The sequence below is a fragment of the Triticum urartu genome, chromosome 3A (genome assembly GCF_056163025.1).
Source record: "Triticum urartu cultivar PI428250 chromosome 3A, HENAU_Tu73, whole genome shotgun sequence".
In the NCBI taxonomy this organism is placed as follows: domain Eukaryota; kingdom Viridiplantae; phylum Streptophyta; class Magnoliopsida; order Poales; family Poaceae; genus Triticum; species Triticum urartu.
The window spans coordinates 325,180,060-325,324,238 of record NC_141875.1 but is presented as its reverse complement, the minus strand read 5'-3'; positions in this window follow the sequence as shown (position 1 = coordinate 325,324,238).

Here is a 144,179-nt window from a genome sequence, read left to right as displayed (position 1 = left end):
AGTGGAATCCGCAAGATGCAAGGTTAGAGAGCAATCATCAAAATTACGGAAATCTAGTAAATCACACAAAGTCTTGGGAATAGTAGAGACACTAGCACCCAAATCACACAAAGCATAAAACTCATGATCTTTAATTTTAATTTTAATAGTTGGTTCCCACTCATCATAGAGTTTTCTAGGGATAGAAACTTTCAACTCAAGTTTTTCTTCATAAGATTGCATCAAGGCATCAACAATATGTTCGGTGAAGGCTTTATTTCGACTATAAGCATGTGGAGAATTTAGCATGGATTGCAACAAGGAAATACAATCAATTAAAGAGCAACTTTCATAATTAAATTCCTTGAAATCCAATATAGTGGGTTTAGCAACATCTAGATTTTTATTTCTTTCAATCCGACTTTCATCAATTTCATCATTAAGATCTAAATACTCTGAATTTTTAGAACGCCTTCTAGGTAAAGGAAGATCATATTCAGTTTCATTAAGATTCATATTGCAAAATAAAGATTTAATTGGAGACACATCAATAACTTTTAGATCTTCATCTTGATTTTCATAGGAATTGGAAGAACACGCTTTAATAAAGGTATCTTTGGAAGCACGCATCCTAGCGGTTCTTTCTTTACACTCATCAATTGAAATTCTCATGGCTTTAAGAGACTCATTGATATCATGCTTAGGTGGAATAGATCTAAGTTTCAAAGCATCAACATCAAGAGCAATTCTATCAACGTTCCTAGCAAAATCATCAATCTTAAGCAATTTTTCTTCAATCATAGCATTAAAATTCTTTTGCAGAGAAATAAATTCTTTAATATTAGATTCAAAATCAGAGGGCATCTTATTATAATTTTCATAAGAGTTGTTGTAGGAATTCCCATAATTATTAGAAGGATTACTAGGATATGGCCTAGGATTAAAATTCCCTCTATAAGCGTTGTTACCAAAATTATTCCTACCAACAAAATTCACATCCATAGATTCATTGTTATTCTCAATCAAAGTAGACAAAGGCATATCATTAGGATCAGAAGAAACACTCTTAGTAGCAAATAATTTCATAAGTTCATCCATGTTTTGTAACATCCCAAAATTCTAAATTTTGGAATGTTATAATAAATAGATAGATTGATTGATTGTTTGATTGATTGAGTGAAATTCGAAACTTTTGAAAGTTAAATGAGAGGGAATAAAAGGACTTTCCCAAACTTTCATTTTTGCTTTTTATGATCTCCGTGAATTCAAAATACTTTTTCATCACGAAACCCTGGAGAGAAGATGACATGACTTCTTCCATTTATTTAAATGATAAGGGGTGTTGAAAATATTTGAATTTCACTTGGAAAATATTTCCAATTCTGGAACTTTATGCAACTCAATGATTTTCATGAGAGAAGATAAAATGACTTCTTCAAATTATATGAAATATGAGTTGGGAGTTTCAAAGAATTAAATTCAAAGTTCTTTTGAATTTATTTTCAATTTAGAGTTATTTGAGTTTTATTCAAATTATTTTTCTCCAAAAATAATTTGAATAAAACTCAAATAACTCTAAATTGAAAATAAATAAAATATATGAACTCCAAAAATAAAATATATGGAAATTGGGGTAACATGATTCCCTACATGAGAAAATTGGAGAAAAATTAATTTGAAATCATTTTGGATTTTTAAAAATGTTTTTGTTGGATTTTAATAGACCAGGAGCACTCTTTGCATTATTAGAATTTGGGTGTATTTTATTTGGTGCTAGAAAAATGTTCATCTTGTAGAAAATCTTTTTCTGAAAATTTTGGTATATTATATGCCTATATAATATTTCTATTTCTTTTTAGTTTATTCTTTTTTTTGTTTGTCTGAAAAATCTTTATTCAAAAAAAAAACTTCTCTCCCGAACTGGGCCGGCCCAGCTCCCTGCCAGGCCGCGGCCCAGCCCGCCCGACTCCCGCTCCTCCCCGAGCTCGGCTCAGAGTCCGCCACCCGCACGGCATCGCCGCCGCCTTCGTGTCGTCGCCGGCCTCCTCTGCCCCCTCCTCCACGCCTCCCGAAGCTGCCCTTCCCCTCCATAAATAGCCGGACCCCGAGCCCCGGGCCCCCGACGCCGCCTTGCCGCCGCTCGCCTTGAGCCGCAGCCGCCGCCGCATCTCGCCGCCTGCGCTGCCGCCGCACTTCGCGCCCACGCCGCCCCGCCGCGCTTCGCCCGCGCCGCCTGCACCGCCGCCCTGCGCTCCGCCCTCGCCGCGCGCTCGCCCCCGCACCGCATTGCTCGCCCGCCGGAGCCCCGCGCTGCCCTCGCCGGAGTTAACCGCCGCCGCCGCCGGTTTAATCCACCGAACCGGTAAACCACCCGGTCCGGTTTATTTTTTTAGGGTTTAGGCTTTTCTTCGGTTTTCTGTTTTAAAACCCGGTTTTCTTTTAAATCTAGTTATTTAGTGAATGTTCGCTGGTTAGGTCTTCGCAGCGAATGATTTTCGTTCGCTAGCGTTCGGTAACGAACGCTCGCTATTTAGACTTTTTCTTTTTCTTTTTATTTTTCGGCCAGGGACCCATCCGTGAATATTTTCTTTGCAGATCAGCCCCTGTTCTTCAAACGATCACAACTTTTTACTCGTTAGTCCAAATTCAATGAAACCAACGCCCACGTCTTCATTATGATCTCCTCTATCCAGTAAAACAACTTAAACATGTTTTTGAAAAGTTTAAAATTTGAATTAGATCATATTTGGATTCAAACTTCGTTTGATCATAACTTGAGTTTCGTAGCTCCGTTTGAGTTGATTCTTTTTGCAAATTGAAGCTCTTGACCTAAACATTCTAATAAGGCCAAATTCACATAATTTTGGTACTGTTAGAATTTTTTTTATGTTGCAAGAGTTATTTTCTTGGTTTGGATGTTTTCCGAATCGACTTCTTCGTTCTTTCTGATCTTTTGAGTGTTTGCTTATGTGTGGTTACTATTGCTTGCTTACGATAGATTGACCGGAGTGTGACGAGTAGATCTATCAAGAGTTTTGAGTGCGAATCATCTTCATCAACATTGCAGGCAAGTTCACACTTTGATCATACCTCTTTCATACCCAGTTTTTATTGCATTAGATCAAACCTCCAACATTGCATGATTAGGATCTAATTAAATTGTGGGATGGGAAGTAGTTGAGGTAGTACCTATTACCTGTTTGTTATCAAACCCTTGGGAGTTACTTCTACGCGTTGCTTATATTGCCATGCTATGCTCGTAGACGTGGATTGGGTTTTGAGAGTATCCATGACAGATGTGAGATTGTTAATTAATGGTTTACTTAAGGTGGCAACTTAAATACACATCTGGGTGGATTGAGGCACCTGGGTATTCCAGGACTTGCCTGTCTAGGCACCTGGGTATTCCAGGACTTGCCTGTTTTTCTTTTGGACCGCCACCCAGGCTCAAAGGGATCATGAGATTATTCATACTAGAAACTTCCGTGTGCAGCCACAAGCCATTATGGGCTCTGGCATAGTTGAGTAAGTCGTGCGAACTCTTACAGGGTAGACTAGCAGATGTAGGGGAAAGTAGGTGTACCGGTCTATCCAACGTAAGGTGCTAGCGCTTCTGAAAGACTATGTCTCGGTCATCCGTTTCTCAAACACCTTGTAGTGCGAGAAATCCAACGGAGGCGATCGAGTCTTGTGGGGAAAAGTGCGCAAACCTCTGCAGAGTGTATAAACTAATCATGATTAGCCGTGTCCCCAGTTATGGACAATTTGAGTATCTAGTTCTTGGATTATCCTGTTGATCTCATCATGTTACTTTAAATGAATATTGTTGGGTTTAATGATGTTACCTAATTGGGATTGAGAATGCTGTCAACCATTCTCAATGTTCAACAACCACCATGATAGTTAAATAAATTTATTCCTTTGCAGTAGGGAAAAATTGGCTTTTCGCAAAAACCATGTAACCATAGAGCTTTTTCCACCAGCCATATATGCATGTAGTGATAGCCATTGTTCATCATTTTCTCTATGGTGTGAATTTGCCAGTACATTCAATGTACTGACCCGTTTCGGGCTGCAACGTCTCATGTTGCAGGTTTCTTACGACGAGTAAGTGATACGTTAGGGTTACGATTTCTACACTCAACTTTGCCGTTGGTGTTGATGGGAATCCACAACCTTGTTGCTTCCGCTATATGGATTGAGGTAATAGTATTTACGTTACTGTATACATGTTATTTACCTCTGTTATAAATCCTTGAGTACTGTGTGTGTCAGCATACCGATCCAGGGATGACACTTAAGCACAGAGACTTGATCCATTCGGGTCGGGTCGCTACAAGATGGTATCAGAGCACATGTTGACTGTAGGACGTGACCCTAGAAACTGGCAAGCCCATAGCAAAGATTTTTCTCTACAACTTTCCCTTTCAAAAAGATTTTTACCTCTCTTCTCTTCTGAGCTTATTCAAAAATTTCGTTTAGTGAGACCATACCCCTTTTCCTTTTTTTAACCACACGAAGATTCGACTGACGAGACCACTCCAAGAAGTACAACATATCAGACAACTAAGACCACTATGGAATGAAGGAGATTTTACCGTGCATCTAAATAATGGAAACTACAGTGGTTGAAGACTCCGAAGACTAGGAAAATTGGAGGCTCTGAAGAATTTCCAGATTTGTGTGACCTAGGACGGCTACCCTTATGGACTTGGCAGACTATGGAAGTTGTCAATACCCGAGATCAAGGTGTATCGGAGAAAGACTGAAACAAGGAGCATGAGAACTCGAAGTTTTGTCAAAGAAAACCCTAAGGCAGGAGATATCAACTATGGAATGATAGCTCATGGGAATGACAAGAGCAGAAACACGGTTATCCGAGATGTCATCGCCCGCTGATGCTATTGTCACCGTGCTGAGTTAAGGATGCATTTCTTCGGAATGGATTTGATGGAACAAGGCTGATGGAGCACCTATTAGTAAGATGAAGTTTTAACCTTAGCCGGTGTATCACCAGGATCTAGAGTATTACACCAAGAAGTTTAAGGTGAAGCTCCATGAAGCCGTATTAGACAAGGAAGCATTTCGTGAAGAACTCAGGAACCAAAAGCTGAAAGAAGCCAAGCTGGAGGAGCTACAACCTCGAGATACCGGAGATTTGTCAGGAACTGAAGGACAGTATGACCATGGTTCATGTGAAGGATGTTGAAACTAGAAGTTTAGAACGCAACACCAGAATATTAAAGGACGTCGTGAGAGACTTCGCGTTAACAAGAGATGAGCTGGCAAAAGGACTTGAGAAAGACAAGCATGATCAGGAAGAAGCCATCGAAGATAGGAACAAGACTTGAAGAGTTTGACGACGTTGACCTTTAGAAGACCAAACCCCTGTTATATACCTACGTTAGATGCGATGGTTGTGAGCTGTCATTTGTTTGATGTTTTTTTCGACAGCCACAATAAAATCTGTCTTTTCAAAACTGTTGTTTGTATTGTGTGCATCCCTCTCCCTCTCTCTTATCTCACCCCAAACCCATGGACCCAATAGAGTATGAATGAAGATGAGCTTATATTTTCTGGACCGATGAGTCAGTTCGAGACAGACCGATGGATTCAGAACATGGAGGATCACATGAAGAATAATCCTATAGTCGGAAAGGATCCGACCCAGCATGCTCTTCAGTACTTTGAAAGAGGTGCTGCTACTTGGTGGAGGATGTACCAAACCATAAATGGATGGAAAGGAGTAACCACTTGGAAAGGACTTAAGTTGACTTTGCTAAGTCTCAGTTGTCTCCCAGAAGTTGAAGCCTTATGGAAAGGGTATGAAGGAACCTTGTGCATGCAATATTTGTGGAGAAATCGGACACACCCATAAAGAACACAAGGAGGAATGCCCTAATTATGAAGGAAGTCACCCAGTTGAAGAATGCCCAAATAGGCAGATTACTTGTTTCTTGTGTGAAGGGATTACCCACTATCCTACTCAGTGTCACATTTACCCTATGGTACAACAAACCTTACAACAGAAGAAAGAAGTAAAGAAAGGAGCCCTTATGGAAATTTTAGAAGAACCCATGATGAAGGAAGAGATGGAGGACACACCTAAAGAAGACCCGAGTAAACCCTACACTACGTCTTGCTATTCATGTGGAGAAGAAGGACACATCACGACAAACAAGCAATCTAACACACGAGCAAACAAAAAGCAAGCGGATAAAAGAGGCAAACAGAGAGGGAGGATAGAGAGAGAGGGCGAATAAAACGGCAAGGGTGAATTGGGGGGAGAGGAAAACGAGAGGCAAATGGCAAATAATGTAATGCGAGAGATAGGGATTGTGATGGGTACTTGGTATATTGACTTTTTGCGTAGACTCCCCGGCAACGGCGCCAGAAATCCTTCTTGCTATGTCTTGAGCTTGCGTTGGTTTTCCCCAAAGAGGAAGTGATGATGCAGCAGAGTAGCGTAAGTATTTCCCTCGATTTTTGAGAACCAAGGTATCAATCCAGTAGGAGGCCACGCTCAAGTCCCTCGTACCTGCACAAAACGATAGCTACTCGCAACCAACGCGATTAGGGGTTGTCAAGCCCTTCACGGTCACTTACGAGAGTGAGATATGATAGATAGAATATTTTTGTTATTTTTGGTATAAAGATGCAAAGTAAAAAGTAAAAGCAAAGTAAATAGCAAAACAATATTAAAGTGATGGAGATTGATATGATGAGAATAAACCCGGGGGCCATAGGTTTCACTAGTGGCTTCTCTCAAGAGCATAAGTATTCTACGGTGGGTGAACAAATTACTGTTGAGCAATTGATAGAATTGAGCATAATTATGAGAATATCTAGGCATGATCATGTATATAGGCATCATGTCCGTGACAAGTAGATCGAAACGATTCTGCATCTACCACTATTACTCCACTCATCGACCGCTATCCAGCATGCATCTAGAGTATTAAGTTAAAAACAGAGTAACGCCTTAAGCAAGATGACATGATGTAGAGAGATAAATTCATGCAATATGAAATAAACCCCATCTTATTATCCTCGATGGCAACGATACAATACGTGCCTTGCTGCCCCTTCTGTCACTAGGTAAGGACACCGCAAGATCGAACCCAAAGCTAAGAACTTCTCCCATGGCAAGAACTACCAATCTAGTTGGCCAAACCAAACGGATAATTCGAAGAGACTTGCAAAGATAACCAATCATGCATAAAATAATTCAGAGAAGATTCAAATATTATTCATAGATAGACTTGATCATAAACCCACAATTCATCGGTCTCAACAAACACACCGCAAAAAGAAGATTACATCGAATAGATCTCCATGAGAGAGGGGGAGAACTTTGTATTGAGTTTCAAAGAGAGAGAAGAAGCCATCTAGCTACTAACTATGGACCCGAAGGTCTGAGGTAAACTACTCACACTTCATCGGAGGGGCTATGATGATGTAGAAGCCCTCCGTGATGACGGCCCTCTTCCAGCGAAGCTCCGGAACATGCCCCAAGATGGGATCTCGTGGATACAGAAAGTTGCGGCGGTGGAATTAGGTTTTTGGCTCCTGTTCTGATCGTTTGGGGGTACGTGTGTATATATAGGAGGAAGGAGTACGTCGGTGGAGCACCGAGGGGCCCACGAGGCAGGGGGGCGCCGCCACCCTCATGACCTCCTCTTTGATCCCTTGCAGTAGGGTCCAAGTCTCCTGGATCATGTTCGGTGAGAAAATCACGTTTCCGAAGATTTTATTCCGTTTGGACTCCGTTTGATATTATGTTTATCCGAAACACTAAAATAGGCAAAAAAACAGCAATTCTGGGCTGGGCCTCCGGTTAATAGGTTAGTCCCAAAAATAATATAGAAGTGGAAAATAAAGCCCAATATAGTCCAAAACAGTAGATAATATAGCATGGAGCAATCAAAAATTATAGATACGTTGGAGACGTATCATAGTGGATACCATCAAATTCGTATGAAATTGGGAGATGAATGGAAAATGGCATTTAAAACTAAGTTTGGTTTATATGAGTGGTTAGTCATGCCTTTTGGGTTAACTAATGCACCTAGTACTTTCATGAGATTAATGAACGAAGTTTTACGTGCTTTCATTGGAGGATTTGTGGTAGTCTATTTTGATGATATACTGATTTATAGCAAATCTTTGGAAGAACATTTGGAACATTTACGTGCTGTTTTTATTGCTCTACGTGATGCACGTTTGTTTGGTAACCTTGGGAAGTGCACCATTTGCACCGTCCGAGTATGTTTTCTTGGCTATGTTGTTACTCCACAGGGAATTGAAGATGATAAAGCGAAGATTGAAGCTATTAAGAGTTGGGTGCAACCCAAAATGGTCACACAAGTGAGGAGTTTTCTTGGACTCGCTGGTTTCTATAGGCGTTTTGTGAGAGATTTTAGCACCATTGTTGCACCTCTCAATGAGCTTACAAAGAAGGATGTGCCTTTTGTTTGGGGTACCGCACAGGAAGAAGCCTTTACGGTATTGTAAGATAAGTTGACACATGCTCCTTTACTCCAACTTCCTGATTTTAATAAGAATTTTGAGCTTGAATGTGATGCTAGTGGAATTGGATTAGGAGGTGTGTTATTACAAGATGGCAAACCTGTTGCATACTTTTCTAAAAAATTGACTGGGCCTAGTCTGAACTTTTCTACTTATGATAAAGAATTATATGCTCTTGTTCGGACCTTAGAAACATGGCAACATTATTTATGGCCCAAAGAATTTGTTATACATTCCGATCATGAATCTTTGAAACATATTAAAAGTCAAGCAAAACTGAACCGTAGACATGCTAAATGGGTTGAATTCATGAGACTTTCCCTTATGTCATTAAACATAAGAAGGGTAAAGAAAATGTTATTGCTGTTGCACTGTCTCGTCGTTATACTATGCTTTCACAACTTGACTTTAAAATATTTGGTTTGGAGACCATCAAAGATCAATATGTGCATGATGCTGAATTTAAAGATGTATTGCAGAATTGTAAAGAAGGTAGAACATGGAACAAGTTCTTCGTTAACGATGGATTTGTGTTTCATGCTAACAAGCTATGCATTCCAGCTAGCTCTGTTCATCTTTTGTTGTTGCAGGAGGCGCATGGAGGAGGATTAATAGGGCACTTTGGCGTGAAGAAGACGGAGGATATACTTGCTACACATTTCTTTTTGCCAAAGATGGGACGAGATGTTGAGCGTTTTGTTGCTCGCTGCACTACATGTCAGAAAGCTAAGTCACGACTCAATCCTCATGGTTTATATATGCCTTTGCCTGTACCTAGTGTTCCTTGGGAGGATATTTCTACGGACCTTGTTTTAGGTTTACCCCGAACAAAGAAGGGGAGGGATAGCATATTTGTTGTCGTGGATAGATTCTCGAAAATGGCACACTTTATACCATGAAATAAAAGCGATGATGCTGTTAATGTTGCTGATTTGTTCTTTCGTGAGATTATTCGCTTGCATGGTGTGCCAAATACTATTGTTTCAGGTCGTGATACTAAATTTCTTAGCCACTTTTGGAGATGTTTATGGGCTAAGTTGGGGACTAAACTGCTTTTTAGTACTACTTATCACCCCCAAACTGATGGTCAAACTGAAGTAGTCAATAGAACATTGTCTACTATGCTTAGGGTTGTTTTGAAGAATAATAAGAAAATGTGGGAAGGATGCCTGCCTCATATTGAATTTGCTTATAATTGTTTGTTGCATTCTACTACTAAGATGTGCCCTTTTGAAATTGTGTATGGTTTCCTACCTCGTGCACCCTTTGATTTGTTGCCTCTTCCATCTTCGGAGAAGGTTAATTTTGATGCTAAACAACATGCTGAATTGATCTTAAAAATGCATGAGTTAACTAAGGAAAACATTGAGAGTATGAATGCTAAATATAAACTTGCTGGAGATAAGGGTAGAAAACATGTTGTGTTTGCACCTGGGGATCTTGTTTGTTACATTTGCGTAAGGATAGATTTCCTGATTTGCGTAAATCAAAGCTAATGCCACGTGCTGATGGTCCTTTTAAGGTGTTAGAGAAAATAAATGCTAATGCATATAAACTTGAGTTGCCTTCGGATTTTGGGGTTAGTCCCACCTTTAACATTGCAGATTTGAAGCCTTATTTGGGTGAGGAAGATGAGCTTCCGTCGAGGAGGACTTCATTTGAAGAAGGGGATGATGATGAGGATATCAATACCATTGTTACACCCACAGCCCCTGCTGTTATACATACCAGACCAATTACTAGAGCTCGCGCACGCCAATTAAATTATCAAGTACTTTCGTTTCTTGGTAATAATTCTAATGTTCATGAGAATATGATGCTGCCTAAATTGGATACATTTGTTTTTCTTACAAATGAAGGGCCTAGCTTGGAGAAGGATGAACATTGGAGCAAGAAGAAGCATGGAGTTGATGGCATGCGCAAGGGAAACAAGAACATAGTTTCAAGTGATGAATTCAAGACTTTGAAGCCACCATAATGAGTGCACGAAGCCTTGGACGAAATATACAAGATGCCACTTCATAATTTTCGTCCAGAGGCTATTCTAGGTGCTGTGTCACCTTATTATTGGGCCAAGGCCATGTAATTTCGAAATACATAAGTATAGGCTGTTTTTAGAGTTCGTATGTGTGGGGAAACAAGAGATAGGGTTGGTTTCGGACCCCTCCCAAAGGGCCACGAAATCCCCCCCTCTTCCTCCATATATACAGCCCTTAGGGCACCGTTTAGACTTTGGGTTTTGTATAGATTAAAAGTTCGCCATAGCTGCAACTTTGCGTACTTCGTTTGTGTTCAACGACCAGACAAAGGCGTCACAGAACCCCACCTTCATTAATAAAGCTTTCCTCTTATATTCGCAATATCTAGATTGCAATCTTAATTTCTTGCTTGTTCTTCATTTGCTCGTAGGAAACAGACCCTCGTGGTCAGGTTGATCGTGCTCCGGCATGGTCAATAACCCCTTAGAAGTTGGTTTAGCGATTGCTAAGGAGCTACGTCGCGCACGTTCATAGTCGAATCGTCAAGGTCGACTCCCACGGAAAACGACATCCACCATCTCATCGAAACACCGGGACACCTTTGCCTCTATCATAACCCCAAAACGATAGTGGTAAATCGGTAAGAGACATCATAGATCACACCACATCTAATAAAGTACGGTTACAACGTACGTACACACCATTACGCTGTGGTGTTCTAGGTGGCATGAGTTGTGAAACTATTCCATATTATTTTAAATGAAGGCCAAACTCATAACTCAAATATTCACCTTTGCGATCAGATCATAGAAACTTGATTTTCTTATTACGATGATTCTCCACTTCACTATGAAATTCCTTGAACTTTTCAAATGTTTCAGACTTGTGTTTCATTAAGTAGATATACCCATATCTGCTCAAATCATCTGTGAAGGTCAGAAAATAAGAATACCCGCCGCGTGCCTCAACACCCATCGGACTGCATACATCGGTATGTATTATTTCGAATAAGTCATTGGCTCGCTCCATTGTTCCGGAGAATGGAGTTTTAGTCATCTTGCCCATGAGACATGGTTCACAAGTATCAAATGATTCATAATCAAGTGATTCCAAAAATCCATCCTTATGGAGTTTCTTCATGCGCTTTACATCAATATGACCTAAACGGCAGTGCCACAAATATGTTGCACTATCATTATCAACTTTGCATCTTTTGGAATCAATATTATAAATATGTGTATCACTATGATCGAGATTCAATAAACCATTTACATTGGGTGTATGACCATAGAAGGTTTTATTCATGTAACAGAACAACAATTATTCTCTGACTTAAATGAATAACCATACCACAATAAACATGATCCAATCATATTCACGCTCAACGCAAACACCAAATAACATTTATTTGGGTCCAACACTAATCCTGAAGGTAGAGGGAGTGTGCGATGGTGATCTTATCAACCTTGGAATCACTTCCAACACACATCATCACCTCGCCCTTAATTAGTCTTTGTTCACTTTGCAGCTCCTATTTTGAGTTACGAATCTTAGCAACTGAACCGGTATCAAATACCCTGGGGTTACTTATGAACACTAGTAAAGTACACATCAATAACATGTATATCAAATATACCTTTGTTCACTTTTCCATCCTTCTTATCCGCCAAGTATTTGGGGTGTCCCGCTTCTAGTGACCATTCCCTTTGAAGTAGAAGCACTCAGTTTCAGGCTTAGGTCTAGCTTTGGGCTTCTTCACGGGAGTGGTAACTTGCTTGTCATTCTTCTTGAAGTTCCCTTTCTTTCCTTTGCCCTTTTCTTGAAACTAGTGATTTTGTTAACCATCACACTTGATGCTCTTTCTTGATTTCTACCTTCGTCGATTTCATCATCGTGAAGAGTTCGGGAATCATTTTCGCCATCCCTTGCATATTATAGTTCATCACGAAGTTCTAGTAGCTTGGTGATAGTGACTAGAGAACTCAGTCAATCACTATCTTATCTGGAAGATTAACTCCCACTTGGTTCAAGCGATTGTAGTACCCAGACATTCTGAGTACATGCTCACTGGCTGAGCTATTCCTCCATCTTGTAGGCAAAGTACTTGTCAGAGGTCTTATTCCTCTCGACACGGGCATGAGTCTGAAATACCAATTTCAGCTCTTGGAACATCTCATATGCTCCGTGGTGTTCAAAATGTTTTTGAAGTCCTGGTTCTAAGCCGTAAAGTATGGCGCACAAAACTATCAAGTAGTCATCATATCGAGCTTGCCAAACGTTCATAATGTTTGCATCTGCTCCTGTAATAGGTCTGTCACCTAGTGGTGCATCAAGGACATAATTCTTCTGTGCAGCAATGAGGATAATCCTTAGATCACGGAACCAGTCTGCATCATTGCTACTATCATCTTTCAACTTAGTTTTCTCTAGGAACATATCAAAAAATAGGGGAGCTACATCTCGAGCTATTGATCTACAACATAGATATGCAAGTACTATCAGGACTAAGTTCATGATAAATTAAGTTCAATTAATCAAATTACTTAAGAACTCCCACTTAAATAGACATCCCTCAAGTCATCTAAGTGATATGTGATCCAAATTAACTAACCCATGTCCGATCATCATGTGAGATGGGGTAGTCATCAATGGTGAACATCTCTATGTTGATCATATCTACTATATGATTCATGTTCGACCGTTCGGTCTCCAGTGTTCCGAGGCCATGTTTGTACATGACAGGCTCGTCAAGTTTAACCTGAGTATTCCGCATGTGCAAAACTGTCTTGCACCCGTTGTATGTGAATGTAGAGTCTATCACACCCGATCATCAAGTGGTGTCTCAACACGACGAACTGTCACAATGGCGCATACTCGGGGAGAACACTTATACCTTGAAATTTTAGTTAAGGGATCATCTTATAATGCTACCGCCGTACTAAGCAAAATAAGATGCATAAAAGATAAACATCACATGCAATCAAAATATGTGACATGATATGGCCATCATCATCTTGTGCTTTTGATCTCCATCTCCAAAGCATCATCATGATCTCCATCGTCACCGGCTCAACACCTTGATCTCCATCATAGCGTCGTGGTCGTCTTGCCAACTATTGCTTCTACAACTATGCTAATGCATAGTGATAAAGTAAAGCAATTACATGGCGTTTGCATTTCATACAATAAAGAGACAACCATAAGGCTCCTACCAGTTGCCGATAACTTTTACAAAACATGATCATCTCATACAATAACGTATATCACATCATGTCTTGACCATATCACATCAGAACATGCCCTGCAAAAACAAATTTGATGTCCTCTACTTTGTTGTTGCAAGTTTTACGTGGATGCTACGGGCTTCTAGCAAGAACCGTTCTTACCTATGCATCAAAACCACAATGGTGATTTATCAAGTTTGCTGTTTTAACCTTCAACAAGGACCGGTCGCAATCAAATTTGATTCAATTAAAGTAGGAGAAACAGACACCCGCCAGCCACCTTTATGCAAAACTAGTTGCATGTCTGTTGGTGGAACCGCTCTCATGAACATGGTCATGTAAGGTTGGTCCGGGCCGCTTCACCGAACAATACCGCCGAATCAAAATAAGACATTGGTGGTAAGCAGTATGACGATCACCGCCCACAACTCTTTGTGTTATACTCGTGCATATCACCTACGCATAGACCTGGCTCGGATGCCACTGTTGGGAAACGTAGCATGCAATTTCAAAAATTCTCCTACGCAAACACAAGATCTATCTAGGAGATGCATAGCAACGAGGGGAAGAGTGTGTCTACGTACCCTCGTAGACCGAAAGCGGAAGCATTTGACAACGCGGTTGATGTAGTCGAACTTCTTCTAGCTCCGACCGACCAAGCACCAAATGTACGATACCTCAGAGTTCTGCACACGTTCAGCGCGATGATGTCCCTCGCCTTCTTGATCCAGCAAGGTGTGGAGGAAGTAGATGAGTTCCGTCAACACGACGGTGTGGTGATGGTGCTGGTGAGGTGATCCGCGCAGGGCTTCACCTAAGCACCACGAGAATATGACCAGGGGTGTAAACTGTGGAGGGGGCGCCGCACACGGCTAACAATTGATGTTGTGTGTTTTAGGCGCCCCCTCCTCATATATATAGGTGGAAGGGAGAGGGCAAAGGCCAAGGGGTGCCCCAAGTGGGCCAAATCCCACTTGGGCTCCTGCCATGGTTCGGCCCCCCTTCCTCGCTAGGGAAAGGAAAGGGGAGGTGGCGCCCCCCCTTTCCTTTCTCCCTTGAGGAGGGGAAGGAAGGAGGGACTTGCCGTCCCCCCTTTCCTTTCCCTAGAGCTGGCCGGCCTGGTGGAGGGGTGCACCAGCCCCTTGTGGGCTGGTTTGTCCCTCCCTTGGCCCACTAAGCCCATGATACGTCCATTTTGCATCATGCTTTTATATAGATATTTATTGCATTATGGGCTGTTATTACACATTATGTCACAATACTTATGGCTATTCTCTCTTATTTTACAAGGTTTACACGAAGAGGGAGAATGCCGGCAGCTGGAATTCTGGGCTGGAAAAGGAGCAAATATTAGAGACCTAATTTGCACAACTCCAAAAGTCCTGAAACTCCACGGGAGTCATTTTTAGAATATATAAAAATAATGGGCAAAGGAATCACCAGAGGGGGGCCACCCACCATCCAAGTGGGTGGGGGGTGTCGGTGTCAAAACCGGCGGATCTCGGGTAGGGGGTCCAGAACTGTGCGTCTAAGGTCGATGGTAACAGGAGACAGGGGACACGATGTTTACCCAGGTTTGGGCCCTCTCTATGGAGGTAATACCCTACGTCCTGCTTGATTGATCTTGATGAATATGAGTATTACAAGAGTTGATCTACCACGAGATCGTACTGGCTAAATGTAACGCCCTCGATGCAGCTATAGCTCCCACGTGTCGAGGCACGACTTAGAGGCATAACCGCATTGAAAGCAATGTCGCAAGTTAGGCAATCTTCACAACATCCCATGTAATATAGATAATAAAAGGGGAGATACATAGTTGGCTTACACTCGCCACGTCAATCAAAGTACATAAATAGCATTACAACATTCGAACACTCATGGCCCGACTACGGCGCCAAAATAAAAGATACCCAACATGCGACACGGTCCCGATCGCCCCCAACTGGGCACCACTACTGATCATCAGGGAAAGACACGTAGTATCGGCGTGAGTCCTCGTCGAACTCCCACTTGAGCTCAAGCGCGTCATTTGGAACAGAATCATCAGGCCCTGCATCTGGTTTGGAAGTAATCTGTGAGCCATAGGGACTCAGCAATCTCGCACCCTCGTGATCAAGACTATTCAAGCTTAATAGGTAAGGCAAGGTAAATATGTGGAGCTGCAGCAAGCGACTAGCATATATGGTGGCTATCCTGTTCGCAAAAGAGAGCGAGAAGAGGAGGCAAAGCGCGAACGAGTAACTAGAGGACATCCCGCGGCAAGCATTACTCCAACACCGTGTTCACTTCCCGGACTCCGCCGATAAGAGACCATCACGGTAACTCACACAGTTGATTCATTTTAATTAAGTTAAGGTTCAAGTTATCTACAACCGGACATTAACAAATTCTCATCTTCCCATAACCGCGGGCAAAAGTTCAAATCCCTGCAGGGGAGTCCCAACTTAGCCCATGACAAGCTCTCACGGTCAACAAAGGAATAGACCTCCTCCCGAGACGTTCCGATCAGACTCGGTATCCCGGTTCTTCAAGACACTTCAACAGGTTAAAACAAATCCAGCAACACCGCCCGAATGTGCCGACAAATCCCGATAGGAGCTGCACATATCTCGTTCTCAGGGCACACTCAGATTGTCTTAGGTACGGGTAGGCCAGCCTAGAGTTGCCCCTGGTGGCCACCGGCAGCTGACAGGTGGACCAACACTCAGAGGAGCACTGGCCCGGGGGGTTTAAATAAGATGACCCTCGGGCTTCGGAAACCCAAGGGAAAAAGAGGCTAGGTGGCAAAAGGTAAAACCAAGGTTGGGCATTGCTGGAAAAGCTTTAATCAAGGCGAACTATCAAGGGGTTCCCATTATAACCCAACCGCGTAAGGAACGCAAAATCCGGGAACATAACACCGATATGACGGAAACTAGGGCGACAAGAGTGGAACAAAACACTAGGCGAGAGGCCGAGCCTTCCACCCTTTACCAAGTATATAGATGCATTAAGATAACATGGCAATATAATGATATCCCAACAAGTAAATAATGTTCCAACAAGGAACGGTCTCCAATCATCACCTGCAACTAGCAACGCTATAAGAGGGGCTGAGCAAAGCGGTAACATAGCCAATCAACGATTTGCTAGGACATGGTGGGTTAGAGGTTTGACATGGCAATTTGGGAGGCATGATAAGCAAGTGGTAGGCATCGTAGCATAGGCATAGCAAAAGAGCGAGAATCTAGCATAGCAAAGATAGTAGTGATTTCGAGGGTATGATCATCTTGCCTGCAAAGCTGTCAGAGTTGACTGGATCCTCGAAAGCAAACTCAACGGGCTCCTCGTTAGCGAACTCGTCTCCCGGCTCTACCCAAACAAGACAAACAATCAACAAGGACACAATCAACCACGTGCAGAGTTCAAACAATATGATGCAAGGATGGTATGCTATGCGGGATGCGATATGGGATGCATATGCAAGATTTGACAAGGCAAGCATGAGCCTGGCCTCAACCTAGAAATCCAAGTGTGCCACTGGAAAGATGAGATGAAATCGCTTGAAAATGATATAAAGATCACCGGAATCGGAGTTACGGTTTGGAAATGGCAAGCGATTCAAATATGGCACCGGTCTGCGATATACAACAAGTAGCCAACTAAATGCAACAACATGAAGATGCTACAGAACCCAAACATGGCATCAAAATACATGGCAGGGATCCATTCGTGATGCTTAACAAAAGACTAGCACTGAGCTACGGCCAATTCATCCATTAACAGGTTCAAACAAGCATGGCAAAAATGCATTTGGCAAACAGATCTCAGACTTGTGAAATTAACACTTGTCTGGAATTTCAGATCAGATAGCACTCTTTGGAGCAATAAAACAATATGCTACAGGACCTGAACATGGCAAAGTAAAGCATGGCATGGAGCTACTCAAAGAGCTTAACAAAAGTCCCTTAGTGACCTTGAGCCAAAAGGGGTCAGAAAATACATTTGCAAGCATGTGAACATGGCAAAAACATAATCAGATCACAGGCTTAGTGAAAACTGGAGCATGCTGAAACAGATATCAAGTAGGCATGTTTACGAGCTCGATGCACTCACTACAGAGCAAGTCATGATAACCTAAGCATACACCCATCAAGAATGCACAAAATACAAGCTAGACATGGCAAGAACAATAACAAAGCATGCACAGATCAACTACAACATCCTCGGCAAAATCGCTAACAAGTAGACAATCTGCCCAGATTCACGAAATAGCAAAAGTAGAGCTCGATTGACTCAAGCTAGGGTGCTCCATAATTGCAAATAAAGACACGGATGGATAGAGCACTACAAGATTAACAAATCATCCTTACTGATCATCCTCAAAAGAGGCACGGATCACTAGGAAACAACACGAACATATGGCATAATGAGATAAACAGATCAAGGACTTAGTGGAAATGCTAAGTCCCTGAAATCAGCATTAACGAATGCTCCACTTTGCATGCTTGTGCTAGTCACCACACACATCACAAAAATACATGGGTTGCACCTCTGGATAGATGGCAAAACATATAACAAAACTCATGAAGAGCTCAGGGGCATATCATGCACACATTAATCATGGCAAAAATGACAAATATCTAATTGGAGCAGCAGATCTGACAATTATCTCAAATAGCACTCTTCTAACAGAATTTCTGGTATCAAGATGAACTCAAATGAAAATGATGCAATGAGATGAAATGATGTGCTCTCTGAGACGAACATTTTGATATGCTATATGCCCAAAACCGAGCTACGGATGCAAAGTTACGATGCGATGAACATAGCCAAAATATTAGGGTTTCGGGCAAAAAGTCAACCCGATCCGGATCTGGATCTGGAGGGCACTATAGCGGTGGCGCGTATTCCGAGGTTCATCGGCCGGATTTCTTGGAACTCGCCGGAGACGGAGGGGGCCGGTCGGAGATGGAGAGGAAGCCGGGGCGGAGGGCGGCCGGAGCTCGGTGGTGGTGGCCGGCGCCGGCGCGGCGAGGCGGCGCGGGCGCGGCGGCCGAGGCGGCGGGCACCGGCAGCCGGGGCGGCGCGTGCCGGTGAGGGCGACGGGCGGCGGAGGAAGTTCGGTGGGCGGCCGGCAGCGGGGAAGATGGCCCCGGGCAGCGACGCGAGTCAACGGGCCTCGGGGCCCCTCCTGGGCCTCCCGGGCCGGCGGCGATGGCGAAGTGGGGCGGGGGCGCGGAAAATGGCAGCGCGGCACGTGGCGGCGGCGGGGTGGACCGGACACATCCGTCGGCGGTGGTTTTGTCCGGCGGCGGCGGGTGGAGATGGATCTAGGTTTTCGGGAGGAAGGAGAAGGAGATTTTCGGGGTGTCTTTAAATAGGCATAGAGGGAGCTAGGAGAGTCCAAATGAGGTGCGGTTTTCGGCCACGCGATCGTGATCGAACGCTCTAGATGATGGAGAGGGTTTTGGTGGATTTTGGGCCAACTTGGAGGGGTGTTGGGCTGCAACACACACGAGGCCTTTTCGGTCCCTCGGTTAACCGTTGGAGCATCAAATGAAGTCCAAATGGTACGAAACTTGACAGGCGGTCTACCGGTAGTAAACCAAGGCCGCTTGGCAAGTCTCGGTCCAATCCGGAAATGTTTAATCCCGACACACGAAAGAAGGGTAGAAACGACCACCGGAGGAGAACGGAGCGCCGGAATGCAAAACGGACAACGGGGAAAATGCTCGAATGCATGAGATGAACACGTATGCAAAAGCAATGCACATGATGACATGATATGAGATGCATGACAACGATAACAACACACAGAGACAAAGAACCGAACCCGAGAAAAATAAAATAACTTAAGGCCGGAAACGGCAAGAGTTGGAGTACATATTGGGTAAATCATATCCGGGGTGTTACACTAAACCCTAGAGGTCTAGCTTGTATGGCTATGGTAATGAATATCTCTCTCCTCCGGACTACGTCCTCCGGTTTATATAGACACCCGGAGGATCTAGGGTTACACAAGGTCGGTTACAAAGAAAGAATCTACATATTTGGTCGCCAAGCTTGCCTTTCACGCTAAGGAAAGTCCCATCCGGACACGGGTGCAGTCTTCGGTCTTCGTGTTCTTCACATCCCATCAGTCCAGCCCATGGCTAACAGGCCGGACGCCCGAGGACCCTAGTCTAGGACTCCCTTAGTAGCCCCTGAATATGGCTTCAATGAAAAGGTATCCGGCGCGTAGATTTGTCTTCGCCATTGCAAGGCGGGTTCCTCCTTCCGTACTCCAAGATAGTCTTCGGACGAAACAAATGTGTCCGGATCTGCAACACATAGCCGCAAAGAGTATAATATTTCACGAATCCAATCTGCTGACCACTTTAGTAACGTGATGTCACGCTTGCTCGGTTATTATTTCAAACCGTTTTTCGTCTACCACTCCACATTTCGAGACGCAGTTGCCATTGGCACGTCTCGTCAAAGTAGAGATCGTGTCCCCTTATTGCGGGATTTTCATCAATTCGGGTGTGGGTAACCCAACCGCGCCTGTTTACATAGCCCTTGGGAATAGGCGAGGTTTAAGGCGAGTGGGGAGGTGTTCGATATTCACTGCCTTTATAAGGAGATAAGGACTCCCTCTTCTTCTCCCACGCCTTCTCCTTCCTCTACCCATCCGTACTCGAGCTCCATCACCCAAGCTCTAGCTTTCCCCGCCCGAGAAAGCACTCCAATCATGTTTGGATCCGGAGCTGGAGGCAAGTGGATGGCCTCCTCCATCAAGAAGGAGGACATCAAGGAGCTCCGGGGCGCCGGATACCTGGCCAAGTGGATCGTTTACCGACTCCCGGCCAAGGGACAAATCGTCCCTACCCTAGAGCCCCATGAGAGGGTGGTGTTTCTCACACATTTCGTCCGCGGGCTGGGATTCCCTCTCCACCCGTTTGTCCGCGGATTGATGTTTTACTATGGGCTGGACTTCCATGATCTAGGCCCCAACTCTATCCTCAATATCTCGGCATTTATTGTCGTGTGCGAGGCCTTTCTCCGTATCCCCCCTCACTTCGGCCTATGGCTGAAGACCTTCAATGTGAAGCCGAAGGTGGTGAGCAGCCAACAAGCAGAGTGTGGAGGAGCCATGGTGGGCAAGCTGCCCAATGTCACCTGGCCCGAAGGCTCCTTTGTGGAGACCGTGAGGGGGTGGCAGTCCGGGTGGTTCTACATCACCGAGCCGCGCAACACCAGCTGGGCGACGGCCCCCGAATTCCGATCCGGAGCTCCGATGCGGTTCACCTCCTGGCAAGAGAAGGGCCTAACCTGGGGCTCTTCGAATAAGCTGACTGGGCTCTAGACGTGCGTCCAGAACATGATAACCAAGAGGATCAAACTCGTCAACGTGATCCAGGTTATGCTCATTCGCTGGATCCTTCCGTGCCAACGCTGGACTTGCTATTTGTGGGAGTTCGATCCGGCCAAGCACCAGACGCTACTAGAGCTCTTCGGCACGACACACGAAGACATCTAGAAAGTGCTCTTTAAGGCCGACGAGACACCACCGCCCACGACCGAGGATCGCGGGCTCAGCTTAAAACGCCAGGGCAATTCGGTAAGTTCTTTCATGTTTTCAAGGTATACCCTCTACTGGCGTATTTTGAGGAAGGAGTCTAAGCCTTCCTATCATTTTTTCAGGCCTGGATCGATATAGTGGGGCGGATTAAGTGTCCGGCTCCGCTACCCGAAGACTAAGAAACCCCACTTCTGACGAAGATGCTATTTCCGGCGCCTTATGATGTGCTGGAGAAGAAGGCCAAGAAAACGACCAAAGGGGCCAAGAGTGGCCTTCGCTGAAAAGGTGCTTCGGACGTGACGTCCGGAGACGAGACTCACTCTTAGGCCGCCGGAGATGACGAGGAGGAGGAGGAGGAGGAGGAGGAAAACGACTCCCCCCTGAGGAGGGAAGGAAGAAAAGGGGGCCCTCCCCAACTCTGCAAGCGAAGGCGCCCAAGAGGGGGAAGGGCTCCCTCGCGGATAACTCCGCGTGGGATGTCGATAGCAGTCCGGAGCAACCCCCCCCGAACCAAGCCTCAGTATAACGCCCTCGATGCGGCTATATCTCCCACGTGTCGAAGCACGACTTAGAGGCATAACCGCATTGAAAGCAATGTCGCAAGTGAGGTAATCTTCACACAACCCATGTAATACATAAGGGAAAGAGATACATAGTTGGCTTACAATCGCCACTTCACACAAATACATGAATAAAGCATTACATCAACCCAGTACAATCAGGGCCCGACTACAGAGCCAAAATAAAAGAAGAACCCCAAAAGCGACAAAGGTCCCCGATCGACCCCAACCGGGCTCCACTACTGATCGACTAGAACGAAACAACATAAAGGACAAGATCTTCATCGAGCTCCTCCTGAGCTTGGTTGCGTCATCTGCACGGTTCAACGGCACCTGCAAGCTGGTTTGGAAGTAACTGTGAGCCACAGGGACTCAGCAATCTCGCACCCTCGCGATCAAGACTATTTAAGCTTATGGGTAAGGTAAAGGTATGAGGTGGAGCTGCAGCAAGCGTCTAGCATATATGGTGGCTAACATACGCAAATGAGAGCGAGAAGAGAAGGCAAAGCACGGTTGAGAAAAGTATGATCAAGAAGTGATCCTAAAACAACCTACGTCAAGCATAACTCCAACACCGTGTTCACTTCCCGGACCCCGCCGAGAAGAGACCATCACGGTTACACACACGGTTGATTCATTTTAATTAAGTTAAGGTTCAAGTTATCTACAACCAGACATTAACAAATTCCCATCTGCCCATAACCGCGGGCACGGCTTTCGAAAGTTCAAATCCCGGCAGGATGTCCCAACTTAGCCCATGATAGGCTCTCACGGTCAATGAAGGAATAGACCTCCACCCGAGACGTTCTGATCAGACTTGGTATCCCGGTACAACAAGACATTTCGACAGGGTAAAACTAAACCAGCAACACCGCCCGAATGTGCCGACAAATCCTGATAGGAGCTGCACATATCTCGTTCTCAGGGCACACTTAGATGAGCCAGACGTTGGGTAGGCCAGCCCAGAGTTGCCCCTGATAGCATTAAGTTATTTTATTTTTCTCGGGTTCGGGTCTTCTTCCCATTCAACTCCATTGGCATTGAACTTTTGTTCAAAACCAACACCTTGATTCTTCCGGTGCATCCCTTGCTTGCGCACAATTTCCTCGAATTGCTTACTTCCGGCAAGGCTTTTGTATACTCCTTTCTCTATAATTCCCTTCAATAAGCTATTTTCTTGTTCAAGTGTAACTTGGCTAAGAGAATCATTAGTGGAATCAAGAGAACTACTAGAAGCAATAATATTGGATTTAGCATGATCATTGTTACTACTAGAGGAAGAATCTTTCTTGTTCTTGTTACTAGACTTGACTTGAGGCGTGTAAGTGGATAATAGTAAACGCTTGGCAATGTAAGAAGAGCTTTTCTTGCGGAGATCATCATCGATTGCTTTTAAGAACTCATGCTCTTGTTCAAGATTGAGCTTTTCAAAGCGTAATTTCTCATGAGCTCTTAAAAGTTCTCGATGATCTTCGAAGATAGTTTCATGAGCTAACCTAAGAGTGTTTAGTTCTTTAGTTAGAGCCTCAATCTTCTCCTTATCATTGTCATTCGTTTTATCTTGATTAGCATGATTGATTGATGTTTCATCATAGTACTCATCACTAGAGTTATCAACAAGCAAATCATCATCACCTAACAAGTCATCTTCATCACTATTAAAATCAACATACTCGGGGTGTGTTACCTTAGGACCTTTGGCCATGAAGCATCTTCCAATTCCTTCATTTGGTGAATCAAATATGTCGTAGGAGTTGGTTGACACAAGTGCTAGACCGACAACACCTTCATCTTGAGTATCTTCGGAGTCGGAGTGATAACTTCTCTCGGAGTGGCTGTCGGAGTCGGAGCCGGATACCCATTCACCAACATGAGCTTGATGTCTTCGTTTTGTGTAGCTCCTTGATGATTTTTCCTTCCTTTCCGAATCCTTGCTTCTCCGTGAGTATCTCCGTTCATAACGATCATCTCTACTCCTTCTCTCTCTTGGTGGTGATTCTTTGCTTCTTCTTTTTGGAGAATCTTCTTTTCTCTTGTAGGGAGCCGTACACTCATTGGAATAGTGTCCGAGTCTTCCACAATTATAGCAGTTTCGCTCTCGACTAGAAGATCTTTTGTCATTGTATAACCTTGACTTGAAGCTTCTATCTTTGCTTCTACTCTTGTAGAACTTGTTGAAGTTCTTCACCATTAAGCTCAATTCTTCATTGAAGGTTTGTTTCTCACTTGATGATGTGGGGACTTCACATGAGGCTTTGTAGGCACCACTTGATTTGTTGTGAAGTTCCTCTTTATCCTTGAGTGACATCTCATGAGCGACAATCCTTCCAATCACTTCCGTTGGTTTGAGATCTTTGTAATTGGGCATCATTTGAATCAATGTGCACACGGTATCATATTTCCCATCCAAGGCTCTTAGGATCTTCTTGATGATGAATCTATCGGTCATCTCTTCACTTCCTAAGCCGGCAATCTCATTTGTGATGAGAGCAAGCCTAGAGTACATTTCAGCGACACCTTCACCATCCTTCATCTTGAACTTGTCAAGTTGACTTTGGAGCACATCCAACTTGGATTCCTTGACGGAGTCGGTACCTTCGTGCATATCAATCAAAGTGTCCCAAATTTCCTTTGCATTCTCAAGGCGGCTGATTTTGTTGAATTCTTCGGGGCACAATCCGTTGAAGAGAATATCACAAGCTTGAGCATTGTATTGCAACATCTTCAACTCATCCGCGGTAGCTTCACGGTTTGGTTCTCTCCCATCAAAGAAGTCACCTTGCAAACCAACACAAACAATAGCCCATACCGCGGGGTTATGTCCAAGAATATGCATTTTCATTTTATGCTTCCAACTAGCAAAATTAGTGCCATCAAAGTAAGGACCTCTACGGTGATAATTTCCCTTGCTAGACGCCATACTCTCCTAGGTTGTGAAACCAAGGCTATGACCACCAAAAGCTATGGCGATCAGGGCAAATGGAGACCAAAGCTCTGATACCACTTGTAGGATCGAAAGTATGTCTAGAGGGGGGGTGATTAGACTACTTGACCAAATAAAAACTTAACCTTTTCCCAATTTTAGTTCTTGGCAGATTTTAGCTATCTTAGGACAAGTCAAGCAATCATTACACAGTTCAAGCAAGCATGCAAAGAGTATATTGGCAGCGGAAAGTAAAGCATGCAACTTGCAAGAATATAAAGGGAAGGGTTTGGAGAATTCAAACGCTATTGGAGACACGGATGTTTTTCCCGTGGTTCGGATAGGTGGTGCTATCCTACATCCACGTTGATGGAGACTTCAACCCACGAAGGGTAACGGTTGCGCGAGTCCACGGAGGGCTCCACCCACGAAGGGTCCACGAAGAAGCAACCTTGTCTATCCCACCATGGCCATCGCCCACGAAGGACTTGCCTCACTAGCGGTAGATCTTCACGAAGTAGGCGATCTCCTTGCCCTTACAAACTCCTTGGTTCAACTCCACAATCTTGTCGGAGGCTCCCAAGTGACACCTAGCCAATCTAGGAGACACCACTCTCCAAGAAGTAACAAATGGTGTGTTGATGATGAACTCCTTGCTCTTGTGCTTCAAATGATAGTCTCCCCAACACTCAACTCTCTTTCATAGGATTTGGATCTGGTGGAAAGAAGATTTGAGTGGAAAGCAACTTGGGGAAGGCTAGAGATCAAGATTCATATGGTTTGAATGGAATATCTTGGTCTCAACACATGAGTAGGTGGTTCTCTCTCAGAACATATGAGTTGGAATGGTGTATGGGTTCTGATTGCTCTCTCTCCAAATGAAGAGGAGGTGGAGGGGTATTTATAGCCTCCACACAAAATCCAACCGTTACACACAATTTACCAATCTCGGTGGGACCGAATCAGAAAACTCGGTCGGACCGAAATAGTAAACCTAGTGACCGTCAGGAATTTCGGTGGGACTGACATGCAACTTGGTAGGACCGATTCGGTTAGGGTTTGGCCATAACGTAATCTCGGTGAGACCGATTGCACAAACTCGGTGAGGCCGAGTTTGGCAATAAGCTAACCAGAGAGTTGGTCAAGTAAACTCGGTGGGACCGACTCGCTCTTTCGGTGAGACCGAAAAGTTACAAGAAGGAAACATAGAGTTTACATTGCATTCTCGGTGGGACCGATTCGCTCTTTCGGTGAGACCGAAAAGTTACGAAAGGGAAACAGAGAGTTTGCAAGCCCATCTCGGTGAGACCGAGATCCTTATCGGTAGGACCGAATTGCTAGGGTTTGGCAGTGGCAAATGACAAGTAAAACTCGGTGGCGCCGGATTGAAAGAATCGGTATGACCGAGTTTGGCTTAGGGTTTAGGTCATTTGTGGCTATGGAAAAGTGGTTGAGGATTTTTGAGCATATCACCAAGCACATAAAGCAAGAGGCTCATTAAGCAACACCTCATCCCTCCTTGATAGTATTGGCTTTTCCTAAAGACTCAATGTGATCTTGGATCACTAAAATATAAAATGAAGAGTCTTGAACTTTTGAGCTTGAGCCAATTCTTTGTCCTTAGCATTTTGAGGGTTCCACTTTCACATCCATGCCATGCCAATCATTGAGCTTTCTTGAAATAATCATCTTGGAATAGCATTAGCTCAATGAGCTATATGTTGTTATGAATTACCAAAACCACCTAAGGATAGTTGCACTTTCAATCTCCCCCTTTTTGGTAATTGATGACAACATATAGATCAAACTTCGACAAAAGATAATAATCATGAAGTATATCGTCGCTTTGAGAAGTATGTGACAAGCAAGAGCTCCCCCTAAATTTGTGCATACTTAAGATTTGCTTTGGACTGCAAATGCACAAAGAGTTAGAGTCATGGGTTACTCTTCCATGTCACATACATCTTGGTGGAGCGCTTAAAATGATAAGAAGGAAATACATGCACTCATCACCAAGAATACTGAGTGATCACATAAGATAAATAGGATAATGATATGATAGTATTAAGCAAAAATTAAGTGTAGCTTATGATCAAACACATGATCATCGATGTCTCACACAGATAAAGGCATAGTATCTCACACACAAGCAAACAAAGTTCGAAAAACCACCAAATAAAACAAGAGAGAATAAAAGCAACACTCTCTCTCGAAGCCTATGATCTATACATTTTCTCCCCCTTTGGCAACAAGTTACCAAAAAGTTCCTAGAAAATGCATAGTGCTAAGTCGACACTCAGGCTTTATCTTCAGGTGGTGGTGGAGTCCGGAGCACTCCAAGGACGAAGCCTTCGGTAGACGTGGTCGGAGTTGAGGCTGAAGTGGATGCTGGAGCTGGTGGAACTGAGGCTGTGGCTGGCGCAGATGTTGTAGCTCTGGTGTCAGCAACTGGCAGTGCAGACGACCTCGGACCTCGTGGCACCCTGGCAAAAGCATCAGTCGTGGTCCTGCCTCTCCTCTCGTTCATGTCATCCTGGAGCTGCTCCACGGCAGTCTGTATCTCTGTCACCTTGATGTCCAAGTCATAGAACCTCTGTTCCATGATCCTCTCTAAGCTTGCCTGGTTCTGAGTCAGGGTGGCAAGTCCTTGCTCAATCCGCAGGGTGGACGCAATCAGGTAACCAAGCTGCTCTTGTTTGGTTTTCAGGAAGTAATCAGATGCCTCCTCTTGAGTAGGCATCCTGGCAGCTTTCTCCTTCTTCGCCTTCTCCTTCTTAGCTTGTGCATGGGCAGATGATGGCTCATTCTCAGTCATGATCACTTGATTATCTTTGAAGTCTGGACGGATGGGTAGGTGTCCCTTATCCAACAGGTATGTGCCCGTGCCCATCTTTGAGTTGATGAGCTCCTGAATCTGTGGGGCATACCCACAACTCCTCTTCTGATCGGCAGCTGTCCTTTTGACCGTTTCCACTATGAGGCTCATGACTTTGAATTTCTGAGGTACATCAAAGATGTGTAGCAGGTTAATGGCATGACCTCTGATCATCCGGTGATCTCCAGACTTGGGCAGAAGAGTGTGCCTAAGGATCCAGTTGATCGTAGGCAATCCTGATAGCAAGTGCTTCACAGACCCAAACCGGTGAGTGTCAAGATCATCTGTGGGAATCTCCTTGTACATATTTGCCATGGAGTTGTGATCCATCTTCTTCTTGGCATAAATGTCCAAGTCATCTGCATGCTCCTCTGGGGCATTGATCAACTTCGCCCATTCCTCAACAGTTGATTGGTACCTTGTACCCTCTGACATCCAAGTGATCCTGCCATCCGGGTAGAAGTGTGCTGTGGAGTAGAATTGCATGATTAGCTCCTCGTTCCACTTTGTGAGCTTCTGCCCAACAAAGTCTGCCACTCCACACGCACTAAAGCTATCATATACTCCAGGGTAGTGTTCCTCATTTTCCTTCATGTAGGTCCAGTCGACCCATCTCATGTCACAAACTATTGGCTTCTTGTCAAGCAAAACTGTCTCATAGAAATCCTGCTGCTCCTTGGTGTGAAACCTGTAGTCCACAGCAGTCCTCCTTCTGGTAGCATAGGGATCTGTCTCTCTCCACTTCCTCAGCCCTGAATCTTTCCTGAGCTTCATATTCTCAGCCACAGGATGAGCATCGTTGTGGTCTGGGATCTTGGGCTTGAGTTTTCTGAGAACTTGCTCTTCATCCTCTTCTTCAGCAGCGTCAGGCACTGGGGCCTTGTTCTTTTCAGCAGCTGGGATGCTTCTTGTGTTTCTCTTTGGTGCTGTCTTAGGCTTAGATGCAGCCTTGGGTGCTTCCTTGGGCTTGGATGCAGTTGTCCCTGACCTTATGGCATCTCCCATAAGTTTGGCTGCCTTGGGTGCTGGTGCAGCAACCTCTTCTTCTTCCTCCTCATCTTCCATGATGGAGGCCTTCCCATGCACTCTGGCTACAGTCTTCTTCACTCTTTCTTTCCTCTTTTTGCCCTCAGCAGCAACGGGCTCAATGGGAGCAGGCTTCTCAGTTGAAGCTCTAGCCTTTGACATGGGCTGCCTGCCTGCTGGCCTTTTTATCTTCAGCCCTGGCTTTGTGCCCTGAGCTGGCTCAATTCTCTTTGATGTGGCCTCTTCCTCTGCCACATAATCTTCATCTTCAGAATCAGAAGTTCTCTTCCTCCTTTGTCTAGTGGCAGCTTTTGGCAGATTGCTCGGGGTACTTCTGCTGCCATCATCTGAAGAGCTGGAGGGACTAGTGCCCTAACTCATCACTACTTGCTGCTCTGACAAATTTTGGCTGTCACTTTGGTCTGACATGATGCAAATCTGACTGCTGACCCTGTGAATAGATTATAGATGAGATAGAGTGGATGAGCATCACAAAATGCAGAGAATTTTGCAAAAAGAATAATTCAAAAACTTAGTTTTAGTTTTCCACTGAAAGCATCTCGGATCTACCGATTTCTAAACTCGGTGACACCGAAGCAGTTTTGGCACCAGAACTAGTGAACTCGGTCAGACCGAGTTACAATTCGGTGGCACCGAGACTGCTAGGGTTTCACAGAGTTCCAAAATCGGTCGCACCGATAAATAACTCTCGGTCAGACCGAGTTTCACTTGTGCAATGGCATAAGCCAAATCGGTGGGACCGAGTTTTTCAACTCGGTGGGTCTGAGATGGTTTCGGCGGAAACCTAACCCTAAAATTTTCGAATTAAACCTAATCTACGAGTTCATTGACTGGATAGGAGTTTATCAAACGTGGCAAGAATCATGATGATCACAATGTGCTAAGAATCGGATTGGGGAATAGCACAAAGATCGATTCCATACCCTAGTTCGGCGGAGACTCGCTACGGCGACAACGGTGGGGCAGAATTCCCGTTGACGGCGACGGAGACCAGCGACTGGAGGCGGCTGGCGGCGAGAAGACGATCCGGAGACCACGAAGGCAGAGCAGGCTATCGCGCGGGCGAAGGGTTTCGGAGAAATTTCCAAAATTTTGCCCGTGACTATATATAGCCCGACCCTGTCGGTGTGACCGAGTGGAACAACTCGGTGGCACCGAGATGCAAAACTGTATACAGTTATTGCAACTCGGTGTGACCGACTGGTTCAAATCGGTTGCACCGAGATCGAAAACCTAGATCAACTTAATGATCTCGGTAGGACCGAAAGTATGGAATCGGTCAGACCGAGAATCACAAAGAGGTTTTGGAAGTTTAAGTCTATGACGAATCGGGGACTCCGAGCGCTCCTCACACAGAGTGGTTCAAATCTGACTTGATCAAATTTTGTGATGCAGCATGAATAGAGTTTGAGACGAGAAAAGCATAGATGGCTAGAGGAGGTTCTTAGGCATTCTTGTCCATCCACTTGGCAAAAGGAAATAAAGCCAAACAATCAAAACAACAAGTGGATGTCCTCGAATGAGTAAAATATGCAACCAACATGCTCACACAATAAGATGGCAAATGAAATATGTGGAAAAGCATGCACAAACAATTCTAGCATCTATCAAGCAATTTGCGATGACTAGGTCATCTATATATGAGTATATTGACCTAGGAGTCAAGTGAGAACACTTGATCGTAGGTCATACTCATCGTTTGAGCTCGAGTGGGGTTACCACTTTTACATAAAGCATTGTTGTATTCACATCTTTAGAGTTGCTTTAGCTCAAGTTTTAGAGTAAAGCTCCCCCTAGACGTGATATCCCCCCTAAGAGGGATGAACTAACCTTGGGTTTTTGTCGATGATGACTTCATGTAGATGTTGAATATGTGGATGCTCAATGTTGATGTAGATCACTTGGAGCTATCCATTTGAGTGAATTGCACTTTCAATACCTACATGGGTTAGTCCCACAAGGAACAAACAAGGATATCCATAGACATAGAGTGATGCACACGCAAAATGATGTCCATGAAAACTTTAAGTTACCTTGTCCCTTGTCTTACCAACAAGAGGGTTTGTGACTCCTTGAACTAGTGCATGATGTGGAAGTTGATTGCACTTGTTCTTGCCAAAATGATGAGAGTGAAATATGTTGGTGGAGTCACCCTCAAGAACTCTCTAGTTCTTCTTCTTTTGGATCCACACCATCTTGATGGGAATCCTTGGAGTTGTAGTCGTACTTGATGAAGTGGAACTTGACGTGGTCTTGGGAATCCACTTGACTAAGGTCTTAGGAGCTTCTTCAAATGCATCAATCTCCTCTTGAAGCTTGTCCTTGCCTTTTTGCTTGTAGTCTTGTGGTGGAAGATCATCTTGAGCTTGTGTCCCCTTGAAAGAAGTATCATACTTCTCTTGTTGAGGAACACACTTTGTCTTGGGGTATTGATCTTCTTCCCATTCAACTCCATTGGCATTGAACTTTCGTTGAAAACCAACACCTTGATTCTTCCGGTGCATCCCTTGCTTGCGCACAATTTCCTCGAATTGCTTACTTCCGGCAAGGCTTTTGTATACTCCTTTCTCTATAATTCCCTTCAATAAGCTATTTTCTTGTTCAAGTGTAACTTGGCTAAGAGAATCATTAGTGGAATCAAGAGAACTACTAGAAGCAACAATATTGGATTTAGCATGATCATTGTTACTACTAGAGGAAGAATCTTTCTTGTTCTTGTTACTAGACTTGACTTGAGGCGTGTAAGTGGATAATAGTAAACGCTTGGCAATGTAAGAAGAGCTTTTCTTGCGGAGATCATCATTGATTGCTTTTAAGAACTCATGCTCTTGTTCAAGATTGAGCTTTTCAAAGCGTAATTTCTCATGAGCTCTTAAAAGTTCTCGATGATCTTCGAAGATAGTTTCATGAGCTAACCTAAGAGTGTTTAGTTCTTTAGTTAGAGCCTCAATCTTCTCCTTATCATTGTCATTCGTTTTATCTTGATTAGCATGATTGATTGATGTTTCATCATAGTACTCATCACTAGAGTTATCAACAAGCAAATCATCATCACCTAACAAGTCATCTTCATCACTATTAAAATCAACATACTCGGGGTGTGTTACCTTAGGACCTTTGGCCATGAAGCATCTTCCAATTCCTTCATTTGGTGAATCAAATATGTCGTAGGAGTTGGTTGACACAAGTGCTAGACCGGCAACACCTTCATCTTGAGTATCTTCGGAGTCGGAGTGATAACTTCTCTCGGAGTGGCTGTCGGAGTCGGAGCCGGATACCCATTCACCAACATGAGCTTGATGTCTTCGTTTTGTGTAGCTCCTTGATGATTTTTCCTTCCTTTCCGAATCCTTGCTTCTCCGTGAGTATCTCCGTTCATAACGATCATCTCTACTCCTTCTCTCTCTTGGTGGTGATTCTTTGCTTCTTCTTTTTGGAGAATCTTCTTTTCTCTTGTAGGGAGCCGTACACTCATTGGAATAGTGTCCGAGTCTTCCACAATTATAGCAGTTTCGCTCTCGACTAGAAGATCTTTTGTCATTGTATAACCTTGACTTGAAGCTTCTATCTTTGCTTCTACTCTTGTAGAACTTGTTGAAGTTCTTCACCATTAAGCTCAATTCTTCATTGAAGGTTTGTTTCTCACTTGATGATGTGGGGACTTCACATGAGGCTTTGTAGGCACCACTTGATTTGTTGTGAAGTTCCTCTTTATCCTTGAGTGACATCTCATGAGCGACAATCCTTCCAATCACTTCCGTTGGTTTGAGATCTTTGTAATTGGGCATCATTTGAATCAATGTGCACACGGTATCATATTTCCCATCCAAGGCTCTTAGGATCTTCTTGATGATGAATCTATCGGTCATCTCTTCACTTCCTAAGCCGGCAATCTCATTTGTGATGAGAGCAAGCCTAGAGTACATTTCAGCGACACCTTCACCATCCTTCATCTTGAACTTGTCAAGTTGACTTTGGAGCACATCCAACTTGGATTCCTTGACGGAGTCGGTACCTTCGTGCATATCAATCAAAGTGTCCCAAATTTCCTTTGCATTCTCAAGGCGGCTGATTTTGTTGAATTCTTCGGGGCACAATCCGTTGAAGAGAATATCACAAGCTTGAGCATTGTATTGCAACATCTTCAACTCATCCGCGGTAGCTTCACGGTTTGGTTCTCTCCCATCAAAGAAGTCACCTTGCAAACCAACACAAACAATAGCCCATACCGCGGGGTTATGTCCAAGAATATGCATTTTCATTTTATGCTTCCAACTAGCAAAATTAGTGCCATCAAAGTAAGGACCTCTACGGTGATAATTTCCCTTGCTAGACGCCATACTCTCCTAGGTTGTGAAACCAAGGCTATGACCACCAAAAGCTATGGCGATCAGGGCAAATGGAGACCAAAGCTCTGATACCACTTGTAGGATCGAAAGTATGTCTAGAGGGGGGGTGATTAGACTACTTGACCAAATAAAAACTTAACCTTTTCCCAATTTTAGTTCTTGGCAGATTTTAGCTATCTTAGGACAAGTCAAGCAATCATTACACAGTTCAAGCAAGCATGCAAAGAGTATATTGGCAGCGGAAAGTAAAGCATGCAACTTGCAAGAATATAAAGGGAAGGGTTTGGAGAATTCAAACGCTATTGGAGACACGGATGTTTTTCCCGTGGTTCGGATAGGTGGTGCTATCCTACATCCACGTTGATGGAGACTTCAACCCACGAAGGGTAACGGTTGCGCGAGTCCACGGAGGGCTCCACCCACGAAGGGTCCACGAAGAAGCAACCTTGTCTATCCCACCATGGCCATCGCCCACGAAGGACTTGCCTCACTAGCGGTAGATCTTCACGAAGTAGGCGATCTCCTTGCCCTTACAAACTCCTTGGTTCAACTCCACAATCTTGTCGGAGGCTCCCAAGTGACACCTAGCCAATCTAGGAGACACCACTCTCCAAGAAGTAACAAATGGTGTGTTGATGATGAACTCCTTGCTCTTGTGCTTCAAATGATAGTCTCCCCAACACTCAACTCTCTTTCATAGGATTTGGATCTGGTGGAAAGAAGATTTGAGTGGAAAGCAACTTGGGGAAGGCTAGAGATCAAGATTCATATGGTTTGAATGGAATATCTTGGTCTCAACACATGAGTAGGTGGTTCTCTCTCAGAACATATGAGTTGGAATGGTGTATGGGTTCTGATTGCTCTCTCTCCAAATGAAGAGGAGGTGGAGGGGTATTTATAGCCTCCACACAAAATCCAACCGTTACACACAATTTACCAATCTCGGTGGGACCGAATCAGAAAACTCGGTCGGACCGAAATAGTAAACCTAGTGACCGTCAGGAATTTCGGTGGGACTGACATGCAACTTGGTAGGACCGATTCGGTTAGGGTTTGGCCATAACGTAATCTCGGTGAGACCGATTGCACAAACTCGGTGAGGCCGAGTTTGGCAATAAGCTAACCAGAGAGTTGGTCAAGTAAACTCGGTGGGACCGACTCGCTCTTTCGGTGAGACCGAAAAGTTACAAGAAGGAAACATAGAGTTTACATTGCATTCTCGGTGGGACCGATTCGCTCTTTCGGTGAGACCGAAAAGTTACGAAAGGGAAACAGAGAGTTTGCAAGCCCATCTCGGTGAGACCGAGATCCTTATCGGTAGGACCGAATTGCTAGGGTTTGGCAGTGGCAAATGACAAGTAAAACTCGGTGGCGCCGGATTGAAAGAATCGGTATGACCGAGTTTGGCTTAGGGTTTAGGTCATTTGTGGCTATGGAAAAGTGGTTGAGGATTTTTGAGCATATCACCAAGCACATAAAGCAAGAGGCTCATTAAGCAACACCTCATCCCTCCTTGATAGTATTGGCTTTTCCTAAAGACTCAATGTGATCTTGGATCACTAAAATATAAAATGAAGAGTCTTGAACTTTTGAGCTTGAGCCAATTCTTTGTCCTTAGCATTTTGAGGGTTCCACTTTCACATCCATGCCATGCCAATCATTGAGCTTTCTTGAAATAATCATCTTGGAATAGCATTAGCTCAATGAGCTATATGTTGTTATGAATTACCAAAACCACCTAAGGATAGTTGCACTTTCAATCTCCCCCTTTTTGGTAATTGATGACAACATATAGATCAAACTTCGACAAAAGATAATAATCATGAAGTATATCGTCGCTTTGAGAAGTATGTGACAAGCAAGAGCTCCCCCTAAATTTGTGCATACTTAAGATTTGCTTTGGACTGCAAATGCACAAAGAGTTAGAGTCATGGGTTACTCTTCCATGTCACATACTATTTCGGACATGCCGCGGGCGCGTGCAAGTGTGTCTGGGCTCAGAACGGGCAACGGAAGGAACGGGGAGGCCGGGAAGGATGCAAGTTTTAAAACATGATGATGCAATGCACATGATGACATGATGAAATGAAACACGCAAGCAAATGACATGGCAACTACAGCGAATAACTGGAGGACACCTGGCACATCGGTCTCGGGGCGTTACAACACTCCACCACTATGAGAGGATCTCGTCCCGAGATCTAGAATGGCACCGGAGGGAAAACAGAAGAGAAAGAGAAGAGGTAAAACTAAGTTGCTTCTTCGACAAACGAGTGAAGCCAAAGAACCTTGAAAGGTTAAACCATTTTGAGAAAAAAATACAACAGAGATGAGCGAATTTGAAAACACTCTGTTGGAAAAGAGGAACAAGGAAGAACAACTTCGGGCAGCACTCCGATTGAAAAGAAAAGGAATTGAATAAGAACTTGATAAGATGAGAAGATACTTGATGAAATCACAATACACTGCCTCCGTAACTATTGAATGAATGGAACAAGGGGTAAGAAAGATCTCAGACAGCACTCCGGTTGAAAAGAGATGCAAAGCTTGATAAGGCGAAGAAAACTTGAGCCAAAAGGCACACCTCCGGTTAAATGGATAAGCACGAAAAGAACATGCTCTTGACAAGGGCAAGAAGAAGGTTTGAAGAAAGCAGCAACACAATGCCTCCAGGAGAAAGAAATAGAAGATAGATAATTGAAATAAAAGAATGTTGAAGAAAATGCCAACTTCTGCCACAAAAGAGTTTGAAAAGGCATCTTAAGGAGAAGGGTCGAACGGAGTTATTGGAAAGCCAACAACGAAAGAATAAACTTGATATGGTCTTATGGAGTACATCTCAAATTATGAGGTGACAACCTGCCACTCACGGGAAAAGAATTGTATTGATATGAACAAGGAGACAAGAAAGTATATCGCACCGGAAAGGATAAATGAAGAAATTGGATCATTGATAAACACCATGAGAGCGACAATTCTTAAAGGAAAGCTTTAGGTGAAATATAACCCAAGGTAATTCCAATGAAGAAAAATGATGGATTTAAAATATCTCATCCTTACAACATGTGAATCATGAAACATGAACTCAAATTATCAAGAATGGCATAATACCACCTCCAATGGTACAGAAGAAAGAATTGCACTCCGGATTACAAGAAGAAGAATGCTTGAGCTCCTTAAAAGAATCTCGATGAAAAAAAACTTTGAGAAGGAAATAAATCCTTGATGAACCATCATGTAGAACCTCCATGAAGAACTCCGTTAAACAAAAGAATGATCAAACGGAAAGAAAGGGTAGTTGAAAACACAAGGTGAAGCCTTGCAATGATTTAGATGGAGCTTCGCGACGAGATAATGCGGAAAAGCTTGGAACTCCAGAAAAGAAAGATGAAGAGATGAAATCAAGAATTTGATGATCCTCCGGAATAAGGAATTGAATTCGCTCGATGAAATAAGAATAAGAATTATATTATGCTCGTCCTTCATCAATTAAATTGATGACAAACAATGGATTTGGCACACTACTTATTCTCGTAGAAAGGGTTAAGATAGATATAGCGCAAACTTGAGAAAGTCTTCAACGATCCACCGGTAGAATTGAAAACAACGAATAAATTGATATGATAAACAAGGAAGAGAAATCTTGAACGAACCATCGTAAGAATTGAAAACAACGAAGAAAAGATGAAGAAACACCGGGAAGAATTAAGCAAATGAACGAAGATGCTTGAGAGAATTTAGATACATGAGAACGAAGAGATCACGAGCCGATTAGAGGATATTTGGGCGATGCACCGGTAAGATTTGTAGAATGATAACTGAAAGCTGAAGAATGAGATAAACATGAATAGATGGACTCCGGATAGCAAACTGAGAAGACTCTTGAATTGCTCCAGATAGGTGAAAAGAATTCTCACGAACAAAACAATTACGGGAGGATGGCAACAAGCTAGAATCACGAATCCTGAAGAGAATTGATTAGATTAGGAGGAAAAACTCTTCTTCGGTCTTCAAATCCTGAGAATGACGACGAGAAACACCAACAAAAATTATTTAGACACTCCGGAATGAAGAATGGAAAGGTTGAGCCAACGATGAAAAGAATTTAACCGATCTTGGAGAAAGACATTTGACTGATGACAATTCATTCTTACGTTAAACTTTAGAAAAGAATTTGAAAAGCTCCGGAAAAATAAGAAGAGTCAGGTAAGATCCCGGGAAAATACCTGTGGGTTAGGGCCCACTCAAAAGAAAACACCGTTGAACGATTAACAAGAGAGAAAGCACTGGTTGAATTAAATGGCTTGAATGAGATAAACAACCTCGAAATAGGTTGAACGGATCTTGAATGACAAGACGAGCCTTTTGAGATAGCTTGAGCACGCGGGAACAAATGAATAGCGAGAAGTGAAAGATTAAGAATTGCACCTGCATGAGAAAGCATTGAAACGGGGAAATGATATGATCAAACACCAAAAGCTTGATTTGAATCCACCGGAGAAGAAAAGAATGGAGAAAGAAGAACGAGTAGAGCATCTTCATGAGAAACACCGGGTAAAAACATGAAGGAAAAAGAATGGAGAGACTTCCATCAATAAAATGGATACTTGAATAAGACATCGGATTCCTTGAAGAAAAACAAAGGGAGGGAGGGTGGGAAAAACAAAGACAATTTGGAATGGAAGAAACGAACACCGTTGAGGAACTTAGAATTGATCTTGCGGATGTTGAAATGATCGGATCCACTTGAAGAGAAGCACACCGGTTAAAAAGGATTAACATGGCAATCTCGATGATCAAGAAGGATTAGTGTTCACATTGAGGTATGAGAACACCGCTTAGAGAAGGTATGGAATCAACATTTGACTTTGAAGCAACTCGAATACCACAACTCAAAACAAAACAAAGGATTGGCTTGCAAAATAAGCCAGAACAAACATATGATAGAGATTTCGTCCGAAGTTTTCGTGGTGGGGCCTACGCGGGCTCGATCGTACAGCACCATCATGTACAAGGCAGTGCACATGACATACGAAGCGTCCCCGAGTTGGCATAGCCAAGGACTCTTTAAGACACAACGAGACCACTGTAAAATCGACCGTGAATAGGCGGACCACTAGACGTCGAACCCCAATTTCATATCATACATCTGTCGGAAAGATATCCTAAGAGCTACTTGAATTCCCACTTATAAACTCCCGAAATTTTTCCGGTTATGCAATCAGGTGTTGGGGATACAGGGGAAGCATAATATCTCACCCAAATCTAGCAAATCCTACATCCAGCTGTATCCATCCTTCAACACATAACCAAGAAGCCTTCGGAAATCATCTACCTCAACCTTCGAAAAGCATCCGTTATACAAGTTATGGCAATACTCCCGAACTCCCGCCCCAGTACTGGGTGGCGTCGAGGTTATCTCACCAACGAACTGCATAAAAGAGATTTTCGATGTTGGCGTACTAAACTCAGGTATTCCAGAACTGCAATGATAAAATTATGACGACAACACCTCAGAGCTCAACTCCCCGGGACACTTCCACAAAACCCCTGACAGGAGGCACCAAGACAATGTTCTCGTCACAAAACCATCGGAACGATTCCAAGATACCCGCGTGATCCTAAATTTTTTTTAGTGAAATTTGATAAGAGAAGAGTCAAAACTCTACGTCAGGATGCCTTACCAGAGCGATGAGGAGACTGGGGAGTAAAAAGAATTCCTAAGCTCTCCGATATATAATTCCTAAATGACTCAAAACATTTTTCTAGACACAACTCGGCTGCTAAAAACGATCAAACAGTGGGGCTCCTAAGGTCGGGGAAGGCTCTGATTACCAACTTATAACGCCCTCGATGCGGCTATATCTCCCACGTGTCGAAGCACGACTTAGAGGCATAACCGCATTGAAAGCAATGTTGCAAGTGAGGTAATCTTCACACAACCCATGTAATACATAAGGGAAAGAGATACATAATTGGCTTACAATCGCCAGTTCACACAAATACATGAATAAAGCATTACATCAACCAAGTACAATCAGGGCCCGACTACGGAGCCAAAATAAAAGAAGAACCCCAAAAGCGACAAAGGTCCCCGATCGACCCCAACTGGGCTCCACTACTGATCGACTAGAATGAAACAACATAAAGGACAAGATCTTCATCGAGCTCCTCCTGAGCTTGGTTGCGTCATCTGCACGGTTCAACGGCACCTGCAAGCTGGTTTGGAAGTAACTGTGAGCCACAGGGACTCAGCAATATCGCACCCTCGCGATCAAGACTATTTAAGCTTATGGGTAAGGTAAAGGTATGAGGTGGAGCTGCAGCAAGCGTCTAGCATATATGGTGGCTAACATACGCAAATGAGAGCGAGAAGAGAAGGCAAAGCACGGTCGAGAAAAGTATGATCAAGAAGTGATCCTAAAACAACCTACGTCAAGCATAACTCCAACACCGTGTTCACTTCCCGGACCCCACCGAGAAGAGACCATCACGGTTACACACACGGTTGATTCATTTTAATTAAGTTAAGGTTCAAGTTATCTACAACCGGACATTAACAAATTCCCATCTGCCCATAACTGCGGGCACGACTTTCGAAAGTTCAAATCCCTGCAGGGTGTCCCAACTTAGCCCATGACAAGCTCTCACGGTCAATGAAGGAATAGACCTCCACCCGAGACGTTCCGATCAGACTTGGTATCCCGGTACAACAAGACATTTCGACAGGGTAAAACTAAACCAGCAACACCGCCCGAATGTGCCGGCAAATCCCGATAGGAGCTGCACATATCTCTTTCTCAGGGCACACTCAGATGAGACATCCTACGAGTAAAACCAACCCTCAAGTTGCCCCGAGGTGGCCCCGCAGTCTGCTCGGTCGGACCAACACTCAGAGGAGCACTGGCCCGGGGGGGGGGTTAGAATAAAGATGACCCTTGAGTCTGCAGAACCCAAGGGAAGGTGGTAGGTTGTTAGTGCAAATGGTAAAACCAATGTTGGGCATTGCTGGAGGAGCTTTACGTAAGGCGAACTGTCAAGGGGTTCCCATTATAGCCCAACCGCGTAAGGAACGCAAAATCCAGGAACATAACACCGATATGACGGAAACTAGGGCGGCAAGAGTGGAACAAAACACCAGGCATAAGGCCGAGCCTTCCACCCTTTACCAAGTATATAGATGCATTAATTTAATAAGATATATAGTGATATCCCAACAAGTAAACATGTCCCAACAAGGAACGACATCTCCATGTTCCAACAAGGAACAAACTTCAATCTTCACCTGCAACTAACAACGCTATAAGAGGGGCTGAGCAAAGCAGTAACATAGCCAATCAACGGTTTGCTAGGACATGATGGGTTAGAGGTTTGACATGGCAATTTGGGAGGCTTGAAAGCAAATGGTAGGCATCGTAGCATTGGCATAGCAAAAGAGCGAGCATCTAGCAAAGCAAAGATAGTAGTGATTTCGAGGGTATGATCATCTTGCCTGAAATCCCGCAAGGAAGAAGAACGAGTCCATGAAGAAGACAAATGGACATAGTCGAACGAATCCTCACAACACGACGTTATCGGAACCAACCCGAAGAAGCAATCACCGGAAAAGAAGCACACAACATAGTAAACAACCAACACATAAACATGGCATGATGCACAACCAAGTATGATGCATGTCCGGTTTAATGAGGCATGGCATGGCAAAGTGCACAAACAACCCTACAAATTAAGTGGAGCTCAATATGCAATGAGTTGCATATTGACGAAACACCACGACAAGTTATTTAGTTCGATCTTGTTTATGTACCCAACAATATTAAATGTTGTTAGCATGGCAAGAGGTGAAGCATGATGAAACTATCTAATCTAGGCAAGTTTAAATGAGGCCGGAACAACAAAACAACAAGTCCGGAAACTCCTCATATGCATATTATTAGGTTTGGTACTGTTCTGCCCTAAACACAATTTTAGAGTTGTTAAACATGCAAAACAAGTAGACCAAGTTAAACTAGGCAAAATTCTACCCCATTTACATATAAAGATTATTAAAAACCGAGCTACGGTTATTTAGTTATGAATTAAAACATTTTAACAAGTTATTTGAGAAAATTTAAACAAACAACATTTTAAGAATTTTAACATGGCAAGAAAGTGGCAAATTATTAATCTACACAAAATTCTAAGCAAGTTTCATATATTAAGTTTTTCAATCCGATGCACGGTTGTGGAATTATTAAATGCATGATCAACAAGGGTTTTTCTGTAAAACTATTTTACACTGGATAATAGCTAAAATCACTGGAACAGAAAAAAAACATATCGGGTCGAAATGGACTAGCCAACAGCAGGGAAAAAAAGGTGGGCGCTGGGGGTGTGGCCTCACCCATGGGCCAGGCCCAAGTCGGTGGGGAGGAAGCACGTTGGGTCTGATCTGGAGCCCAACTGGTGACCCACGCGCGTGGTGGTCAAGCGCTCGATGCAGCGCTGCTGCACCTCGCTGAAGAAGAACAGCAGCGAGGGAGGCATGGGTTCAGCGCGGCGCCGGGCGGGAACCGGCCGGAACGGGCGGATCCGGCGGCTGGGTGGCGGAGCGAAGGAGATCCGGTGGAGGAGGCGATGGTGGCGTCTCCATGGTGCTGGTTCGGGGCGTCGGTGTTCCTGTTGCTCGAAGCAGAGGCGAGGCAACAAGGCAGGGGCGAGGCCGACATGGCGACGCTGGGGGCTCCGGCAAGTGACGGGGAGGCCTGCGGGAGGTGGGACGAGCCGGACGATGTGGACTCCGTCGAAGGGCGCGGTCGGTGGAGCCTCAGGCGACGGACGGGCGACGAGGAGGTCGTCCATGGCGAAGGAAACTTGCGAGATCTCTGTTACAATGAGACAGGGAGAGAGAGGGGGTGAAACACGGGAGAGAGATGAGAGAGCCAGAGGAAGGAGTGGAAGAAAGGGAAGGCACCGGGCACGGGGAACCTCGGGAGGTTGCCGCTTGGTGGTCCGGCGAGGTCCTGCGGGGGCGCTCGAGGCAGCAGGGGGTCGGGACGGCCATGGCAGTTCCTGTCAGCGGCAAGAGGTCAGGCCACAGGGAGAGGCAGGGGAAACAAGAAGAAACAGGGGGAGAAAAGGAGGGCGGCGACTCATCTGCTAGCTGATTCGGGCACTCGGGAGGAGCTCGTCTCCCCGGGTCGACGAGGAGAGCAAGGAGGGAGAGGATCGATGGGCTTGGGTGGATCGAGGGAAGCAAAGGCTGGTTGGTTCGGTGGCGAAAACGAGGAAGGGAAGGAGACAGCGCTGGTTGGGCAGGTGGATCGGGGTGGATACCGATGGGGATTTGGGAGATAAGTGCGGCGGCGGCGGCAGGGACAAGTCCCTAGTTTCTAGGGTTGGGTCCGTATATATATATAGTAAGTGTGTTTTTGGTGGGGCTAATCTGTCTCTCCGATCGTAATCGGACGGTCGGGAAAAATAGGCTAGGGAGCCGAAATAAAAAACGGAGACGTTTTGTAGATGTTTGGGGATGATCCGGACACAACGGTGGCGACAGTCCGGGTCGGGTTCGGGACAACTTTCGGACGTGCGCGAGGAGGGCCGCGGGCTGACGAGAGAGGTTAGGTTGGGTCTGGCGGATTGTGAAGAGCGGGTTGGTCTGAGAGAAGAGGGGAGAGATGCAGCCCGGCACGGTTTTCGGAGACCGAAAACGTCCGACTTTAGACCGGCTATACTGCCACTATAGTTATCCGTTGGGGCATCAAACGATCTCCGAATGCGAAGAAACTTGACAGGCGGTCTATCTACACTATAATAAGACCACACGTCAACTCTCATCCCATTCCGAGAACATTTTCCGGCCACTTATAAAATACTATTTCGGACATGCCGCGGGCGCGTGCAAGTGTGTCTGGCTCAGAACGGGCAACGGAAGGAACGGGGAGGCCGGGACGGATGCAAGTTTTAAAACATGATGATGCAATGCACATGATGACATGATGAAATGAAACATGCAAGCAAATGACATGGCAACTACAGCGAATAACTGGAGGACACCTGGCACATCGGTCTCGGGGCGTTACACTCAGGCTACCTTGTAAGTACCTTATGCACGTCTAAATGTCTGGCCTTTCCACTTAGTAATATTAATATGTCTAAATTATACTATTGTAGTCCGGACCACGATAGCTCCCCGCGATCCTCAACAGGAGGTTCGCTAGATTCAAAGGAGATGGCCAGCATGTCACCATCGCCCGCTCAGTCTCCCTCGGCCAAGGGTGATGACGAGGTTGTAACGCCCTAGATGCGGCTATAGCTCCCACGTGTTGAGGCACGACTTAGAGGCATAACCGCATTGAAAGCAATGTCGCAAGTTAGGCAATCTTCACAACATCCCATGTAATATAGATAATAAAAGGGGAGAAACATAGTTGGCTTACACTCGCCACGTCAATCAAAGTACATAAATAGCAGTACAACATTCAAACACTCATGGCCCGACTACGGCGCCAAAATAAAAGACAAACCCCACATGCGACACGGTCCCGATCGCCCCAACTGGGCACCACTACTGATCATCAGGGAAAGACACGTAGTATCGGTGTGAGTCCTCGTCGAACTCCCACTGCAGCTCAAGCGCGTCATCTGGAATGGAACCATCAGGCCCTGCATCTGGTTTGGAAGTAATCTGTGAGCCACAGGGACTCAGCAATCTCGCACCCTCGCGATCAAGACTATTTAAGCTTAATAGGTAAGGCAAGGAAAATATGTGGAGCTGCAACAAGCGACTAGCATATATGGTGGCTATCCAGTTCGCAAAAGAGAGCGAGAAGAGGAGGCAAAGCGCGAATGAGTAACTAGAGGGCATCCTGCGGCAATCATTACTCCAACACCGTGTTCACTTCCCGGACTCCGTCGAGAAGAGACCATCACGGTAACTCACACAGTTGATTCATTTTAATTAAGTTAAGGTACGAATTATCTACAACCGGACATTAACAAATTCCCATCTGCCCATAACCACGGGCACGGCTTTCGAAAGTTCAAATCTCTGCAGGGAGTCCCAACTTAGCCCATGACAAGCTCTCACGGTCAACGAAGGAATAGACCTCCTCCCGAGACATTCCGATCAGACTCGGTATCCCGGTTCTACAAGACAACTCTGACAATGGTAAAACGAGTCCAGCAACACCACCCGCTATGCCGACAAATCCCGATAGGAGCTGCACATATCTCATTCTCAGGGCACACCGGATAAGCTAAGCGTACGGGAGCCAACGTAACCCAAGTTGCCAAGGGACGGCCCCGCACGGTGCTCTAGGTTGGACCAACGCTCAGTGGAGCACTGGCCCGGGGGTTTAAAATAAGATGACCCTTGAGTCCATGAAACCCAAGGGAAAAGGCTAGCTGGCAAATGGTAAAACCAAGGTTGGGCATTGCTGGAGGAGTTTTATTCAAGGCGGACTGTCAAGGGGTTCCCATTATCACCCAACCGCGGAAGGAACGCAAAAATCCGGGAACATAACACCGATATGACGGAAAACTAGGGCGGCAAGAGTGGAACAAAACACTAGGCGAGAGGCCGAGCCTTCCACCCTTTACCAAGTATATAGGTGCATTAAGATAACAAGATAATATGATGATATCCCAACAAGTAAATAATGTTCCGAATAGGAACAAGCCTCCAATCTTCACCTGCAACTAACAACGCTATAAGAGGGGCTGAGCAAAGCGGTAACATAGCCAATCAACGGTTTGCTAGGACATGGTGGGTTAGAGGTTTGACATGGCAATTTGGGAGGCATGAAAGCAAGTGGTAGGCATCGTATCATAGGCATAGCAAAAGAGCGAGCATCTAGCATAGCAAAGATAGTAGTGATTTCGAGGGTATGATCATCTTGCCTGCAAAGTTGTCAGAGTTGACTGGATCCTCGAAAGCAAACTCAACGGGCTCCTCGTTAGAGAACTCGTCTCCCGGCTCTACCCAAACAAGACAAACAAGCAACAAGGACACAATCAACCACGTGCAAAGCTTAAACAATATGATGCAAGGATGGTATGCTATGCGGGATGCGATATGTGATGCATATGCAAGCTTTGACAAGGAATGAATGAACCTGGCCTCAAATTAGAAATCCAAGTGTTCCACTGGAAAGGTGAGATGAAATCGCTTGAAAACGATATAAAGATCACCGGAATCGGAGTTACAGTTTGGAAATGGCAAGCGATTCAAATATGACCATGTTCTGCGATTAACAGCAAGTAACCCTCTAAATGCAACAAGATGAACATGCTACAGCACCCAAACATGACAACAAAATACATGGCAGGGATCCATTCATGTTTCTTAACAAAAGACTAGCACTGAGCTACGGCCAATGCATCCATTAACAGGTTCAAACAAGCATGGCAAAAATGCATTTGGCAAACAGATTTCAGACTTCGTGAAATTAACACTTGTCTGGAATTTCAGATCAGATAGCACTCTTTGGAGCATGAAAACACTATGCTACAGGACCTGAACATGGCAAATTAAAGCATGGCATGGAGCTACTCAAAGAGCTTAACAAAATTCTCTTAGTGACCTTGAGCCAAAAGAGATCAGAAAATACATTTGCAAGCATGTGAACATGGCAAAAACATAATCAGTTCTCAGACTTTGTGAAAACTGGAGCATGCTGAAACAGATATCAAGTAGGCATGTTTACGAGCTCGATGCACTCACTACAGAGCATGTCATGACAATCTAAGCATACACCCATCAAGTATACACAAAATACAAGCTAGACATGGCAAGAACAATAACATAGCATGCACGGATCAACTACAACATCCTCGGCAAAATCGTTAACAAGTAGACAATCTGCCCAGATTCACGAAATGACAAAAGTAGAGCTCGATTGACTCAAGCTAGGGTGCTCCATAATTGCAAAAAAAGACATGGATGGATAGAGAACTACAAGATTAACAAAACATCCTTACTGATCATCCTCAAAAGAGGCACGGATCACTAGGAAACAACATGAACATATGGCATAATGAGATAAACAGACCAAGGACTTGGTGGAAATGCTAAGTCCCCGAAATCAGCATTAACGAATGCTCCACTGTGCAAGCTTGTGCTAGTCACCACACACATCACAGAAATACATGGGTTGCACCTCTGGATAGATGGCAAAACATATAACAAAACTCATGAAGAGCCTAGGGGCATATCATGCACACATTAATCATGGCAAAAATGACAAATATCTAACTGGAGCAGCAGATCTGACAATTATCTCAAATAGCATTCTTCTAACAGCATTTCGGGCATCAAGATGAACTCAAATGAAAATGATGCAATGAGATGAAATGATGTGCTCTCTGAGACGAACATTTTGATATGCTATATGCCCAAAACGGAGCTACGGATGCAAAGTTACGATGCGATGATCATAGCCAAAATAATTAGGGTTTCGAACAAAAAGTCAACCCGAGACGAATCTCAGATCTAGATCCGCCCGGCGCGGTTTACGAGGTTCGCCGAGATGCACTGTTCATCGGAGAGAGCTGAGGCGGCCGGAGCTCAAGGACGAGGAAGAGGTCGGCGGGGCCGGGCACCGAACGTCGAGGAGGCGGGCGCGGCGGCATCGGCGGAGGTTGGTGGCATCGGGCGGCGCGGATGTCGCCGGACCAGGGCGGCGCGGCGGACTGCGGCCAGCCGGCGTCAAGCGGCGCGCGGAGGCTCCAGTCGCCTCGGCGGCCGGGCGCGAAGAGGACGGCGGGGCTTGAGGGCGAGACGAGGCGGGGGAACGTGGGCCGGGAGGGCCCCGAGCGGGCCTCACGGGCTGACGACGCTGGCGGCGATGTGGGCGCGGTTCCCGCCACGTGGCAGCACGGTGTTGGTCGGCGGAGGCGGCGGACGCGTCCGGCTCCGTCCGGGCGTGTCCGGCGGCGGCGGAGGAGATTTTTTTAGGGTTTGGACGGGGGAGATCCGGATTTTCGAGGAGGGGTCTTTATATAGAGGTAGAGGGAGTTAGGAGTGTCCAAATGAGGTGTGGTTTTCGGCCACGCGATTGTGATCGAACGCTCTAGATGATGGAGAGGGTTTTGGTAGGTTTTGGGCCAAATTGGAGGGGTGTTGGGCTGCAACACACACGAGGCCTTTTCGGTCCCTCGGTTAACCGTTGGAGCATCAAACGAAGTCCAAATGATACGAAACTTGACAGGCGGTCTACCGGTAGTAAACCAAGGCCGCTTGGCAAGTCTCGGTCCAATCCGGAAATGTTTAATCCCGACACACGAAAGAGAGGTAGAAATGACCACCGGAGGAGAACGGAGCGCCGGAATGCAAAACAGACAACGGGGAAAATGCTCGAATGCATGAGATGAATACGTATGCAAATGCAATGCACATGATGACATGATATGAGATGCATGACAACGACAACAACACACGGAGGCAAAAACCCGAACCCGAGAAAATAAAATAACTTAAGGCCGGAAACGGCACGAGTTGGATTACATATTGGGTAAATCATATCCGGGGAGTTACAACACTCCACCACTATGAAAAGATCTCGTCCCGAGATCTAGGACTGAAAGAACGCCGGGTACTCAGAACGGAGGTGATCCTCGCGTTCCCAGGTGGCTTCACGGTCGGAATGGTGTGACCACTTGACTTTGAGGAATTTGATCAACTTGTTGCGAGTCTTGCGTTCAGTCTCTTCAAGAAGAGCCACGGGGTGCTCACGATAAGAGAGATCTTCTTGGAGCTCAATGTCCTCGAAGTTGACGGTGCGGTCAGGAGTCTTGAAGCACTTTCGGAGCTGAGAGACATGGAACACGTCATGCACATTTGCAAAGTTTGAAGGAAGCTCGAGTTGATAGGCGAGATCGCCTCTCTTGCTGACGATCTTGAAAGGTCCCACGTATCTGGGGGCAAGCTTCCCTTTGATACCGAAGCGACGAGTACCTTTCATACGAGAGACGCGGAGGTAAACATGATCTCCGATCTCGAAAGCCAAATCACGGTGCTTACTATCATAGTAACTCTTCTGGCGGGATTGGGCTGCTTTGAGGTTATCTCGAATGACTTTGCACATTTCCTCTGCCTTTGTGATTAAGTCATTACCCAGAAGCTGACGTTCACCGGTTTCAGACCAGTTGAGAGGGGTATGGCACTTCCTGCCATACAGAATTTCAAATGGGGCCTTTCCCGAACTTGCTTGAAAACTGTTGTTGTAGGAGAATTCAGCATATGGAAGACAATCCTCCCACTTCATGCTGAAGGAGATCACACAAGCCCTGAGCATATCTTCAAGAATCTGATTGACATGCTCGACTTGACCGCTAGTTTGAGGATGGAAAGCTGTACTGAAGCGGATGTTGGTGCACATGGCCTTCTGAAAAGAATCCCAAAACTTGGAGGTAAAGATGCTGCCACGGTCTGAAGAGATCACTTGTGGAATACCGTGCAGAGACACAATCCGAGAGGTATAGAGCTCCGCCAATTGAGCTGCAGTGATTGACTCTTTGATAGGCAGAAAGTGAGCCACTTTAGTGAGTTTGTCGATGACAACGAATATAGCATCATTGCCATGCTTGGACTTTGGAAACCCAGTCACAAAGTCCATCTCAATGTGGTTAAACTTCCATTCTAGAATGGCAAGAGGTTGGAGGAGACCAGCTGGCCTTTGGTGTTCTGCCTTCACTCTTCTGCAGACATCACATTCATTCACGAACTGAGCAATCTCGCGCTTCATCCGAGTCCACCAATAAGCCTGCTTGAGGTCCTGATACATCTTCGTGCTCCCAGGGTGGATGGAGAGGAGAGAATTGTGAGCCTCGTTCATGATCACTTTACGAAGGTCACCTTTGGGCACAACAATACGATCCTCGAAGAAGAGAGTATCTTTGTCATCAAGGCGGTAGCACTTGTACTTGGGTTGACTCTTGGCAATCCCAATCTTCACCTTTTTCACCATAGCATCAAGAAGCTGGGCTTGGCGAATCTGGTCCTCCAAGGTAGGACAGACTTGAAGGTTGGCGAGGAAACCTTGAGGAACAACTTGCAGATTAAGTTTGCGGAAAGCTTCACAAAGCTCGGGTTTATAAGGCTTGAGAATAAGACTGTTGCAGTAAGCCTTCCTGCTCAATGCGTCAGCAATCACATTGGCCTTGCCTGGAGTATACTCGATACTCGGATTATACTCTTGAATCATTTCGACCCATCGAGTCTGCCTGAGGTTGAGATTAGGCTGAGTGAAGATGTACTTGAGACTCTTGTGATCAGTGAAAATGTCCACTTTTCTTCCCAATAAGAGATGTCTCGAAGTCAAAAGAGCATGCACAACTGCTTCCAACTCAAGGTCATGAGTGGGGTAGTTCTTCTCATTGGGCTTCAACTGGCGAGAGGTATAAGCCACAACTTTCTTCTCTTGCATCAACACTGCGCCGAGACCTTGGAGAGAGGCATCACAAAAGACCTCGTACGGTTTGGATTCATCAGGCGGAGTCAGAACTGGAGCAGTGACTAATTTCTGTTTCAAAGTGTTGAAAGCGATGTCACTTCCGGAGACCAAACGTACTTGACGTGCTTCTGGAGAAGATTTGAGAGAGGCTTCATGATCTTAGAAAAGTTTTCAACGAATCTTCGACAATAGCTTGCGAGACAGAGGAAGCTACGGAGTTGCTTCACGTTCTGAGGTGGTTCCCAATTCACAATTGCAGACACCTTCTCAGGATTCACCGCAATGACCTTGGCAGAGATGATATGTCCAAGATAAAGAACCTCATCGAGCCAAAATTTGCACTTGGAGAACTTGGCATAGAACTGGTGTTCCCTCAGCTTATCGAGTACCAAACGCAAGTGCTTGGCATGATCTTCCTTGTTCTTCAAGAAAACCAGAATGTCGTCGAGATAGACCAAAATGAAGTCATTGGTGTAGGCGTTGAAGAAGAAGTTCATCATGCGAGAGAACGTCGGAGGAGCGTTGACGAGGCCAAAAGACATGACAGTGTATTCATATGAACCATAGCTTGTCCTAAAAGCCGTCTTGGGAATATCTTGCTCACGGATTCGAATCTGATGATAACCCATGCGGAGATCAAGCTTGGAGAATACTTGGGCACCTTTGAGTTGTTCGAACAACTCATTGATGTTGGGAAGTGGGTATTTGTTCTTGATGGTCTTCTTGTTCAATGGACGGTAATCAACACAAAGTCGGTCCGTTCCATCCTTCTTCTTCACAAAAAGAACACCACAACCCCACAGAGAAGAACTAGGCCGGATGAGACCCATTCTCTCTTGAATATCGAGTTGCTTCTTCAGCTCCTTCAACTCTTCAGGTCCGAGCTTGTAAGCATGCTTGCACACTGGTTCCGTGCCAGGCTCAAGATCGATGACGAATTCAACTGGCCGGTGCGGAGGCATTCCTGGAAGCTCTTCTGGAAAAACGTCTTGATATTCGCAAGCGACTGGAATTTGCGAGATGGCATCAAGTTCACCCTTCTCATTGAGAGAGAACAGACGGATGGTATCGTCATTCGCGGCAAAGACAATTACATCCTCAGACGAATGAGTCAATTGAATCTGCCTGGCTGCACAATCAAGCTGAGCCTTGTGCTTAGAAAGCCAATCCATCCCGAGAATAAGATCAATATCCGAATTACCAAGGACCATTGGAGAAGCCAGAAACTTGAAATCACCCATCATGATAGAAACATCCGGGACTATTGAAGTAGCCCTCGTAGACTTAGCCGGAGAAACCACTCCCATAGGTTTACCCAACATTTGCGAAACGAAGTCATGCTTGGAAACAAATGATCTTAACATGAAACAATGCGATGCACCAGTGTCAAAAAGAACTTTTGCGATAAAAGAGTTAACTGGAAAGTTACCCATGATGACATCTGACGAGTCCTGTGCCTGAGCTGCATTCAGCAAGTTGACCTTGGTGTGCTTGGGGTTATGCTTGACCATAGCTGTACTTGCCGATCTCACAGGAGGAGGAGGAAGGTGCCTCTAATTGAAGCACTTGTTGGCATAGTGACCCTTCTGTTGGCACTTGTTGCACGTGACCTCTGAAAGCGGACGGTGATACGGAGCACTTGATCTTGGAGCTTGAGACGAAGTCTTGTTCTGAAAGCCAGGGTTGGGTGGGTGGGAAGATCCACTGCCACCTTTGCTCTTCTGATACGGATGACGGAACGGAGGAGGAGGAAGCCAATACTTCTGCTGCTTGGCCACTTGAGTAGAGGAAGAAGGAGTAGCATCTCTGACTCGCTTCTTGGAAGCATCACACCTCAGTTGAGCAGTCTCTTGCTTCAATGCCATGTTGTAGAACTCATCGTACCTCAAGGGCTCAAAGAGTACAAGAGCTAGCTGGATTTCTTCTCCGAGACCACCCCTGAACTAGTATATCATGCCCTTCTCATCAGGGACGTCCTGCTTAGCAAAGCGGGCGAGCTTCTGAAACAACTTGTTGTAGTCATAGACAGACAAAGAGCCTTGCTTCAGGTTGCGGAATTCCTCACGCTTGCTTTCAACCACGCTCTGAGGGATATGATGAGCTTTGACATCTTGACAGAATTCATCCCAAGTAATCACACGGCCTCCTCTGGAATCCTTGTACTGCTGGAACCATTCTGCAACTTGGTCTTTGAGTTGGAAGGAAGCGAACTTGACAAAGTCCTCAGGCCTGATGTTACTGCACTTGAAATGCTTGCACAGATCCACGAGCCAATCGTCAGCATCAGTTGCCTCAACACAATTGCTGAAAGTCTTTGGCCCGTTAGCAAGGAACTAGTTGAGTGTAGCAAAGTGATTCTGATTGTTGCCTTGGTTTCCTTGGTTCGCTTGATTGCACTCTTGAAGAATTTGCATGATCAACTGCGTGTTTGCATTGGTTGCGGCCATCACAGCTTGCCATGCCTCCAGAGGAGGTGGAGGTGGTGGCGGATCCTGATTCTGATTCTGATTGGTGCTCTTAGCGGGAGCCATCCTGAAGAGGGTGACAACCGTTAGCACATTGATAGACAAATATTGAAGCTGAATCCAACGAAATGAAAATTGCAACATATAGTCTTCACATCCGAACAAAATGAACGAATGCATTCCACTTGAAATGGTTACATATCCATAAATTGAGAAGCCACTTAGAATTTAGGTAGGGGAATTAATCAACAAGGTACGGATCAAGAACGAATACTCGGTAAGAAATCCCAATCTCAAACCAAATATCCATGGAAGAAGAACTAGAGCTACAAGAATTCCCACCTATGAAACTCCCGAACCTTTCCGGTTATGCAATCAGGTGTTGGGGATACAGGGGAAGCATAATATCTCACCCAAATCTAGCAAATCCTACATCTAGCTGTATCCATCCTTCAACACATAACCGAGAAAAACTTTGGAAACCATCTACCTCAACCTTCGAAAAGCATCCGTTATACAAGTTATGGCGATACTCCCGAACTCCCGCCCCAGTACTGGGTGGCGTCGAGGTTATTTCACCAACGAACTGCATAAAAGAGATTTTCGATGTCGGCGTACTAAACTCAGGTATTCCAGAATTGCAATGATAAATTGTGACGACAACACCTCGGAGCTCAACTCCCCGGGACACTGCCATAACCCCTAAAGACAGGAGGCACCAAGAACAATGTTCTCGTCACAAAACCATCGGAACGATTCCAAGATACCCGCGCGATCCTAAAATTTTTTTTAGTGAAAATTTGAGAAGAGAAGAGTCAAAACTCTACGTCAGGATGCCTTACCAGAGCGATGAGGAGACTGGGAAGTAAAAAGAATTCCTAAACTCTCCGATATATAATTCCTAAATGACTCAAAACATTTTTCTAGACTCAACAATGGCTGCTAAAAACGATCAAGCAGTGGGGGCTCCTAAGTTCGGGGAAGGCTCTGATTACCAACTTGTAACGCCGTCGATGCGGCTATAGATCCCACGTGTCGAGGCCTGACTTAGAGGCATAACCGCATTGAAAGAAATGTCGCAATTTAGGCAATCTTCACAACATCCCATGTAATATAGATAATAAAAGGGGAGAAACATAGTTGGCTTACACTCGCCACGTCAATCAAAGTACATAAATAGCATTACAACATTCAAACACTCATGGCCCGACTACGGTGCCAAAATAAAAGACAAACCCCACATGCGACACGGTCCCGATCGCCCCGACTGGGCACCACTACTGATCATCAGGGAAAGACACGTAGTATCGGCGTGAGTCCTCGTTGAACTCCCACTTGAGCTCAAGCGCGTCATCTGGAACGGAATCATCAGTCCCTGCATCTGGTTTGGAAGTAATCTGTGAGCCACAGGGACTCAGCAATCTCGCACCCTCGCGATCAAGACTATTTAAGCTTAATAGGTAAGGCAAGGAAAATATGAGGAGCTGCAGCAAGCGACTAGCATATATGGTGGCTATCCTGTTCCCAAAAGAGAGCGAGAAGAGGAGGCAAAGCGCGAACGAGTAACTAGAGGGCATCCTGCAGCAAGCATTACTCCAACACCGTGTTCACTTCCCGGACTCCGCCGAGAAAAGACCATCATGGTAACTCACACAGTTGATTCATTTTAATTAAGTTAAGGTTCAAATTATCTACAACCGGACATTAACAAATTCCCATCTGCCCATAACCGTGGGCACGGCTTTCGAAAGTTTAAATCCCTGCAGGGGAGTCCCAACTTAGCCCATGACAAGCTCTCACGGTCAACGAAGGAATAGACCTCCTCCTGAGACATTCCGATCAGACTCGGTATCCCGGTTCTACAAGACAACTCCGACAATGGTAAAACAAGTCCAGCAACACCACCCGCTATGCTGACAAATCCCGATAGGAGCTGCACATATCTCGTTCTCAGGGAACACCGGATAAGCTAAGCGTACGGGAGCCAACGTAACCCAAGTTGCCAAGGGACGGCCCCGCACGGTGCTCTAGGTTGGACCAACGCTCAGAGGAGCACTGGCCTGGGGGTTTAAAATAAGATGACCCTTGAGTCCGCGAAACCCAACGGAAAAGGCTAGGTGGCAAATGGTAAAACCAAGGTTGGTGTCGGCGTTCTGGGAACGGGGGTCCCCAGACTTGCCTGCCTGCGGCCTGCAGCGTGGCTCAAGTGGGGGCCAAACGCGGCCCATCTTCATCAGCGCAAGACTCAAGACCCTCGCGAGGGGCCAAGCCTCGCGAGGCGGACGACACGGCACTTCCTCAGGCCAAGCCTCGTCAGGCAGGCTCGCGAGGAGGAGGAGACATCGAGGCGGGGTACCTCGTGAGGTGCCCGTGACGTGAGCTGTGACGACTAGGGGCACCTGGCGGGTGCCAGCGCGCGCAGCGTCCTTCTTTCCTCTTCGGTGCAAGGGGGACAGGCGCAGCCGCGGGGTACCAAGGCATCAGGCAAAGGTTGCCACTTCGGTGCAACAAGACCAGGACCGAGCGGACTACGAGACGGAGGTCACCATGGAGCCTAGCGCAGCGTCATCACCAGAGCCTTTAGCAGGCGAAGACTAGTTTTGACAGGATAGATGTACTAGCTGTCCCCCTTCAAATTAGCGCTCCATTGTTGGATCCCTTCCCGCTCAATATTTGGGGAGAGGACCAGGGCCTCTATAAATAGGACTAGCCACCCACACAGTAAGGGGGGGCTCTAGACCATCGGCAAAGGGGTGGGTTCATCTGGTTCACAAGGAGAGTGAGAGAGAGAGAGAGAGAAAGGGTGACTGAACCTCCTAGCAGTTCATCCCCCCGGCCAAGAACAGACCCTCGCGAGGCTGTTCTTCCCTGTATTGTCCATCCTCACCAGCCCCAAGAGGCAATCCACAAGCCACACACTGGAGTAGGGTATTACACCACAACGGTGGCCCGAACCAGTATAAATCTCGTGTCTCTCGTGCATTTATTTCAGTAGCTTAGATCCTTGCGAGACGGAGAGGTTGAAGGCGTAATCTCCGCGCGCACCCCAGTGTTCGAACCTTAAGGGTCTGCCGGAACCCGAAATCCGACATTTGGCGCGCCAGGTAGGGGTGCGCCGGAATTCGTCTTCCACCACTCTGCTCTCCTCCGACCATCACAACCATGTCTGACGCTCGTCGGGCCCGCGCCGAGCGCTGGGCCGCCAACGCTTCTCGTGTCGCTCAGACCGCCCCCGTCGGTTGGCGTCCTCATCGTTTCCCGTCGCCCACCGTCAACGCCGCCATCGGCCCAGCAGGGGCGAGCAGCAGGCATCGTCTCAGCACCCGTCCGTGCGGCAAGACGGCCGCACCGCTTCTCCGTCGCTCGCGCCGGCCGGCTCTTCGTCCCGCGCGCTCCGCGCACCCTTGGAGGCTCGAGCTGCGCTCATCGCGGCAAACGAGCTCCTGCGCTACCGGCCCGTCGACGACGTCTACGAGGAGTGGCTCGACCGCGTCGCCGAGCTCGTCCGCGCCGCAGGGGGCTCTCCTGCGCCGTCCTCCCCACTGCGCTGCACTCCGCCCCGCGTGGGCAACGAAGCTCCGGGGGCGAGCCAGCGGCCTCCCCCCAAGAAGACCCCATGGCTCCAAGGCGCATGGCCCCTGGGCGGAACCCGCTCCGCCAGGTGCCAGCGCAGCAAGAACAAAGCTGCCAAGAAATCCCTCGCCCGCAAGGGGCTGCCCGGGCGCTCCCAGCTCCCGCTCCAGCACACCAAGACCCCACCTTGCTCCAAGCTGTAGCGCGTGGGGACCCTCAAGACCGAGCCCTTCATCAACCAAGGCCCTTCGTGGACACCGCGGGCTGCCTTGCCTACACCCCTGGGCTGCGCAGCGTCGCGTGGCCCGCAAAGTTCAAGCCAGACTTGCCTCCGCGCTACGACGGCACGACTGATCCCGCAGAGTTCCTCCAGCTCTATGAGCTGGGCATCGAGGCTGCCGGGGGAAACGAGAAGGTCATGGCGAACTGGTTCGCCATGGCGATGAAGGAAGGAGCCCGCACCTGGCTCCTGAACCTGGCCCCGGGAACGATCTCCTCCTGGGACCATATGCGCGCCCGTTTCGTCGCCAACTTCCAAGGTACTCGTGACCGGCCGCCCGCCGTGAGCGACATGCGCCGCATCAAGCAACAACCTGGAGAGACCCTGCAGAAGTACATCCAGCGCTTCAACAGCGCGCGCCTCAAGATCCCCAAGGTGTCCGAGGAGGCCATCATCTCGGCCTTCTGCGATGGCGTGCGCAACATCAAGATGAAGGAGGAGTTGGCGATGCATGAGGACCTCTGCACATCCCTGGAGCTGTTCAACTTGGCGAACAGATGCGCCAGAGCTGAGGAGGGGCGCCTCTCCCTCCTCGAGCTGCCTACTGCGGACCCAGAAGAGAAGAAGCCCAAGGCCAAGGACGTGAAGCGCAAGGGGGCTGCCGTGCTCGCAGCCGAACCAGACATCAAGCGTGGCAGAGATCTAACCGACTCCTCCAGAGGTAGCCGGTATTGCGTATACCACGACCTCCACACCCACAACACCAACGAATGCCAAGAACTCCGCGCCGTGCGAGAAGGAAGGATCGGCCGTCGCCCCGACCGAGCTGATCGGGGCTATGGCCGAGGAGGAGGGAGAAACCCAGGGCGCTGGGAAGACCACGGCCTGCGCCAGGGGTGGCGCGACCAACCTCGCGAGGACCGTTGGCGGGACCTGCCTCACGAGGGGGACTGGAGGGATCAGCCTCGTGAGGATCGCCCTCACGGCAACGCAGGCCTGCCTCCTCTGCCGCCTCCACCAAGAAGGAACGAGGACCGCCATCAGGACGAGGGGGCTGGGGGCTTCCAGGAGCCACGCGCGGTCGCTTGCATCCTGGGTGGAGCTCAAGCCCCAGCCTCCCAACGCATCTTCAAGCAGTTCGCTCGCGAGGTGAATGCAGCTCTCCCCAAGCTCGAAGCAACGCGCCCCCTCAGGTGGTCGGCGTGCGCCATCACGTTCAGCTCGGCAAATCAGCTCAAGTGCTCGGCTACGGCAGGAGTTCTCCCGATGCTTTGCTCCCCGGTCATCAGCAATGTGTTCGTCACAAAGACCCTCATTGACGGAGGGGCAGGGCTCAGCGTCCTGTCTGTGGAGACCTTCAACAACCTCCAAGTACCTTACGACCAGCTACAGCCGACCAAGCCTTTCTCAGGAGTCACCGACGGTTCCACGGTCCCGATCGGGCAGGTCCGCCTCCCTATCACCTTCGGGGCCCGCAGCAACTACCGCACCGAGCTCATCGACTTCGACATCGCCGACATCCGCCTGCCGTACAACGCCATCCTCGGGTACCCAGCACTGGCCAAGTTCATGGCCGCGACCCACCACGGCTACAACGTCCTCAAGATGCCCGGGAGTGGACGCGTCATCACCGTGCCCTGTGAAGAGAGAGATGCAGTGTGTTCTCTGGAGCGGGCCTTTCAGGCCGCATCACTTGAAGACCCAGAACACGGAAGCAGGAGGCTTCCGGAGACCACCCCCAAGAAGAAGAAGATGTCGCCAGGAACAGCCCCTCGGGAGGCAGGGACCTCAGGACCCGCGCCTGCTCGGGAGGACCCTCCTTCCATCGCATAGGAAAGCGCGCCCGGTGCCCTCCTCGCGCAAGGCTTGGGGGCTCTCACCTGGAGGGCCACCGACCTAGCCATGGTCACGAGGGAGGCGCTTGGGCGCCATGTGGAGGCGTGCTTCAAAGCGTGTCTCGCTCAAGGAGGAGCCAGGCAAGGAAGACCAGACCAGCAAGAGTTCGTCAGCGAGGCCATTCAGGAGCTACAGGAGGCAAGGATCGTGAGGGGTTGCCGTCGCCCTTCAGCTATGGCCCCACATCCGGGCGAGGATGGTGGGCTGCGCGTCTGCGTCGACGTACATGGGCTCAATCAGATTGCCACAACGGGGCGCCTCTGGCCCTCACGAGTGGGGCGCTGCGGAGGACCACCCCACAGCCGTGTTCGCATGCCTCACGGTCTGCCGAGCGTGGCTGCGGCATGCCAGCGCCTCACGAGGGGCATCAGGGAGGCTCAGGAAGACAGGCGCTCCGCAGCCCTGATGGAGATGAAGGCAGCTCGCGAGGAGCCACCAGGGCCTCCGGAGCCTGGGGGCTTTGAGGATCGGCTTCCGCAGCCCACCGAGCCTGCTACGCCAACACCACTTCGCCAACGGCATCCTCAGGTGACACTTTCCAAGTTTCGTTCTCAGCTGGGAGCGCCCTCCCAGGGTTGCGTCACTCCCAGGCCGCGCGGGTCCGACCCTGCGGCGTGTATCTGCTTTTACCTTTCGGTCGTTAGTCCGCTTTGTTGGGGGCGCCCCTCAGGCTGCATCACCCCCAAGCCGCTGGGGCTAGGCCTAGCGGCATGTATCTTCATCATGCTTGTTTCCAACTATGCATTCGCCTATCATGCATGATTATTTGGTGCCGGCCCACGGCATCCCATCTTCCCCATGTCGACTACTTGCACGTTAAGGGGGGGGGTGCCTAAGCATCGCGACTCAGGGCTCTTACTGGCTAAACGGCCCTCACCCTCTGGTCTTGTCCACGGCATCGCGACCTGGCAAACCAGCGACGGTCGAGACAAGCCCGAGGGCCGGGACCCAAGGACGTAGAGTACCGGCATGTAACCAAATTTTCCAGGGACACACTTCAAGACATGGCCCAGTGCCGGGCGCAGCCCGCCCAGGGGTAGGGCCTCGTGAGTCCCGCGCTGGCTCACGGGTGCCCAGATACAGCTCACCTACTCCGACCAGCAAGCTCCTGATTGACTAACGATCGACTAATGGCCCTCGTGGCAACATCATCTCCTTTCTGTGTTGACCCCGCAGGAACCTTGGAGAGAACTGCGCCAGCCAGGGCCCTCGCGAGGTTCCCTTCACCCTCACCCGCGCGAACCGCTTGCACGTTAAAGGGGGGTGCCTGAGCATCGCGACCCAGGGCTCTTACTGGCTCAACAGCCCTCACCCTCTGGCCTTGTCCACGGCATCGTGACCTGGCATACCAGCGACGGTCGAGACCAGTTCGAGGGCCGGGACCCGAGGACATAGAGCAGAAAGGGGAGCAGAGGCGACGGAGAAGGGGGGCTCGCGAGGACCTCACTGAGCGGTTCCGCACCTCCAGCGCGTGAACCGGAAGGCACAACAGGAACGATCCCTGACTCCTAAGATAAGTCACCGCTCCAAGCACTGGCTACCGTGGCACTACCCCCGCACTTAGAGCGATTCCGTACTGGCAACGTTGCATCCCTTTCTCACCGAGTGATGGCTGCTTGGGCGCCAAAGGGGACCTCCTAAGCATCGCGACTCAGGGGCTCTTACCGGACCCCGGGTCGCTCACCTCCTGGCCTTGACCACGGCATCGCGACCTGGCATACCAGCGACGGCTGACGCCGCCTTGGGACTGGGTCCTGTCGACGCAGAGCACCAAAGCCATCGCGAGGTGCGAAAGGGAGGACCGAGCTATAAAGGAATTAGCAACTCGCACGGATCCATGGAAAAGGGTCATATATATCGACAAAAGGGGATTACGAACACCTTACAAGCCCCCACGGGGCGCATTCTGGTTCCTCACAGGGAACGGATCCTAAGGGACGCTAACTACATGAGCTACAGCGGGAGACGCCATCATCAACAGTGGGCCATCGGGCACCGGCGCCAACTCCATCCAGATCAAGGTCGGCCACGACCTGACGGGCCCGCCCTGCTCCGGGAACGACGCCGGCTCGGGGGCTCGTAGCTGTCGTCGCTCGTCTCCGGCGTCACGAAGCCTCCGCCGGAGTTGCTGGACCCTTTGGCACCTCTGCCGAGGGGGCGGTCGACGGGCCTGGCCCTCGCGAGGGCAAGGTCCTGGCTACCTCTCCCGCGGCAGCACTCCACCCGGCGACCGAGCGCGTCGAAGACCTTGAAGAACATCACCCCGCACCGTCGTGCTCCAGGTGGACCGCGAAGACGCCCCTCTCCCTGCAGACCCGGGAGATCTCCCTCCAGCCGCGGGACATGAAGACCGCGCCCGGGGCGGCGACCACGATCTCCGCCTCGGTCGCGAGCGCGCTGCAGTCGGCGTGCTGCAGCCAGAGCTCCAGGGGCCCCCCTGGCGGAATGACGGAGGCGAAGAAGGAAGGAAGGCGGATCCAGGACTGAAGAGGAATGGCGAGGTGGAGCACGCCCTCCTGGGAGGAGCCCTCGGCGTGGACTCCGGGAGGAACCACCCTCGCCTTCGTGACCCGACGACGCCGGCGACGGTGCTGGCCGCGGGGATCAGCGTCAACACCTCCAGGGCCCTCGATGCGGGCGTACAAGGGGAGCGGGAACCCCGACGGAGCCCGCTCGCCCCAGGGCCTCGCCGCCGCCTGATGATCTTCTTCATCATGGCTGCACAAGGCGAGCCGCTTCTTCGGTGGGAGGGGGTCTGGATCCTCTCGAGGAGCCTTCCCCTTCTCCGCCGCGGAGAACCGGCGAATGGGAGCCATCGCGACAAGACGGAGCAAGAGCAGAGGTGAAGGAGAGAGAAAGGAGTGACAAACTGGAAGGGCACGCGCAGTGCCATACTTATAGCCGGCGAAGGCCAACCGCCGGCCTCCACGATCTCAGGTAATCATAACACGATCTGCATGCAGGGACTCGTCCAACTCGCACGATCACCAAGGCGTCATGGGAAGTGGAGACGCCACATCCAATCAACCGCCACACGGTGCCCAAGGCCGCAGGCTGTTAGGGCCCGCGGCGCTTCGCCCTTACCCTTTCGCCTCTCGGCACGGCCAAGTCCAGGCGCGCCTTGGGCCCGGGGGCTACTGTCGGCGTTCTGGGAACGGGGGTCCCCAAACTTGCCTGCCTGCGGCCTGCAGCGTGGCTCAAGTGGGGGCCCAACGCGGCCCATCTTCATCAGCGCAAGACTCAAGACCCTCGCGAGGGGCCAAGCCTCGCGAGGCGGACGACACGGCACTTCCTCAGGCCAAGCCTCGTCAGGCAGGCTCGCGAGGAGGAGGATACATCAAGGCGGGGTACCTCGTGAGGTGCCCGTGACGTGAGCCGTGACGACTAGGGGCACCAGGCGGGTGCCAGCGCGCGCAGCGTCCTTCTTTCCTCTTCGGTGCAAGGGGGACAGGCGCAGCCGCGGGGTACCAAGGCATCAGGCAAAGGTTGCCACTTCGGTGCAACAAGACCAGGACCGAGCGGACTACGAGACGGAGGTCACCATGGAGCCCAGCGCAGCATCATCACCAGAGCCTTTAGCAGGCGAAGACTACTTTTGACAGGATAGATGTACTAGCTGTCCCCCTTCAAATTAGCCCGCCATTGTTGGATCCCTTCCCGCTCAATATTTGGGAAGAGGACCAGGGCCTCTATAAATAGGACTAGCCACCCACACGGTAAGGGGGGGCTCCAGACCATCGGCAAAGGGGTGGGTTCATCTGGTTCACAAGGAGAGTGAGAGAGAGAGAGAGAAAGGGTGACTGAACCTCCTAGCAGTTCATCCCCCCGGCCAAGAACAGACCCTCGCGAGGCTGTTCTTCCTTGTATTGTTCATCCTCACCAGCCCCAAGAGGCAATCCACAAGCCACACACTGGAGTAGGGTATTACACCACAACGGTGGCCCGAACCAGTATAAATCTCGTGTCTCCCGTGCATTTCTTTTAGTAGCTTAGATCCTTGCGAGACGGAGAGGTTGAAGGCGTAATCTCCGCGCGCACCCCAATGTTCGAACCTTAAGGGTCTGCCGGAACCCGAAATCCGACAGTTGGGCATTGCTGGAGGAGTTTTATTCAAGGCGGACTGTCAAGGGGTTCCCATTATCACCCAACCGCGTAAGGAACGCAAAAATCCGGGAACATAACACCGATATGACGGAAAACTAGGGCGGCAAGAGTGGAACAAAACACTAGGCGAGAGGCCGAGCCTTCCACCCTTTACCAAGTATATAGGTGCATTAAGATAACAAGATAATATAATGATATCCCAACAAGTAAATAATGTTCCGAATAGGAACAAGCCTCCAATCTTCACCTGCAACTAACAACGCTATAAGAGGGACTGAGCAAAGCGGTAACATAGCCAATCAACAGTTTGCTAGGACATGGTGGGTTAGAGGTTTGACATGGAAATTTGGGAGGCATTAAAGCAACTTGTAGGCATCGTATCATAGGCATAGCAAAAGAGCGAGCATCTAGCATAGCAAAGATAGTAGTGATTTCGAGGGTATGATCATCTTGCCTGCAAAGTTGTCAGAGTTGACTGGATCCTCGAAAGCAAACTCAACGGGCTCCTCGTTAGCGAACTCGTTTCCCGGCTCTACCCAAACAAGACAAACAAGCAACAAGGACACAATCAACCACGTGCAAAGCTCAAACAATATGATGCAAGGATGGTATGCTATGCGGGATGCGATATGTGATGCATATGCAAGATTTGACAAGGAATGAATGAACCTGGCCTCAACTTGGAAATCCAAGTGTGCCACTGGAAACGTGAGATTAAATCACTTGAAAACGATATAAAGATCACCGGAATCGGAGTTACGGTTTGGAAATGGCAAGCGATTCAAATATGACCATGTTCTGCGATTAACAGCAAGTAATCCTCTAAATGCAACAAGATGAACATGCTACAGCACCCAAACATGACAACAAAATACATGGCAGGGATCCATTCATGATGCTTAACAAAAGACTAGCACTGAGCTACGGCCAATTCATCCATTAACAGGTTCAAACAAGCATGGCAAAAATGCATTTGGCAAACAGATTTCAGACTTACTGAAATTAACACTTGTCTGGAATTTCAGATCAGATAGCACTCTTTGGAGCATGAAAACACTATGCTACAGGACCTGAACATGGCAAAGTAAAGCATGGCATGGAGCTACTCAAAGAGCTTAACAAAAGTCCCTTAGTTACCTTGAGCCAAAAGGGATCAGAAAATACATTTGCAAGCATGTGAACATGGCAAAAACATAATCAGTTCTCAGACTTAGTGAAAACTGGAGCATGCTGAAACAGATATCAAGTAGGCATGTTTACGAGCTCGATGCACTCACTACAGAGCATGTCATGAAAATCTAAGCATACACCCATCAAGAATACATAAAATACAAGCTAGACATGGCAAGAACAATAACATAGCATGCACGGATCAACTACAACATCCTTGGCAAAATCGCTAACAAGTAGACAATCTGCCCAGATTCACGAAATGAAAAAAGTAGAGCTCGATTGACTCAAGCTAGGGTGCTCCATAATTGCAAACAAAGACATGGATGGATAGAGCACTACAAGATTAACAAAACATCCTTACTGATCATCCTCAAAAGAGGCACAGATCACTAGGAAAAAACATGAACATATGGCATAATGAGAAAAACAGACCAAGGACTTAGTGGAAATGCTAAGTCCCTGAAATCAGCATTAACGAAGGCTCCACTATGCAAGCTTGTGCTAGTCACCACACACATCATAGAAATACATGGGTTGCACCTCTGGATAGATGGCAAAACATATAACAAAACTAATGAAGAGCCCAGGGGCATATCATGCACACATTAATCATGGCAAAAATGACAAATATCTAATTGGAGCAGCAGATCTGACAATTATCTCAAATAGCATTCTTCTAACAGCATTTCGGGCATCAAAATGAACTCAAAGAAAAATGATGCAATGAGATGAAATGATGTCCTCTCTGAGACGAACATTTTGATATGCTATATGCCCAAAACGGAGCTACGGATGTAAAGTTACGATGCGATGATCATAGCCAAAATAATTAGGGTTTTGGGCAAAAAGTCAACCCGAGACGAATCTCAGATCTAGATCCGGCCGGCGCGGTTTACGAGGTTCGCCGGGATGCACTATTCACCAGAGAGAGCTGAGGCGGCCGAAGCTCGAGGACGAGGAAGAGGTCGGTGGGGCCGGGCACCGGACGTCGAGGAGGCGGGCGCGGCGGCACCGGCGGAGGTTGGTGGCGTCGGGCGGCGCGGCCGTCGCCGGACCGGGGCGGCGCGGCGGACTGTGGCCAGCCGGCGTCAAGCAGCGCGCGGCGGCTCCGGTCGCCTCGGCGGCCGGGCGCGAAGAGGACGGCGGGGCTTGAGGGCGAGAGGAGGCGAGGGAACATGGGCCGGGAGGGCCCCGAGCGGGCCTCGCGGGCCGGCGGCGCTCGCGGCGATGTGGGCGCGGTTCCCGCCACATGGCAGCGCGGTATTGGTGGGCGGAGGCGGCGGACGCGTCCGGCTCCGTCCGGACGTGTCCGGCGGCGGCGGAGGAGATTTTTTTAGGGTTTGGACGGGGGAGATCCGGATTTTCGAGGAGGGGTCTTTATATAGTGGTAGAGGGAGCTAGGAGTGTCCAAATGAGGTGCGGTTTTCGGCCACGCGATCGTGATCGAACACTCTAGATGATGGAGAGGGTTTTGGTAGGTTTTGGGCCAAATTGGAGGGGTGTTGGTCTGCAACACACACGAGGCCTTTTCGGTCCCTCGGTTAACCGTTGGAGCATCAAACGAAGTCCAAATGGTACGAAACTTGACAGGCGGTCTACCGGTAGTAAACCAAGGCCGCTTGGAAAGTCTCGGTCCAATCCGGAAATGTTTAATCCCCACACACGAAAGAGAGGTAGAAATGACCACCGGAGGAGAACGGAGCGCCGGAATGCAAAACGGACAACGGGGAAAATGCTCGAATGCATGAGATGAGCACGTATGCAAATGCAATGCATATGATGACATGATATGAGATGCATGACAATGACAACAACACACGGAGACATAAACCCGAACCCGAGAAAATAAAATAACTTAAGGACGGAAACGGCAAGAGTTGGATTACATATTGGGTAAATCATATCCGGGGTGTTACAGAGGTGGTGTCCCAAAGGACCTTCTCAGGTCAGGGAGAGGTTTCGGGGGTCGTCGGGGTGGCGCCAATGGATGACTCCTCGGCCGCCGGACACATGGGAAAAAAAGCCCCCATGGGGACTGGTGGTGGGGGCCAAGTTCAATTCTGCCCCCCAGCCGGATACCATTTCGGAGACCTACATGGCTCCAGAGTCAAGCGAGTAGCCTTCCCTGAAAGGAGGACGTGTGCCTACTCCACCGGTGACCTCTGTCCAATCAGAGGCACCGAATAATCTGCTGGAAGCAATGTGAGGCACTTCCATTGTGGATGAACACCGTATCCTTATGGGTGCGGTGATCGAGAAGGTTCTGTCCGCTAAAAGTGGACTGACCGAAGCCTGTGCTAGCCTTCTAACAGGCTTTGAGGTAAGTAATGTAATTGTAGAGAGAATATCACAGTGTAGATAGTAGCCCCTGATGCTCTGTTCGGTGTTCGGAAAGAAAAATCTGAACAGAGGATCAAAATAATTTTCGCAGGAGTGTAACATAAGATGTCTTTGTGAATAAGCAGGCGTCGCTGCTGGCTGCTGCTGCTCATACTGCGGAAGTGTCCGGACTGAAGCATAACCTGGAGCTGGCCGAGAAAGAGCTCGGCCTCGTGAAGAAGCAGCTGGAGGACAACCAACGTATGCAGTAACCTGCGTGTATATTTAGGAAGGACGAATGGTCCGTGCTGACTAAAGTGTCATGAACTTTATTAGGGGCCACGACTAAGGTGGCGGCCCTCAAGAAGGCGTTAGCCGAGGCCGAGGACAAAGCAGCCAAGGAACACGCTGCACGCGAGAAGCACGAGGCCCGGATCAGCGAGGTCCAGCAAGAGCTCCAGGACACCGTCAAGAAGTACGAGTCCCTGGAATGTGATTATAAGACGCAAGGGTCCAAACTTGTGAAGGTCCTCCAAAGCGCACAAGATGCCCGAGCCGAAGCCCAGAGTGCCCTTCAGGACATCCAGGCGGCCAAGAAGATTGCCGCGGGTAAGGCTTTCGTTATGCAAAGAAAGTCTGTGAAGGAAATGTTCCTTTTACTTACCCGAATTTGGAGCTCTCCAGGGGCATTTACGGATTTGCCGCGCAACGTATCGGATGCTGCCGAGTTCTATCGAGCCGAAGAAGGGAGTTCTACGAAGAAGCTGTTCTGGTCTCAATACCTTGGACAAGAACATCCGGTGCCCTTCAGCGACCAGCTGAAATAGCTAGTCGAGCTGCACAAGGCGGCCGAGCTAGCCATGAAGGACCTAATAGTCCGACTATGGCCTGCCGAGCCCATGCCCAGCAGCTCCTTCGGACTTGTGAAGTGGCTTGTGGGTGCCTGCCCACGGCTTGAAGTCGTGAAGCGGTCGGTCTGCATTGAAGGTGGGGATGGACTTTGCCCACGCCAAGACGCACTGGGCGAAGATGGATTCCAAGAAGCTGATGACCGAGGGGCCGCCTGAGGGCAAGGAGCACCGCCAACCCGAGCTAAATTTTGATAGTGTCCTGGAGGGATCCCGCCTTGTGGTGGAGCAATGTGCGAATGAGGTTATATTCCCATGAAAACATTCATGTTATCCTGTCCTGTAATATGAAACAAGGTCGTTATGTAATATAATGCTTGTGACTCTTAAAATTTTACCTCCTGTGCGGCCGTTTATGAAATCTGAGGGTTAGCCAGTCGTCGGCTTCTGCCCCCATGTAGATAGTACGGGGGTGTTCGAGATAAATCTAAACACTCTTTACTCCACATTCTGGTCCTTAAAGGAGGTGTTTAGCGCAACGAACAAGGCAATCAGACTATACAGCTTTTATCGCCCTCACTTAGCCATAGGAGTTTGACAATGAGAATTTTGGCGAAGCCCCTGGTATTCGGAAGGCCGAACTAGGGGCTCTATACAGACCTGATCGGATAAAAACCGATTCCTCACGTAAAGTAGGAAAAAAATCTCTAAGGATTTGAAACCTCTCGAACAGCTGACCAGCTCTCGCTGCATCATGACAGTCAGTTTTCGGCTTTCTCTACTGAGGTGCTCGTCCGGAAGAACCGGGACACAATCGCAGTAGTTCGCCCTTTACTACCCTAGCCGATATAGTGAATCGTAAGGTAGTAAGCACAGGAGCCGGGCAACCCAACTATTGACCAAAGACATGATTCGGAGCCGATGCATATAATGCTATAAGTTCGGGGTGCCGAACTATACTGTAAAAAGTGTTTGGACTTTATTGCCGTACTATGGGGCGTGATGAAGCCCGTGGCGAAGTAATACGTACGAGAGTGTACGGGTGCGATGAGTAATAGATACAAAGGCAAGGAAAAAAAATCAAGTAATAAGCTGACGCTGCCAATTATTTTCCATTGTAAGTTGATTAATACGTCGAGGCGTACTTGTGCAAGTAATGCGATAAGCAAGTAAGGCTATTTAACATGCCATGACCAAGAGCGAGCTACGTGCGGGTATGTAAAACAAGTATAGAAATCGTTAGCGGAGACCACCTGGGGATTCCCTTGTACGTCAAAGCTCCTTGCCTCCTTGGTGTATCTGTCCCGCGATCGGTCCGATGATCAGGTTATTTAAAAAGGCCTCGAGAAGAGAAAACCCGAAATGAAGAAGAAAAAGTGAAGGTGTGCGGATCCAGGGTCGGTTGAGTCGCCCTGTGGATCACGAGCTAGCTATGCCTCCATTGATGCCCATGGAATTTTGAGTGCGTAGTTATGTACGCGCGGTACAAATGCCGCCATTTTATCGGGACTGGGACGGAGGCCAAATTGCTAGTTAAGCTCTTGACGAGCGGGGCTGTCTTGCTGTAGAATAGTCCGGACTCTCTTAATGGTGTCCAGGGACTCGGCCGCTGAATTAAGGTTTTGCTAGGAAAGGCCGCGTTGTACTTCTGCTGCTAAGGCCGTGGTATGCTCCTTGGGACGGAGGGAGTGTTCCGTATTTCCATTGACTGTTATGATGCTACGTGGTCCGGGCATCTTGAGCTTGAGATAGGCATAGTGAGGTACCGCATTGAATCGGGCAAATGCGGTTCGTCCAAGCGGTGCGTGATAGCCGCTGCGAAAGGGGACGATGTCGAAGATTAACTCCTCGCTTCGGAAGTTGTCCGGAGATCCGAAGACGATCTCTAGTGTGATTGAGCCCGTACAGCGGGCCTCTACGCCTGATATGACTCCTTTAAAGGTAGTCCTTGTGGGCTTGATTCGTGATGGGTTAATGCCCATTTTACGCACTGTATCCTGATAGAGATGATTGAGGCTGCTGCCACCATCCATGAGGACTCGCGTCAGGTGGAATCCATCAACGATTGGGTCTAGGACCAGTGCGGCTGATCCGCCATGTCGGATACTGGTCAGATGATCCTGATGATCAAAAGTGATCAGGCACGATGACCATGGATTGAATTTTGGGGCGACTGGCTCTATCGCATAGACATCCCTGAGTGCGCGCTTGCGCTCCCTCTTGGGGATGTGTGTAGCATATATCATGTTCACCATTTTGACTTGAGGGGGAAACTTCTTCTGTCCCCCTGTGTTTGGTTGCAGGGGATCCTCGTCATCGTCCTCGCTCTGTGATCCCTTTTCCTTGTTTTCGGCATTTAACTTGCCGGCTTGCTTAAAAACCCAGCAATCTCTGTTGGTATGGTTGGCTAGTTTGTCTGGGGTGCCATGGATTTGGCACAGACAGTCAAGTATGCGGTCTATGCTGGATGGTCCCTGATTATTTCTTTTATATGACCTTTTCCGCGGGCCCGACTTGGAGCTGCTGAATCCGGCATTGACAGCAGTGTCATTGGTGTTGTCGTCTTTGCTTCGGCGTTTGTGTTTGCTACGTCGAAGCTTGCCGTTGCTGTTCTTAACCTCAGAGGGGCCCACCTCGCTGGCTGTGTTTTTGCTATGAGCCAACCAACTATCCTCACCCGCGCAAAAGCGGGTCATGAGTGCCGTGAGGGCTGCCATAGATTTCGGCTTTTCTTGGTCGAGGTGGCGGGCGAGCCATTCGTCGCAGATGCTATGTTTAAAGGCCGCAAGGGCTTCGGCATCTGGACAATCGACGATTTGGTTCTTTTTGGTTAGGAACCTAGTCCAAAATTTCCTGGCTGACTCTCCGGGTTGTTGGACTATGTGGCTTAAATCATCGGCGTCTGGTGGCCGGACATATGTACCTTGGAAGTTGTCGAGGAAGGCTTCTTCCAAGTCCTCCCCTGCCGATAGAATTTTCAGGCAGACTATTTAACCAGGGCCGAGCTGGCCCTTTGAGCTTTAGTGGGAGGTATTTGATAGCGTGGAGGTCATCTCTGCGGTCCATGTGGATATGGATAATAAAATCCTCGATCCATACCGCGGGGTCGGTTGTTCCGTCATATGAGTCAATGTTAACAGGTTTGAACCCTTCGGGTAGTTCGTGATCCATTACTTCATCGGTGAAGCAAAGAGGGTGTGCGACGCCTCTATATCGGGCCAATTCACGACGTAGCTCCGATGGAGTCCGTCTGTGGTTGCCGGCTCGGGTGTGACTAGGTTTGTCACGTCTGAATAGGTAGCCATCATCACGTGTCAAGGAACGTCCTCGCGATCCGTAAATCGATCGGGTATATCCTGCTTTATTGTTCAGGTCATGTCGAAGGTCATATGTATGACCGTGAGCTGATTTACCTCTGCCTTTGCGATGAGGCGGGGTGGGATGGTGTTCGGCTTGAGTTGTCGCTTTGTCCCGTCCACGTGGTGGTCGGTCAGCCGCATTGCGCGATGGTGGTATGTGTTCCGGCGCCTCGTCGTCGAATTGTCACGGCAGATGTCCTAGTGTGAGGACTTTGTCGTGAGGCCAACGCATCTATGTAGTAGCTTGAAGGGGTTGAGCGGGACGAGAGACACGATGTTTTACCCAGGTTCGGCCCCTCATGGTGAAGGTAAAAGCCTACATCCTGCTTCATTGATATTGATGATGATGATCACGATTACAAGAGTGCTCTATCTCGAGATCTATTGTGTAAACCTAACTTGTCCAACTTGTGGAACTTGTCAATCTTGTCCCTCTTGGGGTGCCCTGCCCCTCCTTATATATGTTGAAGGGGCGGGTTACATGTGGAGTCCTATTAGGATTAGGACTAGTCTACCTTCTAATACAAACCGGACACAAGTCCGTGCCTTAACTCCTTGTAAGGTAAATATTCCTCATGCCTTTCTTCTTAAACCGGCCCACCATTAACATAAACCGGCCTTCTAGGCCTTGTCATTCATCTGACCCGTCCGCCGGGTCACCAGTGTGTCATAATGTTCCGGCGGGTTGCTTGTAAACCGCCAGGTCAGGGCGGGTCGCCAGTGAATCACCAAGTGTAAACCGGGTCTCAAGTAAACCGCCAGGTCAGCCGGGTTATACTTCCGGCCGGTTTACGCCGCGGGGTATATCCCCGACATTATCCCCCAGTTTAATTTGGATTTATCCATGTTAAACTGATCCTGTAAAACAAACACAAGAACAAACTTGACAGATTAACAGAGTTATCATAATGAGATGGTTGAAGGAGAGATCTCTCCTTTTATATACCTGCCTCGTGGATGATACTGAAGTCCCAAGTATGATACTGAGGAACTCGAAAGCATCCAACTCATACTCCAGTGTGGCAGAGCGGAGTCTGCGGTGGCGGCTTCCCCCCATCTCTGATAAGCAGCAGAAGAGACCAATTAGTACCCTTACAACATTATCATACAACATTATAACATAAGAAATTTTGAGCAGAAGATAATCAACTACACCAAGTTATCATTTCTCATTCAAAAAACAATGCACTTATGGACATATATGATGGCTCTAGTTGAATTTATTAGTAGCACTAGTCGTCAGAAATGTTGACTTTAGTTGAATTTCATATAATAACTATTTTAACTTCTTTCGGTGAGCAAACTAGGCAACTAGCTAGTAGTATAAAAACATTCAAATAAAGAAAAGAAAGAAATTGCAAAACGTGGCGGAACCCTAAATAAGAAAGTATAAAAACGTGTCTTTCTCTTCTTCTTCTTCTTCTTCTTCTTCCTTTCCCTTTCCCTCTTCTTCTTCTTCCTTTACCTTTCCATTTCCCTCTTCTTCTTCTCCCCTCTCCTCTTTTCTTCTTCTTCTTCTTCTTCTTCTTCTTCTTCTTCTTCTTCTTCTTCTTCTTCTTCTTCTTCTTCTTCTTCTTCTTCTTCTTCTTCTTCTTCTTCTTCTTCTTCTTCTTCTTCTTCTTCTCCTCCTCCTCCTCCTCCTCCTCCTCCTCCTCCTCCTCCTTCTTCTTCTTCTTCTTCTTCTTCTTCTTCTTCTTCTTCTTCTTCTTCTTCTTCTTCTTCTTCTTCTTCTTCTTCTTCTTCTTCTTCTTCTTCTTCTTCTTCTTCTTCTTCTTCTTCTTCTTCTTCTTCTTCTTCTTCTTCTTCTTCTTCTTCTTCTTCTTCTTCTTCTTCTTCTTCTTCTTCTTCTTCTTCTTCTTCTTCTTCTTCTTCTTCTTCTTCTTCTTCTTCTTCTTCTTCTCCTTCTTCTCCTTCTCCTTCTTCTCCTTCTTCTCCTTCTTCTCCTTCTTCTGCTTCTTCTTCTGCTTCTTCTGCTTCTTCTTCTTCTTCTTCTTCTTCTTCTTCTTCTTCTTCTTCTTCTTCTTCTTCTTCTTCTTCTTCTTCTTCTTCTTCTTCTTCTTCTTCTTCTTCCCCCTCCTTCTACTCTTCTTCTTCTTCTGAACTAAAACTAAAACTAATCAAAAATAAACTAAACTAAAAATAAAACTAAACTGAAAATAAAACTAAAGTAAAACTATAACTAAAACTAAGGTTTAGGGTTTCCTCTTCCTCTTCTTTTCTTTCTTCTTCTCCCTCTTCTTCTTCTTCTTCTTCTTCTTCTTCTTCTTCCCCTTCTACATATTCTAGCACTAAAACTAAACTGAATCTAACACTAAATCTAACACTAACACATATCTAGCACTAAATCTAACACTAACAATTAAACAACAAAAAAAAGAAAAAACAGAAAAAATAACTCACCGGAGCAGATGGGGGCCGGGGTTTCGCAGGGCCGGGGTGGCGGTGGCGACGGGGCCGCAGGGCTCCGGGGCGGTGGAGCTTAGGGGGGCGGTGAGCGGCGTCGTCGAGCCAGCAGGGAGGCGGGGGCGATGGGGCCGCGGTGGCGCCGGGGTGGTGGGCGGGTGGTGGGGGCGGCGGGGCGTTCGGGCGGCGACGTGGTGGGGCGCTGGGCGGCAGGGTGGTAGGGCGACGAGGCGTCAGGGTGGTGGGGCGACGGGGCATCGGCGGGTGGGGCGGGGGGCGGTGGGGCGACGGGGCATTGGCGGGTGGGGGGCCGGCGGGGTGGTGGGGCGACGGGGCAAGCGGGGGCGGGTGGCAGGGGCGGCGGCGGGGGCGGCGGTGGTGGCTGTGTTCGTCGGGGAGGAGAGAGGGAGAGAAACAGAGAGATGGAGGGGCGGGGTGGGGATCAGCCGCTAGTTAGGTTAGTTCTTTGCCGTCCGCCACACCTTTGCCGTCCGCTTTTTTTGTCTTTGCCATCCGCTAGCAGACGGCAAAGAAGGGGGTCGTTAAGTTTTTTAATCAGCTCGTTAGTGGGGGCCACCTCTATCTTTGTCGTCCGCTAGCGGACGACATATAACTGGTTGATGGCAAAGACCTTCTTTGCCATCAGTCAGTTCTTTGCCATCCGTTTTCTGTAAGCGGACGGCAAAGACCTTCTTTGCCGTCAGGCAGCGGACGGCAAAGAATTGGCTGACGGCAAATAAGCTAATTCCTGTAGTGCATTCTTGTTATTTCTGTTAAAATAGGAGATCATTGCTATCATGGCTTATGTGATATGGGTGCTAGTGCGAGTGCAATACCTCATTCTTTATATGAAGAAATTATACATGATATTGCACCTGCTGAGATAGAAGGTATTGATGTTACAATTAAGCTTGCCAATAGAGATACCATTTCACCGGTTGGGATTGTTAGAGATGTTGAAGTCTTGTGTGGGAAAGTTAAATATCCTACTGATTTTCTTGTTCTTAGTTCCTCACAAGATGACTTTTGTCCCATTATATTTGGTAGACCCTTCTTGAATACTGTTAATGCTATGATAGACTGCAAAAAGGATATTGTTTCTGTTGGTTTAGGGGATATGTCTCATGATTTTAATTTTGCTAAATTTCGTAGACAACCCCATGATAAAGAATTGCCTAGTAAAGGTGAAATTATTGGTCTTACTTCTATTTCCGTGCCTCCTAGTGATCCTTTAGAACAATATTTGCTAGACCATGAAAATGATATGTTTATGAATGAAAGAAGGGAAATAGATGAAGTATTCTTTGAACATGGACCTATTTTGAAACGCAACTTGCCTGTCGAAATTCTAGGGGATCCTCCTCCACCCAAAGGGGGATCCCACGTTTGAGCTTAAACTGTTACCTGATACTCTTAAATATGCTTATCTTGATGAAAAGAAGATATATCCTGTTATTATTAGTGCTAAACTTTCAGAGCAAGAAGAAGAGAAATTATTGAAAACTCTGAAGAAGCACCGTGCTGCTATTGGATATACTCTTGATGATCTTAAGGGCATTAGTCCCACTCTATGCCAGCACAAAATAAAATTGGAAAAGATGCTAAACCGATTGTTGATCACCAACGACAGTTAAATCCTAAGATGAAAGAAGTGGTAAGAAAAGAAATACTAAAGCTTCTGGAGGCAGGTATAATTTATCCTGTTGCTAATTGTCAGTGGGTATGTCCTGTCCATTGTGTCCCTAAGAAAGGAGGTATTACTGTTATTCCAAATGATAAAGATGAATTGATCCCACAAAGAATTGTTACAGGTTATAGAATGGTAATTGATTTCCACAAATTAAATAAAGCTACTAAAAAGGATCATTACCCTCTACCTTTCATTGATCAAATGCTAGAAAGATTATCCAAACATACACATTTTTGCTTTCTAGATGGTTATTCTGGTTTCTCTCAAATACCTGTGTCAAAAGAGGATCAAGAAAAGACCACTTTTACTTGCCCTTTTGGTACCTTTGCTTATAGACGTATGCCTTTTGGTTTATGTAATGCACCTGCTTCCTTTCAAAGATGTATGGCTGCTATATTCTCTGACTTTTGTGAAAATATTGTTGAGGTTTTCATGGATGATTTCTCTGTATATGGAACTTCTTTTGATGATTGCTTAAGCAACCTTGATCGAGTTTTGCAGAGATGTGAAGAAACTAATCTTATCTTGAATTAGGAGAAGTGCCACTTTATGGTTAATGAAGGTATTGTCTTGGGGCATAAAATTTCTGAAAGAGGTATTGAAGTTGATAAAGCTAAAGTTGATGCTATTGAAAAGATGCTGTCGGTGTCAAAACCGGCGGATCTCGGGTAGGGGGTCCCGAACTGTGCGTCTAGGCCGGATGGTAACAGGAGACAAGGGACACGAAGTTTTACCCAGGTTCGGGCCCTCTTGATGGAGGTAAAACCCTACGTCATGCTTGATTGATATTGATGATATGGGTGTTACAAGAGTAGATCTACCACGAGATCAGAGAGGCTAAACCCTAGAAGCTAGCCTATGGTATGATTGTATGTTGTGATTGTGGTCCTACGGACTAAAACCCTTCGGTTTATATAGACACCGGAGAGGGTTAGGGTTACACAAGGTCGGTTACAAAGGAGGAGATATCCATATACGTATTGCCTAGCTTGCCTTCCATGCCAAGCAGAGTCCCATCCGGACACGAGACGAAGTCTTCAATCTTGTATCTTCATAGTCTAACAGTCCGGCCAATGGAGATAGTCCGGCTGTCCGGAGACCCCCTAATCCAGGACTCCCACAGTAGCCCCCGAACCAGGCTTCAATGGCGACGAGTCCGGCGCGCAGTATTATCTTCGGCTTTGCAAGGCGGGTTCCCCTTCAAATTTTGTGTACCCGTCAAAATAATGTTCGGTTCCTTGTGATGGTTCGTACTTCTTGGCTTCTACGCCCAATAATGGCCACCTTCCACGTGTCGAGCGAATGTGAAGAGCTAGGGTGTTTTCACATTTACCCCCCTAGCTATGTAAATGAGCCGCCTATTTAAAAAGACGAGGATTCAGATCCAAATCACCTCACCCTCTCCTGCCGAGTCTTCATCAGAGCGCGCCCGGCAGAGATCCATTCCACCATGGCCGGTCGACGCGGCTCCTCCTCTCGCACCCCTAGTTCCAAGCCTGGAGATTGGGAGAGATGTTCCATCCCGCATAGCAAATTGGTGATGCTTCAGTCCAAGGGATTTCTTCCCCCAGCGTACCTGGTCCCGGTTCGAGCCAGGATTGCCACCCATAAAGGCGGAGAGTAGGCGGAGAGCCGTCCCAATCCCTCCAAGGGAGAGCGGGTATGCCTTATCTCTTATCTAGTAAGAGGGCTCGGATTCCCAATCCATCGGTTTCTCCAGGGTTTTCTGGAGTTCTATGGCCTCCAGCTGCACAACCTTACACCTGCCTCCCTGCTGCATATCGCGGGATTCGTAGCCCTTTGCGAGTTATTTTTGGGCTGTGAGGCTCATTTCGCCTTGTGGAAGAAGCTGTTCTGCCTTGTGCCCCATTCTAAGAAGGGATCAATATATCAAGTGGGTGGATCCAAAGTTTGGCGTATTGTTGGGACCGGATACCTATCCGGGACCCCGAAGAAGACGTCCGAAGACTGGCCTTTAGAATGGTTTTATATAGAAGATGTCCCCCTTCCGGACCCTATTCGGATCGGCCTTCCTGAGTTTGACAATGCCCCTTTGAAGAAGCGCCAGAGCTGGCATCCACGGAGCCCTCTGGAGGAAGACGACCGGGACATTCTTTATCTGACGAGCCGGATAAGCTCTTTAGCTCGATCTGGATTGACCATGATCGAGGTTATGGCTATATGCATTATGCGGGGGGTGCAGCCACTCCAGTATAGAGGCCACCCCATGCGGGACTTCAACGGGGAGGATGACGCCACCCGCCAAGGTCGAAAAGGGCCGGGATCGACTGTGGACTTGACAAAGATCTTGTCCACTTTGTACAAGGGAGAAGAGGAGAAGTTCCTCCGTGTCAACCCACAGGGCGGATTCTCCATGTACAATCCTCCAAGCTGGGTAAGCGGAGATTTGTTCTCGCCCATTCGTTTCGTATTCCCGTAGTTTAAGTATTTATTCTAGCGATTTCATCACAGGAGCTGCGCCAGGAAGTAAAGGAGATAACCAGCCCTCCTCCACAGCCCGAGGACCCTGGACGATCCCTTGATCCGGCCTCCCAGGAGGATCCGGACATATCCGTGGAGCTGATCGACCAGGTATTTTACCAAGGGAGTAATGATAATACCTTGGTGGCCATTATAGCCGATTACCCCGGGCTAGTTCCAGCCTCACAGGTGACTGAGACCGAAGTCCCAACATATAACAAGGGATCCGTCCTTGTTCTCTTTTTTATTGCCGTATAACAGCTGTGTTTTGCAGGGGAGGCCCTCGGGGCAGAAGGCCGAGCCTGTGGCAACTAGCCAACAAGGGGCCGCTGGGCCAGGCAAGCTGAAAAGATCCACAGTCCGGATTGAGGCACCGGCACAGCGGTATAGCGCACCATCTTTATCGCAAGACATTATTTACAGAGGCATATTAACGCCCAGGCCTTCTTTTCAGGAGAAAGAGCGCTCGCCGGACTATACCCGGAGAGGCTACCAACCGTGCCTCCACAAGCCAGGCTCCAAGGCCGGACTCAAGGGTGGGAACGAGTACAAGGTGTGCACCGGGTGCTCCTCCGACAGAGGAAACAGATAGACTGTCCGCCACCCATTCCGAGGTGGAAAGTGCTACGAACCATAGGCGTCGCCGGACTGTTCTTCGTGGCACTTGTTTCTCCCAAGAGGCTTTGGGTGCCTTCAACTCAGGAGATGCGCACCTCCGTGCCGCTCAAAATGGTTTAGCCAGAGCCACGGAGCAATATGTAAAAGACATACGGGTGAGAAAATTTGATGATTATATATATTAGTAGCCCCTGAGACTTGAAACAGTTAGGATAACTGATCTAAGGATCATTTGTTATGTAGGTTCTTACAGAAAAGAATACTCAACTGGCCCAGGAGCTGGAAGAGTGCAAAGCCCAACTTCAGGCCGCATTGTCCGCCGCAGGGGAGCCCAAAGAGGCCCCCGCTGGTAACATATCCGTCAAATGATAAGTATCATATTAGAGTGCGGCTTTATATTCAAATCTGACGATAAAATTGCAGATGACGCTGGAGTGAATCCGGATAAGCAGCAGCTCGAACGCCAGCTAAAGGCTGGTGAGAGCGTGCTAACGAGGGTGAGGCAGGAGAAGAATGATCTTCAAGATGCTAACACCAAGCTGGGCGTGGAAGTAAAAGATGTTCGTGCCCAACTATCAGACTCTGTTAAGGAGAATCGGCGGCTTCGACGCGGCATATTTAGTAAGTGCTTGAACGAACTTTTGAAAAAGAGTTCGGCGAGGAAGCTGGCTGACAAAGTTATGTCTGTAGGTATGCTAACAGGACGTCCTGCCGAGGAGATGCCTAGTTCGACGGGTGATCTTCTTCCCGAGCTCACACAGTTGCACAAATGAGTTCGGTAGGTGATGCAAGGCATTGCCCAGGCCTTGTGGCCGTCCGTCTCCATGCCCGAAGGCCTTGGAGAGCTTGCAGAAAAGCTGAAGGGAGCACGACGGCGTTTCCGATTATGGAAGATATCGGCTTGCCGTCAGGGCGCCAGGGAGGCTTGGGCAATGGTGAAGACATAGTACATGAAGGCTGACCCGAACCACATGGCCGAAGTCGGACCTGTGGGGCCTGACGGCAAGGAGATCCCTGTGAATTTAGTGTATGGCCAAGTAGATTTGGCCACAAAGTATTCCCAACAGGACTGTAGACTAGACAGCCTATTAGATGGCATTGAGGAGGAATTCAACCATTCAAATTGACTATGTAATTTTAAAGTGACATATATGATGCCTTCTAGCTGGATTGTAGATCGTTTGTCGTGGCGGACCTTTTCGCTTCAACCTCGGGACCTGACAGTCCAGAGTGCATCCGAATACCCTCGCGGTTATGTAAGAACCGGGGCATGCGTGGAGACCAGGCGTAGGGGTCATTAGAGCTTTATCAGAAAAGTGCCCAACTAGTTATGTTATATTACATGGGTAGTAAGAAACATCTTCCAGAGAGAATAGTTCCATTAAGGGTTCCTTTCCCTGGGTAGGCATGCCCTAAACTGCATGTCCGACCTGCGACAAGAGGCGCAGAAAAAACATCTGGGGGGCAGATATGGATAATAAATAGAAGTCATCTTTTGTTCACCGACCGAATATTCTCTTAGGAGCGCTAGCTTTCGGCTTCACCCAGTCTGAGGTACACGTCCGGCTGACCCGGCGGTAACAATCGCAGAGGTGCTCCCCTTATGCCCTAGCCGAATTAACGGGAACGTAGGGCATAAATACAAGAGCCAGGCAACCTAGCTTGGCCAAAACTTAAGTCATATCCATGCATATAATGGTGAAAAAAGGTACATGCGGAAGTATAACACATGTGTTGGGCGTGACGCCTAGGTAAATAATTTAAGCTTCTGTGAAAGAAGCCCCCAGGTGTAGAGAGTGCGGCTAGCACATCTGTTATGTACAAGTGAGGCACAAGGTGACCTTTGAAGGCCTAGAGGAATAAAAGAAAGAAAGGGAAACAAGACAGAAGACGCATATGTAGAAAATGGACAAAGGAAGGGGACTAACATAAAGTCCGGTGCTAGGCGTAGAATCTTTGGAGCCTGGCTGCGTTCCATGGGTTCGGCTCGAGTCGACTAGTCGATGCATCCCGCAGTCGGTACGCTCCGCCGGTCAGAACTTGATCGATGATGAAGGGACCTTCCCATTTGGGCTCTAGCTTGTTCTTTTTCTTATCCGGCAGCCGGAGAACTAGTTCGCCAATGTTATAAGTTTTGGCTCGTACTTCTTTGCTTTGGTATCTGCGAGCCTGTTGCTGGTAAAATGCGGAACGGGCTTTGGCTACGTTGCGCTCTTCCTCCAAGGTGTCTAGACTGTCCTGCCGATTGAGCTTGGCTTCTCTTTCTTCGTACATGCGCACTCGAGGTGAGTCATGAATTATGTCACAGGGCAAGACTACCTCTGCGTCGTACACCATGAAAAATGGTGTGTATCCAGTACTACGATTCGGCGTGGTCCACAGCCCCCAGAGTACGGAGTCGAGCTCCTCTACCTAGTGCGTGTCAGACTCTGTTAAGGAGCGCACTAGTCTGGGTTTAATGCCGCTCATTATAAGACCGTTTGCTCATTCTACTTGACCGTTGGTTTGTGGGTGGTAAACTGAAGCATAATCGAGCTTTATGCCCATTTTGCAGCACCAGAGTTTTACCTCGTCGGCCGTGAAGTTCGTGCCGTTGTCGATGATGATGCTGTGGGGGACGCCGTAGCGATGTACAACCCCGGATATGAAATCTATAACCAGTTCGGATTCGGCTGTTTTAACCGGTTTGGCCTCTATCCATTTGGTGAATTTATCCACCATGACCAATAAGTATTTTTTCTTGTGGGTTCCACCTTTAAGGGGTCCAACCATGTCAAGCCCCCAGACCGCAAAGGGCCATGTAATGGGGATTGTTCGGAGGGCGGTGGGTGGCATATGGCTTTGATTTGCAAAGAGCTGGCAACCGGTGCAACGCTGGACTAAGTCCTGTGCGTCTGCCCGGGCCGTTGGCCAATAGAATCCTGTACGGAAGGCCTTGCTCACAAGAGCCCGGGCTGCGGCGTGATGACCGCTGAGTCCGGCATGAATTTCTGCCAAAAGGTTCCGTCCTTCCTCTTCGGAGATGCACCGTTGAAGGACTCCGGTAGTGCTTTTTTTGTACAATTCTCCCTCGTGGACCCTGTAGGCCTTTGATCGCCACACTATGCAATGTGCCTCATTTTGGTCCTCCGGGAGTTCCTGTCTAGTTAAGTAGGCCAGGAATGGTTCTGTCCACGGGGCAATAATGGCCATTATTTCGTGGGCTGATTGTGTTATTTCGGTGGCGGAGCCTTCGATTGTGTCAGAGAGTTCGGTATCAGGTATTTTGGCCAGGTCCGGACTGTTGTTACCGGTGTCCCCTTCCCATGATACGGATGGCTTGAAAAGCCTTTCCAAAAAAATGTTGGGAGGGACCGCGTCGCGTTTGGCGCCAATGCGGGCGAGGATATCCGCCGCCTGATTGTTTTCCCGGGCCACATGGTGAAATTCGAGCCCTTCGAACCGAGCTGACATTTTTAGGACGTCATTGCGATAAGCAGCCATTTTTGGATCCTTGGCATCAAAGTCTCCATTTATTTGGGATATCGCGAGGTTTGAATCCCCGCGCACCTCTAGGCGTTGAATGCCCATGGATACTGCCATCCGGAGACCATGTAGAAGGGCCTCATATTCAGCTGCGTTGTTGGAGTCCGTATACATTATCTGCAATACGTATTGAATGGTGTCTCCTGTTGGGGATGTCAAAACGACGCCAGCCCCCAGACCAGCCAACATTTTGGAGCCGTCGAAGTGCATGATCCAGTTTGAATATGTGCCGTACTCTTTGGGGAGTTCGGCTTCCGTCCATTCAGCGACGAAGTCAGCCAAAACTTGCGATTTAATAGCTCGCCGTGGCTTGTAAGTTATGTCGAACGGGAGGAGCTCAATGTCCCATTTGGCAATCCGGCCCGTCGCGTCGCGGTTGTTTATAATATCGTTAAGTGGTACTTCCGAGGCCACCGTTATCGAACACTCTTGAAAGTAGTGTCACAGCTTCCGGGATGCCATGAATACCGCGTACGCTATCTTTTGATAAAGCGGGTACCGTGATTTGCATGGAGTAAGGACAGTGGACACGTAGTAAACCGGCTTTTGAAGGGGAAATTTGTGTCCGTCCACTTCTCGCTCAACGACAAGCACTGCGCTTACTACTTGATGAGTTGCCACAATGTATAATAGCATTGGTTCGCCAATGTTTGGTGCGGCCAGGACTGGGTTTGTTGCCAATATGGCCTTTATTTCGTTGAGTCCGGCCGTGGAGGCATCCGTCCACTCGAAGTGTTCGGTGCGTCGGAGGAGGCGATAAAGGGGTAATGCCTTTTCTCCGAGGCAGGAGATAAAGCGGCTTAGAGCCGCCACGCATCCAGTTAATTTTTGAGTTTGTTTGAGGTCTGTTGGGGTAGCCAACTGTGACAACGCTTGAATTTTGGCCGGATTGGCTTCAATACCTCTACTGGAGACAATGAATCCCAGGAGCTTTCCTGCTGGTACGCCGAAAACACATTTTTCCGGATTGAGCTTGATGTCATATGTTCAGAGGTTGTCGAATGTGATCCTCAAGTCGTCTACTAGAGTTTCGACATGCTTGGTTTTAACGACCATGTCATCCACGTATGCCTCCACTGTTTTGCCGATCTGGTTTGCCAGGCATGTCCGAATCATGCGCTGATATGTTGCACCGGCATTTTTTAGCCCGAAGGGCATTGTGTTGAAGCAGAATGGGCCGTATGGTGTGATGAATGCCGTTGCGGCTTGGTCTGGCTCTGCCATTTTGATTTGATGGTAGCCGGAGTATGCGTTGAGGAAACAAAACGAGTCATGTCCTGCGGTAGCATTGATGATTTGATCGATGTGGGGGACGGGGAAGGGATCCTTTGGGCAGGCCTTATTGAGGTCCTTAAAATTGACGCACAAGCGCCAGGATTTGTCCTTCTTTGGTACCATCACCAGGTTTGCTAGTCAGTCAGGATGTTTTATATCTCTGATGAATCCGGCCTCCAACAGCTTGGCTAGTTCCTCTCCCATGGCTTGTCTTTTAGGCTCGGAGAAACGTCGAAGAGCCTGTTTGACTGGCTTGAATCCTTTTAGGATATTCAGGCTGTGTTCGGCCAGCCTGTGTGGGATTCCTGGCATGTCTGAAGGGTGCCAGGCAAAAATGTCCTAGTTCTCGCATAGGAATTCTCGCAGTGCGGTGTCGACATCAGGGTTTAATTGTGTCCCGATGGAAGCTATTTTTGTAGGGTCCGTTGGATGGACTTGGAATTTGACTATTTCGTCCGCCGGTTTAAAGGAGGTGGACTTGGATCTTTTATCGAGTATCACGTCGTCCCTATTCACCGTGGAGCACAGCGCAGTTAGTTCTTCGGCCGCTAGGACTTCGGATAGTGCCTCAAGGGCCAGTGCAGCTGTCTTATTTTCGGCGCGGAGTGCTATGTCCGGATCACTAACAAGAGTGATGATTCCGTTGGGCCAAGGCATTTTGAGCTTCATGTACCCGTAATGGGGTATGGCTTGGAAGATTGTAAACGCCTCCCGCCCTAATAGAGCGTGGTATCCGCTGCTGAACGGGGCCACTTGGAATGTAATTTCTTCGGACCTGTAATTATCCGGCGTGCCGAACACCACGTCTAGTGTGATTTTTCCAACGCAGCGCGCTTCCCGACTAGGGATGATTCCTCTAAAGTTGTGCCACTTTGCTTAATGCGGCTCCAGTCTATTTCCATCTTTTGAATAGTTTCCTCATAAATGAGGTTTAATCCGCTGCTGCCGTCCATGAGTACCTTGGTGAGTCGAAAGCCGTCCACGATTGGACTGAGGACCAGTGCGGCTGGTACTCGGGCTGTTCAGAATTTAGGTTCGTCACTGGCATTGAAGGTAATAGCCATGTCATTCCAAGGATTTGTTTCTGCTATGTGGCAGATTTCGGACGTGCTGCGGAGTGTTCGCTTCCGTCTATTATTTGACGCGAAGGTCTCAAAGACCGTTAAGACCGTATTGTTGTCCTCGGGGTGGTGCTCTGTGGTTTTTGGGAGGAGTAGATCCTCACCACTTTTCGCCACCTGCCGGAATATCCAGCATGCTCTAAGGCTGTGCGTTGGTGTCGCATCCGCTGTACTATGAATTTTGCAGGGTCCGTTGAGCCATCCCTCTAGTACGGTTCCTTGCCCCGTAGAGGGCTTTTGCTTTTTGGTAGTTAACCCAGGTGTATTGTGATAGTGCACCCTTTTATTTCAGACTGGGTTTGTATTCAGGGACGGATTATCCCAAAATTTTATTTCGGTTTTCCAGGCGCTTTCCATCGCACAGTACTTTCGTACTATGGACACCAAGTCGGCAAAGCGTGTAATTTCGCGATAACTTATGGCGTTGATGATTCCCTTGTCCATGCAATTATTGCAGAAGAATGAGATTGCGTCTTCCTCGCGGCAGTCCTTTATCCTGTTCTTGACCAGGAGGAATCTGGCCCAGTAATGGTGTACTGTTTCTTCGGGCTCTTGCCTAATTTGGGATAGATCGCGTATGTTTCGGTGGGTGGGTGGAATTGAATCCGAATCCTCACCCAATCTGAGGCTCAATGGCCAAGGAGTTTCTGAACTCGAAAGTTTGGATTCTTGGATGTTTTCCGGTAAATCTAGCCCGCTGCCTGATTCTGGGTTCAGGCTTTGAGTGACATCCTCCCCTCCGCGGGTATCCGGCTTGGAGAGATCGGGAATCCGGACATAGCTAGTCCTTAAGATGGATGAAGGGTTGCCGCATTGTTCTTCCACCACTGCAACGTGATGGGTGACCTGGGGAGAGTTAATTTCTCTCAGACCGAGTTGAGGCCCAATCTGATCGTAGTCTGTAGCGACTCCCAGGGCGGCGATGCGATCCAAGAGCTTGTTCAGGGAAGAGAGCTCCATTGGATCTAACTGCTCGGCGAGTTCCGAGTTGACGTGAAGATTGCTTTCGATGACCCGAGAAGTCATCGTCGGCGCGGCGGCCGAACACGCGGTCATAAGAAAACCACCTAGCTGGAGAGTTTGGCCAATAGCCAGGGCTCCCTCAGCGATAGTGCCGTCTTTAAAGATGGGATGAGACATCCTTCCTGGTGGCGACGGCACAGCGGAACTCTCAATGAAAGCACCAATGTCGGTGTCAAAACCGGCGGATATCGGGTAGGGGGTCCCGAACTGTGCGTCTAGGCCGGATGGTAACATGAGACAAGGGACACGAAGTTTTACCCAGGTTCGGGCCCTCTTGATGGAGGTAAAACCCTACGTCCTGCTTGATTGATATTGATGATATGGGTGTTACAAGAGTAGATCTACCACGAGATCAGAGAGGCTAAACCCTAGAAGCTAGCCTATGGTATGATTGTATGTTGTGATTGTTGTCCTACGGACTAAAACCCTTCGGTTCATATAGACACCGGAGAGGGTTAGGGTTACACAAGGTCGGTTACAAAGGAGGAGATATCCATATACGTATTGCCTAGCTTGCCTTCCACGCCAAGTAGAGTCCCATCCGGACACGAGACAAAGTCTTCAATCTTGTATCTTCATAGTCTAACAGTCCGGCCAATGGAGATAGTCCGACTGTCCGGAGACCCCCTAATCCAGGACTCCCAAAGATGCCATGTCCAAAGGACATTAAAGGTATAAGAAGTTTCCTTGGTCATGCCGGTTTTGTAGGAGGTTCATTAAAGACTTCTCAAAAATTTCCAAGCCTCTGACTAATCTCTTACAAAAAGATGTTCCTTTTGTCTTTCATGATGATTGTGTAGAAGCATTTGAATACTTAAGAAATCTTTGATTTCTGCACCTATTGTTCAGCCTCCTGATTGGAATTTACCCTTTGAAATTATGTGTGATGCTAGTGATTATGCTGTAGGTGCTGTTTTAGGACAAAGAGTTGATAAGAAATTAAATCTTATCCAATATGCTAGTAAAACTCTAGATAGTGCCCAGAGAAATTATGCTACTACTTAAAAAGAATTTTTAGCAGTTGTTTTAGCTTGTGATAAGTTCAGACCTTATATTGTTGATTCTAAAGTAACTATTCACACCGATCATGCTGCTATTAATTACCTTATGGAAAAGAAAGATGCTAAACCTAGACTTATTAGATGGGTTCTCCTACTACAAGAATTTTATTTGCATATTATTGATAGAAAAGGAGCTGAGAACCCCGTTGCAGACAACTTGTCTAGGTTAGAGAATGTTCTTGATGACCCACTTCCTATTGATGATAGCTTTCCTGATGAACAATTAGCTGTCATAAATGCTTCTCGTACTGCTCCATGGTATGCTGATTATGCTAATTACATTGTTGCTAAATTTATACCACCTAGTTTCACATACCAACAAAAGAAAAAGTTTTTCTATGATTTAAGACATTACTTCTAGGATGACCCACACCTTTATAAAGAAGGAGTAGATGGTGTTATTAGACGTTGTGTACCTGAGCATGAACAGGAACATATCCTACTCAAGTGTCACTCCGAGGCTTATAGAGGACACCATGCTGGAGATAGAACTGCACATAAGGTATCGCAATCTAGTTTTTATTGGCCTACTCTCTTCAAAGATGCCCGTAAGTTTGTCTTGTCTTGTGATGAATGTCAAAGAATTGGTAATATTAGTAGACGTCAAGAAATGCCTATGAATTATTCACTTGTTATTGAACCATTTGACGTTTGGGGCTTTGATTATATGGGACCGTTTCCTTCCTCTAATGGGTATACACATATTTTAGTTGTTGTTGATTACATTACTAAGTGGGTAGAAGCTATTCCAACTAGTAGTGCTGATCATAACACCTCTATTAAGATGCTTAAAGAAGTTATTTTTCCGAGGTTTGGAGTCCCTAGATACTTAATGACTAATGGTGGTTCACATTTTATTCATGGTGCTTTTCGAAAAATGCTTGCTATGTATGATGTTAATCATAGAACTGAATGTCCATATCATCCACAGTCTAGTGGTCAAGTAGAACTGAGCAATAGAGAGCTTAAATTAATTTTGCAAAAGACTGTTAATAGATCTAGAAAGAATTGGTCCAAGAAACTTGATGATGCATTATGGGCCTATAGAACTGCATATAAAAATCCTATGGGTATGTCTCTGTATAAAATGGTTTATGGAAAATCATGTCTACCTCTCGAACTAGAACATAAGGCATATTGGGCCATTAAAGAGCTCAATTATGATTTCAAACTTGCCGATGAGAAGAGACTATTTGACATTAGCTCACTTGATTAATGGAGAACCCAGGCCTATGAGAATGCCAAACTGTTTGAAGAAAAAAATATATTAAAAATGCCATGACAAAAGGATACAAAAACGTGAGTTTAATGTAGGTGATTATGTATTGTTATACAACTCTCGTTTAAGATTTTTTGCAGGAAAACTCCTCTCTAAATGGGAAGGTCCTTACATTATCGAGGAGGTCTATCGTTCCGGTGCCATAAAAGTCAACAACTTCGAAGGCACAAATCAGAGGGTGGTCAACGGTCAAAGAATCAAACATTATATCTCAGGTAATCCTATATATGTTGAAACTAATGTTATTGAAACCGTAACCCCGGAGGAGTATATAAGGGACACTTTCCGGAACGTTTCAGCCTTCGAAAAGGAAGAGGTATGTGGTACGGTAAGTAAACCGACTCCAAAATAGTTCTAATAGCAATTTTTCCCCGTTTTGGAATATTTAAGAAAATAGGAAAATAAGAAGCAGTCCGGAAAGGACACGAAGAGTCCATGAAGGTGGAGGGTGCGCCCTACCCTCTGGGCGCGTCCCCTGCCTCGTGGGCACCTCGTGTGCCCTTTGGACTCCGTTTTATTGCACAATGCTTCTTTTGGTTGGTAAAAATTCATTATATAATCTCCCGAAGGTTTTGGCCACCGTACCACGCGAATATCTCCTGTCTTTATTTCGAGCTGTTTCTACTGCAGATTTAGATCGAGATGTCTTCTCAAGACTCTGACGGAGAGAGCTATGTCTCACATCTCATTGCTGACCCAAAGACCTATGGGGACCTATCTCCTTGTGGTCGAACTACGGATGATGAGGAGGATGCTCATTTGAGGATGATCAATGATTCAAGTTCGGAGGAGGAGGAGGATGTTCCTCTACCTCGACCTGGGGATATGCATGTGAAGTTCAAGAAGTCTAGTCTCCCTAAGAGGGCTAAACTATATAACAACCAATCTATTCCTTCTTGTTTTTGGGAGAAAAGCAAAGGAGATTTATGTGACAAAATGTTGAAGCTGGAATTGGAGGTCGATGATTTAAAGGAGGACACTACTGGAATCTGGCATTTTGCCGTCTGCCACCTCTTTGTTGTCTGCCAGCTGACGGCAAAGAGGCTCTTTGCCGTCTGCTTTGTGGAAGCGGACGACAAAGAAAGTGCAGATGCCAAAAACGCTATTTGCTGTCAGCTGCTTCTTTGCCGTCAGCCAGCTAATGGCAAAGAGCTAGACGGCAGACGACAAAGAGCCAGGTGGGCCCCACAAAGGGCCCACTTAACGGGCCGAGACGTCTCCTCTCTCTCTCTCTCTCTCTCTCTCTCTCTCCCTCCCTCGCGCCCGCCTCTCTCCTCTGTCGCCGCTGCCGCCGCCGCTATCGCCTTTGCCGGCCAGCCCCGCACCCCGGACCTAGCCCCCGCCGTCGGCCAGCCCCGCCACCGTCTAGCCGTCCCACCCCCCGCCAACAGGAGCCAGGCTGCGGCGGCCGCCCCGCCACGCCCCGTCGCCGGAGAGGCCTGTACCGGGCCGCCCCGGTGCCGGATCCCTCCCCGCGGCCCCTGCACTGCCCCGCCCCGCTGCCATGCTCCTCCCCACGGCCCCTGCGCCCTCCCACCCCACTGGCCGACCTTGCCGGAGCAAGAGGTAATTATTTTTCTATTTTTTCCTATTCTTTTGTTCTCTATTTTCTTGTTTTGTTTTAGGTTAGTGCTAGGTTTAGGTGTAGTTTTGAGTTTTTAGGTTTAGGTTTAGGCTTAGATAAATAGAAGAGGAGGAAGAAAGATGAAAAAAATTAGAAGAAGAGGAAAGAAGAATAAGAAAAGAAGAAGAAGAGGAAAAAGGAGAAGAGGAAGAGGAAGAAGGAGAAGGAGAAGAAGAAGAAGAAGAAGAAGAAGAAGAGGAGGAGGAGGAGGAGGAGGAAGAGAAAGAAGAAGAAGAAGAAGAAGAAGAAGAAGAAGAAGAAGAAAGAGGAGTGTAGGAGGAGAAGGAGAAATCTAGAGGAGAGGAGGAGAAGAAGAAGAGGAAGAAGAAGAAGAAGAAGAAGAAGAAGAAGAAGAAGGAGAAGAAGAAGAAGAAGAAGAAGAAGAAAGGGAAAAAAGAGAAAGAAGAAGACACCCCGACCCCGACGCGACACCCCAACCCCAACACCCTGACACCCCGACCCCGACACGACACCCTGACACGACACCCCGACCCTGACACCCCGACACCCTGACACCCCGACCCCGACACCCCGACCCCGACACGACACCCCGGTACGACACCCCGACCCCGACACCCTGACACCACACCCCGACCTCGACCACTGACACCCTGACCCCGACCCTGAGACCCCGACACCCTGAGACCCCGACACCCTGAGACCCCGACAATCGACACCCCGACCCCCACCCCGACCCCCGACACACTGACACCACACCCCGACACCCTGACAGCACACCCTGGCCCCGACCCCGACACCCTGACACCCCGATCGACCCCGACACCCTCACACCACAACCACACCCCGACCCCGACCCCGACCCCGACGGGTCATATATTTGTGAATTATGAGTTAGGTTGTATATTTTTCGATTTTGTTATGCAAAACATCATATATATTTGTGTTGATCGGGTGTATTTAAATGTGCAATTGTTTCGTCGCTGCGAGGGTGTGGTGTTTGACGACCTCCCCGTGCATTCGACGAGCTCCGCCCCTGCGTTCATTGGTGAGCACAAATGACATCTCCTCCTCCCCCCTTCATTTGCTCTGTTTCGGTCTTTGTGCCGATGAAACTTGCTAGCTATAGGTGTCAATCATCAGTATGCGTAACCACTATGCGTCTCCCGTTCGAAAGGGTTACATCTATAAATATGCATGCATTTGCATATTTATAATCGTGATTCTTTCGAATTGTCCAACGTTATCCATGGACAACCCGAGTATGTGTAGATTGGGTTCATTTTCCCATATGCTCCGCTTCGGATCCGATATAGAATTTCGTCAGTGCCTCCCTGTTCTTCTTCGGGTACACATCCTCTCTGCTTATTGCCAAGATGTGTATCAGGAGAACAGCGGGGAGGTGCTGCCGAAATTTTGCGTCGGATCCGGAGCAGAGCATGGGAAAACAAACCCAATCTACACATACTCAGGTGGGATTAGGACCTATCTTTACCTATTAGTGTGTAGGTTGCATGGACGTAATAAAACTGACAAACTCCATTAACTGATGGATATGGTTTGCTTAATTATGTATATATTTCTTGTGTGTCTAGTAGGAAGTCAATATGAGTGATCGTGCGTGGATGTACACCGGTTACACTAGACAGAAAGTTTGGACCGAGGAATGGTTAACAAAACCAAAGGGTTTGTTAGAGCCGCATTTGCAAATGGCCAGATATTTAGTTGGTGCCCCTGTGTCTGGTGCGACAACTATAATAAGAGGGACGCGCTTGAAATGAGTAAAGACCTGCAGAAGTTTGGTTTTATGCCTGGTTACATGGTCTGGACATTTCATGGTGAGCCTGCCCAACATGCCAGAGCCGAGGTGGTTCATCGTCGCACCGACGAGCATGGTACCAGGATGGAAGACATGGTGCAAGACTTTGACGATGCTCGGGACTCGGGCGAGGAGATGGAGGAATCTGCAAAGGCCTTCACTGAAATGTTGGAGACCTCAAAACGTCCTCTCCACGAGCACAGTGAGCTTTGTCAGCTGGATGCCATCTCACAAATAATGGCTTTGAAGGCTCAATTCAACTTGGGCAGAGAATGCTACGACGTGATGATGACTGTATTCGGATGATTTCTGCCCAAAGGCCATGTGCTACCTGCAAACCTGTACCAGTCAGACAAAATCCTCCATGCTCTTAAGATGCCCTATGAGAAGATACATGCCTGTGAGAAAGGATGTGTATTATTTAGACTTCAGTATGAGGACTTGAACTATTGTCCCATTTGCAATTCTTCCAGGTGTGTTGTGGTAGACAACGGTACGGGTGAGAAGACGCAGACCAAAATACCCGTTAATGTTCTTCGGTATATGCCAATCGTACGAAGACTTCAACGTCTTTTCATGGTCGAAGAGACGGCCAGACAGATGACATGGCATAAAACGGGCAAAAGAACCGAACTAGATGCAGATGGGAATGTGATGATGGTGCACACATCGGATGGTGAAGCGTGGAAGCGCTTCGATGCATTACATAAGGAAAAAAGGCAGATCCAAGGCATCCTCGAGTCGCCATCAGCACGGATGGGTTTAGTGTGTTTGGTCAGGCGGCAGCCCCATACAGTTGTTGGCCCGTGTTTGTCATTCCGCTCAATCCCCCCTAGGCAGATTATGCAAAGAAAGAACATTTTCCCAACGTTGATAATTCCAGGTCCCAACTATCCGGCGAAGAATATGAATGTGTACATGCAGCCGCTTAAGGATGAATTGCAAGAAGTTTGGGATAATGGGTTCAAGACATACGACGCCTTTAGCAAACAGAACTTCATAATGCGTATCTGGTACATGTACTCGACGCATGACTTGCCGGCGTATGCGCTATTCCTTGACTGGTGTGTGCATGGAAGGTTCCCGTGCCCCACATGCAAGGGAGCTCTTGAGTTTCGTTGGCTGACGGTAGGGCACATGTATACTTGCTTCGACTTGCATAGACCGTTTCTAGATCCTCGCCATAAGTTCAGGAAAGACAAGAAGAACTTCATCAAAGGTAGAGTTGTCAAACACTCAGCACCACCTGCATTGACAGGCCAACAGACCCTAGATCAGTTAAACGCTCTCAAGCCAGATCCATAGCGTCTAGGGTATTTTAAGGGGTATAATAAGGAACACGCCTGGACTCACAAGACATGCTTGTGGGATCTACTGTTGGAGATATGCCCTAGAGGCAATCATGTATGATGATATTTCCGATGTGTTTATGAATAAAGATAGTCCTTGGACATTATCAATGATGTGTATCAGCAAGTACGTGACTTGTTTGTGGGACTATGCATTGTATGATGACTGTCCTAAAAGGTCCCTAATCGAAAGGGCTGCGTGGACACGCAGCCAACTAGACTAGCATATGACATAGTCGATGTCTTGGTCTCACTAGCCATGGAGCATTGGATGCTAACCGGATAATATGGACTTGGAAGGATCTGGTCGGATTCGACGTAGTCAGATCCGAGTTGAGATAAGGTCCGAGTCAGACAAACCCAACTATGAGACACAGCGACATGTCATCTGTGAGTCTCGAGTACAACATATGTTCTATGTCCTAAGACCTGAGCTGACGCATGTACTCGGGATGGTGACAGTTGCTTTGGGCCGACCAAACGCTACTCCGTAACTGGGTAGTTATAAAGGTAGGTTTCAGGTTTGTCTAGAACCATGCTGCGAGATGTGGTCGAGCAAGATGGGATTTGCCCCTCCGACCAGGAGAGATATACTCTGGGCCCCTCGTGTGATCCGACCAGGATAAGCATGGCCATGCGACAAGGATTATGAGATAATCTGGTTTGTGGTTGGCATCACTAGAACGAGAAAGAGGTCGGGCTAGCACAAGGATGACAGACTCGCCTTGAGCCCGAGAACATATATCGTGTGGAAAAAGGAATGGAAGTGTGATGTATAGGTTCGCCTAACCAGCTTCATCGCCAGCTTGGTGGTTGGCACGCCTTGCTAGAGGCTGCTACCAGCCATTTAGTCTGGATGTGATCCGAACTACGAGCAAGCCGGCTTGAACCTAAGGGGTCGCCTGATAAAGGCGAGGGTCCCGATCTTTCGATGAGATGATAACTATCGATTTGGTGGAGTCAACTTTGACGATCCGACTACAAACGTGCACGACGTTGTGCCTTAGCAATCACTAAACCAATCTCCCGAGGTTACTGACGATGCTGGAAGCACGATCAGCCTGACCACGAAGGTCTATTCCTGCACACAATCAAAGAACAAGCAAGAATATGATAATGCAATCTAAATATTGCGAATATAGATGGAGTATTAATAAAGGTGGGGATCCGAAAGCGGTCTTGGTCTGGTCGTTGGACAGAAACAAAGTACACGAAGTTGTAATGGCTAACTTTTAACTAAACAAATCCCAAGGAAAAAGCTACTAGATGGATCTATTTATATAGGAGCAAGGGGTGGCGGCCAAGGAGGTGGAAGGACTACAAACGTGCGCGACGTTGTGCCTTAGCAATCGCTAAACCTATCTCCCGAGGTTACTGACGATGCTGGAAGCACGATCAGCCTGACCATGAAGGTCTATTCCTGCATGCAATCAAAGAACAAGCAAGAATATGATAGTGCAATCTGAATATTGTGAATATAGATGGATGATACGTCCATTTTGCATCATGCTTTTATATCGATATTTATTGCATTATGGGATGTTATTACACATTATGTCACAATACTTATGCCTATTCTCTCTTATTTTACAAGGTTTTCATAAAGAGGGAGAATGTCGGCAGCTGGGATTCTGGGCTGGAAAAGGAGAAAATATTAGAGACCTATTCTGCACAACTCCAAAAGTCCCGAAACTTCACGGAAGTCATTTTCATAATATATAAAAAATACTGAGCGCAAGAAGTTCCAGAGGGGGGCCACACCCTGTCCACGAGGGTGGGGGCGCGCCCTACCCGCCCCCTGCCTCGTGGGCCCCCTGTGATAAAGGCGAGGGTCCCGATCTTTCGATGAGATGATAACTATCGATTTGGTGGAGACGACTTTGACGATCCGACTACAAACGTGCACGACGTTGCGCCTTAGCAATCGCTAAACCAATCTCCTAAGGTTACTGACGATGCTGGAAGCACGGTCAGCCTGACCACGAAGGTCTATTCCTGCAAGCAATCGAAGAACGAGCAAGAATATGATAAAGCAATCTGAATATTGCAAATAAATATGAAGTATTGATAATGGTGGGGATCCGAAAGCGGTCTTGGTCTGGTCGTTGGACACAAACAAAGTACACGAAGTTGCAATGGCTAACTTTTAACTAAACAAATCCCAAGGAAAAAGCTACTAGATGGATCTACTTATATAGGAGCAAGGGGTGGCGGCCAAGGAGGTGGGAGGACGTCCCAAGGCAGCCTAAAACTAACCCTAGGTCGTACAAGGCTCATGGGCCCAAGTGGAGGTGATGCAACACCTTTGGGCTTGTAGTTTGACTCGGATTCTGCTGCAACGTCAGATTGTTTCGTCCGTAAATCAACGCTCCGGACGAATTTGAAGGTGAATCCAATTGGGTTGGAAAGAGCACGAAATCTAGTTTCCAACAAAAAAAGAATCACCCAATTCGGAGTCCGTATGAAAAAGTTGTTGGCGTTTTGAGTCAGGTATGTCTGTGCAGTCCGAATCTGAATCCAGAACGTGAAAGACTTGGACTCTATCTTCTCTTGGCCCAAAAGTGACGTGAGAGGACTTTTTGAACACAACATAAACTTCTCCTTTTCCCTTATCTTCATATGTGGATTATACAAATGTCCCATACACCTGCAATTAGACAAAACACAAAAGTGTGTGAAGTATTTTTGTTTCGGATAACATAAATAGATTATTGAATAGTTTTCATTAGAAATCACCTAACAAATATGCATGTATGCAATATTTTTGGTCGTATCCAAGGTAGTCATGTCCTCATCATCCTCCCCTTTTTGAAAACAAAGCCGTCCTCAGCGTTGCTTAATCTGAAATGTGGCTAACAAAAGAGACAAGGTGTACATGTTGTATATGTATATGTCATCCAGTTTAACTTCCTTTGATTTTTGCACGTATGACACATGTATACATGAGTAACTTTCATAGTTCATAAAAAATAAAGCCAAAACATTATCACAAGAAGTAGAAGGCATGAAAATATTAGAACTCGGTTTGCACATATAAGTGAAGCTCTTATTCATTTCAAAAGATTCGCAATGTTCATCATTAAACCATCCCAACTTTGGTGAATAAACCTTACTTGCATCAAATTTACATGCTACGACATGCTTAAATAAGCAAACATGCAATAAGTCATTGGACACAGAATCATCACCAAGATTGGAGGCCATATCAAAATGATTAAACATTAGTTCTTTTGCATCAACAGTTAATTCAATGGGTGCACTCAAAATTATTGATATTTCAGTTGTTTGATCACATGACGCATTCATGACAGTAACAAGATTCTCTAAAATAGGTGGTGTGCTCAAATCAACAGGTAACTCAATACATGACGCATTCAAGTTAACTAGACATGCATCATTCTCATGTGAAGTTATATCATCAATACCTTTACTGTTACCTTGTGGCAAAGATGTAGCTGATGTAGGTATGGACGTTGACAATGTACCATACCCTTGAGATGATGCCGTGTTCATAATCCGAGGTGCAATGATGGAGGAACCCACCGGCGGTGGTGAGCATGAACTGGAATAGTAGTTGTCGTAGTCACCTAATGCATCCTCCTGTATCTGTCTCTCAAAGGTACAGGCACGGACATACATACCAGTAATGCAACGAGGAATATACTGAAATCTTGCCTGAATATTATGGTTCAAACCACCAAAAAATCTATTCATTGTATCATTCTCAGATTCTTCTATGTCACAATGATGCATATAAGATTTGAACTCTTGGTAGTAAGCATGAACAGTGTTGTTGCCTTGTTTAAATTGTTCAAATTTGCGAAGCAATTCACGACGATAATAAGGAGGGAAAAATTGTTGTCTCATTACAGCTTTCAAAACTTTCCAAGTTGTGGGTTGGTTATCAATGTTTTTCTTACAATGTACACTCCACCAAACAGAAGCAAAACCAGTAAATGCTCTAATGGTAGCTCGTACTCTCTCAAGTTCAGAAAAATCATGGTGACTAAAAACTTGTTCTACTTCAAGCTCCCAAGCTAGATAAATAGCAGGATTAAATCTACCCTCAAATGATGGTAAAGAGATAACCTGACCATATGCTTGTGTGTGTTGTCCCAACTCTCGTGATGGTGAAGATGTGTCCGTCGTCCAAGAACTTCTATCTCTGGAACCTGTCATGATTAGTAGAAACAAGAACCAAAATTCGAGAATAATGTTCCTATGAACTACTAGGATGTGGTTGTAAAGTGCTCACAGTAAAGCAAATATCAATATCTTACAAGTTCTTACCATGCAGCAGGTGGTGACAGGCAACCAGCGGTGTCAAATAACTCCGAAGATTGTGTAAAGCGATTGCTAGGGGAACGTGCGTATACACGGTGTAGAAATATGTGGAGCTGGGTTGGCTATATATGGTAGCAAAAGATTAGCAATAATCAATTCAGAGATGCAATGTTGAATAAACGCTCAACGACGATACTGTGCTGGTCCTAGGCTAGACCGAACTAGAGACGCGAGCCTAGAACACTAATGAGGTCACGTCGTAGCACAACCAGCATCAATGAAGGATACTAAGTAGCTCTGGACAGCAAGATATAAGTGAAGATCACAACGGCAGTAAAGATAATGATGTGAAACAATAGCCAAGCTGTTTTACTGAACAGTGCACAAAACAGATTCCAATCCGAATTCAACTACGAGATTGAGTCTAAAAAGATCCGAATTTTGTTTTTTTCTCTTTTTTTCCTCACACTTTTTTTTTCTTTCTCTCCTTTTTTTCTCTGACTTTTTTTTCTCTTTTTTTCCTTTCGTTTTTTTTCTCTCTTTTTTCTCCCTCTTTCCAAAACAAACTAGATAAGATGCAGATTGGATCAAGTGAAGATGTGAACGATCTCAACTATTATTATGACAATGAATGGTGGGTAGCACGTGGTGGAAATTGATGGATGGGTGGTGGACAGTGGAAGAGATAATGATGCAGCGGTGGCGTGACTAATGTGAACAGAACTCGAAACTCTAAACGAACTAGACACTAAGACCAGCAACTCGACACGACGATGCAACCGATAATTCAACTATGCAAGCAATGAAAAGAAAATTGCAAAGGCACAGACTGGCTTGGACCAAGGATGAATAGATCTAACTCTTTTTTGTGGCTTTTTCTTGGACAATAGGTAAGAAAATAAATCTAATCTAGGAAAACTGGAAATTCTCACCGAGCAACCTGAAAACTGATACCACTTGATAAAGGCGAGGGTCCCGATCTTTCGATGAGATGATAACTATCGATTTGGTGGAGACGACTTTGACGATCCGACTACAAACGTGCACGACGTTGCGCCTTAGCAATCGCTAAACCGATCTCCTAAGGTTACTGACGATGCTGGAAGCACGATCAGCCTGACCACGAAGGTCTATTCCTGCAAGCAATCGAAGAACGAGCAAGAATATGATAAAGCAATCTGAATATTGCAAATAAATATGAAGTATTGATAATGGTGGGGATCCGGAAGCGGTCTTGGTCTGGTCGTTGGACACAAACGAAGTACACGAAGTTGCAATGGCTAACTTTTAACTAAACAAATTCCAAGGAAAAAGCTACTAGATGGATCTACTTATATAGGAGCAAGGGGTGGCGGCCAAGGAGGTGGGAGGACGTCCCAAGGCAGCCTAAAACTAACCCTAGGTCGTACAAGGCTCATGGGCCCAAGTGGAGGTGATGCAACACCTTTGGGCTTGTAGTTTGACTCGGATTCTGCTGCAACGTCAGATTGTTTCGTCCGTAAATCAACTCTCCGGACTAATTTGAAGGTGAATCCAATTGGGTTGGAAAGAGCACGAAATCTAGTTTCCAACAAAAAAAGAATCACCCAATTCGGAGTCCGTATGAAAAAGTTGTTGGCGTTTTGAGTCAGGTATGTCTGTGCAGTCCGAATCTGAATCCAGAACGTGAAAGACTTGGACTCTATCTTCTCTTGGCCCAAAAGTGACGTGAGAGGACTTTTTGAACACAACATAAACTTCTCCTTTTCCCTTATCTTCATATGTGGATTATACAAATGTCCCATACACCTGCAATTAGACAAAACACAAAAGTGTGTGAAGTATTTTTGTTCCGGATAACATAAATAGATTATTGAATAGTTTGCATTAGAAATCACCTGACAAATATGCATGTATGCAATATTTTTGGTCGTATCCAAGGTAGTCATGTCCTCATCACCCTGGTGGCCCTCCGATGCCCATCTTCTGCTATATGGAGTCTTTCGTTGAGGAAAAAATCATAAGCAAGCTTTCGGGACGAGACTCCGCCGCCACGAGGCGGAACCTTGGCCGAACCAATCTAGGACTCTGGCGGAGCGGTTCTGCCAGGGAAACTTCCCTGCGAGAGGGGGAAATCATCGCCATCATAATCACCAATGATCCTCTCATCGCGAGGGGGTCAATCTCCATCAACATCTTCACCAGCACCATCTCCTCTCAAACCCTAGTTCATCTCTTGTATCCAATTCTTGTTTCCAAGTCTGGGATTGGTACCTGTGGGTTGCTAGTAGTGTTGATTACTCCTTGTAGTTGATGCTAGTTGGTTTATTTGGTGGAAGATCATATGTTCAGATCCTATATGCATATTAATACCCCTCTGATTATGAACATGAATATGCTTTGTGAGTAGTTACATTTGTTCCCGAGGACATGGGAGAAGTCTTGCTATTAGTAGTCATGTGAATTTGGTATTCGTTCGATATTTTGATGAGATGTATGTTGTCTCTCCTCTAGTGGTGTTATGTGAATGTCGACTACATGACACTTCACCATTATTTGGGCCTAGAGGAAGGCACTGGGAAGTAATAAGTAGATGATGGGTTGCTAGGGTGACAGAAGCTTAAACCCTAGTTTATGCGTTGCTTCATAAGGGGCTGATTTGGATCCATATGTTTCATGCTATGGTTAGGTTTACGTTAGTACTTTTGTTGTAGTTGCGGATACTTGCAATAGAGTTTAATCATAAGTGGGATGCTTGTCCAAGTAAGGACATCACCCAAGCACCGGTCCACCCACATATCAGAGTATCAAAGTACCGAACGCGAATCATATGATTGTGATGAAACCTAGCTTGACGATAATTCCTATGTGTCCTCGGGAGCGCTTTTCTCTATATAAGAATTTGTCCAGGCTTGTCCTTTGCTACAAAAGGGATTGGGCCACCTTGCTGCACTTTATTTACTTTTGTTACTTGTTACTTGTTACAAATTATCTTATCACAAAACTATCTGTTACCTATAATTTCAGTGCTTGCAGAGAATACCTTGCTGAAAAGCGCTTATCATTTCCTTCTGCTCCTTGTTGGGTTCGACACTCTTACTTATCGAAAGGTCTATGATAGATCCCCTATAATTGTGGGTCATTAAGACTCTTTTCTGGCGCCGTTGCCAGGGAGTGAAGCGCCTTTGGTAGGTGGAATTTGGTAAGGAAAAATTTATACAGTGTGCTGAAATTTACTATCACTTGTTACTATGGAAAGTAATCCTTTGAGGGGCTTGTTTGGGGTATCTTCACCCGACCAGTAGAGCATAGAGTTGCTCCTCAACCTACTAAACCTACTCAACCTATGTAAGTGCATCTAGTGCCCCTTAGTGATTTTGGTGTATTGAAGACTTATAGGTTAAGGGACTAATGCGTGTGTGAGTGTACACAGGTCTATAAGTCTATGAGGAGTTTGATATTTACAGGAAAAGTCGACCCCTAAAAATGAATATCTTCGACTGAAGATTTTGGTATTTCTGAAGACTTTCATGAAGACTTTGAAAGTGAAGAAATTGGTGTGTCCGTGAAGACTTGATATTCATGCGAGGAATATGAAGCTTGAAGACTTTCATTTTCATAGTTTTGTTTTTATCTTTCTTGAGTCATAGGAAACACCATACTGTTAAAGGGGGTCAAGGAAATACTAAGGAAAAATTTCCATGTGATGCTCAACTCAAAATCCTACACATACCAATCCCTTCGAGTGAAGCCATTGGAAATCTCATACAGTTCAGTCAATTTCTTCAGTGACAGAGACGAAGTTCTTCTGGTCACTAAGGAATTTGTCCTGACTGAGGAGTTAGGAATTCGCCAGTGCGGATTGCCTACACAGTGAGGAACATGATAGCCCTGAGGATTTTGCTACTCAAAATTCCGACCGTTGCTGTGCTATGCGCCAGCTGTTCCAAAATATCTATCCACCTAATGGTCATATCATTGAAGGGCATTTATGTCTTATCATGTCAGGCTGCTCCCTAGGCTATAAAGAGCCGTCCCCTACAACCACTAGCTGGTTGGCTGCTCCGAGAGAAACTGACACTTGTCATTTGAGAGCAACCCATCCTCCGAGGACTTTGAGCGAAAATCATCAAGTGAGGAAAAACCCAAAACCAAAAACCCCAAACCCAAACACCTACAAACCCCAAGTGATTGAGCATCACTGAAGAGATTGATCCTGAGTGGATCCGACGCTTGTTACCTTTGAAGACTGTGCTTCTTCCAGATGGTTAGGCGTCATGGTCTAGAGCATCCAAGAGGAATTGTGGATCACCGGGTGACCAAGTTTGTGAAGGTTTGGAAGTCGCCTGAAGACTTACCACGAGTGATTGGACGAGGTCTGTGTGACCTTAGTTCAAGGAGAATACGGTGAGGACAGGGTGTCTTGGACTAAGTGTCCTTGACTGGGTGTCCGGGACTGTGTGTCCTCGAGTTTAAATACTCAGCCGCTCCAACCAGACATACAACTGAGATAGCAGTTGGAACCGGTCTACCAAATCATTGTCTTCACCGAGCTTACTGGTTCTATTTCCTCAACTCTTTCATTTCCTCATAACTGTGTTGTATGTTTGTTCATATATGTGTTTGAAGACTTTGACTGAAGACTTTCTCAATTTCCTCAGTTCAATTTCTTCAGTCTGTTTGTCTTCATCCTGTGTTATCCTGTGATTACGCTTCCTGTACTCTGTGCCTGTCTTCATTTCATCATGATGACTGCTTGTATTCTGTTATGTTTACTTTTGAGTACTTATTCCACTGCTAGTAGTTCTTCGCTAAGGAATTTCCTCATCGGCAAATTCCTCAGTGAAGAATTTCGTAAAAATTGCCTATTCACCCCCCTCTAGTCGATATAACGCACTTTCAATTGGTATCAGAGCAAGGTACTCCCTTGTTCTGTGTGATTTTGGTTTAACCGCCTGGAGTTTTAGTTATGTCGTCCGCAGGTATGATCAAGGTCTCTGCTGGGTGTCCTACCTTCGATGGGACGGACTACCCCTACTGGAAGAATCAGATGCGAATGCATCTTGAAGCAATTGATAACGATCTCTGGTATGTTGTGGAAAATGGTGTTCCCTCAGTCACACCTTCTCTGAATGCTACCGATGTGAAGAGATTCAAGCAACTCGACTCTCAAGGGAAGAATATCATATGTGGCCATCTGAGAAAAGGACAGTATGGCAGAGTGAGTGCTTTGGAAACAGCGAAGCTTATCTGGGACAGGTTGTCCAAAGTGAATGAAGGAGTCTCAACTCAACGTGACTCTTGAGTTGATGTTCTTCGCAATCTCTTCAACTGCTTCAGAAGACTCGACAATGAAAATGTTCAACAAACCTTCGATCGCCTCACTGACATCTCAAATGAGCTTCAAGCACTTGGTGCCACTGACATCACCGACCATGAGGTGGTGAAGAAATTGCTGAGATCGCTTGATTCCTCATTTGACACTCTGGCATTGATGATACAAGAACGTGCTGATTACAAGTCACTTGATCCCGCTGATATTCTCGAAGAGGCTAAATACTCATGAGTTCCAACTTGTTGAAAAGAGAGATCTCTATGGTTCAAGCTATGGCAGAACACGTGCACTGAAGGCCAAGGCAGTATCCGAGTCCAAAGATGAAGACTCTGGTAGTAGCCTTGGTGATCCTGAAGAACTGAGCCATGATTTGGCTCTGCTCGTGAAGAAGTTCCAAAAGTTCTCAAGACGTGGTCTCCTTGGAAGATCCTCAAGGAGCAATGATTCCTCATCCAGTGACTACAAGAAGAGGCTCTGTCACAAATGCAAGAAACCTGGACATTTCATTCAAGATTGTCCTCACTTGGAAAAGGAATCAAAGAAGAAGAAATACAAGGATTACAGTTCTGATGATGCGAAGAAAAAGAAGAAATCCACAAAATCCTCATCATCAAAATCCTCAAAGCCTTCATATCACAAGAAGCGCATCTCCAAGAAGGCCAGGGCATTCATTGGCAAGGAAATGGACTCTGAGGATGAATCTGAAGAAAATGAGGAAGAAGAGTCATCTGAGGAGTCTGAATCCGGAGTGGCGAGCCTAGCTCTCGCTACTGCATTCGTCAGCAAGTCTATCTTCAACACTGAAGAAAATGACCTCACCAATAAGGCCGACGAAGGCGATGATGACTACGCTCCCACCTATTGCTTCATGGCAAAGGTGCCAAGGTACTCAAATATACCTCCTCTCAATCAAGTGAGAATGAATCTGATGAAAACCTTAAGCCCAGCTATTCTAAACTTGCTAAGATAGCTATAAAACAACAAAGGGCTTTAGAAAAGGTTCAAAACATGCTAAATAAAAGTGATGATATGTTGGGTGAAGAAATGGATCGCACTGAAACTTTGACTGAAAATCTTCAGAGACTTCAGTCCAAGCTTGACAAACTTCAAAGTCATCATAACACTCTCTTATCGGATCATGAGAAGCTTTCTTATGAATTTCTTCAAAGAAAGCAAGATCTTGAGAAGCTAAGAGTGAGTTATGAAGATCTTTAGAAGGAGTGCGATTCATTACTTGCTCAACAAATCAGCGCATCTCAGGAAGAATTTGTTCCTCCATGCTTGAAGTGCATTGAACGTGAATCTGCTAATTCTTCACCTGAATGTTCAAATGCTGCTAATGTTTCAAATTCTTCACATGCCTCTGCTATCACTAATTCCTCATCTAAGGACATTGCTAGTATCACTGACGATGCAGGGCTGAAGGAATTGTACACAATAGGCATGTACAAAAGCCTCAAAGGGCATCAGGCTCTTTGTGATGTGCTTAAAAAGCAGATCCTCAACAGGAACCCTAGGAAAGAGGGTATCGCCTTTGAGAGGAAACTCAATGCTGATGGTACATATTGGAAGCCTGAGTAGTACCCCAAATCTACATGGGTTGTTGCAAAGGGACCTCCAGTTGGTCCATCTAACTTATCTGGATTTGCATGTGATGAGTCATTTGACTCCAACTATAAGCTATTCAAAAATCAGAATGGTGAAGTATTTGCTAGATATGTTGGCACTAACTACAGGAACGGCTCCCCGATGAAGAAAATCTGGGTTCCCAAAAGATGCCTTAAAAATCTTCAGGTGAATGTCATCATGACGCCACCTGTGAAGAATAGGAACCCCAGATCAAATTCCTCATACGGACCAAATTCCTCATATGGATCAAAGTCCTCATATGAACATCATCATGCTAACCCGTCTGTTTCGCAGGGAAGATCTAAGGATTATGGATATGTGCATTATTCTTCAAATCATTATGTCCATAAGTCCTCGAAGAATTTCTCTGCTTACTCATATGCTTACTCTAACCCATCTTATGTGAAACGAAATGGATTGGCTTCTATGCCATCCTTCTCATATGGAGCTCGCAGAATGATGAACTCTTTGCCACCCCTTCAGATGTGGGTGGTGAAGAAAAAGAACTAATCTCTTCTGCAGGGTCAGGTCTCCAGACGCACATAATCGTCTGAAGAATTTGCTGGAGACCTGAGCATGCCTGATAGGACGCAGGCTAATCATGAAGAAATGAACTTTCATTTCTCACGTCCTCATATTGCTTTATCAGTTCTTTTACTTGATGAAATTGATCTGATGAATTGATGTCATATTCTTCACTGATGAAGTATATGAGTTTGTAAGCTGCACTAATTCATCTGCAGGATGATCAACCCAAAGCCACTGAGTGGGTCCTCGATAGTGGATGTACAAACCACATGACTGGTGACAAGAATCTATTGATGGATGCTCCATTATCTCCGTCGCATCTGCAGCATATCATTTTTGCTGACAAAGGCAAAAGTCAGGTATTGGGTCTAGGTAAGGTTGCAATTACAAAGGATCGACACATGGACAAAGTCATGCTTGTTGAGTCCTTAGGATACAACCTTATGTCTGTCTCAATGCTTTGTGATCTTGATATGGTTCTTGTCTTTGGCAAGTACCGTTGTGTTGTGGTTATGGAAGCTGAAAATTCCAAAGTCTTCGAAGGCTTTAGGAGAGGAGATCTGTATATTGTTGATTTCTCTTCAGGACCACAACCAACCGTGTGCTTACTTGCAAAATCTTCAGAAGGCTAGCTCTGGCATCGACGACTTGGTCATGCAGGCATGAGGAATTTGCACACGCTTGCGAAGAAGAAGCATGTCATTGGCATCGAGAATGTCAAATTCCTCAAGGATCACCTATGCAGAGCCTGTGAAGCTGGGAAGATAACCAAGGCCAAGCATCCAGCGAAGACTATCATGACCACCACTCGCCCATTTGATTTGCTTCACATGGATCTCTTTGGTCCTAATCATTATTCTGCTATCTCAAATGAAGCATCTCAATATGGCTTCGTTATTGTTGATGATTATTCTCGTTACACATGGGTACACCTTGTTACTTACAAACATGAAGTGCAGGAAGTCTTCAAACGATTTTCCTCGAGGGCTTCAACCAACTTTGGTGTGAAGATCAAGCACATCAGAAGTGACAATGGCACTGAGTTCAAGAATTCTGGTCTCGATGACTATCTTGATGAACTTGGTATCACTCATGAGTTATCTGCTCCTTACACTCCTCAGCAGAATGGCGTCGTGGAGCGCAAGAACAGGACTCTTGCTGAGATGGCTTGCACTATGCTTGATGAATACAAAACGCCTCGTCGTTTCTGGACTGAGGCAATTGATACTGCGTGCCACATCATCAACAGAGTATATCTTCACAAATTCTTCAAAAAGACAGCCTATGAACTCCTCACTGATAAGAAACCCAATGTAAGTTATTTCAAAATCTTCGGTGCTAAATGTTGGATTAGAGATCCTCATCACAACTCAAAATTTGCACCGAAAGCACATGAAGGTTTTATGCTTGGTTACGGAAAGGACTCGCACACCTACAGAGTCTTCAACAACGTTCTTCAAAAAGTTGTTGAAACTGTAGATGTGCGGTTCGATGAAACTAACGGCTCGCAAAGAGAGCACCTACCTACTGTGATAGATGAACCAGCACCTGAGGAAACTATCAAGTTCAAGGCTACTGAGGGTGTCATTCCTACTGAAGAATTTGCTGAAGAATTCATTCCAGAACATGAAGAACGTCGAGCTAATGCACCTGAAGAAAATGGTGCTAAAGAAAACGCTGATCAAACTCTTCAACGACAACCAGCTCATCCTCACATTGCAAAAGAAGTGCAAGTTGAAAAGATCATCAATGACATCAAAGCGCCAGGTCCTCTCACACGCTCAAAAGCTTCACATTTGTCTAACTTTTGTGGGCAGTATGCTTTTATCTCTATTACAGAGCCCACTAAGGTAGATGAAGCATTTCTGGAGCCTGAGTGGATTCAGGCCATGCAAGAAGAATTACATTAGTTCAAGCTCAACAATGTCTGGGAACTGGTCAAACGTCTAGATCCTCGCAAGCACAATATCATCGGCACAAAGTGGATCTACCACAACAAGCAAGATGAAAATGGCCTTGTGGTGAGGAATAAGGCACGGCTTGTAGCTCAAGGCTACACACAGGTTGAAGGAATTGATTTCGATGAAACTTTTACACCTGTTGCAAGACTTGAGGCTATTCGCATATTACTTGCTTATGCTAACCATCATGATATCACTCTATATCAAATGATGTGAACAGTGCATTCCTTAATGGTAAGCTTGAGGAAGAAGTATATGTTGATCAACCCCCAGGTTTTGAAGATCCAAAGAATCCTGACAAAGTCTTCAGACTCAACAAGGCCCTCTATGGCCTCAAGCAGGCCCCACAGGCTTGGTATGATACTTTGAAGGAACTCCTCATGAAGAAAGGCTTCAAACCCGGTTCACTTGACCCTACTCTTTTCACTAAATCTTATGATGGTGAATTGTTTGTGTGCCAAGTATATGTTGATGATATTATCTTTGGCTGTACTGACCAACGTTATAGTGATGAATTTGCCTATATGATGAGTGAAGAATATCAAATGTCTAGTATGGGAGAGTTGAAATTCTTCTTAGGTCTTCAAATTCGTCAACAACACAATGGCATATTCATATCTCAGGAGAAATACCTTAAGGACGTACTGAGGAAATTCGGCATGCAAGATTGCAAAGGCGTCAAAATTCCTAAGCCCACAAATGGCCATCTGTGCACTGATGAAAATGGTATTGACTTTGATCATAAGGTATCCCGCTCCATGATAGGTTCCTTATTGTACTTATGTGCATCTAGGCCAGATATAATGCTTAGTGTTTGCATGTGTGCCCGATTTCAAGCTACACCGAAGGAATCACACCATAAGGCTGTGAAGCATATTCTTCGATATCTAGCTCACACACCAACACTTAGATTATGGTACCCCAAGGGCTCGGCTTTTGATCTTGTTGGATATTCTGACTCTGACTATGCTGGTGATCGTGTGGATCGCAAGTCAACATCTGGTACATGTCATTTCCTCAGACGATCCTTGGTCTGTTGGTCCTCGAAGAAACAGAACTGCGTATCACTATCTACTGCTAAAGCTGAGTACATTGCCGCTGGTTCTTGCTGTGCCCAATTGCTATGGATGAAGCAAACTCTCAAGGACTACGGCGTCAACATGAAGAATGTACCTCTCTTCTGTGACAATGAGAGTGCCATCAAGATTGCTCACAACCCAATTTAGCACTCGAAGACAAAGCACATTCAGATTCGTCATCATTTTCTTCGTGATCATGTGTTGAAGGGCGACATTTCTATTGAGCATGTGAAGACTGAAGAACAGCTAGCCGATATCTTCACAAAGCCCTTGGATGAGAAGAGATTTAGCAAGTTGCTGTGTGAGCTAAATATCCTAGAATCTTCGAATGTTCTGTGAAAAGGACACTCATCCTAACACTTATGCAAAATTTATGACTTAGATGTGCAACACATGAAGAAACGTTTTACTTCAATCAATGAAGAATAACACTCTTAGTGTGAAAAAATTAACGAATAATTTGATTCTCAGAACCCTACGATAATTGTACGCGGTGTCTGAAATCATCATTCTTATACGGTGGGTCACGCCACCACCAAAAGTTGAAATTCCTCAAATTATTCATATTCTTCAACTTTGCATAGTCTTCACTGGTTCTGTCGTTTTTCTTCATTGGCTATATATATATACATGTTTATGTCCTCTACAACATTCACTTATTGCTATTTCTTCAAGTTGGTTTTCTGCTAAGTGAATGTGATCGGACCCTTCCCCTCTACGCTATACTCAACCCAATCTGTTCACAAATTCTTCATGTGCGTTCTATTTGAAACTCGTTCAAAATCTTCACTGTGTCCTTGTCAGCTGAAGATATTGCTAATGGAACTTTAAAACCTATTGTATCGAAATTTTCGGCTTTGCCGCTCAAATCGTTCCGCATCCCACGATACACTTATCCACTCACCCATGATCTAACACGATCTCCACCTCTCACTACGTGGGTGACACATGTCATGCGAATGAGAAGGGTCAGGGGCACGTTCGTCCAATTTCTTCGGGCGAGCAGGTTTTCACCGTGGCTATAAATACCCCTCCTTCCCTTCCTCACTTCTTTTACTCCGCTCGACCTCTCTCTCCAGCTCGAGCTTCTCAAACCCTAGCGCCGCCGCCGGTGAGGAAGAGCTTCACTTCCTCGACCTCGTCGCCGACGTCCTCGCGCCGACCGCGGACATCTTCACTCCGCCGCCGCCGTAGCCGTCTTCCTCTGCCAAGTTAGGGCGTGGAAGATTTGCACAGACGAACCTCACATCTCCTCACTCCAGTTCGTCGTGTTCTTCGTCCAGGGTAAATAAAAGTTACTTTTACTGCCCTCGTTGATTCAAATGATTATCTACAAAATCTTCAAAACTGTTTTTCTTCATATCTTCACACACTGAACACCTCACAAAGTCATCTGTTCTTGATTCATTTCTCTAAGCATCATTTTTCTTCAAGATTCCTCAATTGTGTGGATCTTCGATCTACACAACTCTGGAACCTAAGACAAAGAACGCTTAGTGAAAATCTTCAAGACTCATCTGGTCAAATTCCTCAAACTTGTTCATTTTGAAAAAAAACCTTCTGAGAACGCATATGACCTCTCCAAATTCCTCGCAACTATACCCTGTTCACAGGTACACATGTCAGCTGCTGAATCACTAGGTTCTCATCAACTTAACTCATTTGCAGCGTTCCTCGAAGAAAAATTGCATACTTCTTCAGAGAATTCAATTGTTCAAATTCCTCAACTGAAGAAAATGGCTGATGGTAAAAGGCCACAGAAGGGAGGAAAGAGGCCTGAGGTAAATACAATGTTTGAAATCCCTGATGACATATATGCTGGGTACTGCACACCTACTGAGGAAACCAAGAATGAGCGCAAAGTGCGCATTCAGAAGATACAGAGGAGATTGGCAAGAGAGTGGAGGGAATACAGATATGTCACTCCTAAGTACATGAAGAAATTCGCACTCAATCCTCCATACCAAGACCTCCATACTATGCCTCGAAGGGTATTAGGAGGGCCAAGAAGAAGTGTCGCAGCAAGTTTCTGAGTAAGGAGAAGTACATGCGGGTAATTACCTATTCTTAAGGCCTTGAACTTAGTTTTCTTGATTTGATTCGTAGGCGTAGCGCTGCAATTTCTCTTGACTAACTTAGGTGCCCCCGAGATGGTGTGTGGATAAGATGGACTGTTGGGAGGCATTGGTGGATGCGTGGTGATCTCCCCATTGGCTAGTCGAACACCATAGGGCCAAGGATAAGCGTGACCAAATGGAAGGTGTGCCACACCATCAAGGTAGCTCCAACCTGTTTGAGTACGGGGAGAACTGGGTATGTGGTTTGCTACATGATTCATGCAATTTCATTCTTCATGCTAGCATTTATCCCTTTCAAAATTACTTAATATGCTTAGTTAGTTAAAAAATGGCATAACTACCTTGGATAGTTCATTTATGACATAATCAGCTCTAAAATGACATAATAACCTTAGATAGCTCTATAAAATAACTAAATATGCTTTAGTTAGTTAAAAATAGCATAACTACCTAGAATAGCTAAATAATGACCTAAACTAATCTTAGCTAGTTCATTTATGATATATTTAGCTCTAAAATGGCATAATAACCTTAGATAGCTCTATAAAATGACTTAATATGCTTTAGTTAGTTAAAAAAATGGCATAACTACCTTCGATAGCTCAATAACGACCTAAACTAATCTTAGCTAGTTCATTCATGACATAATTAGCTCTAAAATGACATAATAATCAAAACTTAGATTATTTTCCTCGAAAATGACATAATAACCTTACTTAGCTCCAAAATGGCCTATTTACATAGTAATATCATTCTTCATGCTAGCTTGAGCCCTTAACTAATATTTTGTTCCTCTCTCTCAGGCGCACCACAACAAGAAGCCTGTGCCAAATCTGTTCGACCTCTATAGCATGGCCCATACTGCCCCATACAAGAAGGCCAAGCCATTTACGAAGTCTGACCTAGATCATCCAGAGAGCTTCACCAACATCTCCTCCCACCACAAGCTCGTGAAGTACAGAGACGAGGGGAAGGCAAGGAAAGGGGAGGACTTTAACCCCAGCCAAGATCCTTTTAATACAGAGCTGGTGATGATATCTGGTGGCGGGAGGTCCCATGTCTCCATAGCCATTGGTGATGGACTGATACGTTGTCCTAGGACTCTCCCGGAGATCAAGAAGTGCCAGAGTAGCTCTGATCCTGAGATAACGCCTCATGCACGGCCTACGAAGCTCGCCATGGCGGTTAGTTATATGGACTCTCTCACCTTTCCTCCATTACATTGTGTGTGCGTCCGTCGATGATTACAATGCTAACGAGGAGTGGTGTGTTGAAGGCCATGGTTGAGAAAGAGAGATTGAACACCCAGGCGCTTTTGGAGCAGACAAAAAGGGAGGCGGCGGAGAGGGAGAGGGAGCTAGAGGAGAGGACAGCTAAGCTGCTGGAGGAGGAGAGGAACCAGAACGAGGCGTCCAATTGGGCCCTATACGAGCTCATCATGGTACGTTTCTCGTGCATATTAGCCCAATCATGCACGTAATGTTCGCATTACTAACTAATATGACTGACTCGTGAGAACCAAATGTGCAAACCATGTGTGAGAAGAACGGTCAGCCCCCTCCGCCCATGCCGCAGATTGCTCCGGCGACCACGGTGAGTTTGATTTGAATGGTCGTTAGTTACTAGTATTTACATTTCAGTTTGCATCATGCTAACGAGACATTATTGGAAATGATCTTTGGTGCAGCATGGCTCCCAACAAGCATCGACCAATCCTTCTGTATTTGTCAATGGAGGAACCCTGACGGTCCTTTACCTCCGTCTGCCACTGGCACAGCCCCGACCATTCCTACACCTCCATGATAACGGTATTTTCTTCCTATTTAGCCTGTTTAGTCCATTTTTGATATATGTTGTCCTCTAAAATGACACAATAAGCTTAGTTAGGTCAAAAATGGCATAATTAGCTAGGTAAGCTCAAAATTGGCATTTTTCTTATTATTTAGCCTATTTAGTCCATTTATGACATAATTTAGCATATTTAGTACACAAATGACATAATAAGATGAAGAAAATCAAGGATGAGGAAGAAAAGAAGGAATAGGAAGAAACGAAGAAGAAGAAGAAGAAGATCTTCTTCTTCTTTTCCTCCTCTTACTTTTTTTATTCGTAAATGGCATATTAACCTTGCTAACCTCATAAATGTCATATACTTAGCTCGTTGTCCTCTAAAATGACACAAAAAGCTTAGTTAGGTAAAAATGGCATAATTAGCTAGGTAAACTCAAAAATGGATTTTTTTTCTTCTTATTTAGCCTATTTAGTCCATTTGTGACACAATTTAGCCTATTTAGTCCACAGATGACATAATAAGATGAAGAAAATCAAGGAAGAGGAAGAAAAGAAGGAATAGGAAGAAAATAAGAAGAAGAAGAAGTCTTCTTCTTCTTCTTCTTCTTTTCCTCCTCTTACTTGTTTTTATTCGTAAATGGCATAATAACCTTGCTAACCTCATAAATGTCACATACTTAGCTTCTTGTCCTCTAAAATGACACAAAAAGCTTAGTTAGGTCAAAAATGGCATAATTAGCTAGGTAAGCTCAAAAATGGCATTTTTCTTCTTATTTAGCCTATTTAGTCATAATTTAGCCTATTTAGTCCACACATGACATAATAAGATGAAGAAAATCAAGGAAGAGGAAGAAATGAAGGAATAGGAAGAAAAGAAGAAGAAGAAGAAGAAGAAGAAGAAAATACTTCTTCTAGTTTTCTTCTTCTTCTTCTCCAAAATGAATTTAGCTCTAAGTTAGCTCTAATATGCTTAGTTACCTAGGTTAGATCAATAATGACCTATACTAAGCTACTTTATATCAAAAATGGCATAATATGCTTAGTTCACTCAAAAATGGCACAATTAGCTAGGTTAGCTCCATTTTACCTAAGTATGCTTACTTCTTCTTCTTCTTCTTCTTCTTCTTCTGATTCTAGTCTTCTTCTTCTAACTTTCTTGTTTCCCATTTTGCAGATTTAATTCACTATATGGAAGCTTGCATGGATGGAGTGCTTGTTTCCCTGTTCTTCTTTTCGTTTGTATCGACAAAAAATGTGGAACTTGTTATATGGATGCATGGAACAATGTGTTGGATGAACATTGTGATATTACTGTAATATGTATGGATGGAACTGTGTTTCTTATGTATGTATGTTGTCATGGATGGAGCTATGTGTTGGATACATCATATGTCTACTGTGCCTGTGAACAAAATATGTATATCTGTGTGTGAATTCCTGTGAAATCAAATGGATTCAAATAAAACAGGGGATATATAGCCTCTTTGCCGTCTGGTAGCAGACGACAAAGAGGACACGTGGCAGCTACCTGTATAAACTGGGAACACTGGCTGCCTATTTGGTCACTTTGCCGTTTGCTGGCGGACGACAAAGTGACCAAATAGGACTAGCAAACAGGGCCAGCTATGCCGTCCGCCAGCAGACGGCAAATATTCAAACCTCTTTTTCGTCGGCTGGCGGACGACATAGCTGGACACGTGGCAGCTTCTCAGTGCTGGCCGAGATGCGCTCTTTGCCGTCTGTCAGTGGATCGCAAAGAGCGCCCTTAACCCCCTAACGGCTCTCACCCACCCCACTGTCATCCGTTATCTTTTCCGTCTGCTGGCCTCGGATGGCGGACGACACAATACTTTGCCGTCTGTTTCTAAGAAGCGGACGACAAAGAAGGTCTTTGCTGGCACGTGTTTAGACGGACAGTTTGCCGTCCGCTGGCCGACGGCAAAGGTGTTTGCCAGCTGGGATGTATGCCTTTGCCGTCTGCCATGGCAGACGGCAAAGAAGTTGATTCCAGTAGTGGGAGATCGCTCTTCTCAATTACAACATGAAAAAGCTGAAGGCACAATTGTCATCATCATCACCATCTCCTCCCCCTCCGAAGAAAGAGATATAAATACACGGGTATATGCACTCCCCTTGGCAACTGCCAAGCTTGGGGGAGTGCCCCGGTATCGTATCACCATCACACTTTTATCTTTACCATTTTTCTTAGTTTGATCCTTTTGGTAATATCTTGATCTAGTAGAATAAAGTTTTAGTATGATTTAGTTTTGAGTTTTGCTTTATGATCCTTCTATGTGATCGAGTGCGTGAGCTATATATAATAAAGATTAGTTTTGAGTCAAGGGCTTTGCCATCTTGCTATGATCTTGAGGGAGTAAAAGAAAGAATAAAAATAAATAAAGAGATCATATTGATCTTATGGAGAGTAATGACTTCACATACAAATAGTATGATGAAGAAAAGTTGTTGAGAGTTGACAAACATAGTTTTGGTCATCGTTGCAATTAATAGGAAGTAATAAAGAAAGAGAGTTTTTCACATATAAATATACTATTTTGGACATCTTTTATGATTGTGAGCACTCATTAAAATATGACATGCTAAAAAGTTGATGTTCGGCAAGGAAGACAACATAATGGGTTATGTTTTCTTACATCCGAAATAAATTATATTGTCATGGATCATCCAACATGTTGAGCTTGCCTTTCCCCGTCATGCTAGCCAAATTCCTTGCACCAAGTAGAGATACTACTTGTGCTTCCAAATGTCCTTAAACCCAGTTTTGCCATGAGAGTCCACCATATCTACCTATGGATTGAGTAAGATCCTTCAAGTAAGTTGTCATTGTTGTAAGCAATAAAAATTGCTCCCTAAATATGTGTGATTTATCAGTGTGGAGAAAATAAGCTTTATCCGATCTTCTAATGTGGAAGAAATAAAAGCGACAGACTGCATAATAAAGGTCCATATCACAAGTGGCAATATAAAGTGACGTTCTTTTGCATTAAGATTTTGTGCATCCAACCATAAAAGCACATGACAACCTCTGCTTCCCTCTACGAAGGGCCAATCTTTTATTCCTGTCTTACACTTCTTGCAAGAGTCATGGTGATCTTCACCTTTCCTTTTCACATTTTATCCTTTGGCAAGCACTGTGTGTTGGAAAGATCCTGATATATATAGCTAATTGGATGTGGGTTTTCATAAACTATTATTGTTGACATTACCCTTGAGGTAAGAGGTTGGGAGGCAAAACTATAAGCCCCTATCTTTCTCTATGTCCTATTAAAACTTCATACCCATAAATATTGCGTGAGTGTTAGCAATTGTGAAAGACTAAATGATAGTTCAGTATGTGGACTTGCTGAAAAGCTCTTATATTGACTCTTTGCGATGTTATGATAAATTGCAATTGCTTCAATGACTGAGATTATAGTTTGTTAGTTTTCAATAAAGTTTCTAATTCATACTTGAAATTGTGAATGAATTGTTACTTTAGCATAAGAAATCATATGACAATATATATATGTTGTTGTTATAAGAATGATCATGATGCCCCCATGTCCGTATATTATTTTATCGACACCTCTATCTCTAAACATGTGGACATATTTTTCGATATCGGCTTTCACTTGAGGACAAGCGAGGTCTATGCTTGGGGGAGTTGATACGTTCATTTTGCGTCATGCTTTTATATCGATATTTATTGCATTATGGGCTGTTATTACACATTATGTCACAATACTTATGCCTATTCTCTCTTATTTTACAAGGTTTACACGAAGAGGGAGAATGCTGGCAGTTGGAATTCTGGGCTGGAAAAGGAGCAAATATTAGAGACCTATTCTGCACAACTCCAAAAGTCCTGAAACTCCACGGGAGTCATTTTTAGAATATATAAAAAATATTGGGCGAAGGAAGCACCAGAGGGGGGCCAGCCACTATCCACGAGGGTGGGGGCGCGCCCCCCTGTCGCATGGTCCCCCTAGCAGGCCTCCGGTGCCCATCTTTGGCTATATGCAGTCTTTCTCCCTGGAAAAAAGCATAAGCAAGCTCTCGAGATGAAACTCCACCGCCACGAGGCGGAACCTTGGCGGAACCAATCTAGGGCTCCGGCGGAGCTGTTCTGCAGGGGAAACATCCCTCCGGGAGGAAGAAATCATCACCATTATCATCACCATCGATCCTCTCATCAGGAGGGGGGCAATCTTCATCAACATCTTCACCAGCACCATCTCATCTCAAACCCTAGTTCATGTCTTGTATCCAATTTTTATTCCAAAACCTCAGATTGGTACCTGTGGGTTGCTAGTAGTGTTGATTACTCCTTGTAGTTGATGCTAGTTGGTTTACTTGGTGGAATATCATATGTTCAGATCCTTTATGCATATTAATACCCCTCTGATTATGAACATGAATATGATTTGTGAGTAGTTACGTTTGTTCCTGAGGACATGGGAGAAGTCTTGCTATAAGTAGTCATGTGAATTTGGTATTCGTTCGATATTTTGATGAGTTGTATGTTGTCTTTCCTCTAGAGGTGTCATGTGAATGTCGACTACATGACACTTCACCATTGTTTGAGCCTAGGGGAAGGCATGGGGAAGTAATAAGTAGATGATGGGTTGCTAGAGTGACAGAAGCTCAAACCCTAGTTTATGCGTTGCTTCGTAAGGGGCTGATTTGGATCCATATGTTTCATGCTATGGTTAGGTTGACCTTAATACTTCTTTTGTAGTTGCGGATGATTGCAAGAGGGGTTAATCATAAGTGGGATGCTTGTCCACGTAAGGGTAGTACCCAAGCACCGGCCCACCCACATATCAAATTATCAAAGTACCGAACACGAATCATATGAGCGTGATGAAAACTAGCTTGACGATAATTCCCATGTTTCCTCAGGAGTGCTTTCCTTTATATAAGAGTTTGTCCAGGCTTGTCCTTTGCTACAAAAAGGATTAGGCCATCTTTCTGCACCTTATTTACTTTTATTGCTTGTTACCCGTTACAAATTACCTTATCACAAAATTATTTCTTACCGATAATTTAGGTGCTTGCAGAGAATACCTTACTGAAAACTGCTTATCATTTCCTTGTGCTCCTCGTTGGGTTCGACACTCTTACTTATCGAAAGGACTACGATAGATCACCTATACTTGTGGGTCATCAGCCCATATCTTTCTCGGGGTTGCCCAGAACCCCTTCCGGCGACCCTATATGTACCTGGTACCCTCCGGAACACTTCCTGTGTCCGAATACCATCATCCTATATATCAATCTTTACCTCTCAACCATTTCGAGACTCCTCGTCATGTCCGTGATCTCATCCGAGACTCCGAACAACATTCGGTCACCAAAACACGTAACTCGTATAGTACCAAATCGTCATAGAACGTTAAGCGTGCGGACCCTACGGGTTCGAGAACTATGTAGACATGACCGAGACACCTTTCCGGTCAATAACCAATAGCAGAACCTGGATGCTCATATTGGCTCCAACATATTCTACGAAGATCTTTATCAGTCGAACCGTTATGACAACATACGTTATTCTCTTTGTCCATCGGTATGTTACTTGCCCGAGATTCGATCGTCGGTATCCACATACCTAGTTCAATCTCGTTACCGGCAAGTCTCTTTACTTGTTCCGTAATACATCATCTTGTAACTAACTCATTAGTCATTTTGCTTGCAAGGCTTATTATGATGAACATTACCGAGAGGGCCCAGAGATACCTCTCCGATACTCGGAGTGACAAATCATAATCTCTATCTATGCCAACCCATCAAACACCTTCGGAGATACCTTTAGAGCATCTTTATAATCACCCAGTTACGTTGCGACATTTGATAGCACACAAGGTATTCCTCCGGTATTCGGGAGTTGCATAATATCATAGTCGAAGGAATTTGTATTTGACATGAAGAAAGCAATAGCAATAAATCTGAACGATCAATATGCTAAGCTAACGGATGGGTCTTGTCCATCACATCATTCTCCTAATGATGTGATCCCGTTCATCAAATGACAACACATGTCTATGGTTAGGAAACTTAACCATCTTTGATTAACGAGCTAGTCTAGTAGAGGCTTACTAGGGACACGGTGTTTTGTCTATGTATCCACACATGTATCAAGTTTCCAGTTAATACAATTTTAGCATGAATAATAAACATTTATCATGATATAAGGAAATATGAAATAACAACTTTATTATTGCCTCTAGGGCATATTTTCCTTCGCATGGAGCCTCGGCCACGTGCGGCCAACCCCAGCTCCCCGTTGGATAAGGGCAAGCCCCTGCCCCTCTCACTATCACCCGCAACCCTAGCTCGACCCCTTCTCCCCCTCACCTTTTTTCCTCGCTCTGGATCTGCCTCCGGAGCTCCTCCGAGCAGACTCGTCACCGCCGTTCCTGGTCCGCATGGCCACCGACGACAAACTTTCGTGCGGGCTAGTCCACGAGGACCCCTGCAGTCTTCTACTTTGACTACAGTGACTAGGTCGATCCAGCGCACCCGAACGACGAGCCCGCAACTGTCTTCCTCGCCATGGCCGCGACCTTGATTCGCTGCCGTCTGAGGCCCCCGGCCCCCTCGACCTCGCCGTCGACTCCCCAATGACAGCTGCCATGGTAGGGAGCCCAAGCTCCGCTCGCCGCACCCACTGTCCATGCCCATGAGCCCGGGTCACGCCTTGCCTTACCCCGCGCATGCACTCCCCACGCTCCCATGCGCCCTAGCCGCCCCTGCCCGTGCTCGCATCACCCCGCATGCACGCCACGCCGCCGCCGCTCACCCGTGTTGCTACTGCTGGCCTGCGCGTGTCAGCGCCTGTCGCCACTGCTGTTGTGCTACTACGCCGCTGCTGGCGCGGCCGCCCCACCCGAGCACGCTGGCCTCCACGCGGCCGCGCCTGCGTCGCCCGTTCACCTGATCTCCTGTGCTCGCCGCTGCCTCCCGCTTCGCCCCGGGTCTCCTTCCCTACCGCACTCCTTGTCGCACCCCCTTGATCGTGCGCTCCAGCGGCCTAGGCTAGTCCGGGCATGCGTGTCACCGCGCCCTAGCCACGGCCACCTCTGTCCCGCAGTGGCCTGCTGCTACCCTTCGCGTTGTGCACACTCGTCATGGCCGCCAGCACCCTATGTGTAGCCGCGCGTGCCAATCCGCACTGGTCGTTGCCTGAGCCACTGCCAGGAGGGCCCGCCCTGTTTAATTATCTAATAACAGCCCCTCTGGTCACTAACAGTGGGTCTCGCCCGTTAATTAAACTGAAAAACATCTCTGTTTAGATTCAATACTAAACCTTGCTAGCCACATGTCAGGTTTGGCCGCTACATAGTCAGCATTGACTAGGCCCACTAGTCAGTGACTGTCGCTGGCTCATTTTGGGTATAAAAGGAATCAACACTATTTAAATTTGAATTAAATAATTAAAACAATTTTTGAATATTAATAAAACTTTGAAAATTAATAGAAATTAAACTGTTGCTCAGATGAGAATAATTTATATATGAAAGTTGCTCAGAAAATATAACAAATCTGAATATGCTATCCACATACCTGTCACATGCCTCCAACACAGCAAACATGGAACCTTTTGATAACCGACAAGTATAGGGAATCACAATGGTTTCCGAGGGTATAGTATTGAACCCAAATTTATTGATTCGACACAAGGGGAGCCAAAGACTATTCACAAGTATTAGTACTTGAGTTGTCAATTCAACCACACCTGAAAGACTTAATATATGCATCAAGGTGATCAGTAGCAAATAAGTATGGTAATTTGGTAGTTGATACGTCTCCATCATAGCTAGTTTTCCAAACTCTTTTGCCCTTGTTTTGGATTCTAATTTGTAGGATTTGAATGAAACTAACCCGGATTGACACTGTTTTTAGCAGAATTACCATGGTGTTATTTTTGTGCAGAAATATAAGTTCTTGGATTGACCTAAAAATTTATGGAGAATTTTTGTGGAATATATAAAAAATACTAGCGGAAAAAGATACCAAAGGGGGCCACCCAGGAGCCACAAGCTCTGGGGGCGCGCCTACCCCCCAAGGTGCCTCCCAGGCTTATGCCCCCCTGGACCTCCGGCAACCCTAACTCCAACTCCATATATACCTATTCGTGGAGAAAAAAAATCAGAGAGAAGGATTCATCGCGTTTTACAATATGAAGCTGCCGCCACCTCATGTTCTTCATCGAGAGGGCTGATCCGGTGTCCGTTCAGGGCTCCGGAGGGCGGAATCTGACGCAGTCGTCATCATCAACCTTCCCCATCACCAATTTCATGATGCTCACCGCCGGGAGTGACTAATTCCTTCGTAGGCTTGCTGGACGGTGATGGGTTGGATGAGATTTATCATGTAATCGAGTTAGTTTTGTTAGGACTTGATCCCTAGTATCCACTATGTTCTAAGATTGATGTTGGTATGTCTTTGCTATGCTTAATTCTTGTCACTAGGGCCCGAGTGTCATGATTTCAGATTTGAACCTATTATGTTTTCATGAATATATTTGTGTTCTTGATCCTATTTTGCAAGTTATATGCACCTATTACGAGTTATGATCCGTATACCCCAAGGTGACAATAATTGGGATTCTTACTGGTGATTATCGTAGTTTGAGGAGTTCATGCATTCATTAAGTTCTAATGCTTTGTTCCGGTTCTCTATTAAAAGGAGGCCTTAATATCCCTTAGTTTCCTTATGGATCCTGCTACCACGGGAGGGTAGGACAAAAGATGGCATGCAAGTTCTTTTCCATAAGCACGTATGACTATATACAGAATACATGCCTACATTACATTGATGAATTGGAGCTAGTTCATTGTCGTCCCAGGTTATAGCTGCCACATGACGAATATTATCCAACACAATTATCATTGTCGATCCAATGCCTACGAGCTTTTCACAAATTGATCTTTGCTAATTAAGTTACTTTCACCGTTGCTACTGTCACAATCACTACAAAACTACTACTATTACTATTGTCACTATTACCGTAACTATCGTACTACTTTGCTACTAAAAACTTTGCTGCAGATATTAAGTCTTTCATGTGTGGTTGAATTGACAACTCAACTACTAATACTTGTGAATATTCTCTGGATCCCCTTGTGTCGAATCAATAAATTTGGGTTGAATACTCTACCCTCGCAAACTGTTGCGATCCCCTATACTTGTGGGTTACACCATATGCTATGCTTGATGATGACACTTGTTGGGTGAATCACCTCTTGAATGCTTGGTTTCACACTAACACTAACCACATTTGTTTTTCCAAGTGTTTTTTGTCTTTGCTCCTTTTGAAGGAATCACTAGATAGCGCGACATTGGAGAGTGCCCATTTTGAGCGTCAAGATGATGAATGCTTGGTGATTGTCCACTTCTACATGGCGACGCCATCTCTTTCCCATGGTGATTTGGTTTTTGATCTGAGGACGGATCTTTCCTAAGGGGGATGGGATGATGCAGAGCATACTATGGACATCACCATGTCAAGAGTCTGTTTGGCAAGTGACACATGCCGCATCTACTTCATGCATACAAAGGTGAATCATCTCCTTTACACGTGTCCACTTGTACCCTTCGAGGATGGTATACTACTTGACCCCTCTCTTGTGTGCATACATAGGTGTGAGCGAAGCTACACATTCATCAAGGAGGAGTTCAAGCTTAGGAGAACAACTACACCATCCAAGAGGGAAGCCTGGAAGCGGAGAAGGAACCACCAAGAAGAAGGCAACAGCTCCCAAGCGACCCCGTGCCCACGGGCCTCCCAGTATGCATGGATCTGAAGACCCCATGTGCACGGGTGTGCACTGTGCCCCCAGAACCCCCGTGTCCATGGGCTTCTCTGACCCCATGCGCACGGGCTAAGTGTGTCAGGTCGCTGGAGACCCTGTGCGCACGGGCTCCACTTACCTCTTGCACACGGGGTTGTGTGTGTGTTGCTGTAGGGATTTTCCCTTGTATCCCCATTTCGTCCCTCCTCCCCCCTTCATGCCTTGGACCTATATATACTCCTCCTCCTCCATTTAAGGAAAGCTAAGAATAGCTCTAGACATTAGAGCTTAGCTCATGTACCTCCCCTTATGGGATTTCTCTTGAGAAAGAGGAGACTCCATTGGAGTTCAACACATAGAGAAGAAACTTGATATTATTGAGATGTATATAAGCATAAGTTCCTCTCTCATAATAATTTTCAGTAGCATCATGGATGAATTACACAATATAACTATCACATAAATCATTCTTTTCATGATCTACAAGCATAGAAATTTTATTACTCTCCACATAAGCAATTTTTTTCTCATGAATAGTAGTTGGAGCAAACTTAACTATCATATGACACTTGACTCACATAATCAATTTGAGCATTAAAATCATGATGACAAGTTTCATGGATATGATTACTCTTTATAGCATACATATCATCACAATAATCATCATAGATATCATGTTTTATCAAAGTCAATTGAAACCTCTTCCAAAATAGTGGAATCATCATTAAATAAAGTCATTACCTCAAGAAATCCACTTTTATCATTATTACAATAAGATTCAACACCCTCCAAAATAGTGGGATCATTACCTAGAGTTGACACTCTTCCAAACCCACTTTCATCAATATAATCATCATAAATAGGAGGCATGATTTCATCATAATAGATAATCTCAACAAAACTTGGGGGACTAAAAATATCATCTTCATCCAACATAGCATCCCCAAGCTTATGGCTTATCATATCATTAGCATCATGGATATTCAAAGAATTCATACTAACAACATTGCAATCATGCTCACCATTCAAAGTTTTTATGCCAAACATTTTATTGAATTCTTCTTCTATCAGTTGAGAACAATTTTCCTTTCCATCATTTTCAAGAAAGACATGATGAAGATGAATAATATGAGGCAACCTCAATTCCTTTTTTGTAGTTTTCTTTTATAAACCAAACTAGTGATAAAACAACAAACTAAAAGATTCAATTGCAAGATCTAAAGATAAACCTTCAAGCACTCACCTCCCTGGCAACGGCGCCAGAATAGAGCTTGATGCCTACTACACAACTTATTCTTTTAGACTCGTGTTAGGCCTCCAAGCGCAGAGTTTTGTAGGACAACATCAATTTTCCCTAAAGTGGATGACCTAAGGTTTATCAATCCGTGGGAGGCATAGGATGAAGATAGTCTCTCTCTCTCTCAAACAACCCTACAACCAAATAACAAAGAGTCTCTTGCGCTCCCAACACACCAATACAATGGTAAATGTATAGGTGCACTATCTCGGCAAAGAGATAGTGATACACGTGTAATATGGATAGTAGATATAGGTTTTTCTAATAGGAACAAAAAACAGCAAGGTAGCAATTGATAAAACGGAGCACAAACAGAATTGCAATGCTTGAAAACAAGGCATAGGGTTCATACTTTCGCTAGTGCAATCTCTCAATAGTGCTAACATAATTAGATCATATGGCAATCCCTCAATGTGTGATAAAGAATCACTCCAAAGTTCTTATCTAGCAGAGAACATAAGACATAATTGTTTGTAGGGTATGAAACCACCTCAAAGTTATCCTTTTCGATGGATCCATCGAGCTATTTCTATAAGTGTCACAAACAACCCAAGAGTTTGCACCAAAATAACACCATATGATACACATCAAACAACTCTAATGTCACCTAGATACTCCAATGTCACCACAAGTACCCATGAGTTGATTATATGATATGCACCAGACAACTTTAGATTCATAATATTCAATCCAACACAAAGAACCTAAAAGAGTGCCCCAAGATTTCTACTGGAGAAACAAGGAAGAAAACATGCATCAACCCCAATGCGCAAATTACCCCAATGTCACCTCGGGAATCCATGAGTTGAGTGCCAAAACATACATCAAGTGAATCAATATATTACCCCATTGTCACCACGGGTATTCATATGCAAGACATACATCAAGTATTCTCAAATCCATAAAAGTATTCAATCTGATAATAGTGAAACCTCAAAGGTTAAAACTCAATTCATCACAACAAGATAGAGAGGAAAAAACATCATATGATCCAATTATATTAACAAAGCTCGCGATACATCAAGATCATGCCAAATCAAGAACACAAGAGAGAGAGAGAGATCAAACACATAGCTACTAGTACAAACTCTCAACCCCGAGGGTGGACTACTCCCTCCTCATCATGGTGGCCGTCAGGATGATGAAGATGGCCTCCAGTGATGATTTCCCCCTCCGGCAGGGTGCCGAAACGGTCTCCCCATTGAGTTTTCGTGGATACAGAGGCTTGCGGCAGCGGAACTTCCCATCTAGGGTTATTTCTGGGGGTTTCTGTATTTATAGGATTTTTTGGCCTTGGTCTCATGCTAAGATAGACCTCAGGGTGCCCACCACCCATGAGGGCGCGACCACCCCCCAGGCGTGCCCTGGTGGGTGGTGGACACTTCGTGACTCTTCTCGCCTTCCCACGAAGCTTCTAGTGCCTCTTTTGTTCCAAAAAATCATCAAAAAGTTTCGTTGCATTTGGAGAACTTTTATTTCCGCACAAAAAACAACACCATGGTAATTCTGCTGAAAACAGTGTCAGTCCAGGTTAGTTCCCTTTAAATCATATAAAATTGCACCCAAACCATATAAAATTGTTGTAAACATGGCATGAATACTTCACAAATTATAGATACGTTGGAGACGTATCAACTGCCTGTAGGAAGCCCCTTTGCACACTCCTTGGTCAATGTTGAGTCTAGACTTGAAAGAAAAACTATTATACTAAATGTGTTGTGTGGCTTACAGGCCCACATCACCAATGGGTGGGATTAGGATCTTTTATTTCGCTCCTTTACTCTGGGATTTTGGTCACTGTTCTCTTTGGGTCAAAGATTTTATTAACTCTAACTCTAGGTTCACGCGATGACTTCACTCCGGAGATCCATTGGTTGCTGCTACTCTCTTGATTCACCAGAAGACTCCGAAGATACCCCCTGATGTTCTCCCGAGAACTTGTGCTCATCGCTTTTGCAATTCCCTTCCACCATTAAAACCCTATGGATAACTACATATACCTTCCGATCATACATTCATTCCCAGTAGCAATTGTTATTACAAGATACCCTGAAATACTCTTCTTTGTTCTAAGATTCCTTTGTGCCTACTGCCTTATAGTTCCTTGTCCCTTGAATACACTTATGAAGAATTACTCATCGTTACTGGGGAATCCGTTCATCCTCAACTGTTCACATGTTTCACAAAATTCTTTGAAATGCTATTCGATCTTCCAAAAATCCTCTACAACCTATTGCTCTTGAAATTCTTACCTGCTTGCATTATGGTTAATCCCATATGTCTAGTAATCTTCATTAACATCCATTGTCATTGCGATTTGAACCTAATGATTCAATGTGTGCAAATGCACGCAATCATCGGTTGATCCTTATAAATTATATTTCCAGCTCAGAAGTCATTCCGGATATGAGCTGGTTTTTAGCCAATCAAACCTTGACTGATTGTGCCTCTAAGTCTATTCAACTTACACATATTTGATCAGAACATCTGATTGTGATACAATAAGCTGGAAGTCACAATTCCTTTGTGTTTAAGCGTCGAACCATTCAGATATTTCTATAATCCTATGCCTCTGCATTCTTCCTCTGATTGGGTATCAATACTCATATCAGCTCCGTGTGGACTGCCAAATCCTTTGTTGGATTATTATCCGATAGTGTCCTTCATATACAATCACCTTGTGAGTTCTCCCCTGATACATAATCCCTTTGGTGAATTGTATCCTCCGCTTTTGTCAACCATGCTCTACTATCGAGCTCGTGTTAATTACTCTTGAAGTTTGTGGTATATGTTCCTAAGATGCCATGATGGGTTGAATCTATGCCTTCCATAATATTGTGAACCTGAAGGTTATGCGGGTTATATCTACTGGTGTTTCATCGGATAAATTTTCAACTCTACAACTTCTTCAAATATGAGAAGTGAATGAAAGGTTATGCATTGAAAAAGTGGGAGTTGACCTTGAACCTTTGTGTTATGCCATGGACCCGATGTGGAAGTTATCATGGAAGATTCTTGCAAAATATTTAATCATTTGAATAATTCTTCTAGTGTCATTAAATTGGATCCGTTGTAGTTATGGTTTTGACAATGCTAACCTTATTCAATATATGTTAAAGGAATACATTACAGTGGTTCTGACCATGCTAACCTTATTCAATATATCTTAAAGGAATCCATTACAGTGCCTCGTCTATTTTTGACAAGGTTAAAGTATCTGCCATCGCAAGTCAACGATCCAGTTCAGTTTCTGTTATGTTCTATCTTCGAGTATCACCCTATAGTATTTTGAGGATATCATGCCATTGCACTACCTACTGTGAACTTTTAGTGGAATAATACTCCTCACCGTTTTAGTCACTCCACAAGTTTGAGTTGTTTATCACTCATGAGGCCCAACAAGTGACTCGGATCCACATTGTGGTTCATTACTCCTAGTAATTTGTTGCTGGGAAGTTTAATACCCAATCTTGTGATTCCTAATCTGCCGATTACATCCTTATCATGCTATCCTTAACCATGCTACCTCGTCCTCCTTTGGTGCACAAATTATTCAGACTGTGAGCAAGGCTTACGTCGAGTTTTCAACATCATTTTGTTGTCTTGAAAAGCAACTCTGATTCCGAGCTTGCATCTTATCTGTCGTTCCCATAACTTTCACTTCATCATTCCTTTTGCTTGATGTCGTCGTTGATCGATTACATCTTCATGAAACCTTTCGACAAAATGTGTCATGATCATCGCTAACATTCTGACTTCCTCCAAAAGGTTGAATTCATGATGAGAAATATCATCCTTCCCCCTCGATGATTTGTGTTACCATCGACGACATTCTTGCCTTCCCTCCAAGACAAACTTGTTTGTGTTTTGTGTTGTACCTTGAGTTCCTTGCTATCCAGCTTATGTTATGCTCTACCATGGAGTATTACCATCGTTTATGTCAAGGATGTTGTGAGAATTGCTCCACCTCTTAAGAATTCTTTATATAGTGATACTTCTCGCCATCTCCATTGATTTCTTGGTTCCGTATTGTTTCTAACCGGAATACCGACAATGGACTGCGATGTGTAAATTCAAAACTTCTAGCAACCCTATTTGTTTGGAGCTAATGGATGATAATTTCGTGCTTTGTGTGTTGACTATTGAATCAACATTCTAAACATTGATCGTGCTACCTAGTCCAGATTTCTGAGTGCACCCTTCGATCAATGTTTAATTGTGGATGTTTTCCTTAGGCATACACATTATAGAATTTGGTCCAGTCATTGTTATCACCTTGTTCACATACTTATGGAAATCCATCCCTATCGAAATCTCGATGGATTGTTGCTGAGCCCATCGGCCACATCCTCATCTTCTCCATGGTTCATGATGAAACTTTTGAAAGCATTATCCTTGAGCCTAGCTCATAAAGTATTTGTTTGATGCAAGGAGTATCTTCTCTAAGTTCACGTGCATTTGATGCAAGCTGCCGCTGTGAATATGAGAAAGTTTTGTTTTGCTTCCACTGGGATCATCCCAAATCATTCTTGCATGTCAAAAGTAATCTCTGGTTTGATAGATTTGGTACCTTCACTCCATATGAATTTCCTAGAACACCAAGCCACTGACTGATTTGTACAAGGAGAAGGAGTTCATTTGTAAGAGCTAATCCGGACTTACAAAAGACTATGATCTCGTCGATGATGGTTTCCAACTAGAACTTGCTTGCTTTCTGTTGTAAGACTCCCATGAGGTCATGATTGTCCTAGACGACATGTTCATGTGTGTCTTTCAATCCAACTCATGTTCTTGGGCTTGCTTCCATAGTTCATTTCTCAAGATTCTTGCAACATCACCTCGTCGTTTTATGTCGCACCCCTTTTCCTTCTCAGGCATGTTGAGTTTGAAGTATCCTGAGACCAATCAGATCAGAATCTCGGGCAGATTTGATGAGTGGAACATTTTTTCAAAATTATAACATTGTCCTCTAGGTAACCTGGTAATGTGATGTTATGGCTAGCACACTGTAGCGACCCGACCCGAATGGATCAAGTCTCTGTGCTTAAGTGTCATCCCTGGATCGGTATGCTGACACACACAGTACTCAAGGATTTATAACAGAGGTAAATAACATGTATACAGTAACGCAAATACTATTACCTCAATCCAAATAGCGGAAGTAAGAAGGTTGTTGATTCCCATCAACACCAACGACAAAGTTGAGTGTAGAAATCCTAACCCTAATGTATCACTTAATCGTCGTAAGATAATCCTGCAACATGAGACGTTGCAGCCACAAAGGGTCAGTACATTGAATGTACTGGCAAATTCACACCATAGAGAATGATGAACAATGGCTATCACTACATGCATATTTGGCTAGTGGAAAAGCTCTATGGTTACAGTTTTGCGTACAGCCAATTTTTCCCTACTACAAAGGAAGAAATTTTATTTAACTATCATGGTAGTTGTTAAACATTGAGAATGGTTGATAGCATTCTCAATCCCAATTAAGCATCATCATTAAAACCCAACAAAATTAATTAGAGTAACATGATGAGATTCACATGATAATCCAGGTACTAGATACTCAAGATGTCCATAACCGGGGACACGGCAAATCATGATTAGTTTATACACTCTGCAGAGGTTTGCGCACTTTTCCCCACAAGACTCGACCACCTCCGTTTGGTTTCTCGCACTACATGGTGTTTGAGAAACGGATGACCGAGACATAGTCTTTCAGAAGCACTAGCACCTTACGATCGGGTACACTGTTACACCTACTTTCCCCTACATCTGCTAGTCTACCACTGTAAGAGTTCGCACAACTTAATCAACTATGCTAGAGCCCATAATAGCTTGTGGCTGCACACGGAAGTTTCTAGTATGAATAATCTCATGATCCCTTTGAGCATGGGTGGCGGTCAATAAAGAAAAACAGGTAATCGCTGGAATACCCAGGTGCCTCAATCCACCCAGATGTGTATTTAAGTTGCCACCTTAAGTTGAACCATTAATTAACAATCTCACATCTGTCATGGATTTCACTCACCGAAACCACGTCTACGAGCATAGCATAGCAATATAAGCAATTCGAATAAGTAACTCCCAAGGGTTTGAATGTAACAGAGCAATAGGTTCTACCTCATCAACTACTTCCCAACCCACATGTTAAAATCACATCTTAACCATGCAATGTTTGAGGATTGGAACTAATGCATAAAAACTGGGTGATAAAGGGATATGATCAAAGTGTGAACTTGCCTGCAATGTTGATGAAGATGATTCACACTCAAAACTCTTGATAGTTCTACTCGTCACACTCCGGTCAATCTATCGTAAGCAAGCAATAGTAACCACACATAAACAACCACTCAAAGATCGGAGAGAACAAAGAAAACAATTCGGAAAATGTCAAAACCAAGCAAATAACTCTTGCAACATAAAACAATTTATAATAGTGCCAAAATTATATGAATTTGGCCTTATCAGAAGGTTTAGGTCAAGAGCTTCGATTTGCAAAAAGAATCAACTGAAACGGAGTTACGAAACTCAAGTTATGATCAAACAAAGTGTAAATCTAAATCTGATCTAATTCAAATTGTAAAATTTCAAAAATATGTGTGAGTTGTTTTAATGGATAGAGGGGATCATAACGAAGACGTGGGCGTTGGTTTCGTTGGATTTGGACAAACGAGTGAAAAGTAATGATCGTTTGAAGTTCAGGGACTAAACTGTAAAGAAAGTTCATCACGAATAGGCCCCTGACATAAATAAACAGAAAAAAGAAAAAAATCTAAATAGCGAACGTTCGGTACAGAACACTACCGAACGAAATCGTTCGCTAGAGAACCCTAACTAATGAACGTCCATTAAATAAACCTAACTAAAAAGAAAACTGATCTAAACCTAACTAACCGAATAGAACCGAAATCAAAACCGTTCTAGGGTTTTACCGGTCGGGGCGGTTTTCCGTTGGAAAACCGGCGACGAAACTCCGGCAGCTTCCCGCGGCGGCGGGCGTCGGCGAGGAGCGGGGCGATGGCTGCGGGCGAGCAGCAGCAAGGCGCGGCGCGACAGCGGGGAGCGGTGGCGCGGTGTGGGCGAGCAGCAACGCTGGCGGCAAAGTCCGTCGGCAGGCGACGGTGCTAGGGCGCGGCGGCGAGATGCGGTGAGGTGCGAGGCAAGGGAGGAGGAGAGACGGGCACCGGGGCGGCGCATTTTATGAGGAGGGGCGAGGAGGTGGCGTGGGGAAGGGGCAGGAGGAGGCCGGGGCGAAGACGGCGGCGCCAGCGGTGTCGGGCGGGAGCTGGACTCCCCGCTGGAGGTCGGGGACGACCGGGGTGCGGCGTTGGGCCGGCTGGGCCGTTGCCTGGCTGGCTGGGCCGGCACGGTCCGGTCGGTCCAGAAGTTTATTAAAAAAACATTTTCCAGAGAAAGAAAAAACTAAAAACTAAATAAATAAATTTTTTTACATAGGAATATAATATATCAAAATTTTCAGAAAAAGATTTCCTACAAGTTGAACATTTTAATAACGTCAAATAAAATACACACAATCTTAAATAAATCAAAGAGTGCTACTGCCCTAATAAAATAAAAAAATCATTTTAAAAATACCAAAATGATTTCAAATAAATTTTTCTCAATTTTTCTAATGTAGGGAATCATTTTACCCTAATTTCTATATATTTTATTTTTGGAGAAAAATAATTTGAATAAAACCCAAATAACTTCAAATTGAAAATAATTTCAAACGGACTTTAAATTTGATCCTTGAAACTCCCAACTGATATTTCATAATTTGAAGAAGTCATTTTATCTCCTCTCGTGAAAATCATTGAGTTGCTTAAAGTTTCTGAATTTGAAATATTTTCAAATGAAATTCAAATCTTTTCAAAAACCCTTTTCATTTATTTAAATGGAAGAAGTCATGTCATCTTCTCTCGAGGGTTTTGTATTTGAAAAGAATTTGAATTCATGGAGATAAAAATGCAACGGTGAAAGTTTGGGAAAGTCCTTTTATTCCTTCTCATTTAACTTTCCAAAAGTTTTGAATTTCACTCAGTCAATCACACAACAATCAAACAATCAATCTATCTATCTATTTATTATAACATTCCAAAATTTAGAATTTTGGGATGTTACAAACCTACCACCCTTAAAATGAATCTCGTCCTCGAGATTCGGAGAGGCTAGAAAGAAATAGGTTAGGTTCGGGGTCTCTTCAAAATTTTATCAATCGTCTCCGGGGTCTGGGGTGCTACCACCCTTAAAAGCATGGTTACGGTTCCATCAAAACTCATATACTCCATTTTTATTGTTGACAGTGTCGGTCTTCTTGGATCTTCAGGATAATTCCTTATCTGGGCTCTTCCGGTGGTGGCATAACCTTTACCACAATTCTTCAGTCTTTCATCTAGGTAAGGTTCTTCCGAGACTGGGTCTTCTTAGCTGACGGGTCTGGCGCCAATACTAAACAACTATCGATATCTCATGGTGGTCAACAATTTATGGTTTCTCCTGCAGGAAATGGGTCTGGGTTGAACCTCACCGTATAACCTACGGTTGGCAAAGCTGCCTTGTACAAGGGGAAACATTCTTACCATTCTAAGGTTTAAACAGGGTTTTGATCGTCGTCTCTTTACTATAGGTAAGTCACTCAGATTTACCATCCCACATAGCAAGGCGAATAATAAGAGTAAGTCGGTATGGTGATCAATCCATCCCACACCCAAATCATTACCATGTATATGGTTTAGCGAATCTCGCATTCTAACTCTCGGTCATCCTCACAAGCATTGCAGAATTTCTCTTGTCGACGAACCAAATTCGGATAAATCCCTTGATTCTGCAAGCCAAACAAACATCTAACGTTTCTTCACAACTCTCAGGTTTTGCGTTACTCCTATAAAATCGTATGTCGATAAACGTCGTATCTACCTCCAGGGTTTTTCCTTGAGCAAGAGTGTGCTCCTGACAGTCCTTCGGGTGACTCCAACTTGTTGGCCACTTCTCCCATACGCTCCATAAATCGGTATGGTCCTACAAATATCGGGGCTAACTTTCCCTTAACTCCAATTCGTTTAACTCCTCGCAGAGGGGGCACACGAAGACATGCTCTATCTCCAATTTCATAGATTACCTCCTTGCGTTTTTGAGTCTGTATAACTCTTCTGTCTAGACTGAGCTACCTTCAGTCTATCTCAAATCAACATAACATTCTCTTCTGACTCCTTGATCACATCTGGTCCAAACTTCTGACGGTCTCCAAGTTCATCCCACATACTCTTGGGGTATCACACATATCGAGACAAAACTTGTATTCATTTTGTTTGAAATCCACTCAGTGGAGTATCCTTATCTTTTCCAGGGGTCAACAGTTCTTACAGGGTACTACCACCCTTAAAATGCACAAATCTTCCATAGACCATATTTCTCATATCCTCAAAAAAATGGTCAAAATTCTTCTTCATAGGGTAACAACTCATAAAATCCATATCAGTACCAATGATGCTAACTTCATTCACTCTCAGTTGATTACAATCTCAACTCAACACCTCGATATAAAAGAAAATGTTCTCACTTCTACTACTCCATTTCTTTGGTTGCAAACTCAACTATCTAGCAAAATTCTCCTTCTCCTTGGGGCATTCTCTGGCAAAGTGCCCTGCTCCATTACCTATAACAGGTGATATGACTCAAATCCTTCCTGGAATCCACTCTGCTTCTCTTTCTGGACTTTTCCATTCCAATTAGGGCTTCTATTTCCTGTGGGTCATACTCTACTTCCTCTGTCGGGAATTCTACTAGATCCCCATTCAAACAATTTTGGGAGATGTGTCCTTCTTCTCCACATGAATAGCAAGACTTAGTGCGGGGTTTACGCGGGTGTTCTTTTGGTGTGTCCTCCATCTCTTCCTTCATCATAGCTTCTTCTAAAATTTCCATGGGGCTTCTTTCATTACTTCTTTCTTCTGCTGGATGGTTTGTTGTACCATGGGGTAAATGTGACACTGAGCAGGATAGTGGGTAGTCCCTTCACACAAGAAATAAGTAATATGCCTAGTTGAGCATTCTTCAACTGGGTGACTTCCTTCACAATTAGGGCATTCATCCTTGTGTTCTTTATGGGTGTGTCCTATTTCTCCACAAATCTTGCATGCAAAAGGTTTCTTCGTATCCTTTCCATAAGGTTTCAACTTCTGGGACACAAGGTGAGATCTTTGCAGAGTCAACTTTAATTCTCTCCAAGTGGTTACTCCTTGCCATCCATTCATGGTTTGGTACATCCTCCACCAAGTAGCAGCACCTCTTTCAAAGCACTAAAGAGCATGGTGGGTCATATCATTTCCAACTATAGGGTTATTCTCCATGTGATCCTCCATGTTCTGAATCCATCGGTCCAGAAAATACAAGCTCATCTTCATTCATCCTCTATTGGGTCCATGGGTTTGGGGTGAGATAAGAGAGATAGAGAGGGATACACACAATACAAACAAAAGTTTTGAAAGATAGATTTTTATTTGTGGCTGTTGGGAAAAACATCAAACAAATGACAGCTCACAAACGTCGCATCTAACGTAGGTATATAAAAAGGGTTTGGTCTTCTAAAGGTCAATAAATCTTCAACGTCTCCAAACTCTTCAAGCCTTGTTCATGCCTCCAATGTCTTCTTCCGATCATGCTTGTCTTTCTTAAGTTCTTTTGCCAGATCAACTCTGTTGACGCGAAGTCTCTCGTGACGTCCTTTAATATTCTGGAGTTGCGTTCCAAACTTCTGGTTTCAACATCCTTCGCATGAACCATGGTCCTACTGTCCTTCAGTTCCTGACGAATCTCCGGTATCTCGAGGTTTTGTTCCTCCAATTTGGCTACTTCAGCTTCTTGGACCTAAGTTCTTCACGAAATGCTTCCTTGTCAAAATACGGCTTCTTGTAGGTCCATCTTAACTTCTTGATGTAACACTCCAGATCCTGGTGATACACTAGCTAAGGTTAAAACTTCACCTCTTGCTGATAGATGCTCCATCAGCCTTCTACCATCCAATCCTTCCATGCATATGCATGCTTAACTCAGCACGGTGACAATAGCATAAGCGGACGATAACATTATGGATAGCCGTGTTTCTGCTCTTGTCATTTCCATGAGCTATCTCTCCATAGTTGATATCTCCTGCCTTAGGGTTTTCCTTGACAGAACTTTGAGTTTTTAACTCGCCATGCTCTGTCTTTCTCCGATACACCTTGATCTCGGGTATTGACAACTTCCATAGTCTGCCAAGTACCATAAGGGGTGCCTTCCTAGGTCACACAAATCTGGAAATTCTTCGGAGCCTCCAATTCTCCTAGTCTTCAAAGTCTTCAACAGCTGTAGTTTCCATCATTATAATATATGGTAAAATCCTCTTCATTCTGAATGGTCTCGGTTGTCCGATATCTTGTACTTCTTGGAGTGGTCTCATTAGTCGAATCTTTGTGTGGTCAAAAGGGAAAAGGGGTATCGTCTCAATAAAAGGGAATATTTGAATAAACTCAGAAGAGAAGAGAGGTAAAAGGTCCTTTTGAAAGGGAAAGTAGTAGAGAAAAATCTTTGCTATGGGCTTGCCAGTTTGTAGGGTCACGTCCTACAGTCAACATGTGCTCTGATACCATCTTGTAGCGACCCGACCCGAATGGATCAAGTCTCTATGCTTAAGTGTCATCCCTGGATCAGTATGCTAACACACACAGTACTAGAGGATTTATAACAGAGGTAAATCACATGTATACAGTAAAGCAAATACTATTACCTCAATCCAAATAGCGGAATTAACAAGGTTGTGGATTCCCATCAACACCAACGGCAAATTTGAGTGTAGAAATCGTAACCCTAACGTATCACTTAATCGTCGTAAGATAATCTTGCAACATGAGACGTTGCAGCCACAAAGTGTCAGTACATTGAATGTACTGGCAAATTCACACCATAGAGAATGATGAACAATGGCTATCACTACATGCATAATTGGCTGGTGGAAAAGCTCTATGGTTACAGTTTTGCATAAAGCCAATTTTTCCCTACTGCAAAGGAATAAATTTTATTTAACTATCATGGTAGTTGTTAAACATTGAGAATGGTTGACAGCATTCTCAATCCCAATTAAGCATCATCATTAAAACGCAATAAAATTAATTAGAGTAACATGATGAGATTCACATGATAATCCAGGTACTAGATACTCAAGATGTCCATAACCTAGGACACGGCTAATCATGATTAGTTTATACACTCTACAGAGGTTTGCACACTTTTCCCCACAAGACTCGACCGCCTCCGTTTGGTTTCTCGCACTACATGGTGTTTGAGAAACGGATGACCGAGACATAGTCTTTCAGAAGCGCTAGCACCTTACGATCGGGTAGACCGTTACACCTACTTTCCCCTACATCTGCTAGTCTACCACTGTAAGAGTTCGCACAACTTAATCAACTATGCTAGAGCCCATAGTAGCTTGTGGCTGCACATGAAAGTTTCTAGTATGAATAATCTCATGAACTCCTGACAAAACATGAAACACATCATGAACTCCTGACAGTCCTTCGGGTGACTCCAACTTGTTGGCCACTTCTCCCATACGCTCCGTAAATCGGTATGGTCCTACAAATATCGGGGCTAACTTTCCCTTATATCCAATTCGTTTAACTCCTCGCAGAGGGGGCACACGAAGACATGCTCTATCTCCAATTTCATAGATTACCTCCTTGCGTTTTTGAGTCTGTATAACTCTTCTGTCTAGACTGAGCTACCTTCAGTCTATCTCAAATCAACATAACATTCTCTTCTGACTCCTTGATCACATCTGGTCCAAACTTCTGACGGTCTCCAAGTTCATCCCACATACTCTTGGGGTATCACACATATCGAGACAAAACTCGTATTCATTTTGTTCGAAATCCACTCAGTGGAGTATCCTTATCTTTTCCAGGGGTCAACAGTTCTTACAGGGTACTACCACCCTTAAAATGCACAAATCTTCCATAGACCATATTTCTCATATCCTCAAAAAATGGTCAAAATTCTTCTTCATAGGGTAACAACTCATAAAATCCATATCAGTACCAACGATGCTAACTTTATTCACTCTCAGTTGATTACAATCTCAACTCAACACCTCGATGTACCAAACCATTTTCTTTTATATCGAGGTGTTGAGTTGAGATTGTAATCAACTGAGAGTGAATAAAGTTAGCATCGTTGGTACTGATATGGATTTTATGAGTTGTTACCCTATGAAGAAGAATTTTGACCATTTTTTGAGGATATGAGAAATATGGTCTATGGAAGATTTGTGCATTTTAAGGGTGGTAGTACCCTGTAAGAACTGTTGACCCCTGGAAAAGATAAGGATACTCCACTGAGTGGATTTCGAACAAAATGAATACGAGTTTTGTCTCGATATGTGTGATACCCCAAGAGTATGTGGGATGAACTTGGAGACCGTCAGAAGTTTGGACCAGATGTGATCGAGGAGTCAGAAGAGAATGTTATGTTGATTTGAGATAGACTGAAGGTAGCTCAGTCTAGAGAGAAGAGTTATACAGACTCAAAAACGCAAGGAGGTAATATATGAAATTGGAGATAGAGCATGTCTTCGTGTGCCCCCTCTGCGAGGAGTTAAACGAATTGGAGTTAAGGGAAAGTTAGCCCCGATATTTGTAGGACCATACCGATTTATGGAGCGTATGGGAGAAGTGGCCAACAAGTTGGAGTCACCCGAAGGACTGTCAGGAGTTCATGATGTGTTTCACGTTTTCCCAGTTGAAGAAGTGTATAATAGTGCCAAAATTATATGAATTTGGCCTTATCAGAAGGTTTAGGTCAAGAGCTTCGATTTGCAAAAAGAATCAACTGAAACGGAGTTACGAAACTCAAGTTATGATCAAACAAAGTTTAAATCTAAATCTGATCTAATTCAAATTTTAAAATTGCAAAAATGTGTGAGTTGTTTTAATGGATAGAGGGGATCATAACGAAGACGTGGGCATTGGTTTCGTTGGATTTGGACAAACGAGTGAAAAGTAATGATCGTTTGAAGTTCAGGGACTAAACTGTAAAGACAGTTCGTCCTGAATAGGCCCCTGACGTAAATAAACAGAAAAAAGAAAAAATCTAAATAGCGAACGTTCGCTACCAAACACTACTGAACGAAATCGTTCGCTAGAGAACCCTAACTAATGAACGTCCATTAAATAAACTTAACTAAAAAGAAAACTGATCTAAACCTAACTAACCGAATAGAACCGAAATAAAAACCGTTCTAGGGTTTTACCGGTTGGGGGGTTATCTGTTGGAAAACCGGCGGCGAAGCTCCGGCGGCTTCCCGCGGCGGCGGGCGTCGGCGAGGAGCGGGGCGATGGCGGCGGGCGAGCAGCAGCAAGGCGCGACGCGGCAGCGGGGAGCGGTGCGGGCGAGCAGCAGCGCTGGCGGCGGTGCGGCGCTAGCTGCGGCGGCAAAGTTCGGTGGCAGGCGGCGGTGCTAGGGCGCGGCGGCGAGATGCGGTGAGGTGCGAGGCGAGGGAGGAGGAGAGACGGGCCCCGGGCGGCGCCTTTTATGAGGAGGGGCGAGGAGGTGGCGTGGGGAAGGGGCAGGAGGAGGCCAGGGAGAAGACGGCGGCACCGGCGGTGTCGGGCGGGAGCTGGACTCCCCGCTGGAGGTCGGGGACGACTGGGGTGCGGCGTTGGGCCGGCTGGGCCGGCCCGGTCCGGTCGGTCCAGAAGTTTTTTAAAAAAAACATTTTCCAGAGAAAGAAAAAAATAAAAACTAAATAAATAATTTTTTACATAGGAATATAATATATCAAAATTTTCAGAAAAAGATTTCCTAGAAGATGAACATTTTACTAACGTCAAATAAAATACACACAATTTTAAATAAATCAAAGAGTGCTACTGCCCTAATAAAATAAAAAATCATTTTAAAAATACCAAAATGATTTCAAATAAATTTTTCTCAAATTTTCTAATGTAGGGAATCATTTTACCCTAATTTCTATATATTTTATTTTTGGAGAAAAATTTGAATAAAACCCAAATAACTTCAAATTGAATATAATTTCAAACGGAATTTAAATTTGATCCTTGAAACTCCCAACTCATATTTCATAATTTGAAGAAGTCATTTTATCTCCTCTCGTGAAAATCATTGAGCTGCTTAAAGTTTCTGAATTTGAAATATTTTCAAATGAAATTCAAATCTTTTCAAAAACCCTTTTCATTTATTTAAATGGAAGAAGTCATGTCATCTTCTCTCGAGGGTTTTGTATTTGAAAAGAATTTGAATTCACGGAGATCAAAATGCAAACGGTGAAAGTTAGGGAAAGTCCTTTTATTCCCTCTCATTTAACTTTCCAAATTTTTTGAATTTCACTCAGTCAATCACACAACAATCAAACAATCAATCTATCTATCTATTTATTATAACATTCCAAAATTTAGAATTTTGGGATGTTACACACACGTGCCCGGATGACCTATTGTCATAGTATCTTATTCAGCAAGATTAGCCATTCCCCCATGAGGAAATTGTATCACTTATTTTATAAGTTGTTCCCGATGGATCCTTTGCGTATCCAAAGTTTGACCTTTACCTGATGACCATGCCAATACTATCCCGAAGCATGTCTGTGGTAGTTCGATCATCAACAAGAACATTGGAAGCACAATGCAATTTGTTTCTTGATAAATTATCCAAACACCGTTGTATGGGTAAACATCATAAATTCCTTGCCCCTTTTAGCTAAAGGGTTACATATTTGCTATCCTGACATGATTATCCCACTCTACTTGCTCTTGGGAAGGATATACATCTAATACTCGTGTATAAACACATTTTCCTTTCCATTGGCCTGTTTAAATCTGATAATCACTTTCTCCTTTCCATTGGTTTGTTTAGCCTTTCTTGTGATTTATATGTTATAAGCAGTAATAAATCCCTGTTTACGTAAGCACCTCGGTGTACAACTCTATCGGTAAGACCCTGTTACTATTGTTGATGACATTCCGGTAACCACCGGTGGACGAGAACTTTGCCTATTGGTCCGCCTCATTTCAATGAGCAGGAAAATGGTTCTCTTCGTCCCTCTCCCTTGGTACCGATGTAGTTACCAATATTGCTGACAAGCTATCCTCTGGCATGCCTTGCTAATTTACCATGCAAGATGTCACCGCTCTTCGTACTCTTATTCCACTCCAACCACAGTTCCACAGGATCAAAACCGACTCTCATGTACAACCTTGATTCTGAAGTATCCTTTGCATTGGCTTCGTATGCAATTCATGAGCTAATTTCCTTACCATGTTTCATTCCGGTATCAAATGCAACATTATTCTTCATTTCTCTGAACCCCTTCATCACCTGTTTTAGGCATCAGCTGGATGCCTACCCGGTTAAAACTTGTTGAACCTCCTTATATCACTCTTGATATGTTTTCTGGTGCCTCTAAAATCTCCTTCCCTAATATAATTACTGGATGCCAATCCTTGCAGACATCTGTCCTTATAGTTTTTCTCCATACCCTTCCATAAATACGATGAATATTCTAAAGAAAGGATGGCCACTTCATCATGATGCCCTGATGCAGCGAATTGAAGACATCAACGTAATGGATCAACCTCTTCAATGAGAGCAACATGAATGAGAAGATCCGTTAGAATTTCGTAACCGAAACTTTCCTCCTTACTCCATCTCTTAAATCTCATGATGAGATTTCTTGTAGTGGAGGAGATTTGTAACACCCCAAGTGTCTTGCTACAGTAACCTCAAACTAATGATGCCATGTAATCAAGATTGACTAAGACAAATTGCCCCTTGATAAAAATCCAAGTCAAATTCAAAATTCAAATTTGAAGTGAGAATTTAAATTCACAAACATGGTTGGAAAATAGTTCCCCTTTTAGCTAATATTCCAAAACAAATATTGGTGAAGAAAAACTACTTCACTTGTTTGCTCATTTGGGCTCTAGCATTTACAACAGGGCCAAAACAATATTTTAAACCCTATTTCTTTTTATGAGAAATTTTGAACTATTTTAAATCCCTCCCAAACTTTTGTGGCAATGCCTAAAATTGCAATGTGATTTATGGACCAAGTTCCATATTTAGTAAAAGTCATTTGCTATTTAAATTAAATGGCAAAACAGAAAATATAAAAATAAATAATAAAAGAAAAAGAAAAAGAAACACTGGTGGACTGGGCCTTAATTAGCAGTGCAGGCCCAGCCCACCAGCACCCCTTCTCTTCTACCCCCGCTATAGGGGGGGTAGGAGGCAGCCGTGGCAGGCATCCATGGTGCCCCAGCCACATGCAACCATCCCCCGGCTCCCTTGCTGGATAAGGGCAAGCCCCTGCCCCCTCTCACTCTCCCCCACAATCCTAGCTCGCCCCCTTCTCACCCTCACCTTTTCCCCCCGCTCTGGATTGATAGAGACAAAGGTGTCCCATCTTTGTATGAGATGGTGGCTATCGTTTATGGTGTAGTAGACTTTGATGATCCGACTACGAACGTGCGAGGACGTCTGTAATGCCCCGGACACACCCGCCGGTGGCCGTTACTCCTGGCGGGATCTAGACTGGCCCCACAGATCAATACTAGTCTTTTCTACGCACTTTGTCCTCACTCATGCGCACCCGGGAGCAACTTCCCGGTCGGTGACCCATCCTGAAACTACTCCAAGATGAGCACGCTTAACTTCGGAGTTCTGTCCGAATGGGCTTCCGGAAAAGAAGGAATTCCTTATTGATATGAGTAGTCTATCATCCCTATTAAGCCAGGCTATCACATACATCCCCACTCAGAGGAACCGACATCCTCGTCGGGCCGAAGGAACGTTCCCTCTTGGCACATACGTCTGTGCATCCAGTCCGGTACATGTGCCATGTCAGGTGCCACGACGGGTCACAAACGTCATGAACAACATGACCGCGCACTTGTCTGCAAACATCCGTGTAACCGCGAGGGTCGGCTCTGATACCAACTTGTAACACCCCGGACACACCCGCTGGTGGCTGTTACTCCTGGCGGGATCTAGACTGGCCCCACAGATCAATACTAGTCTTTTTTGCGCACTTTGTCCTCACTCGTGCGCACCCGGGAGCAACTTTCCGGGCGGTCACCCATCCTGAAACTACTCCAAGCTGAGCACGCTTAACTTTGGAGTTCTGTCTGAATGGGCTTCCGGAAAAGAAGGAATTCCTTATTGATATGAGTAGTCTATCATCCCTATTAAGCCAGGCTATCACAACGTCACGCCTTAGTTATCGCTAAACCAACTACAAGAGGTTATTAACCACGCTAGAGCACGATCAACCTAACCACGAGGGTCTATTTCCTGCAAGCAAATGAAGAACAAGCAAGAAACTGAAATTGCAATCTGGATATTGCGAATAAAACAAGAAAGCTTTATTGATCAAGTGGGGTTCTGTGACACCTTGGTCTGGTCGTTGAACACAAACGAAGTACGCGAAGTTGCAGCTATGGTGAACTTTTTTATCTAAACAAAACCTAAAGTCTAAACGACGCTCTAAGGGATGTATATATGGAGAAAGAGGGGGGGATTTCATGGACCTTGGGGGAGGGGTCCGAAACCAACCCTAACTCTTGTTTCCCCACACATACGGACTCTAAAAACAGCCTATTATCTGTATTTCGAAATTACATGGGCCTGGCCCAATAATAAGGTGACGCAACACCTAGAATTGCCTTTGGACGACATTTATGAAGTGGCATCTTGTATATTTCGTCCAAGGCTTCATGCACTCATTATGGTGGCTTCTAAGTCCTGGAATCATCACTTGTAACGCTGTTCTTGTTCCCCTTGTGCATGCCATCATCTCCATGCTTGAACTTGCTCCAAGGTTCATCTTTCTTGTCCAAGCTAGGCCCTTCATTTGTAAGCAAAACAAATGTATCCAATTTAGGCAGCATCATATTCTCGTGAACATTAGAATTGTTACCAAGAAACGAAAGTACCTGGTAATTCAAATGGCGTGCGCGAGCTCTAGTAATTGGTCTAGTATGTATAGCAGCAGGGGCTGTGGGTGTAACAATGGTATTGATTTCCTCATCATCCTCCCCTTCTTGAAATGAAGTCGTCCTCGACGGAAGCTCATCTTCCTCACCCAAATAAGGCTTCAAATCTGCAATGTTAAAAGTGGGACTAACCCCAAAATCTGCAGGCAGCTCAAGTTTATATGCATTATCATTTATTTTCTCTAACACCTTAAAAGGACCATCATCACGTGGCATTAGCTTTGATTTCCGCAAATTAGGAAATCTATCCTTACGCAAATGTAACCAAACAAGATCTCCAGGTGCTAACAGAACATGTTTTCTACCCTTATCACCAACAAGTTTATGTTTAGCATTCATACGCTCAATGTTTTCCTTAGTTAACTCATGCATTTTTAAAATCAATTCAGCAAGTTGTTTAGCATCAAAATTAACCTTCTCCAAAGATGGAAGAGGCAACAAATCAATAGGTGCACGAGGTAGGAAACCATACACAATTTCAAAAGGGCACATCTTAGTAGTAGAATGCAATGAACGATTATAAGCAAATTCAATATGAGACAAGCATTCTTCCCACATTTTCTTATTATTCTTCAAAACAGCCCTAAGCATAGTAGACAATGTTCTATTGACTACTTCAGTTTGTCCATTAGTTTGGGGTGACAACTAGTACTAAAAAGCACTTTAGTCCCCAACTTAGCCCATAAACATCTCCAAAAGTGGCTAAGAAAATTAGTATCACGATCTGAAAGAATAGTATTTGGCACACCATGCAAGCGAATAATTTAACGAAAGAACAAATCAGCAACATTAACACCATCATCGCTTTTATGACATGGTATAAAGTGTGCCATTTTCGAGAATTTATCCACGACAACAAATATGCTATCCCTCCCCTTCTTTGTTCGAGGTGAACCTAAAACAAAGTCCATAGATATATCCTCCCAAGGAACACTAGGTACAGGCAAAGGCATATATAAACCATGAGGATTGAGTCGTGACTTAGCTTTTTGACATGTAGTGCAGCGAGCAAACAAATGCTCAACATCTCGTCTCATCTTTGGCCAAAAGAAATGTGTAGCAAGTACGTCCTCTGTCTTCTTCACGCCAAAGTGTCCCATTAATCCTCCTCCATGCGCCTCCTGCAACAACAAAAGACGAACGGAGCTAGCTGGAATGCAAATCCATCCTTCTTTGCAATTCTGCATTACATCTTTAAAATCAGCATCATGCACATATTGATCTTTGATGGTCTCCAAACCAAATATTTTGAAGTCAAGTTGTGAAAGCATAGTATAGCGACGAGACAATGCATTATCAATAACATTTCCTTTACCCTTCTTGTGTTTAATGACATAAGGGAAAGTCTCAATGAATTCAACCCATTTAGCATGTCTATGATTCAGTTTAGCTTGACTTCTAATATGTTTCAAAGATTCATGATTAGAATGTGTAACAAATTCTTTAGGCCATAAATAATGTTGCCATGTTTCTAAAGTCCGAACAAGAGCATATAGTTCTTTATATAAGTAGAATAATTCAGACTAGGCCCACTCAATTTTTTTAGAGAAGTCTGCAACATGTTTGCCATCTTGTAATAACACACCTCGTAATCCAATTCCACTAGCATCATATTCAAGCTCGAAAGTCTTATTAAAATCAGGAAGTTGGAGTAAAGGAGCATGTGTCAACTTACCTTTCAATACCGTGAAGGCTTCTTCCTATGTGGTACCCCAAACAAAAGGCACATCCTTCTTTGTAAGCTCATTGAGAGGTGCAACAATGGTGCTGAAATCTCTCACAAAACACATATAGAATCCAGCGAGGCCAAGAAAACTCCTCACTTGTGTGACCGTTTTGGCCCGCGGCCAACTCTCAATAGCTTCAATCTTGGCTTTATCAACTTCAATTCCCTGTGGAGTAACAACATAGCCAAGAAAAGATACTCGGTCGGTGCAAAAGGTGCACTTCCCAAGGTTACCAAACAAACGTGCATCACGTAGAGCAATAAAAACAACACGTAAATGTTCCAAATGCTCCTCCAAAGATCTGCTATAAATTAGTATATCATCAAAATAGACTACCACAAATCGTCCAATGAAAGCACGTAAAACTTTGTTCATTAATCTCATGAAAGTACTAGGTGCATTAGTTAACCCAAAAGGCATGACTAACCACTCATATAATCCAAACTTAGTTTTAAATGTTGTTTTCCATTCATCTCCCAATTTCATACGAATTTGATGGTATCCACTACACAAATCAACTTTGGAGAATATTGTAGAGCCACTCAATTCATCAAGCATGTCATCTAGCCTAGGAATAGGATGACGATAACAAATAGTAATATTATTAGTGCCTCTACAATCAACACACATTCGCGACGTACCATCCTTTTTTGGCACTAGTATAATAGGAATGGCACAAGGACTAAGAGATTCGCGTATATAACCTTTGTCGAGCAGCTCCTGTACTTGACGCATAATCTCCTTCATCTCCTCTAGATTGGTAAGAACACGGTTTGGCAGCGAGGCACCAGGAATTAAGTCAATCTGATGCTCAATCCGTTGAATAGGTGGTAATCCTGGTGGCACGTCTTGTGGAAAGACGTCAGCGAACTCTTGCTAAATGTTAGTGGTAGTAGGAGCCAAAGAGGAAAGTACATCCTTGAAATAAAATAATGCCTCTTTGCACACAAAAGCATAGCAAACAGATTTGCTAAAATCTGGATCATCAATATCAGATTTGGTGGCAAGTAAGTATGCACTTTTCAATTTAAGTTCAGAAGCAACACTAGATGGTTTATTATTAGGCTTCATTTTTGCTCAAATTCTTTTGACACAATCTGATTTTCACTCTTATTTTTCTTCTATTTTCCTTTATTAGCTCTATTAATATCATCTTTCAAAATGGAATCAGGAGTCATAGGAAGCAAAGTAATATTTTTATCCTTATGAACAAGAGTATATTGATTGTTTCTACCATGGTGTACATAATTTTTTATCAAATTGCCATGGTCTACCAAGTAATAAGGAACATGCTTGCTTAGGTACCACATCACAATCAACATAATCAGCAAGTGTAGAGATACTAAAATGCACACGGACAATATGTGTTACCTTAACCTTGTCGCTGTTGTTGAACCATTAGATGTAGTAAGGATGTGGATGTGGTATTGTGGTGAGGGATAGCTTCTCCACCATCTCCATGCTAGCCAAGTTGTTGCAGCTCCCTCCATCTATGATGACGCGAACAGAACGTTCCTTCACAACTCCCTTTGTATGGAACCAATTATGCCTCTGATTTTGCTCAGCTTGTGTGACCTGCACACTCAAAACACGCTGAGCAACTAAACATTCATACCTGTCAGCGTCTTCAGGAGCCATGTATTGCGTCTCATGATCAAAATCATCTCCACCACGTTCTTCACTTGTAATAAGAGCCAAAGTCTCCTCATCATAGTCACTAGTGGACTCATACCCACAATCCTCAGTAGCAATCATCACACGCTTAGATGGGAATTCCCTCGCATAATGACCTCCACCCTTGCAACGACGACAAATAATATCATGTGTTTGCCCTGTTGATGCCATGGATGAAGAAGAGCTCTGTGCGGAACCAGAAGATGCACTCCTTGTAGATGGTGGTGGTGGTGCCTGTTTTCTCGTATCTCGGTTGGAATTAGAGGATGAAGTCAGTGGTGCTGCAGTAGGACGTGTGGGAGTAGAGGATGCACGTGGTGTCCATGATGAAGGTCGACCTGAAGAAAAGTTAGTTCGCGCCAATGCCTGTCGATCTTGCACTTCACGTTCAGCTTTGCAAGCAAGATGGAATAAACGAGTGATATTATTATACTCCTTATACTCTAGAATGGTCTGAATCTCTTTATTTAATCCACCCATAAAACGTGCAAGCATAGCTTCATTATCCTCAACAATACCACATCTAATCATGCCAGTTTGTAATTCCTAATAATATTCTTCTACATAATTTTTTCCTTGTCTTAAACGCTGCAATTTTTGAAGTAATTCATGTTGATAATATGGTGGAACCCAACGAGTACGCGTAGCAGTTTTCAAAGCAGCCCAAGTAGCTGGAATATGATATAATCTACAATGTTCAGACCACCAAACACATGCAAAACGAGTGAAAGCACAAACAGCAGCAGGAACACGTCTCTCCTCAGGATACTGTAAACATGTAAAACGTTGTACGGTTTCTAACTCCCAAGTAATATATATATCAGAAACATATCTACCCTCAAACGGTGGAATATTCAATTTTAGTTTAGGAAGATGGTCATGATGTCGTACCTCAGGTGGTGGTGCATCCCTACCGTAGCGATGATATGCATGAGGACGACCTCGTGGTGATGGTGCTGGTGGTTGCACGTAGTTCTGATTTTGATCAACCTCATCCTCATAATGGTCCTCCACCTCTGCAGTAGCAGCAGGAGCTACAGAAGCATCAACAGTAGGTACAGTGGCACTAGAATATTGACTAGGCTCAAGGGGAACGTGCAATGCTAGCCCCACTTGATTTGGAAGGCGATGTTGTTGTTGTTGTTGTTGTTGTTGTTGTTGTAGATGTGCGGCAGGTGTAGCGGGCGGTGGTTGTGAAAGACGCGTGAGTACTTCATAGAACTTGGCATCCAACTTGGTGTCAATCGTATTCTCAACATCATCAATCCTCTCTAGTGCCTTTCCGAAGGTGGCCATGACATCTTCCACCCGTTGACTCAACATTTGCTGAAATTTATC